General features: G+C 32.7%; 8 protein-coding genes, 4 long non-coding RNA genes, 1 other non-coding gene and 1 pseudogene across 17 annotated transcripts; 7 read left to right on the top strand and 7 right to left on the bottom strand.

The window, feature by feature from the left end:
* Positions 1-7,847: 7,847 nt before the first annotated feature.
* LOC106437442 (probable glycosyltransferase At5g03795) lies at positions 7,848-10,316 on the top strand. The gene is made up of 5 exons (XM_013878335.3): positions 7,848-7,931; positions 8,027-8,608; positions 8,896-9,026; positions 9,101-9,449; positions 9,522-10,316. The coding sequence occupies exons 2-5, from the start codon at positions 8,159-8,161 to the stop codon at positions 10,233-10,235; spliced, it is 1,644 nt and encodes a 547-aa protein (XP_013733789.2). The 5' UTR covers positions 7,848-7,931; positions 8,027-8,158; the 3' UTR covers positions 10,236-10,316.
* Positions 10,317-41,065: 30,749 nt separating this feature from the next.
* On the bottom strand, positions 41,066-41,965 carry LOC106443318 (ethylene-responsive transcription factor ERF039). Its single transcript, XM_013884888.3, has one exon. The coding sequence runs from the start codon at positions 41,855-41,857 to the stop codon at positions 41,312-41,314; it is 546 nt and encodes a 181-aa protein (XP_013740342.1). The 5' UTR covers positions 41,858-41,965; the 3' UTR covers positions 41,066-41,311.
* A 15,289-nt stretch (positions 41,966-57,254) lies between these two features.
* LOC125579851 lies at positions 57,255-59,911 on the bottom strand. The gene is made up of 5 exons (XM_048743729.1): positions 59,782-59,911; positions 58,588-59,459; positions 58,284-58,476; positions 57,546-58,156; positions 57,255-57,338 (listed from the first exon to the last, which is right to left on the bottom strand). Exons 1-5 carry the CDS (start codon positions 59,909-59,911, stop codon positions 57,255-57,257), a joined length of 1,890 nt encoding a protein of 629 aa, XP_048599686.1.
* A 3,025-nt stretch (positions 59,912-62,936) lies between these two features.
* LOC106441609 lies at positions 62,937-63,662 on the top strand. The gene has a single exon (XM_013883408.2). The coding sequence runs from the start codon at positions 62,937-62,939 to the stop codon at positions 63,660-63,662; it is 726 nt and encodes a 241-aa protein (XP_013738862.2).
* Positions 63,663-78,785: 15,123 nt separating this feature from the next.
* On the bottom strand, positions 78,786-80,840 carry LOC106441611. The gene is made up of 3 exons (XM_048743728.1): positions 80,417-80,840; positions 79,714-80,329; positions 78,786-79,665 (listed from the first exon to the last, which is right to left on the bottom strand). The coding sequence occupies exons 1-3, from the start codon at positions 80,838-80,840 to the stop codon at positions 78,786-78,788; spliced, it is 1,920 nt and encodes a 639-aa protein (XP_048599685.1).
* On the top strand, positions 80,524-80,630 carry LOC125581112. The gene has a single exon (XR_007318823.1). It is a non-coding gene; the product is annotated as a small nucleolar RNA R71 (small nucleolar RNA).
* A 3,129-nt stretch (positions 80,841-83,969) lies between the features above and the next one.
* LOC106441612 lies at positions 83,970-95,976 on the top strand (annotated as a pseudogene).
* Positions 95,977-99,802: 3,826 nt separating this feature from the next.
* LOC106437075 (peroxisomal acyl-coenzyme A oxidase 1) lies at positions 99,803-104,153 on the bottom strand. Of its 2 annotated transcripts, none has more exons than XM_022696644.2 (14): positions 103,460-104,153; positions 103,247-103,355; positions 103,101-103,162; positions 102,819-103,028; positions 102,644-102,731; positions 102,365-102,527; positions 102,049-102,247; positions 101,713-101,910; positions 101,376-101,507; positions 100,945-101,065; positions 100,740-100,850; positions 100,564-100,648; positions 100,282-100,465; positions 99,803-100,191 (listed from the first exon to the last, which is right to left on the bottom strand). In XM_022696644.2, exons 1-14 carry the CDS (start codon positions 103,595-103,597, stop codon positions 99,982-99,984), a joined length of 2,010 nt encoding a protein of 669 aa, XP_022552365.1. In that variant the 5' UTR covers positions 103,598-104,153; the 3' UTR covers positions 99,803-99,981. The 2 variants fall into 2 exon arrangements, with proteins under 2 accessions (XP_022552365.1, XP_013733464.1); XM_013878010.3 differs by having other exon boundaries at positions 100,564-100,633.
* A 5,697-nt stretch (positions 104,154-109,850) lies between these two features.
* LOC106437088 lies at positions 109,851-110,500 on the bottom strand. Its single transcript, XR_001287219.3, has 2 exons — positions 110,278-110,500; positions 109,851-110,114 (listed from the first exon to the last, which is right to left on the bottom strand). It is a non-coding gene; the product is annotated as an uncharacterized LOC106437088 (long non-coding RNA).
* Positions 110,501-114,848: 4,348 nt separating this feature from the next.
* On the bottom strand, positions 114,849-116,321 carry LOC125575355 (2-oxoglutarate-Fe(II) type oxidoreductase hxnY-like). 2 transcript variants are annotated; one of them, XR_007317930.1, is made up of 7 exons: positions 116,068-116,321; positions 115,852-115,955; positions 115,708-115,766; positions 115,573-115,628; positions 115,448-115,493; positions 115,280-115,359; positions 114,849-115,173 (listed from the first exon to the last, which is right to left on the bottom strand). XR_007317930.1 is itself a non-coding variant. In XM_048744346.1 (6 exons), exons 2-6 carry the CDS (start codon positions 115,891-115,893, stop codon positions 114,906-114,908), a joined length of 630 nt encoding a protein of 209 aa, XP_048600303.1. In that variant the 5' UTR covers positions 115,894-115,955; positions 116,068-116,320; the 3' UTR covers positions 114,849-114,905. The 2 variants fall into 2 exon arrangements, 1 of the variants encoding a protein (XP_048600303.1); XM_048744346.1 differs by having other exon boundaries at positions 115,448-115,628; positions 116,068-116,320.
* A 1,299-nt stretch (positions 116,322-117,620) lies between these two features.
* On the top strand, positions 117,621-118,711 carry LOC125580187. The gene is made up of 2 exons (XR_007317931.1): positions 117,621-117,997; positions 118,338-118,711. It is a non-coding gene; the product is annotated as an uncharacterized LOC125580187 (long non-coding RNA).
* Positions 118,712-121,892: 3,181 nt separating this feature from the next.
* On the top strand, positions 121,893-128,947 carry LOC111202652. The gene is made up of 4 exons (XR_007318675.1): positions 121,893-123,212; positions 123,310-123,464; positions 128,040-128,233; positions 128,574-128,947. It is a non-coding gene; the product is annotated as an uncharacterized LOC111202652 (long non-coding RNA).
* Positions 125,084-126,567, bottom strand: LOC106441613 (2-oxoglutarate-Fe(II) type oxidoreductase hxnY). 2 transcript variants are annotated; one of them, XR_007318674.1, is made up of 7 exons: positions 126,303-126,567; positions 126,087-126,190; positions 125,943-126,001; positions 125,808-125,863; positions 125,683-125,728; positions 125,515-125,594; positions 125,084-125,408 (listed from the first exon to the last, which is right to left on the bottom strand). XR_007318674.1 is itself a non-coding variant. In XM_022696646.2 (6 exons), exons 2-6 carry the CDS (start codon positions 126,126-126,128, stop codon positions 125,141-125,143), a joined length of 630 nt encoding a protein of 209 aa, XP_022552367.2. In that variant the 5' UTR covers positions 126,129-126,190; positions 126,303-126,541; the 3' UTR covers positions 125,084-125,140. The 2 variants fall into 2 exon arrangements, 1 of the variants encoding a protein (XP_022552367.2); XM_022696646.2 differs by having other exon boundaries at positions 125,683-125,863; positions 126,303-126,541.
* A 4,323-nt stretch (positions 128,948-133,270) lies between the features above and the next one.
* LOC111203167 lies at positions 133,271-139,176 on the top strand. Of its 2 annotated transcripts, XR_002656002.2 has the most exons (7): positions 133,271-133,444; positions 133,542-133,696; positions 135,149-136,134; positions 136,214-136,304; positions 136,382-136,470; positions 136,574-136,709; positions 138,862-139,176. It is a non-coding gene; the product is annotated as an uncharacterized LOC111203167 (long non-coding RNA). The 2 variants fall into 2 exon arrangements; XR_007318605.1 differs by lacking the exon at positions 138,862-139,176 and having other exon boundaries at positions 136,574-136,873.
* Positions 139,177-144,179: the final 5,003 nt, after the last annotated feature.

Genomic DNA, 144,179 nt, shown 5'->3' with positions numbered 1-144,179 from the left:
TGAAAAGCACTAAACTTTCATGATTTACAGGAAGAGATGGCAAGAGGAGATTCACCAAAGTCAGTCCAATGCTACATGTACGAGACAGGAGCCAATGAGGATGCGGCACGCGAACAGATACAAAGTATGATCATCGACTCGTGGGACGTCATAAACTCCGCGGCACACACTTCTTCTCTTCCAAGTGGTTTCGTGGCAGCTGCCGCAAATCTTAACCGCGTGGTACAATGTATATACCAGCACGGTGATGGCCACGGCTGTCCCGAGAAAGCCAAGACCGTTGATCACATCCAGTCCGTACTCTTCAATCCCGTTCCATTTCAGATGTAAAATTCTGTATTTACACATTATATATATATATATATACTTTTCAGTTTTCATCAGGGAAAATAATTGTTCCGAGTTGAGAACATTAGAAATGCTATTGAACTAGCTTTACAAAGCTATCTTTAGGGGGTATATTCAACTGAGAGTTTCAGATGATTTGTATTAAAATGACAAATCCAGTGTTATTCAAATGAGGATTTAAAAAAAAACTTTCACATCCAGTGTTATTGAACTTGTCATTTTAACAAACACTATGAAATCCACTGTTATTGAACAAAATTTAAGTCGGAGATTTTAGAATGCTTTAAATGTTTTTAGGATGTTTGAGAGGGATTTCTTAGTTATAAAAATAATCCAAATCCCATGGTTTTAGATGAGATTCTAAAGTTATTTAACAAAAATCACGCCGAATTCTAATATTCTCTCAGAGGGATGTATTCAACTGAGAATTTCAGGTGATTTGTATTAAAATGACAAATATACTGTTATTGAAACATGAATTTTAAAAACTCATTTAAAATTCACTGTTATTGAATTTGACATTTCTTAAAGTACTCTGAAATCCACTGTTATTGAAAATATTTTAAGTTGTGGAGTTTTAAATTTTTCAGGTGATTTTAGGGTGTTTGGGTAGAATTTCTTAGTTAAAAAAATTAAAACTCAAATCCCATAGTTTTAAGTGATGATATTCCAGAGTAGTTTAACAAAAATCACTTAAATCTCTGCAACTTATTGAAATCATCTAAAACACCATTAAAAATCAAATCACATCAAATGTTAAATTGAATATATCCCCTTTAATGAGAGTCTCTTACAGAGTTTCTCACTAATAAAAATTACAAATGGAATAGAAAGGTAAAAGATGGTTTCTCAACGAAGAAACTCTCCTAAAGTTTTAAATAATATACTCAAGTGAGAATGTTTCTTATGAAATGGTTTAGTTTATTAAAAATAAATAAAATATAGTCTAATAATTAAAATATCAAAACAACTTATGGAGGGAGTCTCTCGCCATTATGGATGTTCTAATAGTTTTGCCAGTAAGAACTTGTTGGTAAGAAAATCTCAGATTATATCCTCAGTCCTCACAAATTTGTGTATAAATATATTATTTTCTTTGTATCAGCTCGTTATTTTTTTATCTTGAATTTTTTTTAGACAAGACCTAAAATTTTAAGTTGTTTAACTTAAATAAACAATAAATAAATAAATTTTGATGAATGAATTGATTTTTTGGATGAATATAACAAGTGATGATTATGAGATGAATGAGATGTTTAAAATAATATTCTTAAATAAAGTTTTTATTATCAAACTAACAATTTAAAGTTATTATCTAAAAACAAGTTTACCTTTTCTTATTTTTATCCACAGTTTTGGTGAAGAGAAAAAAATGCTTTATATTTTAGTTAAAGAAACTAATTTGGAAGAATGTATAGGAAAAAAATATCATTAATACTATTAAATTAGGAACATGAACTATTGATATATGTTTAGTTCAACTATTATTTTTCTTTATTTTCTAATGTCACACCTTTAATTTCAAAATACTAGGAACCCACTACTTTCAATTAAAACTGTCGACTCATACTTCTTTTTTTTTTAACTTTTTACGATGGATGTTGACTCGGGGTAATGAAATGAAACGAATTTACTGTCGACTCGTACTTTCAATTAAAAATGTAGACTCCTTTTGATTCTAAATCGTATAAGTCCACTAAATAAAAATTATGTTGTTTGGCAACCAATGATATTGATACTATACTTTCATAAATATTATCTCTACTACAAAAATTAATGGAAACTTGGCAATGATATATTATAAGAAAATATAAAAACTAAATATATGTTTAAATTAATGTTTCAAACACAATCACAACATTGAACCGGAATGTTTTCGGTTATTGGGTTATTTGATTTACTGTAGATAAACCATAGTTAGTAATTTAATTAATTTTAATATATAACTATAAATACATCAATATTAAAAATATAAAAAAAAATGTTTAAAAATACAGTAAGTTTTTTAAAACACTATTTTTTATTTCACATACAATATAATTTGAACAATTTTTATAACAAGTTGGAGTTAAGACATATATTAAAAATACAATAATACTTAATTTAATAATTATTTAAATATCTAATTCAAACATTGAAATTAAATTTTAAATTTTTTAATAACAATCAGATAAAATTTAATTACATATTAGTTACATATTGGTTCAACCTATAGCCTCTGATTTCAGTGATTTTTATGGGTTTCATCAAGTTTTTAACTAAAAGGTTGAATTACTGGGTTTATCGGTTCAATTTGGGATCTGAATTAGGTTGAAAATCGATAATTTGAATACAAAAGTATTTTAAATAGAAAAATCCTTACAAAATTAATAAAATGTAAAACTGTTAATGGAATGTTATATCATAAAATATTCTGCGCGTTGAAAGCACAGATCATAATCTAGATTAGGTACATGACCTATTGATATAGGTTTAGTCAGTTTGCAGAGTCTATTTGATTCTGTTTAGGTTGATGATCAAAAAAATGATATAAGTTTAGTCCAACTATTTTAATACAATTATTAAAGCTTTTTACTAATCATTTAAGAGAAATATTTAAAAAAATAAAACACAAAAATGAAAATTTATATAAAAAAAGGTAAACAAAAAATATGTCCGCTCTTTGAAGGACGGGTCAGAATCTAGTTTGAATATTAAAATTAAATTATTCCTAAATGGTGCAATTCACGAGAAACATAATATTTCTTTTTATTGTTTCTTCCAAATGTTTTATTAATTGAAGCTTAACACAGTTAAATTCAAATGTTGAATAAATGAAACAAAATGTTTCTGCATATCCAAGATCTCCTAAAATGACTAAGAAGTTAAGATATACAATTATATTATAATATATATACATAATTACTCATTAAACGTAAAAAACAATATTAGCCGCTATAACTTTTAAAGTGAGAGTTTCGTTGAAATATATTCTTTTAATAATAATATTGATTTTTACTTTACCAAATAGTCAAAAATATTGAATATATGACAAGAACACAAACAATTATGTTTATGACATTATTAAAAGTTAAAAAAAATGAACAAACATCCGTGCGGATCAAAAGCTAGTAATATATTTAGAGTAATGACATTTAAAAAAAAATACGTGATGTTCGTATTCTTCATCGTTTCTTATATGGCATATAACATATTCTCTCATTTAGCATAAACGTGTTCTCAAATCTTCATATGTTAGAACAATGTGGATTCTTAATCATCTCAATGCATATATTACTTGAACCATCATAAACAATCTTCTTCTTTATAATTTTAAAGTAATTTGCTTACAGAACTAATTAAACAGAAAGGTTCATTGTTCCGAATAACCTAAACATGATCAACAAACAAGAATCGCTCTAATATATACATATGATTGCTATATTAAAAAATGAACTAAACAGCAAGGTTCATTGTTCATTGATCTAATTGAATGTCTTTTCATTGTTTTGATAAAGCTTTAATATATAGATTTTTTTTTTTGAATAAAGCTTTAATATATAGATGTGGTCTAATATCTGACACTTTGTCTTTTGTTATATGGTTTTAAATGCAAAGAAACAATATAAATTATATAGATTATATAGTGCATGACACCAACATGATCGTATATATGCATGACTCCATATTTTTAATATACGGGATTCATCACTCATAAACCTCATATTTTGTTTTTGTTACATGAACAATTTTTTTAAAAAATAGTATTGTTCGTCTCATATACCTAATCGATTGGAATTGAAGTTCGGTTTATCACAGTTGACCGTAACGGATGTATATATCAGAGATGTAAACTAAAATGTGATTTTCAAGTATGTTGACCATATATATCAGACTCCATAAATCTGTCAATTAGAAAATTTCTAATAAATTATGAATATGTTAGTACTTGGCAAGATGGTAACCGTTATTTATTATGTTGCTAATATATGGAAATTTTGAATAATTTTATTAACATCTTAAAATGATAAAATATCCTTAATTATTGGTCAAACTTCGAAATGAATATTATTTGCCATATTAGGTAATAATAATATTATACTTTCCAAATTAAGAACCGTGGCATAAATTTAGACTGAATTAGCAATGTGTTTCTCTATATTTCCTACTAAAAGTAATATTCTTACAAGATTCTTTTTCTATTTTACAATTAACACTTTTATTTATAATTGTTGAAAATTGATCCATTCATTATAATTTTTGTTTTTTTCAGAAATTTGCAATATTATTTAAACTAACCATTTTACTAGAAAAGACATAATAAAAAAATATAATAAATTAAAATAGACATTATCTAACGATCAATATTACTATATTTCCATATAAATGATTAATTAATGCATTCCTAAATGAGAAATGAGTTTTAATCAAAGTTGTTGGAGCATGCTGTATTAATTAATATTTAGGTTAAATTTAAACATGTTATCAATATGAAAAATCTATATGAAACTTTTAATAATTAAATTTTCATTTTCATTTTAGCTACATATAAAACTAAATATCATTTGTTATATAAAATTTTTCTTTTTAAATAAAATAACAGTATTTTTTATTTATGTTATTTATAATAGTGAAAATTTAAGAATTATTATGTAAACTCCTTGTTCAAAAAATCGGCCGCCTAGCCGATTAATCGGCCGAGTAATCGTAAATCGTTAGCTCACCGTAGCGAGTTGGACCAATTCGATTGGTTTCTACAGTAAACTGATTTTTTTCCCCGCGGAGACCGTATTATAATGTTAGGTGAGCATAGAATTTGAAAAAAAAAAAAATCGGCCAACTTAACTTTATAGTTAATACAATCTGACCCAATATTAGAAGCCCATAGTACTTAAAAAGTGAATATCTTCTCCTCTCTTTCCCGACAACAGAATTGGGAAGTTCTGTTAACCCTAATTTCGATTTCTCTTCCTCAGTTCAAGTGAATCCAAAACAAATCAACGTGAATCAAATTCGTCCATCGATTGCAAATCCTTATTGTACCATATTCAAGGTAATAAACACTAAACCATTCATGTTTTAAGTTATTAAAGCTTATTCTCAAATTGTGGATTTTTCAGCTTTGTGTCTTAAGTTTATTTCTTTTTTAATTCGGTAGAAAAGTTTAGTTTAGTATGTTATAGAACTTGACTTTGTCGATTATTGCTAATAAGGTAAAGGTTCACGTAAACGGAAATTTATCCTTTTGTGTACCGTTGGGGTTAACTTAGGGTTGACCAACTCCTTTGTCTTTCTTAATCAAACTTAAGATAAAGATTCTGAAAGTTCTCGTGATATTTGTATTGAACTATATCATTCCACATGACCACATCTATTTTTTTTTGTCTCCTAGTGATGTTTGTTATCTTTTTTAATCTGTTTTGTCTTTGTCTCTTGTTTTTGTTTTTATATCTATTTTGTCTTGGTCTCTTGTCTTTGTCTCTTTTTATTTACAAAACTATTCTAGAAAATCAACAATTCTTATTAAAGTGACAAATCTTTTACATTAACTAGTTTAAACTTGTGAGTTTTGTTTTGGACTGTAATTTGTCTATTGTTGCTTCTATTCAGGTTAAGAAGAATGGATATTCCTCCAACAGCTTCACCTCCACGCCTTAAGAGAAACTCAAATGATGTAGGATAGGATTATAGAGTTTTGTGTGATGCACGATATCCTGACAAAGTTAAATGTTTATTGTGTGGAAAAGAGTTCTCTGGTGGTATATTCAGAATGAAGGAGCACATTGGTCATCTGAAAGGAAATGTTGCAGTTTGTCCAAAGTCAACTAAAGGAGATCAAGAGAAGTGTAAAAAGGCTTGAGCTGAAACTAAGAACAATAAAAGTATGAAAAGGAAACATGAGGAAGCTTTGAGGGCAGATGTTGATATAAGCAAGGACACTGTCATTAAAGAACTAACAAAAGAGCTTGGAACTCTTAAAAATCCCCACTTCCAAGGTCCTATTGATCAGTTTGCAAGCCCCATTAATCATGAAGTGTCAATGGCTGCAAATACGCGACAACAGAGCTTCCATGATGTAAACCAAAAAAACTGCGTTGTTATATGTAAAAAAAATTGTATTTCTCTATAGACATTAGTTATAATTCTAAAAAGCTAAAGGACTAATATGTAAACAAAAAAGTTTGGCTCTATTATAGAAGAATGATATTTTTACTTTTAAATATATAGAAAAAATAGCAATTTCTAATTTAGGAGAAAAAATAGAGGCATATTGGAATAGATTTTACTCTATTATAGAATGCATATAGAGGCAAAAATAACATAGGGCTAGAGATGCTCTAATAGAGTAAAAAAGTAGGGAAAATGCCAAACATACAACATTTATATTAACACTTTTCATATTTACACTAACTATTTTTATCTTTACTTTTAATGAACGGTAAAAGACATTTATAACTCTAAGGTTAACTAATCTAGACTTAGGGTCTAGAGTTGAGGGTGGATATGGTTTTTGGAAATTGAAATTTATGATTCTAATAAATATATAAATAAATATTTAAAAATATAAAAAAATATAAAAATAGTTTCAAAAATAATTTTTCGATTTTCAAAAAGAAAATTTGAAACAAAAAATTCGAAAAAAAGAATTAAAAAAAGTATGAAAAGTTCGAATTTGAAAAGGTATAATTCGAAAACATATATTTATTTAAATAGTTATTTATATATATATATATATATATATATATATATATAACAAGGATATAAAAGACTTTTGTCAGTTAAAGAAGAAAGTATTTTTGAAAATGTTTTTTTAGTGGTGGTAAACATGAATAATGATACAAAAAAATAGTAACATCTGCCTTTCTTGTTTTGCCTTCGATTGACCAATGATCACAGTGTGTTCTTATAAACCAAAACATAAATAAATGATGGCTAACAACAACAACAACAAAGACTTTGCTTACAAAAAACAACAACATTAAAGTACACAAGCGGATATTACTTTACCCCCTTTAGAACATCCGCAGTGGGGAATTCTCAAAAAAAGTTCTAAAAATACATATATATTTATATATAAATATTAGTATTTAAGTATGAATATCTTAAAATACAGGAAATTCACCCTTAAATGTCTTAAAGAAGATAATTGGGTTGTATTTCCCAAAACTTCAAAATACTCAAAACTAATACTAATATTTGTACATACATATAATTTTTTGTTAAGAATTATCCTTTAAAATTGCTTTTAGAGCATATCTAATGGGGATATCTACCCATGAGTTTCTCTCATTATGCATATATGTTTATGTATATTAAAAACCATGGATAGATACCCTCATTGAGTATGCTCTTAGTGTATAGACTGGCAAACGCACATGTCAGCTCACACTAGAAAGTAGAAAGTTAAAATATGATTTGATCCGAGTTTGATTATTTCTTAGATTAGACTAAAATTAAAGGTTAAATATAGACAACTCAAGCTATTAATAAGGAGGAGAATATATACATTAATAACATTACCGTTATCCTCCACTTCTCTCCCTCTGGATCGAGAAAAATAAATCTCCGATCCATTCTTATCTCCAATCACCGTAAACACCAAGGTACCACGTTCCATACTTTAACTCGAATTAGGTTTGTTTTTTTCATGCAGTTAATGGAATCTCAAATGTATTCTTCCTTTTTTGTGTATCGTCAGGATTATTTGATCTCTTTCTAAACTTAGGGTTTGTGAGTTTGATTCGGAGATTCAAAAGAGAATCTGCCAATGGAGCGTTGTTTGTTGCGTATAGAAAAAGAAACGAGTTAGGGTGAGATTTGATTTGTGTAGATGGTGACGATGAAAAGCCCTTTGAGGATATTCATAGAGGTTTCGATGAAGGAATTGATTAGAGGTTTCAGGAGGCAAAGGATCAGATGGAGAAACGCGTTTCTTCTCGGTTCTATAATGACCACCATTGTTATTCTTCTTCACACACCCACGTTTTCTATCTTCTCCGATGATGAAGAAACCGAGTCTTCTTATTCTTCGCCTATTTACTTGAACGGCTCTCTTCATTTGAACATCCAAATTGTTAGTGAAGCAAAGGTTGAAAGCTTTCCCTCTCTTACAACGTCTCCTGTAGTGAAAACGAATTCTTCCTACGAGTTCAAACGTGTAGATGGAGAAACCAATCTACCGAGGAAAAGACAAAAAAGGAAGAGAAGAAAGAAGACAAAAGACGATCTCATTCTCACTGATCCTCCACCAGCACCACGACATGTTCTTTCTTCCTTAGAGGTTAGTAATATCAGAATCATTAGAGCATCCGCATTATCAACATAAGTATTTTACCAATTAAATTTAATAGAAAAATCTTTCAAAAAAGTTGAAAACCTCATGTGGAAATTTCTAAACTGAGAGACTTTCACATGAGTCTTTCAACTTTTTTGGAGAGACTCCCCAATTAGATAGTAAATATAATTGGAGAAACACTGATGTTGAGATATTCATAATGCGGATAGTCTTAGAGGTTTCAAAGGTTTCTCTTTGTTTTTGTCCTATCTCACTTCAATGGACTTGTGCAGAGACGTGCTCTTTCATTGCCACCAAAGGAAGCCTTAGCTTTTGCAAAGCTGGAGATTCAGCGAGCACCTGAAGTCGTGAATGACACGGAACTGTTTGCTCCAGTGTTTCGTAATCTCTCTATTTTCAAAAGGTATATACTATTTAAGAAAGACACAAATGCTTTAAAACCAAAGTTTAACACAAATGTGTGTCATCTTGTTTTAGGAGCTATGAGCTTATGGAACTTATTTTAAAGGTCCACATATACCCCGACGGAGAGAAACCGATATTCCATCAGCCGCATTTGAATGGTATATATGCTTCAGAAGGTTGGTTCATGAAGCTAATGGAATCAAACACACAGTTTGTAACAAAGAACCCTGAGAAGGCTCACTTATTCTACATGCCATACAGTGTGAAACAGCTCCAACATGCTATCTTTGTTCCTGGATCACATAACATTAAACCTTTATCGATCTTTATAAGAGACTACGTCAACATGCTCTCCATCAAATACCCTTTCTGGAACCGCACTCACGGATCAGATCACTTCCTCGTCGCTTGCCACGATTGGGTATTTAATATGTTTTATATGTCAAAATAATAATCCTTTAATGATGTTTTCTAAAATCATCACTGTATGTAGGGTCCTTACACGGTGAACGAGCACCCGGAGCTAAGACAAAACACTATTAAAGCTCTATGTAACGCAGATTTATCAGATGGAATCTTCGTCCCCGGAAGAGACGTTTCTCTCCCGGAGACTTCAATAAGAAACGCCGGGAGGCCGCTCCGTAACATCGGAAACGGAAACAGAGTTTCCCAACGTCCGATCCTCGCTTTCTTCGCTGGAAACCTCCACGGTCGTGTCCGTCCACAGCTTCTAAAACACTGGAGAAACAAAGACGGCGACATGAAAATATACGGTCCGCTTCCGCACAACGTAGCTCGTAAAATGACGTACGTGCAACACATGAAGTCAAGCAAATACTGTCTATGTCCAATGGGATACGAAGTGAACAGTCCACGAATCGTTGAGGCTATATACTACGAGTGCGTCCCCGTAATTATTGCTGATAACTTCGTCTTGCCGTTCAGCGAAGTGCTTGATTGGTCTGCGTTCTCGGTGGTTGTGCCAGAGAAGGATATTCCACGGCTTAAGGAAATACTGTTGGAGATTCCGATGAGGAGATATCTGAAGATGCAGAGCAACGTGAAGATGGTTCAGAAACATTTTTTGTGGAGTCCTAAACCTAGAAGATACGATGTGTTTCATATGATACTTCACTCTATTTGGTCTAACCTTCTCCATCAGAACCAAACTTCTAATCATGTTCCCAGTTTCAGACAGCATCCTTGATTATGTCTATATATATATATGAAAACGAGAAATTCTTGGGTTCACACCTAGGTGAACCTCTACGTTCACCAACCAATAGTGTTTGAGTATTTGATATTTGATATCTTATAAAAAATGAAATAAAATTAAATATTTAAATTAGATTATATTTTTAAAATAAAATAATAAAAATACATAAAAATAGTTACAAAAAATAAATTAATTAATATTGTTAAATCTTCAGCAAAATACTAAACCCTATACCCTAAATCCTAAGCCCTAAACCCTAAACGTTAAACCTTAAACTTTGGATAAACTCTAAACCGTTGGAAAATCTTAAACCCTAAATCATACACTAAAAACTAAATTTTACTAACACTAAACCATAAATACTAATCACTAAACCCTAAACCCTTGGGTAAACCCTAAACCTTTGGGTAAATCCTAAACCCTTGGGTAAACTCTGAACCTTTGGATAAATCATAAACTCTAGGGTTTGATTTTAAATATTTTTGATTTAGACTTTATGATTTATCCAAGGGTTCAGGGTTTATCCAAGGGTTTAGGGTTTAGTGATTATGGTTTAGTTTTTAATGTATGATTTTAGGTTTAAAATTTTTCAATGGTTTACGGTTTATCCAAGATTTAAGGTTATAATTTAGGGTTTGGAGTTTAGGATTTAGGGTATAGGATTTAGTATTTTGCTAAAAGTTTAACAATATTTATTTATTTATTTTTTGTAACTATTTTTATGTATTTTTATTGTTTTATTTTAAAAATATAATCTTATTTGGAAATTCAATTTTGTTGTCTTTTTTAAAAGATATCAAATATCAAATACTCAAACACTATTGGTTGGTGAATCTAGAGGTTCACCCTAGGCGGTGACGCAAGAATTTCTCTATGAAAACAAAGTTGCACTAGTTGACAGGCTCGTTCTTCAAGGCCCATATTGAATATTAATCGGCTTAAAAGATGCCCCCCCCCCCCCCCCCCAACCCAATGCATAGAATATACTTTTCCGTATATTGATGGTGTTTAGGAGAAACAAAAAAAAAAGCAGCATATTTATGGAAAATTGACAAATTGTTCCGATCCAATCAGATCTCTTTTTCTTTGTAGCACCATATTCATATCTGTATTATTAAATATTTGATATAAGTTTTATAATTGGGTATGAAGTATAAATTCACTTTTATTGTTGAAATAAGTGTTTACATTGTCACCGACAAAAACTGTATCATAAAGCTTTTATTTTAGGTTCAGAAAATATATTAGCTAATTACACAAATGATAAGGTCATATACTTAATCAAACTCTATATTACTAACAGCAAACAAATTATCTATTAACAGAAAATCAACAAAAATATCTAATTGTTTGAAGATATATAAATTTATTTGATTTAGTTAAATATTCTTCATAAATAAATTAAGCCGTTTTTTTTTGAGAAAAAAAAAAGTGATTAAAGCTTTTTTTTTTCTTTTTTTTTTCTAGATAGCGATTCTCTACAGCTAGGATAGTCCGAAGACAATCTTCGCCGTTAATCACACTCAGGTCGCACGGCCAATTTTAAATAAATAAATAAATACCGGCAGTCGTACATGAACGTATGTCCGTATTACATAAACCTAAACCTTTTTGTATCAACCTGTTAAAAACTATTTTGGATCAACCTGTAAACCTAAACCTAGAATTTTCCGATTATCCTAAGAGAAAGAAAAAAAGAAATTTGAAGTACATCGAGCAAAACTGTTTCGGCGACAGTCGTGAAGTAATTAAGGTATTGCTTTAGGAATAAGTAATGGCCCATATGATTTAAACAATTGGACCAATTCCATCGACCATCTATAATTGTGACATGTACATCACTGATGGGCGGGTGGTCCTATACGTATTATTATGTGTCTACGTGTTAGTAATCCCCACATATCATATAGACATATACATTAATAAAACAATACTTGTGTTCAGTAAGTTTTATATTTAATGGAACTTTTTGACACTTGACTTCCACTACTCATTGGCTTAAATTGCGTAGGTATGTCCCAACTACTGCCACCATGTATTGCGTTTTTTCTTTATGAGAAAACCAAGCTCATGATGTCAAGTCCACGTAAACCATAAAGAATGAAGACTTTAAACATTTTATGCAAATTTGTCCACCATCGTATATTTTAATAAACATAATTATTTTTTTTGAAATTTATAATTTATCATTGTATGATAAAAAATATATTAAAAATGAAAAAAATAAATTTCTAAAACCATTTTTCTAAACAGGAAGATGCATTTAAACCTTGTTCTTATATAGAGAGGGTTTTTTCTTCCTCCAACCTTGAAAGACATTGGATAAATTTAATTTAATACATGAACTTATCTACCAAAACATATTTAGTTAGGATATTAGCTGCATTTTATGACATGTGCACTTTATTCAACACGCTTTTCCCGTGTGTATTTTTTTTATGAAACACTATATGTATATGTTTCGTCTTTGCATGATATACATAAATTTTACCCAGGCCGTCCTTGAGAACATACCTGAAAAATATTTGTGGCCTACAATTTTTGTAGTTTTTAGGGCCTATTTTTTATTTGAGTGTTAGCGCAAAAATATATTAGATTCTAAAACGTATTCAAACCGATAAAAAATAAAATCTTGAGTTTTTTTTCTTTATTTTATAAGGAGAAACAAAAAAGTAAGTTTAGAATGGATAGCACTAGTTTTGAGGGCATTTTATTTTGAATTACAAATTTGATTTAATTTATTAATTTTTATTTTTATTTTGTATTCAAATTATGACACAAATCGATAAAATAATAAGATAATATCTTGTTGAAGATCCCATGTTTATATATAGTCTCGCTAAAAACATAATTTAATAATATCTATATATAAAGTTCCTATAAGTATAAATAATATAATGTATTGTTCGATTTTCAATGGATTTTGTTTTTTTTTTTATTTTATAATATCTAAAAATTTGTCTCTAAAACACATTTAAATTATATGATACATATCTCATATACATTAAAAATATAATAAAAAGGATATGCATGTTGAATGTATAAAATTTAATGAATATATAAACAGTGAAATCAAGTATTTTTTCTTATTATACGAAAATATTTTCAACATATATATATTTAAAAATGATTTTTTTTATAAATTAATAATTATGTAAATTAATTAATTTATGTAATGCCAACATTATTAATAGAGTTTTACTGTATTTTTATTTGTCCATTTTCTCAAACAAATAGTTTAGTAGTATGCACATTAGCACTACATTATTAAACACTAAAAATGAACTATAAGTTTCTGTCTAACATGAAACGTTTCTATAACTTCCATAAAAAAATATTTTTACACTTTAAAAAAAATAGCCACATCCACATAAATTGCTACATCAGTTGAATGTCAAATTAATCTACAATACCATCAAAAAATGTTCATATTTAAACAACAACGAAAAAACTTAAAATAAAAAAAAAGTACAATTATTAATATAGCAGTAACCCGCTATCAAACAAAAGTTCTATATTAGATCTTCAACAAAGAGAAAGATTCACAAGAAAACATATTTCTCCACTATATTCAAAAAACAAAAGAAAAAAAAAATATCATATACTTTAGTCAACAATTATAACTCAATTTATTTTATGTTTAAATTTCAACTGAATTTATTTTATTACGATTATCAGATTTTTATTTTATTTTTATTGATTCGATAAGTCATAACCACTTATGCTATTTCATATACTACGTTTGCTAACTACTATCAAATGAATTAGAAAAAATATCATTTTTAATATATATTCATCTTCATATTTCTGAGCATTTTTTTTACTAAAACCATAAAATAAATTGTAAATTTATTTAATAATAAAATATTTGAATTCGGCTGGTAGCGACGGAAGATTAGAAATATGAAATGAGTTGGCACTAATGCATAAATAAAAGAATGACTGATGTCCAAAAAAAGTTTAGAATGCGCCTAGAAACTAGGTGACATAACTAAAAGACCATTTGAAACATCTTATCATTTAAAAGTATTAAAAATCAACTTTCTTTTTGTCAACGAACTTTTTATTTAATATGGGTTTGTTGGTGTTGTCTAGTTTGTATATTGTATATATACACACATATATGGAGTATATGATAGTCGTAGATGTATGTATATGTGTATTAATTTATGTGGAAGACAATGATGAGAGTAAACGTGTCGCAATCGAACATGGATTTGCTCGACGTGAAATTCTACATCACTATCTTGTTTTTCCCAATAGGATTCTTGTAAGTGTATGAACCACAACTTTTGGTACCCGCCTTTATTAAACACAGAGATTTAAATTATTACACACAATAATTCAGTCGAACCAACCACGTACGAACACACACGCAATTAATTTACCCAAGAATGATAAATTTACGGTGACATGATTTATGTTTAACATATTCTCTAGTTACAAAAAACATATTCCCTCTTTTTTGAAAATATATGTTTTAAAATTTTCACACATAGTTAAAAATATATAAAATTTTAATTGTTAATGCATTGTTTTTTTTTAATTCCCTGACCTTTTTGAATGGATACAAAATAAATAAAAATAAATAATCAGATAACTATAAAATATTCGCGTAAATTACATGCTCAACCGTTTCTAACTAGCAAAATCGAACAAACTTGAGTAATACTTTCCCTTCTGTGATTTAACTTTTCTAACTGATCGTCAATATAAAAATTAATTTGTTCATCTTAAAACATTTTTAGATGATCAAACGTATTAAATGAAAAATTCACACACATATATATATATAATATATATATATTTTAAGAGAATCAAACAACTTTTCTTTTCTGTGGGGTCAGATTAAACAACTTTTCTGTTCTTACCATATTATTTTGGCCATAATAACAAGATCCATTACGTATTTTCATTTTTAACAGGTCAAATTTCAAATATATGAGCATATAATTTTTATTTGTTACATATGATGATCATTTACCTGCAATAGATACGATATTGATGAAGTTTCATCATAACTTACCAAACAACGCTTCCACGATGCAGTTTCATCATAACATTCGAATTGACTGATGGTCGATGGACATACTCTCTGTGTAGCACATGACTACAATGAGTGGAATGGTTATGTATGTACGACATTTTCTACAGACATGCTTTTTCTATAGCACATAACTACAAAAATGGTTTTGTCTGCTATTTTTCTAAATTTGCAAGAAATTGCATCATCTGAAAATCTAACCTTAAACCTGATATAGAAGTCTTTAAATCTTCACCAATAGATTACGGTGCTTCCAAATATAGGTACTCTCGTTTGCCAAAATGATCAGGAACTTAAAGCATGGCAAAACATATATGCTTACGAATTAGGAGCCATGTACAAATATTCATCAGTTTTGAACTTTTGCTATCGGTTTAGGAGCCATGTACAAATATATATCAGTTTTTGAACTTAAAGCATGGCAAAACATATTGCGGAGTTAAAATATCTTGATAGGCGCCTATACCTTAATGTCCCCTTTTGAAGTCATCGAAAAAGCTTTAATCTAGTGATTGGCCCTGGGTAAAAAAAAAAGGAACCAAAAAACCGAACCAAATTACCCGAAACCAAAACCTAAAATACCCTAATGGTTCTTATATTTCTATATCCGAATAACCAAATCCGAATCGGAGCCGAACCGAGAACCAAACCGAGAACCGAATGGGTATCTGAATATCCGAAAAATAAGTTTCAGCATTTTTATATAAGATAAAATGTCATCAACCCCACTCGAACTCATGTTAAACATGAAGAATGAGAACATTATTACCACCGGACCACATTATCTTTTATGTACTCCCTAATATTATATATATATAGGGTACTTATATATTAAAATACAACAAATACTTATGAAAATAACACTTTAGTGACTCAAACTTTAGTTGGATTGACGAATATGCAAGTGTGCAACCACTGGACTACTTAGATTAACATGTTAACTAAAATATTTTGTATATATATTTGCTCATATATTAAACGGGTAACCGAAACCGAACCAAAACCGAACCGAAACTGAACTAAAATTTCATAAGTACCTGTTGGGTACAAGAATGATTTATCCGATATATCCGGAACCGAATGGTTCCTACCCGAAACCGAACCGAATACCCGAATACCCAGGACTACTAGTGATTAAATTGTTCTTAACGTGAATCTTGCATGTTGAAAACATATATTTTAATCATTCAGATTATTAACCGATAGATATTCTATTAAAATAGATGTTACAACTTCTATTCTTGTTTGATTTTTTTTAAAATGGAACTTCTTTAGAAATCATATTTCATTTATTTTTAATTAACATTTTGGTATTATTAAGATATCACATCTCATATAATCAACCCATATAACAACTTCACCTATAAAACTGTTTTAATTTTATTTTTATTTTATAAAAAATATTTTAACAAATATCTTACCAAAAATTAAATACTTTTATATAATAACAATTAATTAATTTCCTAATTAGTAGTATAATATTATTCAAATCAATGTTAATTAATATTTTATTATAAAAATGAAAAATTTGTATGCTATTTTCATAAACATTCTAATTATAGTCAATATTATATTACATAGAAGTTACATGAATTTAATAGAAAAATATATATTCTATAAAAAAATCACAGCTTCTATTCATGTGTGATTTTTTTTTAAATGGACTTTTCCTAGAAATCATATTTAATTTATTTCCATTCATCTATAAAACTGTTTTAATTTTATTTTTAATTATAAAAATCAGTGAACAAAAAATCTTACTAAAAATTTAAATATTTTTGTATAATAATTTATTTATTAATTAAATAATTAGCACTATAATATTATTCAAATCAATGTTAATTATTATTTTATTGTACAAAATAAAATTTGTACGCTATTATCATAAACTTTCTAATTATAATCTATATTATATTAAATAAAAGAGCTATATGAATTAAATATAAAAAATATTAAATTAACTTATTTTATATTTTTAAAAAATTCCATTTAAAATATCATTCACCACTAAAATGGGTTTAAATTCGTAAACCATGTATAAAATTTACTAAAATAATAATTCTAAATTATTTAAACATAAAAATATATTCACAACTTTTATTCATGTGTGATTTATTTTTTAAAATAGACTCTCTCTTAAAATCATATTTCATTTATTTTTAATTAACATTTTTGCATCATTAAGATATCACATCTCATATAATCAAACCATATAACAACTTCACCTATATTTTTTTTTAATTTTATTTTTTATTTATAAAAAAAGTTAACAAATACATTAATAAAAATTGAATATTTTATATAATAACGCATTAATTAATTTCGTAATTAGTAGTATAATATTATTCATAACTAATATTTTATTAAAAATAAATAAAAAATATTATGTTATTTTCCTAAACTTTCTAATAATAGTCTATATTATATTAAATAAAAATCATATGAATTTAATATAAAAATATATATTCAATTGAAAAGTCACAACTTTTATTCATGTGTGATTTATTTTTTAAAATTGATCTTCTCTTGAAATCATATTTCATTTATTTCAATTTATGTCTTGGCATCATTAAGATATCACATAACAACTTCATCTATAAAACTGTTTTAATATTATTTTTTAATTATAAAAAAAAATCTGTTACAAAAAAAATATTACTAAAACTTTAAATATTTTATATAATAATGTATTCATTAGTTTTGTAATTAGTAGTATAATATTATTCAAATCAATGTTAATTAATATTTTATTATAAAATAAAAAATACAATTTGTATGCTACTTTCATAAACATTCTAATTATTGTCTATACTATATTAAATAGAAGCACTATAAGAATTAAACATAAAAAAATAGTAAATTAATTTATTTTATTAAAAAAAGCTTCCATTTAAAATATCATTCACCATTAAAAAGAGTTTAAATTCGTAAACCATGTATAAAATTTACTAAAATAATAATTTGAAATTATTTAAGCATAACAATATATTTACTTATAAAATTCTGCTATATACTAAAATTATAGATGCTAAATCATATTATTTTAAAAATATTTTGTATGCAAACTGTAGAAATTAAAAAAAAAAATTTTGAATGGGGATACCTATTTTGATTATCATATATTATGAATTAATTTTATTGTATTTTAAATTATATTATTATGTAGTAACAATTAAAAACAAAGTAAAATATATAAAACAAATCTTTATATATTAATAATGCCAAAAAATCTAAACAATAATATTATAGAATTACATTATAATAAAATTAAAATGTAAATCATATATTTAAAATGTTTACGATTGTATCAAAGTTATACATTTATAAATATCTAAAAAATTTGAAGATGTGCGGACCAAGCTCTAGTCTATTATTTAACTAAAAAAGAAATTGTAACTAAAATTTAACAATAAAATATTTAGTACTTAAAACTAGTGATGATTGCAATACCACCTCTATTATTCTTTTCAAAAAAATATCACCTCTATTATAGCTACTCAAACAAGAAAACTAGAAAAAAACTTTTGCCCACCTTAGTTTCAACTCAGAGTCGCATATGTAAACTAACCTAGTCTTGGTAGGCTCATAACTTCCAAGCTATCTTGGGTACATATTTTGTATCTACACAAAAAGAAAAAGCAATCTAGGATAGACACTCTTGAGGCTTGTTTTGCTCACTCATCAACTTGTTTTTTTTTTCTTCTTTTTCTCAGTCAAGAACCTCTCGTTTGTACTCGTGTATGAGATGCTAGTTCTAGTAACTGTAATAAAAAGATGATATTTCAGTGATACATTAGTTATGTATTGAAATAGATAAACATATCTAAACTAAATAATATGTATATGGAATACACTAGCTAATCTCAAATATATCTATATTATTAAAATAGAAATACCCATTTGAAAATGTTTTTGCTTCATTAATTAAACTCCATATTTTTTTCTTGTCTTTTTCGGTTGCATTTATGAAATATCCTAAAACGAATAAAACTGTCTAATTTATTACTTATCTTTTCAGTTACATTAATGAAATATGCTTAAATAAATTTAAACTTCCTATTTTATTGTTTGTCTTTTTCAGTTAACTTAATTAAATATCCTTAAATAAATTTGGACATAATGTCATTTAATCAACAAAAAAAACTCATGAGTTATCCTTACGTGCATAATTTTAATAATGGAGATTTTAAAAAACGTGCATCATTAAAATGTTACCCAAAATATACAGCACTAATATATAACATGCATCACTAAAACTAGAATTTGACTCACATAATTATACGGATATTATTTTCAGTTGATTAAATTAAAAAATATTTATTTATTCAAAAAATATTTAAAAATGGCTATGTTGTTAAAATTATATGGTATTATTTTCTCATAACTCATTTGTCATTTGCTAAATTGTTAGAAATAAAATTTTAGCATAATATAACTCAGTTGTCATTTGGTAAATTTATGGTTTTTATTTATATTTTTAATATTTAATTATAATATTTTCATTTTATATTTGAAAGAGAAATGAATTTTCTTTCAAACAATATTTTTGTAAATGTATTTTTGTTTAAAAATAATCAATTTAAATTGTTATTATCATTGAATATAATTATTTTTGACATAATTTGAGTTTTCGTTTACATCAAAACTTATCATATTTTAGGATAATTTTAATTTAAAATGTAATTTTCATATTTTTCAAACAAATTCTAAAAATATTTTTTAAATATTTTTTTTATAATTTTTAAAAAATATTGAGTTGCATTTCAAATAAAATGGTAAAGATATTAAAAATATTCTAATTAAAATATGTAAAATTTAATATAGTTTTAAGGAAATGGTAAAAAAAAAAATGTTCTTACTTCATTAATTAAACTTCCTATTTTTTTGCTTGTCTTTTTCAGTTGCATTTATGAAATATCCTTAAACGAATAAAACTGTCTAATTTATTACTTGTCTTTTCAGTTAAAATATGCTTAAATGAATTTAAACTTCCTATTTTATTGTTTGTCTTTTTCAGTTACCTTGATGAAATATCCTTAAATAAATTTGGATATAATGTCATTTAATCAACAAAAAAAACTCATGAGTTGTCCTTACGTGCATAATTTTAATAATGGAGATTTTAAAAAACGTGCATCATTAAAATGTTACCTAAAACATACATCACTAATATATAACATGCATCACTAAAACTAGAATTTGACTCACACAATTGTACGGATATTATTTTGCAGTTGATTAAATTATAAAATATTTATTTATTCAAAAAACATTTAAGAATGGGTATCTTGTTAAAAATTATACGGTATTATTTGTTCATAAATCATTTGTCATTTGCTAAATTGTTAGAAATAAAATTTTAGCATAATATAACTCAGTTGTCATTTGCTAAATTTATGGTTTTTATTTATAATTTTTATTATTTAATTATAATATTTTCATTTTATATTTGAAAATGAAATGAATTTTCTTTCAAACAATATTTTTGAAAATGTATTTGTTTTTAAAATAATCAATTTAAATTGTTATTATCATTGAATATAATTATTTTTGACATAATTTGAGTTTTCGTTTACATCAAAACTTATCATATTTTAGAATAATTTTAATTTAAAATGTAATTTTCATATTTTTCAAACAAATTCTAAAAATATTTTTTAAATATTTTGTTATAATTTTTAAAAAAAATATTGAGTCGCATTTCAAATAAAAAGGTAAAGATATTAAAAATATTCGAATTAAAATATGTAAAATTTAATATAGTTTTAAGGAAATGATCAAAATAAAAAAAATTACACATAAAAAAAATCATGATTTTTGTTAACTGGGCGGATCATTATTTATATGATATCGCAAACGAAAGAAAAATTTATGTTTTTACAATTATCTAATTAACTATGTATACTATTTTTTTATATTTTTTATATGATATCACATATTCGTAAAAAAATAAATAGTTTAAGATGCAAAAAAAAAAATATTTACTTAATGAATATAATATGAATGAATTTTACAAATACATCATTTAATAAAATAAATAATTAAAAACCAAAAATTCATACCCGCGCTGGCCTCAGGATCTAGTTGACTCTTTAAAAGTTGAGTATTTGCACTCTCTACTGATACAATTTACTATATCTAGTGATCTACCTAAACACACTGTTCGACACTGTTTTTTTTTCCTTATATGACCGTGGTATCCCTATCGAACATGGAAGTAGAGATGTCAAACAGGTTTACCCATCCCGTTCCGTCCCGTACCGCGGCGGGTTAGTCGTCGAGCGGGTTACAGCGGGCCTGTCCCACGCGGGCTGCGGTCTTCAAAATGCCGGCCCAAACCCGTACCGCAGAATATATAAGCGTTCGCGGGCCGTCCCGCGGAATGCCTCATTATCAAACCGCCTACAACAGTTTCTTTCATGAATGTTCAAGTAGAAAAGTTGTGTAAGAGAGTTGAAGAGCGCTCATTAAGCTTTACTAAAGCATTATCAAAATCAATGTCACAAAGCTTCGTTTGTGCTTACGTTCTTGAGTTAAAAGTCTTCTTCTGTTATCAGCATAAACTTTTGTTGAGTTTGAATCTGATTGAGTTGTTGTCTTTGTAATAATTTGGCTCAAGTGTTGTATGTCTTCATCAAACCATCTCTCTTTTTAATTATTTGGATTGCAAAAAAAAAAATTGTGAATCACTTTGCCAAATTATACAAGTTACGTGATATACAACTAACTTTTCTCCTAAACAACACCATTATAACCAAATTTAATTTAAGAAAAACACCACTTCAGAGTACTGAAAATAAAACCAATCAACTTAAACAAGAACTATCACATTGTAATAAAACAGTTCATAGTTGTGTAGTAAAAAGAGAAAACCAAATCAAAACACTACCAGAGCTCGAATCGTCATCGCTGGAGCTGGAGTCGTCATCGCCGGAGCTCGAATCATGCATCATCGCCGGAACTCATTATGTTTTCTAGGAAAAAAGCCACAAGAATCACTTTCTTCTCACTCTTTTTCTCGTTTTTTTTTCAGGTAAAATAAGAAATGAAGTAAAAACATGTGGGTCCAAGTAATCCCGCATGACCCGTTTCGGCCCATTCCACAAAATACCCAGTCCCGCAAAGATCTGTCCTGCGAGGCCTGCAAATTTGCGGGTCTAGAAAACCTCGTCCTAATACCGTATCGCGACAGTCCTTTACGGGTTAGGCCCGCGGTCCAGATCCATCACTGCCATCTCTACATGGAAGCTACCGTGGACATGATCAAATCTGTAGAAAAGATCTTTGCAAATGGGGATAAGATCGTTATTTTGCTCACTCCAGCATCACTATTTGTCCGAATGTTTTATTGTGTTAGGCAAATTTTTAATATCTAACCTTTTTTAGTATTTTGAGCCAATTTACTCTTAGAAGTTTGGATATAAAGAACAGTTTAAGAGGTGTGGATGATAAAGACAGGAAGTGATTCCACTAAGTCCACACCTAATCATTATATTTTGGATTAGTCTAATCATTTATCATAAAATTATTATATTCTCTGATTAATGTTGATTTTGGAACATACGATTACAGTATACAAAAAAAAAATCTTAGCAATCAGTAGAAAATGCTTAGGTAAAATAAATTTATGTGACTTAAATTGTTTTATTAGCGTATGAATTAAAAGCTCTCCCATTTTGTAAAGAAAAATACGACGAATAAGGAGGAAATAATATAAGATCTTCTAAGTAAAGGCCTAGGATTCTCAATTTCGATCTACTCTTCGCCATCACCGTCGAGATCACACAGCCGTACCTAGCCGCACCTACGATATATTGAAAATGCATTTACTTCAGGCTCTCAATTAATATAATTTTATTTGGGGTCCTAAAATTTTAAATAATTTCTAATTAAATGGTTTAGATTCATTTTTAATCATTTCAACGAGAATTTGAGTAACTCACCTTCTGAACTCAATTATTTTTGTTCCTATATGAAGCATATTTACTTGATAAATTTATTTTTTATAGTCTTAGATTTGTGTATCTGATGAAGATGATATATTGTATTAGGAAATTGTTTTAGATATAATTGAAAATAAGTTTATTTTGTAATTGTTTTCGTCATCTTTCAATTTGATTAGTATAAGCAATGTTGTAAGAAGTTTTTTAAACAACTGTTTAGACAGTGCTTAGTCGCTAAACCATCTAAATATTACTATGCATAAATTATAATAATTAATATATTATAGTATAAAATATTTTTAAAATAAAATTATATGAATTTTATAATTTGTGAATAATAATATTCAATATTAAATATTATATCTGTACAGTTATAACTTCTAAATGTATAAACTGTTTATTAATAATCTAGGAGTCTGTTAATCCGTTTAGTGTTTAGCACTTTCTTGAATGATAGTAATAAGACTAATAATTTTTTGTTCAATGAAATTGTACTTTTAACTATATAGACTGAACAAAAAGTAAATATATAATAATAAATGTTTTAAGCAAAATTGCCAAAATAGAATGAAAATTCAAGGTGTTTGTCCTCTTAGTATATAATATATATCACCATTAAGTTGTCCATGTAGTATAATACTTTCTATAATACCAAAATTATCCCTACGTTAATCACATTTAATCACATAAAATACAATTACTATTTTTATTTATTAAACTTAATAAGAAAAAAATAAAAGGAAATTAATGTGATCATGTTACTCTCTCGTTTCCATTTTCTGTTTGTTTACTAAAATTTCATCTTGAATGACATCAAGAATACACGTGAGAAGATATAGATGATGACTTCAAATCATATCACTTTTGTAATGTGATAGGAAGCTCTATTATGGCATTATTCCTGAAGTATCATTTACTAGGCTTTGTTTTACTCGTGTTGTGGACTTGTTGTATCTCATTACAAAGAGCAAGTTATATATCATCGTCCTTTTTCGATAAAAGAAAGTTATAATCATCATCATCATCACAGAATCTTGTTCCTAGAATTTTGACGAACATGTAGAATCCTCAACAGGGGAAGATAATAGATTGTGTGGCAATAAATGTTTCTACAATAAATTTTTAGCAGAAAAGCCAACGCAACTTTTGTCTACGTAGAAACGTTTCTATAGAAAAACCATGTATACGTTATGTTTCACAGTTTTTTCACAACTTTTGTGGTTGATTTATGAACTGGGTTTGTTCATGTTCATCTTGAGGAAGTCAGACTATTTTTAAAATATTTTTTTAACATAAACTCTTTAGTTTTTGCAAAAACAGATCTTTTATCCGTAGAAAACACTTTTTACTTTGCGTAGAACTATAAAAAAAAATCTCGAATGCAATTTCTACCTCATATAGACGTTCGAGTAGTATCTAGATTTAGTATTCCAGGAATTTTAGAATATTTCATAAAAGTAGAAATTGCGGAAAGTAGTTATCTTTACAATTAGTAGAATTCACATTCCACATATTTAGAATTTTAATTAATAGTAGATAGTTCGTTCTAGAAAAAGTAGATGAACTTGTTTAATCTAGAATTCGTTTTCTATTAACTCATTTTCTATTAACTCATTTTCGGTAGAAGACGAAATCTACTTTTAGTAAAACATAATTTAAAAAATTTATTAACCAAGTTTTTCAACCAAAAATAAATGTCATGTGTATATGGGTGTTTTATTTTATATTTTTAATAAAAAATTTTATTCATAAAACTATTTATTTAATCAAATTTCAGAAATAGAAAAAGTAAAAAGGAAACAAAATAGACAAAAATTATTTTACTCGTACCTAGCCGACATGAACATGTAATTAATTTCTAGACGCAATGTCTCAATATTAACAATTAGGTCTAATCAAATCACTAAATAAATTAATTGAAAAATCGGTATAATAAAAGTGAGAATCGTTATTGACTTGGCATCCGCAATCAAGTAAATACGGAATGCAGCATCAAAAGCTCAATCATATTCATATTCTTTTTTTTTTGATCAAATTCATATTCATATTCATATTCAATCAAAACTGTTGCTACTCCATTAAAAAAACAAATAATTTTGTATATTTTCAAAACAAAAAAAACAGTTACTTACACACCTAATCATTTTTCAAATAAAAAACTAAAATGGAAAATTTTCTTAATAAATTTTGCATTAAAATTCTAAAACGACACTTGTTTTGAAACAATTTTTTTTTCTACAACGACAATTAAATCGAAACGGAGGGGGTATAATTTAACAATGATGTTAATTTGGTGTAGGGATTGCAATACACGGTTCACACACTCCCACACAAGCACTACCTATAATATAAGGCATATTTATAAAATCGTTTCACGGTATTTCTACTAATATTAAAAATTATATATCAGAACAATTATAGGAAGGATGGTGTTTCGACATTTGCCGCTAAATACACAACAAGATATACATCTAACGTTCGTACAAAACCCATAGTAGCTTTCATTGGCGTGCCCGAACTTGCGACAGAAGGTGTCTTAGTCATGTATATATGTTGTAATTTGTGAATGAAATGTTTGAAAATTGTATACCAATTTACAAATAGATAAATAAAAAAGAGAATTAGTTCAGTATACATAAACGATGTCAAAATTAGCAATCTACACATGATTTAACATATGTATAGATTACTCTACATTTTTTACCTTGAATTTCCAAAAATATCGTTCTTCACACTCTCTTTTTTCTTACACATTCTTACACTTTTTTTTCTTATACATTTTTACACTCTCTTTCCTTTTACGCATTCTTACACATTTTTACACTGTATTTTCTCTTACACATTCTTACACTATCTTTCCTCATATACTTTCACATTCACTTTCTTCTTATATTTTCATATTCACTTTATTAGTCTTAATTTAGAAAAACTACGAGCATATGAAAATAATATATTTGGGAGATCTTCCAAACAGTTTAACAACAATGACAACACGTAAAACTTTCAGCTAATGTAATTTGTAGTCGCTAAGTTATAGTGTTATATATGATCTAACATAACAGGTACCTGATAACAAATTATATATCAGCTACCATAACATGTACCAAGTAACAAACTATCTATCAATTTTCTTATACCAAATTATATATAAGGTAACATAACATATACCAGATAACAAATATTTTATTAGATAACAACAAGTTTATGTAGCATGTAACAAAATAATTTATCAAATAACAAACAATTTATCAAAAAATATATCAACTCGCAAATCATGTATCTATCAATTTATTAAGTAACAAATCATGTATGAAACAATGTATAATTCATTGGAAAGAGGACCTAGTCTCCATAGCTGCCCAACACAACACTTTTAAAATAGAACTTTGGGAGATTTGATTCTAACATGAAAATAGTGTTTTACCACAGCGATTGGTGTTTATGTTGGAGATAGTTAAAATACAAAATGAGTTGAATTTGGAATGGAAGAAACTGGAATAATAATTAGAAAGTAAAGTTAAGAAAAATAAAATACAGATAAGAATCGTGTATGTGAGAGGAAAGAAAAAAAAAATAGAACAAGATAATAAATAGGTAAAAGAGATAATGAGAAAAGGCAAAAAAATCATTTTTCTAACAAAAAGCTTACACACCTTATACATTTTACACACTTTACACACCTACATAAAGCTATTGGATTAAATTGATAGAGGTGTGTAAGCTTTTTGTTAGAAAAATAGGAGTAAAATATGCAGACTAATTCTGCACATTTTATTTTTCATGTATGGTTGCATGATGTCATGGAAGATTGTACTCCTATTTTGGCATACTAATGAGATCCTATCAGTTAGTATTATACATAGAAAATAATTATAAATATTAATATGATTAGATTTGCATTTTGCAGACAAATTTGAGATTAGATTTGCTTTTTGTAGACAAATTTGAGATTTTCGATGCCATGGCCTATGTAAGATAACTCGCATAGAAAAATGACATTAATTGTAGGTTTTATAACTCTTTTTAAGTTTATTAAGTTTAGTGTATTAAAATTTTCAATGATAGAAAGTAACATATAAAATGTAACATTAAAACGTTTCTGGATATGCAGGTTTTTCAGATGTGAGTTTGGATATGCAAATTTTTCAGATCTGTATCTGACTTCTGGAAGCCTTACATGGAAGTCGTCTAATTAAAATTCAATATTTAATTTTGCAAAAGTAACCAGAGACGACTTTTACCGACAATGAGACGACTTTCACCGACAGTGAGAAGACTTTCACCGACAGTTGGAAAAATTACATAGAAGTTTTCCGCTGGAAGACTTCCGTGTAAGTCATCTAGAGAAAGTCAAACTTCTGACACAATCCGGTCAATTGCAAAATTAACTTGTGTAACCTAGACGACTTACCATGAAGTCTTCTCTGGTATTTTCGAGATTTTTTTGTTAACAAATAAAAGTTGGAAGACTTCCAAAAAAGTCGTCTTTATAAACACACATAAAATCAATTGAAAAACTAGCATCTGTATTGACCGGAAGACTTCCGTATAAGTCTTCTACAACCAGTGAGATAACTTGATTAGCCTCTCCTATCACACAGAACTTCACCACGAAACATACCCACTTATTAATGACAAAGAATCATGAGTTTGAATCTTATAAATTTTATGATCAAAATCTTGGTTTTTTTTTATGAATATATAGAGAAAGTGAAAAAGTTGTAGTTTGCGTGCATACGTAATGAGATATGAAAAGTAAAAATTGAAACTTTTGTGCATTAAGAGTTTCAAATTGGTTGTTCATGGTGGCTTGGTTTATTTATGGCAATGACAATATTGTAAATACTTGATGAAGATGATGATGATGGAGTAAAATACTCATTTTCGAAAAAAAAATAATGAAATTTTCGTGAATAATCTAAACTTTTAGGGTGAATAAGACAAATGAAAGTTCCAAAAAAAATCATAAGTTAATTTTGTGTTTGACTTTTTGATTTGAGTCATATTTGAAATGCTTCCAACTTAATATATATCTTTAGTAGGCAAAAAGAGGAGAGGCAAACTAAATTAAAATTATAATATATTATTAAACAAACCAACTTTTACCGTAAATGTGCATACTTGTCTTCTTCTTTCTTTTTGTGCAACCAATGTGCATACTTGTCTAAATATGAAAAAATAAAACATCTTAGAGTTCATTCAACAGTGTAAACATTCACACATACTAATATACCGCAACTTAATTTGGCAAAATAATATTATACACTGAATATAGACCATTTTTATTGGTAAATATTTATAAGATATCTCAACAATTATTACTCTTAAATGAGAGAATAGTTTCTTATGAGAAAAATATGGTATATATTAGAAATTTATATAAATAACATATATATAAATATTTAATTTTCAAAGAAATTAAAATATAATTAAATATTAAATATATCAAAATTTTAGTTTTATTGAATTTAGATACTTAAACTATGAATTTTAGCAATGATGATGCTCATAGAAAATTGATATGATATAAACATAGAATGAAAATCAGTACTAACTAAAATACATTAAATACACCAAACATAAATTGACTGCTGGGCCAGTGGGTCCTTTAAAATTTTCCACCTTTATAAGGGCCAATAGGATGATTTGAGAAAAAGGAGAAAACCAAACTAAAAAAAGACCACAAAGATTGTCTCTTGGATTAATTTATCATCTTCTTCTTTCTAATTTTACTCGGGGATGTTCAAGTAAATTCAAACTAATTAAAATCAAACTAAACCGAATAGAAAAAAAAACTTAAACCAAAATAGAAAATGTACTTTGAATTTGATAATAACGAATAAATGAATGTTATTTTCCAAAAACTGTAGTTTTACGGATATAATTCAGTTTATAAACAGAAAATCCAATTAATTAAAATATAGTAGTATAGTTATATGTAAATTATATAATACAATTTATCATATATAAACCTAATTAATTTTATGGATAGTCTCGATGTTAAGAGCACTGATCATAGAATTTGTTATTTCTAAAAATTTAAAGTTTTCTAATTTTTTTTATTTCGAATGAAATAATTTTTTTTGTTGATAGATATTTATACTAATTTTAGTTATTTAATAATATTATAATATTACTAATTTCTTATTTTCATTTTATGAACATTACCCTAATATTATTTTTTATTTTTACTAGTTATTTTGCTTACTAGTTAAATAAAATAAAAAAATTATACTTAGAATTTATAGTACTGAGAACATTTTCATGTTCTAATAAAATTTATTTCTAATCATATAAACTAAAATTTCACAAAATGTACGAAAGATAAATATTTATAATTTTGGTATAAAACCGAAAATCAAGAATCAAAAGCATATAATCTAAACCAAAGTAGATATATTTTTAATATGATAGCTAAATTTTATAAACTGAAATACAAAAAAAAAGAACCGAAACGAGATCGAAATCCGAATTGAAAACTCCCTAATTATAACTTCTCTAGCTTTGGCTGCAATATTTCTCAATATATACAAAATAAATCCTTGCTACACTATGCTTTTCGATAGGCAAAATGTGGCTGAGCTTTATGTTATACTAAGAGGGTGGATATAAATGGCTTTATTGAAATTTTGTAGATTTTAATATGGTAGTGTATATATATACGTTTAAAATATATATATATATATACTATATTATCGATCGTTCGTTTCAAATGTTAGCTATTCAAAATTGTAGACGTTCTTTTGATATATCTAGCATTAAGATACATGTTTTGTCGGTATTACATGGGTTAGATGAATTCAAAGTCTATTGACCTAAGAGCCACTTGTATATTTCAGGCACATCTTATTCTTATATCAGCTACCTTTATAAATGTTAGGAACAAGAGAGTGAAAGTAATAAAGAGTCGAATACAAAACATGATTAGCTGATTGAAAATTACAAAACAGAAAGCATATAAACAATAATATAAAGATTGAAAACGTTAAAGAAATCGTTAAAGGAAAACGAGTTCACAGACTCGAGATTTGATCTTTTTCTTTATCCCATGTGTAACGGTTCTGTAAAATTTTTGAATCCCAGGATACAACTGTAACAAAACTGTTTCGCAACATCCAAAATGGAATCTACGAACTATAACCACTACGATATACTCTCGAAACTTACTAAGTAAAAGATTAGTGTTTTTATTGGAAATTTCTAATTGCTTTAAGCGTGTATAATAATAAAGACTCTAGGCATACATTTATATGGAAATGAAGTTTAATCGATAAGATAAACTTAAAAAATTAAGAAATATAATATTTTGAAAATATACATGTATATCGTGTAAGAAAGGGTAACAAAAATATTCTGATAATTATCTAGAAGTATTCTGAAATTATCTTGACACAATCTAAAACGTTTAGATTTATGGAGTTATTTGGACACAATTTGTTACAATTTATTTATGAAGTTACGCAAAAATCTTGGAATGAAATTGTTCCTAAAAAAAATCTTTTGGGGACTAAAGCTCACATGCACCAAGATCCGAACCCAAGTCGCCGCTGGCGCACACGCATGTATGTTTGGTTTGCGTAATAGTCCATTCCATTCATTCTCTATAGTGTCACCACAAACTTATAAATATTGTTAAAAGGACATATTTCAACAACATTTTTACTCAGCCTAAAGGCATAAAATTTTGGTTCTAACACATGATACCTTGTAACCAGTAAATAATTTCATATTCGATAATTGTTTTTAAAAGTTCTATGTATCGCTCTCTCTCTCCCTTTACGTTCTCAGAATCCAAAACCCTTTTTTATCATGTTTTGGGGCTCGGAGCATGCGCGTGCGTACCGGTGCCGGAGGCTTACCTTCATCTCTCTTCTTGCTTCTCCTTTGATGTTACTTCGTGTCCTCCCTGTCTCCTTCGATATACACGCGGATCTGGGCTTCTGTTTTGCTCTGGTAGGTTCTCTGCTCGAGAAGAGTGACGGTTCTAGTGGTGACTTGGCTTCTTCTGGCTTTACGGTGAGCGATAAATCGGTGGTTCGAAGTGATGTTTGGCTCTTTGGATTCAGTATTTGACCGGTTTTATTCTTAGGGTCTTTCGGTTTTCACTGCTCATGTGGGGGAGGTTTGGCCTGTCCCTCCTTTTGATGTGTCAGAGGATCTCTTCTGGTTGGTTTGGTTGTCAGGTGAATTTGGTGTGTGTGTTTTAGGGGTATGGTGGTGTCGTCATGAGTCGGTGTTTAGTGAGCTCCAATGGGTTTTTCTACCATGGTGGCGACCTTTGAGTCCTCGTATGCAGGTTGGAGATGGTATTTGGCTCAGTTTTGGTTAGTGTAAGTGCAGTTAGTAGTTGGGAAGGGTGTCATCTATGGCTTCTGATGGCTTCTCTCGGTGCTTCTTCACTTCAAATCTCCTCTGCTCGGCCCCTCTTCTGTTTCCTCCGGCCATTTCTATGTGGAAATGCCTCTGTTTCTCATGTTGTTATATCTCTATTTGACACCGGATATGGATTCTTTCAACTCATAGTTTTTAATCTTCGGTTCTCGAAGACTTCAAGTGTAGTGGCGTTTCTCTGTTACAGACGTTGATTGTCTTTGTGGCACGCTTGGTTATGCTCACATCCCAGCATTGTATAAGATTGCTTGACCTTGTGTGGTGGTGCATCATTTCTTCTCTTTGCAGTTTTTGAGGCTACAGGTATGGGGTTGGTGGTGTTTACAACCCGTTTCTTGCAATGGTTTAAAATACTTCTGAAATCGATATGAATAAGTGTAATCTGATGATTTTGTTGTGTCAGTCCAATAGGCGCTCCCATTGCTAACTGCTGTGAGTGGAGTTTTGTAGCTTCTGATTCCCTATCTCTTGCTTCCGGTGGTGGTTTGAGGCTCGGTTATTTAGTTGATTGGCGATTTGCAAAAATGTGTGGGAACGGTATCAATCATTTAGAGCAGCGTTTTGGGGAGGCCAAAATTATTGAGTGTGGTCTAATATTATATCAAAGATATTCTTTCCATTTGGCAATACTCTCCTCTTGATCCAACACTTGCTTCTTATCTTTTCAGTAAGCTAGTATTTCTTATTTATTCATTGTCCGCTAGGTTTTCGGGTTACTTTCTTCTCCTTCTTATGCGTTGTTTAGCTTATTTCATATATCTACTACTAGTTAATTTGTATATCCTCTGGAAAAGTTACAAAAAAATTGGTATGAAATTTTAACATTTTCACCCCAAAAAAAACTACGACCAGAGACAAACTGATATATATATGTACAAAAAGATTGTTTTATATTTAAATCGCCAGTGTTTCCCTTAAGTCAGGACGAAACCTAAATGGCTAAATGTGTATATTTTTGCCGGCTCTAAGAGCATCTCCAAAAGAAACTTTATAACTTTAAATATAGAATTTTCTTCTCTCTAAAAAAGAATTTCAAAACTTCAAATTTAGAGTTTTAAGAAGTGAAACTTCATATTTGAAGTTTCATTACTCAAAACTCTAAAATTGAAGTTTCATTACTCAAAACTGTAAATTTGAAGTTTCATCTTTTTATTTGCATCTTGATCCTTATAATTAATCATACATCATATTTATGATTCTTAAGTATTTTCTCATTCATAGTTTTAATCTTTGAAACTTTTGTATATTTTAAATACTTCAAATTTAGTTTTATAAATTTAAATTTTACACATAAAAGTTTTTTTTAATCAAAATAAGATTTATAATATTTTAAAAGTAGAATTAGACAACAAAAATATTACAAAAGAAACTTAATAGAAATTGTTTTTAAGAAGATACATGAAAACATAATTATTACACAAATTTAAATATTACAAGAACACTAATAGTCTAGTAAATTTTCTCCGGAACTTCTAAAATATTGTCCAAACAAATTTTGTGTAACCGAAAATAGAGCATTAATAAAATAATTTTATGTAATAATGTGGTATTTTGTTTGTAGTTTAATATTTAATTATGTATCTCTATTTATAATTTTATATTTTAATGTAAGATTTTATTAATTAATATTACTATAATATTTTTATACATGTGCTAGTTATCAATAAAAGTTTTATGGATTTATATAATTATGACAAATATAAAGAGCATAGTGTAAATTACAAATAATTTTGAAGTTAAATTTGAAGTTTTGGTCGTGAAGAAGTATAAATTTATATAGAGTTTTCTTTAGATGCTATGCGGGAATAAAGGTTACTAGACTCTGATCCGCGCGCCAGCGCGGATATGAATTTTTAGTTTTTAATTATTTATTTTATTAAATGATGTACTTGTAATATTCGTTCATATTATATTCATTAAGTAAATATTTTTTTTTGCATCTTAAACTATCTATTTTTTTACGAATGTGTGTTATCATATAAAAAATATAAAAAATGAGTATAGAGTTAATTATATAATTTTAAAAACATAAAATTTTCTTTCGTGTGCGATATCATATAAATAATGATCCGCCCAGTTAACAAAAATTATGATTATTTTATGTGTAATTGTTTTTATTTTGACCGTTTTCTTAAAACTATATTAAATTTTACATATTTTAATTAGAATATTTTTAATATCTGTACCTTTTTATTTGAAATGCAACTCAATATTTTTTAAACATAATATTTTTTTAACAATTATAACAATATTTAAAAAATATTTTTAGAATTTGTTTGAAAAATTAGAAAATTACATTTTAAATTAAAATTATCCTAAAATATTATAAGTTTTGATGTAAACGAAAACTCAAATTATGTCAAAAATAATGATATTCAATGATAATAACTATTTTAATTGATTATTTTTAAAAAAATAAATTTACAAAAATATTGTTTGAAAGAAAATTCATTTATCTTTCAAATATAAAATGAAAATATTATAATTAAATAATAAAAAATATAAATAAAAACCATAAATTTAGCAAATGACAACTGAGTTATATTATGCTAAAATTTTCTTTCTAACAATTTATCAAATGATAAATGTGTTATGAGCAAATTTATTTAAGAATATTTTGTTAAGATAACTGAAAAAGACAAATAATAAAATAGGAAGTTTAAATTCATTTAAATATATTTCATTAATGTAACTGAAAAGACAAGTAATAAATTAGGCAGTTTTATTCGTTTTAGGACATTTCATAAGTGCAACTGAAAAAGACAAGAAAAAAATAAAGTTTAATTAATGAAGTAAGAACATTTTCAAATGGGTACATCTCTTTTTAATAATATAGACGTGAGACAGACCTAAAAGATGTGGAAACAAAGGGTCAAAATTAAGAGACAACACGTAAGCTTAAGATAGTCGTGCTACTTTTTATACAAAAATTAGCTGTGTTAATAAGATAATCCTGTTATGAAAGATTAGCCGCAAACGTTGAAAAATATAAAAGATATGGGGCCCGCTGCACTATTTGCACAGTGAATTTCTCTTCTATATAAACGATCGTTTCGATCGATTGTAAACACACCATTCCTTCTTCTTCTAATAACACATCCTCTCTTGCTATCAGTGTTATCTTCTCATACGGGTATAAAATTTTGCCCTTATTTTAAATTTCTTCGATACAATAAAATTCTAGTTTTTTTATAACACGTTATCAGCACGATCACTCTGCGATTCGGTAAAATTTATTTGTATCATTTATACCCTGTTATAATGGTCGGTATACCGCCTCTACTATTTTTTATATATCATGTTATAATGGCCGGAATACCGCCTATATTATTTACTAGTAATTTAATTTATTTATTGGTCGGCAGAGCCGCCTCATATTCTGTTTATTATTTATTGGTCGGCCGAGCCGCCTCATATTCTGTTTATTATTTATTGGTCGGCTGAGCCGCCTTATATTCTGTTTATTATTTATTGGTCGGCTGAGCCGCCTTATATTCTGTTTATTATTAATTGGTCGGCCGAGCCGCCGTATAATTTATTTATTACTCTGCATTGATCGGCTGAGCCGTCGCATGATTTTATTGTCATATTTTTTTACTTTTATGAAATTTTATAGATTTGATTGACCGTTTAATGCGATATTTTCAGACTGATTTTTAGTGCACTCGATTTAACCCCAACGGTCACAAAGATTTTTTTTCAAAAATTTCCCCTTTCTCCAACGGTTATGAACAGTGTTTTTCATCTATAAATACAACTCATTTTCACTCCATTTCATCATCCAAAACATTTCATCTTCTCTCAAAAAAATTTCAAATCGCTCTCCTCCGATTTTTCATTTCAAGAAAGATGATTCGCGCACTTTTGTTTTTATGTGCCATTTTTATTTGTGTTTCTATTTATGGTTTATTCGTTGGAGAATTTACTCCGAGTGAATTTAAGATGAATATCGGTTTAATTTTCTTTACATCGCTTCTCCTTGTAATTGCTTGTATGATTAATGTAAACGGTTTTTAAATTATGAAGTTCTAATAAAATTATTATTTTGTGTTTTAGAAATTCAAATGGCAAACATCGAGAAACTCCAGTTCCCGGCTCTGAAAGTAACCGGCGAAAATTATGTCAGATGGGTCACAAATGTGAAACCTTATCTTGTAATAAAAAAGATAACTGAAACGATAGAAGTCGGTAACAAATCGCCACCCGAGCATATAGCCGAAGCGATTATCTTCCTGAAGAAGCATTTAGATGAGAATCTAACTCACGACTATGGAGACGTTGAGGACCCAACCGTACTATGGCAAGCCTTGAAAGATAGGTTCGATAATCAAAAGGAAATCAATCTCCCTCACGCTCTTGAAGAGTGGAAAACCCTGAGGTTTCAGGATTTCCAAAGGGTTAGAGATTACAATTCCACTATCTTGAGGATAGTTGCACAATTAAAATATTGTGGTAACCCTGTCACCGAAGCAGAAATGCTTGACAAGACATATAATACTTTCCACAAAGAACACAACGTCTTATCCCGAATTTACAGAAAATGTGGGTACACCAAATTTTCTGAATTGATGGTAACACTCATGTTGGCTGAAAAGAACGATGAGTTACTAATCAAAAACCATAATTCCCGACCTACGGGAGCCAAGGCATTTCCTGAAGTGAATGCTACGGCGGTAGAATATTCGGGAAGGAGAAACCAGACCAACCGAGGTCGTGGTCGGCGTTTCAACAACAAACGTGGAAAGCCTTACTATCCTAAAAGTATTAGATCTAACAAATGGGTTAGATCTGAACAACCTCCTAAAGGCAAAGAAACCGAAGAGGATACCACAAAGAAAAGTGAGACTGTATGTTACAGATGTGGATGTAAGGGACATTGGTCCCGTACCTGTCGTACTCCCCCACATTTGTGCAAGTTATATCAAGAGTCCATAAAAGGAAAGGCTAAAGAGGTGAACCTCACAGAAAATGTTGAAGGGACTTCATACCTTGAATCCTCCGACTTCGCTAATGAGCTGGACTAGATTACTCCTGAAGAGAATCGAAATGCCTATGATAAGAGTATTGAATAGTTTTCAGTATTACCATGTATAATTATTACATTTCTTGTTTTAAACAAATAATGATGTTTTAACATCACCTTAATGTATAATTATTGTGTTTTTCCTTATATGAATGAATTTTATGTTTCCTTTTATATTTATGACAATTTCAGAAATGGATCAGAATGGTAATGAAGCAAAATCCAAGAAACGGATTCGTGAAATATGCATACCAGATAGTGGAACAACGCACACTATTCTGAGACAAAAGAGATATTTCTCTGATATAAAACCAACAAGAATTGTCGTCAATACAATATCAGGTCCTGCAGACGTGATTGAAGGAACTGGTAAAGCAAACTTTACTTTACCGAATGGAACAAAATTTTCCATAAATAATGCTCTATATTCTCCAAGTTCTAAAAGGAATTTGTTGAGTTTTAAAGACATATATCTTCACGGATATGATACTCAGTCTGCAACTGAGGATGGAAAGAAATACATGTATGTAACTTCTGAGAAATGTGGCAGAAAACACATATTGGAAAAGTTTCCAGAGCTTCCTTCGGGGTTACATCATACTTATATCGATGAGATCGAATCAAATCTTGTAGTAGAACGGAACCCAGAAGAGTTCACGTTATGGCATGATCGCCTTGGCCACCCAGGAACTACAATGATGCGTAAAATCATAGAAAGTTCACATGGTCATCCACTGAAAATCCAGGAGATTTCTCAAGGGAATAAAATGACATGTGTTGCATGTTCTCTAGGAAAATTGATCGTAAGGCCATCGCCAACCAAAATCGATAAAGAATCACCAAAGTTCCTTGAAAGAATTCAAGGCGATATATGTGGACCTATACACCCACCTTGTGGACCATTCCACTATTTTATGGTATTAATTGACGCATCCAGTAGATGGTCACACGTTTGTCTATTATCATCTCGAAATGTGGCATTTGCGAGATTTCTAACTCAGATAATCAAACTGCGAACACAGTTTCCTGATTATACTATTAAAAGAGTTAGACTAGACAACGCTGGTGAATTCACATCCCAAGCATTCAATGACTATTGTATGGTAATGGGAATTGAAGTTGAACATTCGGTTGCTCATGTTCATACGCAAAATGGTTTGGCTGAATCTTTAATTAAGCGTCTGCAATTGATTGCAAGACCATTGATCATGAGATCAAAACTTCCAACCTCTGTATGGGGACATGCCATTTTGCATGCAGAAGCACTCATTCGGATCAGACCGAGTGCATACCATAAGTATTCCCCACTACAATTAGCGTTTGGTCGAGAACCAAACATTTCCCACTTTAGAATCTTTGGTTGTGCGGTATATGTGCCTGTAGCACCACCACAACGTACAAAGATGGGACCACAAAGAAGATTGGGAATATATGTTGGTTTTGATTCCCCATCAATTATAAGATACCTAGAACCACAGACTGGTGACGTCTTTACAGCACGTTTTGCTGATTGTCATTTTGACGAAAATGTATTCCCAGTTCTAGGGGGAGAAAACAAAAATGTTGGAAGTGATATAAAATGGAGTGTACCATCATTGTTATATCTTGATCCTCCTACTAAAGAGTCAGAACTAGAAGTTCGACGAATTATGCATTTACAGAGTATAGCTAACCAGCTACCTGATGCATTTGTAGATACCAAGACGGTAACTAAATCTCATATACCAGCTGCAAATGCTCCTGCTCGTATCAAAATGCCAAATGAACAAGAAAAGGAGGATGACACACGAGAGCCAAAAACACGCCTGAAGCGTGGTAGACCTGTTGGTTCTAAGGATAAGAATCCTAGGAAACAAAAGAAAGCTGAAATATATGATGCACCCAAAATAGCAGAAAATATTTTGGAAGAAATAAATGATAAGGATTCTGATGAATCAGAGCATCATGAATCAGAGCATCATGAATCGAAAGATAATCATGAGATTTCTATTAATTACATCCATAATAAAAGGATATGGAATAGAAATGAACAAAATGACCTTGATGATGCTTTCTCATATATTGTGTCAAGTGAAATAAATGAAGAAATCGATGATCCAGAACCAAAATCTGTCTATGAATGTCAAAAGAGACATGATTGGGAACAATGGAAAAATGCAATACAAGCTGAACTTGATTCGCTTAATAAACGAAAAGTATTTGGATCCATTGTACTCACACCTGCAGATGTGAGACCAGTTGGGTACAAATGGGTTTTCGTTCGAAAGCGAAATGAGAAAAATGAGATTACGAGATACAAAGCTCGTCTAGTGGCTCAAGGTTTTTCTCAAAGACCTGGAATCGATTATGAAGAAACGTATTCTCCAGTTATGGATGCCATTACATTTAGATTCCTGATGAGTCTAGCAGCTGATAAAAATCTAGAGATGCGTCTCATGGATGTTGTTACAGCTTATCTATATGGATCATTAGATACTGATATCTACATGAAAGTTCCTGATGGATTTAAAATGCCAGAAGCATTAAGTTCCAAACCTAAAGAGTTATGTGCAATAAAATTGCAAAGATCATTATATGGGTTAAAGCAATCTGGACGTATGTGGTATAATCGTCTCAGTGATCATTTAACAAAAGAAGGATATGTGAATGATCCTATATGCCCATGTGTTTTCATCAAGAAAACAATATCCGGATTTGTAATAATCGCGGTATATGTTGATGATCTTAACATTATCGGAACTCAAAAGAAATACAAAAGGCATCAGACTATCTCAAAGGAGAATTTGAGATGAAAGATCTTGGACAGACACAATATTGTCTTGGCCTACAAATAGAACATTCACAAAATGGTATATTTGTGCATCAATCCACATACACTAAAAGAGTGTTGAAACGATTTAACATGGATAAATCAACTCCTCTTAGCACCCCGATGGTCGTTAGGTCACTTAATATTGAAAGTGATCCATTTAGACCACCTGAGGAGAAAGAAGAGATACTTGGTCCGGAAGTACCATATCTAAGTGCAATTGGAGCGCTGATGTACCTTGCAAATTGTACACGGCCTGATATATCATTTGCTGTGAACCTTTTGGCAAGATTCAGCTCATCTCCAACTCGAAGACATTGGAATGGGATTAAACATGTTTTTCGTTACCTCCAAGGGACAATTGATTTGGGCTTATTTTATCCTAAAAGTTCAAAAGGTCAAATGGTTGGTTTTGCAGATGCAGGATATCTTTCAGATCCACACAAAGCCCGATCGCAAACAGGATACGTTTTTACGATCGGAGGCACTGCTATATCTTGGCGTTCCCAGAAACAAACGCTCGTGGCTACTTCTTCAAATCATGCTGAGATCATTGCACTCCATGAAGCAAGTAGAGAATGTGTATGGCTGAGATCAATGAGCCGACACATCTGTTCAAGCAGCGGAATTGGCGAAAATACGGAGCCAACTATTTTATATGAAGATAATGCAGCATGTGTTGCTCAAACAAAGGACGGATATATCAAAAGCGATAGAACGAAGCATATTCATCCGAAGTTCTTCTCATACACTCAAGAGCTCGTAAAGAAGAAAGAGATTGAAATAAGATATGTCCAATCATGCGACAATGCAGCTGACCTCTTCACAAAATCACTTCCGACTTCAGTATTCAGAAAACATGTTCGTAACATTGGAATGCGTCATCAGAAGGATCTATGACTGCTCATTCGAGGGGGAGCTTACGTAGTTGTACTCTTTTTACCTTACTATGGTTTTTCCCATTGGGTTTTCCTAGAAAGGTTTTTAACGAGGCAACATAGACGTTAAGCGAGAGTGGATGGTGACACCGGTCCCCAAGGGGGAGTGTTATGAAAGATTAGCCGCAAACGTTGAAAAATATAAAAGATATGGGGCCCGCTGCACTATTTGCACAGTGAATTTCTCTTCTATATAAACGATCGTTTCGATCGATTGTAAACACACCATTCCTTCTTCTTCTAATAACACATCCTCTCTTGCTATCAGTGTTATCTTCTCATACGGGTATAAAATTTTGCCCTTATTTTAAATTTCTTCGATACAATAAAATTCTAGTTTTTTTATAACAAATCCTATGTTAATTTTTATTAGGTAACAAAATACTATTAGTTTAAGTATTTTTTCAGGTGAGTGAAGATGAGATTACAGTTCCATCATAGCAATGGTTATACGTGGGTTTTAAAATATAATAACATATTATATATCTAGCTGAGTTAACCATATCATGTAAAATTTACAACATGTTGTTTCGGCAAAATATTCCATAAATAACATGAAATATCTTCGTAAAACGGTAAAAAAATAATTGATTTTCTTCTAATTACGAATGTTCCATTTAGCTAGTTTAACCAAATGTTCCAGGGGTCTGGAAAATTAAAATAAACTGCGCAATAAACAAAACATTTTGTTAATTACATTCGAATTTGTACAAAAAAACAAAAGGAAAATAAAATAACTAAACCTGTACCTTTTTCTTTACTTACACGTCATACATTTGGAAACTTACTCACACGTAAATAAAAAAAATAAAAATAAAGCAAAAATTTTCCCACAAAGACAAAACTTACATATCGACACCATCTCCCATCTTTACCGGGAAAAACATTCACCAGCCGGAAGTTGCCGTCTTTCAGTTTCCTAATAGTTTCCCATGAAGAAAGGTTCTTCGTAGGGAAACGAGTCCCAGAAACCGTCCACTTTGTGATCATTCGCGTCTACCAAAAGATCAGGGAGGTCGGAGAAAGCGTCGTCCGCGACTGAAGATGACGTCATAGATGACGTCCCCGTGCTAGACGGTGACTCCGGGGCTTTCCATTCCACTGCGGCTGCTGCAGCGGCGGCTTGAATGTCTTTAGGATCTGCGCTGGCCGGTCTCGGCAAATGGCAAGCGAGCTCAGGGAAATTGAGGTGAGCAGAGCCGCCTTTGATGGCTAAAGCCGCCACGTCGTGTGCACGCGCCGCCATCTCCGGTGTGGAGAAAGTGCCCAGCCAAATTCTTGATTTCTTTCTTGGCTCTCTGATCTCAGACACCCATTTTCCCCATTGTCTCATTCTGACCCCACGAAAATTGGGATGCTTGGAAACACTCTTTTGCTCATTTTTAGACTTCGAGTTCTTTCCGGTTCTCTCCGGCACTAGTGACCGGAGATTACGTTCCGACCGGGGAAGAGAAGAGTCTTGCATCTAGAGGAAGTAAGAAAAAAGTTTGTGTGTTTTTTTGTAGTTTGGGGTGAGAGAGTAGTAATGGTTGTGGAAGAGAGATTGGTTTGCTTCTTCTAATTATATATACATCCAAAATACGAAGCAATTATTCTTGTGTGTCTGTTTATTTATTTTTATTATATATAAAATTACAATTAAATATTAAAAGCTAAAAATGACTTGACTGCGTTAAGATTTTTTCTGTTCTTTTTCTTTTTGTTTTTCCTTGAAATAATAATACTTTTTGTTGCAATAATAATACTTTACTTTGTGTATGTATAATATTCATTACTCTGCCCTGAATTGGACACTTGTTCGTTTGTATCACGCTAGTGTACTTTTATCACTTGTGTCTCTCCTGAATAATCTAATTAGACTTTCCAGTTTAAATACACGTAACTGAACCTTGTCGGATTCAATTTCTATTACATTATTCTGATTGGGTTTTGAACATTTTCAAATAAGTATTGAGTTTATAATTAATTTATCTTTTGAAGGTCTAATAGAACTAACTAACCAAAGTAGTTTAAAACAAATTTGATATTTGTTTATGGATATAGATGTTAAGAATGTTACGTCAACAATAATTGAGACCATGTTACTTTTTAATTTACTACTGGTTGGTTTTTAAATGAAAGTCGTGGAGTTCTTTTAGGTTAAATTTTGTTATGATTTGGATTCTAGGAGATGTGTGAGACTGATGTTTGACACTTCTAAACTATATAGTTTTTAATTTCCGACATATGCTCTAGCCTTCATTTTAAGAAATACTTCATCCGTTACTTAAAGATACATGTTCTAGAAAAAAAATTTATTTCTAAAAGATTCATTTTTTACATTTTTAATGCATTTTTTATTAACTAATTGTAAACTTCAAAAATCTTAATTGCTTTAATTGATATTTTATTGGCTTAAAATTGTGAAAAGAAAATAAACACAAAAAATTATGCAAATTTAATGTGTTTTATTAAAATGTGCGAAAAAATTAGAATATGGATCTTTTAATTATGCAACTAGGATAAGACCCGCGCCTTGCGCGGAATTAAGTTATTATTTTTATTATATTTTGGAGAATGAAACAATAGTTTGGCTTCATTTGGATTAGAGGTGTTCAATCCAGATATCGGATTGGTTTCGATTCGGTTCGGTTTTTTTCGGTATTTTGGCTAGTAAAATATAACTATTATTCTAAATTCATATTTACTTTGACTTTAGTCTTTCACATACTTTTGAAAGATTTCAACTGGACAACTAAATTGATCAGCCAATCTTGTTGCTTTAAATTATTAGTATATATATATATATATATATAAATATATATATATATATTATTTAGTTTGAATATTTATTAAATAAAAATTCATATGCGTTATATTTTATGATCATTTGTAACTTATTATAACAAAAAATATAATCTATTGATCACAAAATTTTCAGAGTGAGAATCTTCAAATTTCTAATAATATATAGACGTTTTGAAAAATTCAAAATATAACATATAAGAAAAAAATATAAATGTTTTTATTATATATTTAATGTGATTTTTTTAATATCTTTTAATAATATAAAATTAAAAAAAGAACTAAGATACCAAAATTGTTATCAAATATTTATTATTTATAATAATTAATTTTCATATATACGTTAATCATATTAGGTAATTTCGTAGCTTCTAATTAAGGGAAGTGCAAAAACAATACTTGGTAGATTATTTATCAATTCGAATATTCGATAGTTAGTTTAATAAAAAATATAATGTAAGTTAAGATGGACCAACCTATTTTTTTAAGAATAGTATATTTTATATAGTCATTTATTAAATGAGAATTTATAATCATACACTTCTATGATCATTCATATCGTTTTATAACTGAATATTTAAATCATCGATAACAAAATTTTCAATGTGAAATCTTTAATAAGCTTATAATTTATAAATGTTTTTGAAAATTCATTGAAAGTTTTAATATTAAAATATTTATGTAATCTTATGGTATATAGTTTAATCTATATATATATATATATGTTTTATTATTAAATGATATTTTTTACTCATATGGTTTTAAAATCATGTGTATCTTCTTATAATATTAAATAAAAGTTCATATTAATACAATTTTATGATCATTTGTAACTTATTATGACAAAAAAATAATCTATTGATCACAAAATTTTAAGAGTGGTGATCTTCAAATTTCTAATAATTTATAGACGTTTTGAAAAATTCAAAATATAACATATAAAAAAAATATAAATGTTTTTTATTATATATTTAATGTGATTTTTAATATCTTTTAATAATATAAAATTTTTAAAAAGAAATAAGATACAAAAATTGTTATCAAATATTTATTATTCATAATAATTAATTTTCACATATATGTTAATCATATTAAGTAATTTCGTAGTTTTTATTTAAGGAAAGTGCAAAACATTTTTTGGTACGTTATTTATCAATTCGATAGTTAGTTTAATAAAAAGTGTAATATAAGTTAAGATTGACCAACCTATTTTTCTAAGAATAGTATATTTTATATTGTTATTTATTAAATAATAATTTATAATCATACGGTTCTATGATCATTCATATCATTTTATAACAAAATATTTAAATCATCGATAACAAAATTTTCAATCTGAAATCTTTAATAAGTTTATAATTTATAAATGTTCTTGAAAATTCATTGAAACTTTTAATATTAAAATATTTATGTAATCCTATGGTATATAGTGTTTAATCTATATATATATATATATATTTATTTTATTATTAAATGATATTTTTTACTCATATGATTTTAAAATCATGTGTATCTTTTTATAATAAAAATGTTAAACCATTGATCATTAATTTTTAACATAATAATTTTAATAGTTTTAGTTATTTATTGTCGTTTTTAAAATTTTAAAATATAACATATACAAAAAAATCTAAATTTTACTTTTATAGCTAATTTGATTGTTTAATTTATTTTAATAATATAAAATTAAACAAAAAATGATGGAGGAGATATAAATTGTTATCAAATCTTTATTATTAAAATCATTAATTGTCATATATATATTAGTCATTTATGGTAATTCCGTAGGTTTGATTTAAGGAAAGAAAATAACATATCATATCATTATATCATATAGTTTGACCAACTTATGTATCTAACAACATATAAAAATCGAATGTGGACCTACTTATTTTTCAATTGAATGTAATTGACTACCTAATTGAGTGCCACCTATGCATTGGGGCCTATTTTAATTAATACAAAATTGAGGTTACATCTTTTCAAATGTTTCTCAATTAATATATAGGGGATTTTCGACATGTGGATTATTACGGCGGACCCATGTTTGATTTTAAAGGGTGTCAAAGCCCAACATAATTCTTATAGAAAAGAAAACAAACAAAAAAATATGCATGAGGGCTAGATTGAACTAGAGAAAGGTGTGTTAGATATTAAGGAAATTGACCAAATGAGCTACAGAAGTTTTCATTGCTAGTATTACAAACACCAAAGTTATAAGATTTAACCTATGTTAGATGACATCCTAGGTCCGCCTCTGGGATTATATCAAACTAAGTTTTATATAACTCTAGATTGATTATTTCCTGTGCCTAGACATTTTCACACATACAGTAAATTTTAGTGAAAAGTTAGTAAGTGGAAGTTGTGGTCCCTTGTGTATTTTTTGTATTACTTTTTCAAAATTTGTTTTATTTTTCGATCTTTTGTTAGTTCTCCGAAAATGTTATATTTTCGTTTTTCCGACCTGACCTATGTCCGTCTACAAAGGTGACGCACGTTTTTCATTTGGATTTTGACAAAGACAACGATTAGCATTAGTGAATACATCTGTAATCAAGTTTCTAAATCTCATAATTAATTAAATTAGCAGTGCAACCAAGTGTTACTATCTCAGTTGAAAATATCCAAAAATAAAACTTAGAAATCACATAATTGAATTAAAGATATTTAAGACGAAACTAGTATTACTTTTGGATCTGAAAAATTACATGCTTCAGTCTTAATCCTCATGATAATTTAAAAGTTAATTTAGCTGTGGAAGTAAACTTATAATAATCTTTTCCAGAAAAAAAAAGTAAAGTTATAATAATAATAAATAAATATATTAGGGATAACGTATCCCATGTCGAAAATTCTAAGGATAATTATATAAAGGGTTAGAACCAATCCACTTATCGTTCATTGGTTTTAAGTTAAAAGCTCAAAAAACTTATCATAGTATCAGAGCTCAGATCATAAATATCATAAACCCCTAATTAATATAAAATTTCCTACCGGGTATAAATGTCGTATTTGACCTTCTTGACCGGATATAACTGTTGTACTAAGGCTCGCTCAACCAAATATAACTGTCTTAAAATTCCAAGATTTCTGACCGATAAGAACCATCATCTCGAGAAAGGATATTAGAGATACCGTATCCCACATAGGAAATTCAAAGATATTAAATAATATATAAAAAGTTAGAGTGAATCTATTTATTGTCAATTGATTTTAAGCCGGAATCCAGAAAATTATCAAAATAATATTAGTCTCTTTTAAGTTAGCTCATTTTTGCTCACTGTGAACAAACATATATAGTTCGAAGTTAAAATTTATTAACTGAGCATTTAAAAAAAACAGAACGATCACTGTATTTAACTATAAACGTAAAATGTCAAAACAGTAATTAACAACCGTTAGTCAGTCAGTATCTGTACTTAGAAGCAATTGACGAATTGCATTTTTCAATTGGCATTTGCGAATATGCGAATAATAATTGTAAAAGGATTCTAATAAAGAAATTGTGTAGAAGATTGCTGCGGACGACGCACGTACGCAAAACGACACAAACACACGTTATGTATATGTGCAAAGTATATGATGTTGAAAATGTATACATTATAATTTGGGGAATTGCGCTGTATGACGTTCAATAACCGCATAATTCACTAGATGGCTAATTTCTCTAACTCACCGATATATGGCTCACCTTTTATAAAATATTGCCATATTGCCCGCTTTATTAACCGGGAGTAACTGGCAAAAAATAAAGATTAACTAAAAAAAATTAACTGTTCACTAAACTGTCGTGGCGCTTCGTTACCCCACATAATCCTTTTTTACTTTACCATACCTTTCTCTGTAAACTAAACACTATTCTTCTCTTTCATCACCACCCGAAATTCACGTTGTGTGTTGCCAGACTTTAAACTGCTCGTCACCGCGATATTACTTCACGCACCGACGAATCGGAACCCGGAAGGCATTCTACAGTTCTTATTCCGTCAATATCGCATCCGGTACTCCCGTGAGTTCGATTTTACTTTTCTATTTTGTCGAAATTTTCAGTTACTCCGACCGGAATTGAGTCTTGTTCTCCGTTTCTTTGTTCTTTTCAACAATACGAGAGCTTTAATTGTCTATCTCTCCTATGTAGTGTATCAATTTACTGGTCTTTGCACGTGGTAGTAAATTCCAGATAGAAACAAAAATCGATTTCGTGCCTTTGTTTGGAAGATTGTAACTGTGATTACTGCGTGGTCGCTTTCGGTTTTCTGTTTATTTGGTTTTCACCCGTCATTATCTGTACACGAAAATAGGATTTTGAATGTAAAGTGGTTTAATTGTTCACTCTGGGACTTAGGATATTTCATAAAACTGACCATACTAGACCATTTTCGTATTTTCAATTGCAATATAGTATGTGAATAACATAGTAATGTCGTTTGCTATTCCATTTATTGTGAATCTCTTTTTTTTATGTGTGGTATTGTTTTCATTCTACAGAGTTTGTTATTGCCATCTCGGTAAGGAGAGATATTTAGTATCAGATAGCAACGAAAATTGGTTACATCAATACTAGATAGAGGATTATGAAACCCATTTCACTGTCTATCGTTTTCATTTTTTTGGTTTCTTTGTTTTGATCCGTAATTATCTGTACAATATATGACTATATTTAATTGTAATTGTTTTTTGTTAAGTTTGCAAACTCTTCTACTTCATATTTCTGCACATACTAGACCATTTCACTAGCTGAAATCGCATTCTATATGTATATAGAATAGTAGTGTACGTAGCTACTGTATTTACTGTCTCCGTTAGTCTTACGGGTTGTATTGTTTTCATGCTTGGCAGTGACAAAATGGACGAATTAGGTCTTCCTCTGAGAATGTTTGAGGCGGGTTCAGAACCATCAGGGCGGAAATGGGTTAATAACTACTTCAGCCTACGGTGGATTGACATCATAAAGAGTGCACTAGAGGAAGAAGACTTGGAAATGTTGAATGAGTCGCAGTTCCGGAGAGTTTTGCAGATGGGTTCGCATACGTTTTCAGTAATGTTCCTCCATTACTGCCTCTCACGTCAGTTGCTAACTGCAAAGGAGTATGAACTTTGGTGGATCTTCGTTGGGAAGCCGATACGCTATGCCATACAAGACTTTGCTCTGGTCACCAGACTGAACTGTGGCGACGGCGCTGGGTTAACTGGAGAAGCCGCCGAGAAAGGTATTGGGCGAGGGAAGGCGTCCGGTAAAGGCAAATCATCTATGTCAATATGGGATGATTTATTCCGTGAGGAGAAGAAGCCCACACCTGGATGGATCATGGAGCGGCTTGTGAAGGGTAAAAAATACAAGGATCGGTTAACCCGTTTGCGGCTTTCGTTGTTGGTATTGGTGGAAGGGATTCTGTGTCCAACTTGTGGGACAACAAAAATCAGACCCGAAATAGTGAGCATGCTTGGTGATCTTGACGCTTTCATGAAGTATCCATGGGGTAGGGAGTCATTTATACTGACTGTTAGAAGTACAAAAGCAAGATCTGCTGTTAATTATGTGAAGGATACAATGGCCATTCAAGGATTTACCCATGCGATGGTATTGGTTACTGTGACTGCATGTCCTTCTATCATTATTAAGACTGGCGGTGCGGATCCTCTAGCAGATTCCACCCTGTCGAGCGAAGAAATTATCAGCAGGGTTGTTGATAGAAAGGTGGTGGTCAACATTGTCTCGGCCAAGACGGTTGATCAACTGGGACAGGTTAGTCAATATTTTTTGACTATCTCATATATATGTCATTCCATATGTCAATTAAAATCATACTATTTCCTTTCCATGTACCTATACTTGATTTTATTTGACCATACTATGACTACTTACTTTCTCTACCGTATATTTGTGTCGCAGGCATATGTACGGTCTTTGATTAGCACAGATGAAGAGGGTGAGGATCTTTATCGTGGGTTGGGAGATAAGGAAGATACGAGTGTTGATACCATGGTTGCTTTGATTGACGATGATTACCCATTTGAGCATAATACTTGGTCAGGTGGTGTGAAAGCGGATGAGGTTAAACTGAAGAAGGGTCATGCACAAACTTCGGAGTCAAGTGATGAAAATGTTCCCGAGCCGGTTGAAAAGGATAATGCTCATCATGGTGGCGTAGAGAGTGGTGGTTACCCTGGAGATCCGAGAGGGAAATCATCAGCTAACCCCTCGGGTGCACCGCATGGTGGTGAGAGTTTCCATTTTAATGTCCAAACATTACTTAGGCGTGCAGCTGACGCATACGAGGAGAAGGTTATTGCAATGTATGAGGGCTATATTCTGAGTTTGAAGGGCCATTTTAATTCTGAAGTGGGAGGCCTTCGAACCGACTTACAAGCAGCTACATCCGCCATTGCCCATTTGGAAAGTAAGGTCACAGGGGAGTTTGATAAGATCAATCAGTTACTGAAGTCTCGGCTTAGAGGTGCGGATATGGGACCAACGTATGGGTTCAGTCCTGAGAGACATTCGTCACCATTCCCAGGTCAGAATGATGATTTCAACAATTCAGAGGTTAATCCCGATCGACCCACTACACATACTGGTGCTCCTGATGGTATGGGTACCCATACAAAGTTCGTTGTAAGTCTCAATACAATGAAATTATTCTTATATAGTATGCTATTCCATAAGCTCACCAGACTATTCCATTTCTTATTCCTTGTTTGTATTATTCTCCAGTCAACACAGCGAGATGGAGAGGATGTTGCAAGAACAGGGACCGCCTCGGTTGGTTCGGGTCAGAATCTGGATGAAGGAGAAAGGGTTGGAGGACTATCTCCGGGTAAACAGACCGACTCAACTGATGGAGTCGAATTTAGAGCTGAGACAGGGGGCGAGCATAGGGGAGATGCTCACATTGGACATGACCCCATAAACATGGAGGTTTGTCCTTTAAATTATGTTGTGATTTATACCATTCTATGCCGTTTATGCAATTAGATCCTTTTCATATTGATATTGGTCACTGACATTTCCATACTATTTTAATTTAGAATCCCTCGCCTTCGGTAAACGTCGCATCCCCTGACAATGCTGATGCCGCCAATCCTCCATCTCGAGTTGATGTGGTAAGAGTGAGTAGAAACGTGATAAGCAGTCAAAATGTCGGCTTTGTCTTAATATTATAATAATGTATATTGGCTCATTAAATTGACAAATGTGGTTAATCTATCTAGGACCAAGTGAATGTATCATCGGAATGCCGCATTGATGACCCATTGTCTGGCGTCGTTAATAAAATTCTATCAGAAACCGGCGTTGATAAAGTAAGTTGTCTATACTATATTGCATACATAAATCTATATATCTACTCTATTTTGCAATTAATTCCTTTCTATTTGCTTTGCATTGCCAGGATCCACTCCGACCCTCTACTGGCTCTGGAACTGATGTACCTCAGACATCAGCAGATGTACCTCAGACATCAGCAGATGTCATTTCGGAGAAAGTGGGTCTTGATGGTGTGCATGACGATCGCGGTGAGGCTGCTGTTGGGAAGAAGGGTGAGGATGTGGATGAAGATGATGTTACAATTACTAAAGTTCAGGTATAATGCTTTAGCATCTTTCCCGCTCGTATGTTAAGTGTGTTTGCAGATTTGATAACTTTATGTTAATAGGTTAGACGAGGGAACACTGATGCAGCCGGTGGTCAAGAAGATGGTGGCAGACTTTTCAGTAGACGTACGCATACAAGTACCAAACGCTACACTCCTCCTGCACCCACCATCCGTAAGAAAGAGGGAAACAAGAAAGTGCCACGTCAAATGGATGATAATGTTCCACCTCTTAAACGGGTTAAAAAGGTGTCGGTTGAGCCAAGTAACCCAAAGCCTCGTCCTCAAGAAAAGCCCACATTTATAGGTGGCTTCTCCCCATTTACTCCTCCAACCCCAGCTTCAAGAGAGGCATTTTTGAAGATAATGGCAGAGGCAAAGTAAGTGGAAAACATTTCATGATTGCTATTCCATTTGAAAACTATATATTCCATATGATATAGTATGGTATATTTATGAATTAAACACCGAACTGTGTTAGCACTTTCCTTCAGATCAAATGCACCATCCCTCGGGTCAGTCATTTCCATTGCTTCTTTGGATGATGTGTTCAATTGTACCGGTGTTTGTTCGTATGAGGTACGTTATAACCCTTACTGTTTCGCATAAATTTTGTCTATATGTTTTCGTTCTTATTTATGTGTATATTGTAGGCTGTGGATCGTGTTATAGGTTGGATAAGAAAGAGGCGTGACAGCAATCCATCTTCAAAATTTGACTTCATCCCTCCAACTTTTTTTATGGATCTAATCCGCAGTTATCCTGCTTTTGAAGCCATGCAAGATAAGGCCGCCTTCACTTTTCCGATGTCTCTGCGCAGTCAGTTCATGCACCGGCCATAGTGGTTTACGCAAGTAGATTTTCTCTACACTCTGATTCTGGTTAAAGACAGACACTGGGTTGGCATGATAGTAGATTTAGCTATGTGGGCCATCTATGTGGTGGACGCGAACCAGCCATGTCCTCCTATTTCTGTGGTGAAAGATGTCGTCAACCCGATATCGATTATGATGCCTCACATGATATCGAGGTTCTGTCTAACTTCCCGACCTCGTGAGTTGAATTACCTTCCGTTCCCCATATCTCGCATAGATATACCAGTTCTACTTGAACATCCAGGTATTGGCCGCCTCTCTATAAAATTTTTGTTTATCAAGCTCTAGTCTATACCATACACATAAGCTACTATACTTTATGGGGTAGCCAGTATAGAATTCCACACTAAATTTTTAATAATCCTTTTCCTGTTCTTAGGGTATGTCGCGGTGGTGGCACTGATTCTGTTAGAGATCGCTGCGTTGGGGAATCCTTTGATTGATCTGTCTCTAACTGAAGAGGAGGTTCGTGTTGCAGCGGAGAACTATGCGATATCTACGCTGGGTATGTTTAAGGTGGTCCCCACTAATCCTGCAGTTTAGTCGTTTTCAGAACTGTACTACTTTATGTTCATTCGTGTTTGATGTTATCCACATTGTGTTACGGAATTTCCTTTCTCCTACCTCTTTATGTTTTTCTCTGTGATACTTTGTTTCTTCAAAATAACAAACGATGGTTTCTTATGGTTAATTTATGATGTCCTCAGTTACATGTTTCTTTATTCCATGAAAAAAAATAGTATATTTTTAAGCAGTTAGTGTTTACCGTATAGAGTACTGATTGTACAACATGTGTAACGAAGGTTATCATAAGTCAGTCTATCTTGAGTCATACCCAAGTTTATGTTCATCTCGAAAATCTTATATAAGTACTACACATTCCATCTATATTCCATACTATTTAAATTATCTTCAGAAAATAACTATTCTATATATGACGATTGATATTATCACGTTATAACACTACAAGAAAACAGCGGCATACTGAGGGAAAAAATCGTCGGTATGTCGTCGGAATAACGCTATTCCGACGACATACCGACGAAAAAAGTCCTCGAAAATAACTCCTCGGAAATTCATCTTTCCTCGGAAATCCCTCGGAAATTTCCGACGGAATTCCGAGGAAATGAATTTCCTCGGAATATTCCGAGGACTTTTTTCGTCGGAAATTCCTCGGAATATTCCGAGGAATATGTCGTCGGAATATTCCGAGGGATATACTTCCTCGGAATATTTCCAAAATTCAAAAAAAATTATAAATCTATTTTTTAAAATTGAAATTCAAAAATATAAAATTAAAATTGAAATAGAAAACATATTTAAAATACAAAAATAATAAAATAGTTTTTATAAATAAAAAAATGTTTTATAAATACAAAATTAGTTTTAATAAATATAAATATTTTTATAAATATGAAATCATCTTTTTATAAATACAAAATAGTTTTTATAAATACAAAAAATAATAAAATAGTGTTTATAAATAAAAAAAATGTTTTATAAATACAAAATTAGTTTTAATAAATATAAATATTTTTATAGATATGAAATCATCTTTTTATAAATACAAAATAGTATTTATAAATACAAAAAATAATAAAATAGTGTTTATAAATCAAAAAATGTTTTATAAATACAAAATTAATTTTAAAATATGAAATCATCTTTTATAAATCCAAAAAACGAATTTATATACAAAGTACGTTTTGTATATTTAAAAATAGTTTTTATAAATACAAAAATAAAAAAATAGTGTTTATAAATCAAAAAATGTTTTATAAATACAAAATTAGTTTTAATAAATATAAATATTTTTATAAATATGAAATCATCTTTTATAAATCCAAAAATCGAATTTATATACAAAAACGTTTTGTAAAATCGAATTTATATAAACGTTTTGTAAATACAAAAATAATAAACAATTTATAAAAAAAATTCTAAACCAATTCAACACAACCAAATCACAATTCTAAACCTATTACACAACAAATCACAATCCTACCCAATCACCCTAACAAAAATCTATCAAAAAACTTATAAAATCATCAAATCTACTTAAAAACCTAACAAATAGGACCTAAGAGAGTGGGATAAGGTCCTTACATGATTTGTAAAGGAATGGAAAGGATTCGCCGGAGAGATCGTCGCGAGAGAAGGTGGAGAACGCCGGAAAGAGAGAGAGATCGCCGGAGAGGAAGAAGAGAGAAATGGGGAAGAAGAGAGAAATGAGGAAGAAGATGCGGTTCGAGTTTATAAAACCTTGGGTCTGACGGATATTTTCCGTCGGAATTCCCTCAGTATTTTCAATTTCAATTTTCGCGAAATATTTGGCAGCTTGTTTGCCCGGTTAAATGAAAATATTCCGAGGAAATTCCGACGGCCACTTAAATATCCGTCGAAATTTCCTCGGAATATTTTCATTAATTCGAGGAAAAAGAATATCATGTGCATGTATTTCTATTAATTTATATTGTTCCTCGGAATTTCCTCGGAATATTCCGAGGAAATACCGAGGAACTAGTGTTTGGGGTTTCAAAACATCAATTTTTTTTTGCCGTATTTCATTTCTTATACAATTGTAATGCATACCATTGAAGATTCTTTGTATAGATGAGCATAAACCATGAAATAACAAATTTCAAAACGAATTGTAAGTATTCCCTTTACCGTTCATTAAAGTGTATAAGTGTTTCTCTTATGTTGTGGGGATTTCGTTCATACAATCGGAAAAGTGTTTATTATAGGGTAATGAACAAATTTTTGACTTCATAATGAACGTAAGACACTTAATAAGGGTTATATAGGTGTTATTCAAACCGCAAAACGTTGTTTTCGGTTTAAAAACCCTATTTCCTCGGAATTTCCTCGGAATATTCCGAGGGAATTCCGAGGAAACCCTTTTCTTCCTCAGAATTTCCTCGGAATATTCCGAGGAAATTCTGAGGAACTAGTGTTTGGGGTTTCAAAATCTCGAATGTTTTTTTATAAACGGATCGATCGATGTATTTATGTCCAAAAACGCATCGATCGATCACTAAGATGGACCAAAGCGTAACAATGTGATCGATCGATGAGATTATCCCATCGATCGATCAAGGATATCAAGTGTTCCTCGGAATTTCCTCGGAATATTCCGAGGAAATTCTGAGGAACTAGTGTTTGGGGTTTCAAAATCTCAAATATTTTTTTATAAACGGATCGATCGATGTATTTATGTCCAAAAACGCATCGATCGATCACTATGATGGACCAAAGCGTAACAATGTGATCGATCGATGAGATTATCCCATCGATCGATCAAGGATATCAAGTGTTCCTCAGAATTTCCTCGGAATATTCCGAGGAAATTCTGAGGAACTAGTGTTTGGGGTTTCAAAATCTCGAATGTTTTTTTATAAACGGATCGATCGATCTATTTATGTCCAAAAACGCATCGATCGATCACTATGATGGACCAAAGCGTAACAATGTGATCGATCGATGGGTATATGTCCAAAAATGCATCGATCGATCACTAGTTCGTCGGAATTTCCTCGGAATATTCTGACGGATTGATGTTTCCTCGGAATTCCGTCGGTATATTCCGAGGAAATTCCGAGGATTTCATTTTCCGTCGGAATGTCCGTCAGAATACCGATGTTTTCTTGTAGTGTAAGGGGTAATGGTAATGGGTATAGGGTTAAGGGGTGGGGGAGGGTTTGGGTTTAGTTTTCCCTACGGGTTGGTTTGGGGGGGGGGGATTTGGGTTTAGTTTTCAATAAGCGTGGGGGTGTTGATGTTTAGGTTTTGTATTATTAAAAGGGGTTATTGTATTGGATTTAGGGTTTAGGGGGTTGGGGTGGGGGTTTGGGTTTAGTTTTCCCTACGGGTTGGTTTGTTGTGCTTTGGTGGAAATGTTAACGTGTGTAAAGGTATTGGGTTTAGTTTTGATGAAGGGTTGTTTGGGGTGTTGGGGTTGGATGTTGGGTTTATGTGTCTTTTTATGGGGTGTTTTGCAATTTTTTTTAAACGGTATAGAGTTTCTTTTGTAAGGATTATTGGTTTGTATGCGAATTTCAGTTTTAACCATATTAACTTTTAATATAGTATAGTGTTAAACAATAATGGTATAGTGCTTCATCTATTTGGGTTGCTTATAAAATGTGTATTTTGTTTAGGGTTAATGTTGGGGGAGGGGGGTTTGGGTTTAGTTTTTCGTAAGGGTGGAGATGTTGTATGCAAATTTCATCTATAACCATATTAACTTTAATATGGTTATGTGTTGAAAATGGTATAGTACGTCATCTTTTTGAGTTACTTTTGACTATGTATTTTGTTTAAGGTTAATGGGGGGGGGGGGGGGGGGGGGGGGGGGGAGGGGGGGGGTTTTGGGGGGCGGGGGTTTGGGTTTAGTTTTCCGTAAGGGAGGACATGTTCTGTTTAGGGTTTCTATTGTTAACGGTTTAAAGGTATTAGTTATAGTATAATACTAAAAATAAATGGTATAGAAACAACAACCTAAAAGCTTAAGGCTTATAAGGTGTGAGCAAATAGTGGAGAACGGCATTATTAATATTAGACAAAAGAGAAGGTAATGGGTATAGGGTTAAGGGGTGGGGGAGGGTTTGGGTTTAGTTTTCAAAAAGGGTGGAGGTGTTGGTGTTTACGTTTTGTATTATTAAAAGGGGGTATTGTATTGGGTTTAGGGTTTAGGGGGGTGGGGTGGGGTTTTGGGTTTAGTTTTCCCTACGGGTTGGTTTGGGGGGGGGGGGGGGGGGGGTTTGGGTTTATGTGTCTTTTTATGGGGTGTTTATAGAGTTTCTTTTGTAAGGGTTATTGGTTTGTATGCGAATTTCAGTTTTAACCATATTAACTTTTAATATAGTATAATGTTAAACAATAATGGTATAGTGCTTCATCTATTTGGGTTACTTCTAAAATGTGTATTTTGTTTAGGGTTAATGTTGGGAGAGGGGGGTTTGGGTTTAGTTTTCCGTAAGGGTGGAGATGTTGTATGCAAATTTCATTTATAACCATATTAACTTTAATATGGTTATGTGTTGAAAAATGGTATAGTACGTCATCTTTTTAAGTTATTTTTGACTATGTATTTTGTTTAAGGTTAATGGGGGGGGGGGGGGGGGGGGGGGGGAGGGGGTTTGGGGTTTGGGGGAAGGGGGTTTGGGTTTAGTTTTCCAAAAGAGTGGACATGTTCTGTTTAGGATTTCTATTGTTAACGGTTTAAAGGTATTAGTTATAGTATAATACTGAAAATAAATGGTATAGAAACAACAACCTAAAAGCTTAAGGCTTATAAGGTGTGAGCAAATAGTGGAGAACGACATTATTAATATTAGACAAAAGAGAAGGTCTGGGGGTGTTCCGTACAACAACCACAAGAATTGTGATTTAAAGGGGTCTATATAACATAATATGTACATACCAAATAGATAGATATATCACTGTAAAGCATATACCATTCTATTTGGTTAAAAGACTGTTTTCCCCCCTTTCCACTTCCTGTACATGCCCGGTCTTTATACGACACTGGCTACTGCATAATCACCCAGTTCCCAAAAGATTTCACTGAACTGCCTTCTGCTGCCTTCTCCATAGTTATAGCTTATCATATTGGGTTGCGGCAGGATGCCCTGTTGTGTCCTGAACGGCCACAACGTTTGCATTTCCTGTTTAACGAGCTTCCTCCTTTCTACAAACCAAATTTAAACATCTATCATTCTAGCGTAAATGCAGAATATATAATGTTCCATATTAATAGGTATTAAGACAATATTTACATATTGTACTTTATATTTAGTCCATTTGAACAATTACCTATTCGGCCTGACTATTCCATAAGCTGATCTAACTATTCCGTTCAGTAATTAGAATTTTCATAAATGGTAGAGTAGCTTACCTTGTACTCCCCACGTGATAGGATGCGGACTTTCCTAGGACGCCCAGGTGGTCGGCGTACTGCCGGTGGAAGTAATGGAGCTCTAGTTCCAGATCCGAGTTCTAATCCACCAACAGATAGGACCGGATATATTTTTCCGATGAAGCCTTGTCGCCATGTTGGTACACGGTAAGCCAGTGCCACCAGCGCATCAGATGGAAATCCAACCCTGGTTGAACAAGCAAGCGCATGCATACAGGGTATCCCTATTAGTTGATACTCACCACATGTGCAAGTACCGGGACCCAATAAAACTGTGAAGCACTCCCCGGTGGGGTCCTGCACTTGGTATTCAAGATCGGCTATATCACGTACAGCCATAGCGGTGGAGAGATCAAAGTTTTCCTCCACGAGTTTCCTGACATTTGGGGTGATAGTTCCTTGCTCACGGGTTGATTTCGCTCGACGCAATGCAAACCAAGACATAACGGTTGTACGTATGTACTCAAACATGGTAATGAGGGGATATTCACGTGCTTCCTTAAGCACACCATTCCAGGATTCAGCTATGTTTGAATCCATGACGTTGAACCTATTCCCCCTGAAATGAACCCTAGTCCACTGGTCGAACCCTGTTAACAATATTAATAAGTACTGGGCAGTTTTATATTTAGTACTATATTGTAGTAGATAGAATAGAAATGATGCAATATAGTATAGTACCGTTGTGTATTATATAATATCAGATAGAATCGTTACCTATATCAACCAAGTAAGCCGCGCAATTTGGGCTGATTTTCTGAATTTCAATAAACTTCTTATTAAATTCAGTCACGGTGAAAGCTCTTGCAGCAGCGGACATAAGGTTCGCGAGTCTGCTACTCTTGTATTTTGCAATCACATTTCTCCACAGATGGACAACACATATGACATGCTGAGCATGGTTGTAGACCTGTACAAGTACAAATATATTATATAGATGGTGAACGTTACATATAGCATAGTTGGAAAAAAATAGAATGTGTTTAATTTAATGTTCAATAAAGATTGTCCGCATATTTACCTTCCTCAGTCCAGTGGCGATACTTGCATGGCGATCAGAGATGAAAACCAAGCCCGGGGTATCCAGAACAAAAGTTTGTAGCCTCTGGAAAAACCATTGCCAAGCATCGTCGTTTTCGCTATTAACAACAGCAAACGCAAGGGGAAATACTTGGAAATTCCCATCTTGTGCTGAGGCTGAAAGTAGACACCCACCATACTTCCCTTTAAGCGCCGTCTCATCAACAACAACAACTTTCTGCATAGACGAATACCCTGCCACCGATGCTCCATAAGCAACAAAACAGTATTGAAACCGTGTTCCACCTTCTTCTTCATCCGTACTTTCTAGGTAGCATACGGTTCCTACATTAGAAGACTGAAGGAGTGCCAAATATGGAGGTATCAGTGCATAACTTCCAACCATTGTCCCCACTGCATGCTCCATCGCCATCTCTCTAGCTCTCCAAGCTTTCCAGTATGAAACGTTGACATGAAATTCATCTAGCAATATGTTCCTTATTGCTGCGGCAGTGGGACCCTTCTTAATACCAACAAAATGAGATTTCAATATCTGGCCAATCACGACAGTCGTTGCAAGTTTGTGGTAGTTTCTACGGTCATCAACGGTGCAAGAGTGAACTAGGTTAGCTTGTCTGACTTGGAAGTTCCCACTTGCATCTAACAAGACCGCATACACGCGCCATGGGCATGCATCACCAACGCATTGTGCAAGTAGTATGGAAGGGCTAGAACGAGTGGTCTTGAAATGGAACTTCCTGTTTATAGCATGTATTGCAAGTTTGATTTTGCAGTCGGCTTTGGATTTGAATACGCGACCCACATAAAAGTCATCTCCCTCGTATTGGATGTCGGCCAGAGCCGTGTCAACCCCTACAAAGTCAATGAAACATTCAGCTGCATGTCAATTGTTTTATATAGTATGGAATTAACTTTTATTATATCAATATAGTATAGGCAACAAAATAACAAATCCATTCTATTAAATTTCATTCCTTATCATGTCGCTTTACATTTGTATTTACTTAAAAGTGTTTTTTTTTACCTGATCCCTCCCGGTTATTGAATACAGTTGGAGCATCCCTTCTAAAAAATGCTGGCGTATAGGGGTTGTTTAGCATCTCGTGAAGTGCTTCATCGAATTTACCCCAGTGTAGACCATCGTCTACTGGTAATTATTCTGAATCATCTGAACCAAAGTTTGAATCTCCAACTCCACCGTCAGTGTCAGGAATGCCAGAATTTACAAATAATAGACGTCTTCGGACCGGCCTAGACCCTTCTCCGGTTTCACCAACAACTGCGGGAACAACAGGAACGACCATGTCTGTTTCCTCTTCCACAGGACGTTTGTTTTTTCCCCTCTCATTCGTGCCTGTCTAAGGACTGGTAGCGCGGGTGGGATCACGTCTCTCTGTGATTACTATTCCACCTGGTGAAGGTGGAATAGTACTCCGTCGTTCTTTAGATCTCACCGCCTTTGAAACGGAATAGTCTGGAACTTCATGTAGAATCGCCTTTCCTTTTGGTTGAGTGAGTGGAATGGTCAGTGGGGTTTCTGATAGTGCAAAGGTATGCCAGTCTTCTTCATCGCCTCCATCTCCAACATCCTCGGCCATAGGCACCCTCTGTTCTGTCTCGCGCCCCTTAGTAAGTTGCTTCCCTCCATGTGATTGGCGGTAGATAGAGACATATAGAGGAACTTTTTCAATAGATCTCCTCATGTTTAGAAACACACCGACTTCTGTGTCCTCGATTATGTACTGAGGCATTTCGAGCTCTCCATCTCCAAAGCTCACCCATTCTGGATACTGATATGAAAGCTTGAGCGTATCATCTGTCGATGATAGTTGATAGCGTTCTCTCACCGAAGTCAATAACTCTATCATTGTCATCCCAGAGAATATTCGAATGAAATGTTCTACTTTAGACGTTATGTCAGGTTCAAATATCCACCGTTGATCGCTATCACGGACGCACGTCCCATGTACAAGCAAGACTTTATCTTGCTCTGTCATCTGCAGGTTGGAGAAAAAAAAATTACTATCTCAGATCTACATCAAATGGTCCATTCCATATTGAGGCAATCATTTATATCAAATACTATAATGATCATCAACTATAAATACAGATAAATACAAGGATTAGTTGGTTGTTACTGATGATTACCTGTTCGAATCTGCTGAGCATTAACTCGTTCTCTGCTTTCACCTTCGTCAATGTCTTTTTCTTACTTAACAACGAGATGGACAGACTGTCAAAAGTATATGGAATACACGATATATTGTGAGGGTGGTCTATTCTGATCCACATATTTACTGAACTCAGTAAATAGCATGCGGTTATTTTCATGAGGACGTGGCTTCTACTCTGTCCTTAAGATCTGCACAGTGCATGGTGAATATCATTAATTCCTCCTTCCCGCAACGTCATCTCTCTCTCTATCACATCGTCATCTATTTAATTTGCAAAACGTCATCTATTTCTCTCTCTTTCACCGAAGACTTGTAAGCGTGGAGGGTAGAACCGGATGAGGTGAGAGACAATTGATATCCATTTAATTATGTCAAAATCATGTTCATATACTTAATTTCTCTCCCACTTAGCTATTTCGCCAATTAGCCCTTATAATTTAGGGGGAGCAAGTTACGGTTTTTTTTTATCGTGGGGTCCATTTGACGACTTATTTATATGACGAAATAAAATAAAACCAGAATTACAAGTTTAGTGATTACATGTTTATTACTCTTTAAACTGTATGTATGTTTTGTATGTCATTGTCTTGATTCGTAAACAGTTTAACTACTAACCATTAGAAAATGAAAGACGAATGCCCTTTTCAAATTGTTAGTATATTTTTATAAAACACTGGTTTATAAAAGAGGATTACAAGTTACAACCGAAACATTATTTTGCACTACAACTATTCACCTACCAAATTCGGCTATTAAATGCTTAATAAATATAAGGGTCTGAAGCATGATGCCGTGGATAAGATGCTAATTGACAACAAAGCACAATCCTGAAAACTTCACATGCATGTTTTAGTGTAAGCAAATCAATTTTATCATACTATTTGATGGAAATTTTGTTTTTTAGGCTCCAAACGGTAGTTGCGGATTGAGTGATGTGGGACAAGCGGTTCAACTGCGATCTAGTTCTAACAGTTATAAAAACATATGGTGTACGTAGAGTTACTGTTAACAGCGATGCGTTGCGTATCGTTTGTAACATTCGAAGCCTCAGGATTTAGAATTATCTGCATACATATTGTGAGTTAAATTACAAAGTAATAAAACAACAAACAATTACTATTAATAGTTGTACTAAAACATACACGACTTTAAAATTAACATAAATTTATGGTCCAACTTTTCTAACTATATGCAGTAATTTATTATTTAAAATCAGATCTAGTTAATCTGTGATATATGAAAGGGGAATTTTTGATGAAAGGCAAATATAAAAGATTTTTTCTTCCAATTATCTTATTATATATATAAATTTTCCCCAATAAACATAGCACAAGTAAATAATTATAATTCACTAAATTTTAACATGTACTATTGTTAATTAAAAATATAACCTAAATCAGTGTAGTAATGTTAAGTTCTTTTGTTAATTATTTAGATCTTAAAATAATAAAATAAGAAAAATAAAATAAAATAATTAACACTTCTCAAAAAAATTTGGAAACTATAATAACCTAACTAAAAAGTAGCTATATATGAAAAAGTGAAAGAGTACACTAAAAAAAAATGTGAATTGTATCACTTAAATTGTATCACAAAATTAAATGATACAGTTTTCAATCATTTATTTGTAAATGATACAAAATATAGATAATTTAGCATCAGTTATAACAACTGATGTCATTTTTAACAAATTTAACATCACTTTGACTAACTGATATAATTCATCTTGATTAGCGTCACTTTAATAAAACTGATGCTGAATCTACCCACTCAGGGCTTCCAGTGACAGAGATGGCGATTTTCAGATCTAGTTGATCTCGACGGCGATCCAGTCCCAACGCATTCCTGACAGCTTCCTCTCCGGCACAAGGGAGACTATCCACACTCCTTGTGGTCTCTTTGGATTCGTAGCAAAGGAGGAGAAATGTTACTGACGTATTCCCCAAGAAACACACCTTGATCCCTGATCGTATATGTCAATACACTCTTTGGTGCGTTCGATCGATCTCTACCATACGGTCAGTACTCTTTTAGTGGTGCTCCTGTCAAATCTCAGTCTTTGCTGAGATCTCAAGCGGTGATATTTCAACACTCAGTCTTCGCTGAGTCTCCGACCAAGACCGTAGAGACGGTAGGTCATTCCCCAGATCGTAACATGGGGTCACCGTTTCGTATGAAGTCGGCGCATCATGCGGATATCAAAGGCATGGGGATCTTATATGAAGATGATGACGCGCCAATCAAGTTGGTGGATCGAGATGATTCATTTGCCATTAAGGAGCTTGGCTTGACCTTGATCGGGAAGGTTTTAAACCCGAAGAAGCAGAACGTCGAGAAGTTACTTCAGACGATGCCTGCACAATGGGGCCTGGCAGAGAGAATCACGGCTAATGATCTAGGGACTGGGAAGTTTTTGTTCAACTTCTCAAACGTGGGGGATCTTAACTACGTCATGGCAAAGGGGCCATTCCATTATAACTTTTGTATGTTCATGTTGGTTCGTTGGGAGCCAATCGTTCATGATGACTACCCATGGATCATTCCGTTTTGGGTACAGTTGATCGGGTTCCCTCTCCATCTGTGGACAGACACGAACCTAAAGAATATAGGTCGCCGAATTGGTCATGTTGATACTATTGAGCTCACGGAAGGACATATGCTTATTGATGTCGACTCACGATGGCCTCTGAAGTTCTCCCGAAAGGTTGAATATGAAGGAGATGAGGTCACGATAGAGATTAAATATGATAAGCTCTTCAAGCATTGCACCAGTTGTGGCATGCTCTCACATGAGAAAGGGTATTGTCCCTCCATCGAAGTCATACAACCCTCACAGGAGCGATCAGATGTATTCACACGCATGCAGTTACCAGCTCGTTAAAGTGCTCGTGATACTCAAGGTAGTGACCGTAACCATCATCAGTCTTCGCTGATGAAAAGGGAGATGTATTCTCGCAACTCTCACGAGTATGAGATAAGGCCGGACCTGCGTAATAGGCTACGTGAGAGTAACAACAACTACTCCCGATCATGGGGGAAGGATCGAAGTGATAGAAGTCATGCTGATAGGATTATCAGGCGCAAAGATGAGTCCATGAGGAGCGACAGGTATGCTGGTGGACGTGCTCGTACGGGGCCTTATGATCGCAATGAAGGACGATCGTGGCGAGTTAAACCAAAAATCATTAACATAACAGACTCTGAGCCGAATGGTAGTGGTGCGGCTGACAAGAAGAATGACATTGTTCCATATGAACAATTCTTAGGTGCGGGACCTCAGGAGCCTTTGAACTTCGGTAATGACCTCTCGAGTAGTGAGGAAAAGAAAGAGAACACACCTGGTACTAGGAAGCTGGCTAGTGCAATTGTCACTCCGTCACGATTGAAATCTATAGAAAACGTGACGGTTCGGAGCAGGGTTGACGACATTGCAGATGGAAGGCTTCTCACGTTCTCTCCACAAGCAAAAGGCCCCATGGATAAGCAGATTATTGGAGCTTTAAGTGATGTGGACCTTGTGGATCAACAGGACAGCGGATTAATGGATACTGATGTTAATGAGGATGATCTTTTGGGAGATGAGCTCATGGAGATGGAAGGAGATGAGCTATCGAACGCTGATCGTGCTAATGTGGATGAGAAAAAGAAGGAGAAGCACAAGAGACTCAGCGTCAGGAGAAGTGTCTCGTTGGGTAGCTCAAGCCGGATGTTTGAGATCCTCCGTCGGGGTTCTCCAAGTAAAAGAACAGCTCGTTCTAGTTCACTTGCATCAGAGAGAGTTGACAAGTCGGGACGATACCGGTCAGGTTCCCAAAAGGAGTCAAACGGGTCCAAAGGTGATGGTTCGATGAGGTCCAAAAACTCATCCCACCGTTATCAATGAGGACACTCAGTTGGAACTGTCGAGGGATTGGAAACGACCTCACAGTTCGACGCCTTACGGAGATGTGTCGGAAGCATCACCCAGGACTTGTATTTCTTTCTGAGACAAAGAACAGGAGGTTACTGTTGCAAAACATTCAGGCCGACTTAGGATTTGATCATTTGTTTACCGTTGAGCCATTTGGTCTTAGCGGAAGTTTAGCTCTTTTGTTTATGGATGAATTTCAAGTTAATGTTTTATTTTCAAATAACAGAATGATTGACATCGAAGCAGTCATTGATGGAATAAAAGTCTTTATGACATTTGTTTATGGAGACCATGTATTAGAGCGTAGGGAACAAGTATGGGAACGTCTTACGCGTTTCTCAACCACACGAAATGGACCTTGGTTCATGATAGGTGATTTTAATGAAATAACTGATCACAGTGAGAAAGAGGGAGGAAGAAAGCGTTCCGATGGTTTCTTCTTGCCTTTTAAGCAGAAGCTAAGCCACTGTGGAATGCTGGAATTTCCATTTACTGGGAATAAGCTTTCATGGGTTGGGAAAAGATCAGGAGGAACAACTATTAGATGCAGATTGGATAGAGCAGTGGGTAGTGAAGATTGGCATGAAAAGTTTCCTCATACAGCGACAAAGTACCTTAGGCTGTGGGGATCGGATCATCGTCCGATGCTTGCGGATATTCTCACAAAGCCAGTCAGGAAAAAGAAAAAATTTAAATTTGATAAGCGTTAGCTGGATAATGAGGAGCTAAGGAAAGTCATTCTGGAAGGCTGGAAATCAGAGGACCTGCCTCCCGAAGCGAATATAATGGAGCATATAGCTAGCTGTAGGAAAGCTTTGAGTCAATGGAGGAGAGAAAACAATGTGAATTCGGAAAAGCTAGTCGAGGAACTCAAAGAGAAGGTGGAGGGGCTGTATTCGAATGATGATGCTACTTCAGAGGAAATATCGAAGGCTCTGAAGGAGCTATCTACTGCTCTTAAGGCAGAAGAGATGTTTTGGAGATAGAAAAGTAGGGTCCTCTGGTTAAGGGAAGGTGATAGGAACTCAAAATATTTCCATGCATTGCTGAAGCAAAGGAGATCAAAGAATAGGATAACGCAACTCCTTGATGAAAATGGAAATTTGGTGGAGGATGAGGGATTAGTAGCCATTGCTACTAGCTCTTTTAGGCAAATATTTGAATCGTCTAACCCAGAGGATATAGCTGAGGCGCTATCATAGGTTTCGACAACTATTAATGGGACGATAAATGCGGAGCTTACAACCCCAGTAACTGAATGGGAGGTTAAATTGGCGTTGTTCGCTATGCATCCGGAAAAAGCTCCACGACCATATGGAATGACATCACTCTTTTACCATAAGTTTTGGGATATTGTCAAAGATGATTTAACTCGTATGGTTAATCAATTCCTTTTCGAAGGGACAATGGCACATGGCCTTAATGATACGAATATTTGCTTAATTCCTAAGATGACTAAACCGAATGAGATGACTAAATTTAGTCCTATCAGTCTATGTAATGCCAGCTACAAGATAATTTCTAAGGTCTTATGCCAAAGATTAAAGAAGGTTCTTCCACAGAGAGAGACCCAGTCAGCCTTTGTAGCTGGGAGACAGATTACGGATAATATCCTGATAGCTCAGGAGATGTTCCACGCCTTGAGAACTAAACTAGGAGGACGGGTTAAACGGATGGCCATAAAAACAGATATGAGCAAAGCATATGATATGATGGAGTGGTCATTCATTGAGGCAATTATAAGAAAGATGGGTTTTGCAGAAATGTGGATTGACTGGATTATGAGATGCATCACTTCGGTCAAGTATAAAGTCCTCATGAATGGAGAACCAAGGGGAAACATTGTTTCTGAGAGAGGTTTACACCAAGGAGATCCTTTGTCTCCTTTCATATTTATTCTATGCACGGAAGCGCTCGTTAGCATTCTTAATCAAGCAGAGAATCAAGGGAAGATAACGGGGATGCGAGTCGCTCGCGCTTGCCCCTCGGTATCTCACCTTCTCTTTGCTGATGATAGCATTTTCTTCTGTAAGGCGGAGCCCCGTGAATGTGAAGAAGTTATGAAAGTAGTAAGGAAATATGAGAAAGCATCAGGCCAACGCATTAATTTTGACAAATCCTCATTACTCTTTGGTAAAAGGGTTCCAGCGAATGATAGGCAGCAAATCAAGAATACTTTTGGTATACAAAACGAAGGCGGGATGGGCTCATATCCAGGAATCCCAGAGGATATTAGTGGATCAAAGTGCAAATTATTTGCTTTCTTAAAGGAGAAGCTCCTACATAGGGTGAATGGCTGGACTGGTAGATGGTTATCGAAGGGAGGAAAGGAGGTGTTGATTAAATCGATATTGTTAGCTCTTCCGACCTATGTCATGTCCACCTTTATTCTTCCTTTGGAGATTTGTGAGAATCTAGCGAGTGCTATTGCACAATTCTGGTGGAGCTCGAACCCTCCAAAAAGAGGAATCCATTGGGCAAAATGGGAAAAGATGTGTGCGCCTAGAGAGAAGGAGGGAATTGGGTTCCGCATGATCCATGAATTTAATCTAGCTCTTTTAGCTAAACAACTTTGGCGACTTGTGCAATTTCCGGACTCATTAGTAGCGAGAGTTATTCGGGGGAGATATTATCGTCTCAGTTCGCCGTTGCGAATGGGCACAACAAATACCCCATCGTATGTATGGACAAGTATGACTGCAGCGAGGAAGCTATTACTTTTGGGCATCAGAAGTAAGATGCACTCAGGGTATAAAATTAATGTGTGGGAGGACCTTTGGATCCCTTCGACGCCAGCTAGACCGGCTCGGTCCCGGGCTCTAGCAGTGAACCCAAAGATGATCGTAAGCAGTCTTATCAATCCAGCTACAAAGGAATGAGATGTTCGTTTATTGGAACAATATATAGCTCAAGAAGATATTCCGCTGATCCTGAGTTTGGCCATAAGCCCTACCCATCGACGTGATACATTTTGCTGGAGCTACTCAAAGAATGAACAGTATACTGTTAAATCGGGGTATTGGGTTGCTACAAATTTGATGTGGGATGAGGAGGATTTAGAAGTTCTACAACCCAGCATTACAAAACTCCAAGCCTTTGCTTGGAAGGTAAAAGCGCCACAAAAGATCTGCCATCTTATATGGCAATTAATATCAGGACAGGTAGCGGTAACAAGGAATCTGGTACGCCGTAACATGCGATGCGACAATTATTGTCCAAGATGTGGAGCACCAGAAGAGACCGTTACTCATGCTATCTTTGAGTGTCCACCGGCCTTTCAAGCATGGGAGTTATCATCAACGCCATCGAGCCCTGAAATCTTCCCGGTACCAAGTATTTACGCTAATATGGACTATCTTTTTTGGAGAAAGAATGGTATTCCGGAGCCAGAAGACGATAGAGATCCTTATCCTTGGATAATTTGGTACATATGGAAAGCTAGAAATGATAAGTTTTTTAGAGGCATAAATAGAGATCCACTGTAACTAGTCAGGTATGCAGAGAGTGAGTGCCAAGCTTGGTACAACGCAAGAGACACTGAACCGGTTTCGCCACAGGTACAGACTAATGAAGAAACACAAGCCTTAAGCTTGGGGGATATTTGTATGGTGGATGGTTCATGGACCTCTACAGCTCAATTTAGTAGAATGGGATGGGTTTGGAAGGATACAATGGGGAAGATACAACTCATGGGATCAAGGAACTTGCAGAGGAGGGAGACGACACTACACTCGGAACTGGAAGCGCTACAGTGGGCAATGGAGAGCATGATACAACACTCGTACTGTCAGAGGTTTGGGACGGACTGCAAGGACCTGATTGCGATGTTAGAACAACCACAAGATTGACCCAACTTCTCAACAGAGCTGGAGATCATTCAAACTCTTCGGTTGTGTTTTTCAGACTTCAAGATCAGCTACTTCCCAAGGATGCAGAATGAGATTGCGGATTCGCTAGCTAAGAATGCACGTTCTTTTCATAGATCCTTATGTTTTATTGGTTGTTCTATTCCGGTCTGGCTCCCCAGACCACCTCAAGTTTGAGTAATAGAATAGCCGTTTGCCGTAAAAAAAAATAATAAATAAATAAAACTGATGCTAAATTATTTAGTTATATCATTTATATAAATGATGTAAATTTATTCTGGATTAAAATCTTTTATGCAAATGTTACAAATTTTACATCAATTTAAAAGTGATTCTAATTATATATATTTTTTCGAAAAAATAATTACTAGTATTAACTTCAATTATAAGAAAATGATGTAACTATCTCTTTCTCTTACATCAATTAAATATAAATGATACTATTTTATCCTAATTTGTATCAGTTAAAATATTGGATATTAAAAATCTAATTTTCATCACATATTTATGGATATATTACTTTTTATCATAATTATATTTTATGTTGATATACTTTGATAAATATTTTATAGTAGAAAAATAATAAGAGATTTAAGTTGATATTTATCTTTAAGAAAGTATAGAATATACAAAAAAAAATTAAAAATAAATTTTGGCGTTCTCTCCTAATCAAAAATAGTTTGATTCGTTACATTAAAGTCATTCACGATCACAACGTCATCACCTTCCATTAGCTTTTGAAAAAAAGTTTGAATAACAAAAGAAAGTAAGTTTCTTGTAAATTTTAATCAATCCTGTTTTTTTTTCCTCTTAACAATTAAAAGAGTTTTAATATATATCTCTTTCTCTGGCAAATCAGACGTTGCATACAATTAAGGTAATTTATTTATACTATTCTCTCATTACTTACTGATATGAAGTTTGTTGGGTTTTGAAGTTCAATTGTTTGTCGTGAATTTCTAAAAGTCTACTAATTGTGAAAATCTGTTTTTCTTCAGGTTCTAATGAATAAATCATGGATAAACAAACCACATTTATCATAAAATTACAGATTAGAAGTGAATTTTTTTTTGGATTTTGCATTTGGTAAATCTAATGCACCCATGGTAAAATGTCCATGTACTCGTTGTTCTCTAGCCAAATCTAAGATAAGGGAAGATGATACACTAGAAATGAATCCGGTTATAAGCTTTCTAAAGAATTGCTTACCTGATCCCCGAGCAGTAGTGTTGTCTGAGGAGGAGGACTGTTTTTTATGGCAAATTGGAGATAGGACCCCTGTTCCAGATTTCTCTACTTCTCTCATGTGGACTCACCTCTATGATCGGCTGCCGGAAGTGACTTGGCATTAGTCAATATGGTTCAAAGGAAGGATACCAAAGCATGCGTTTCTTTCTTGGTTGATAGCTCTAAACAGATTATCGATAAAAGACAGGATGAGCCAATGGGGAGTGCCAGTCTCCTCCACTTGTTTGTTATGCGGTTCTGCTGATGAAACTCGCCAACATCTGTTCTTGGAATGTGATTACAGCAAGGAGGTCCATACCTTCTTCTTCTCTCCGGTCCATCTCTCCCTTCCTCCACTGATCATGGATGTTCTAGGCTGGATCAAAGCTCCCACTCGGGATAGTAACATCAACCTGATCCTAAAGCTCATCTTTCAAGCTTCTCTTTATATTCTTTGGAAAGAAAGAAACTCAAGAATGCATAATCATTCGTCTCGACCGGCAGTTTCTCTCGTACAAGAGATTCAACGCCTGTTACGAGCAAAGATGGATATTCTCTCTAGAGATCAGAGGAATCTGCCTACCACGGTCACCTTCTTATCTACTTGGCATCGCCTTTATACTAGCTCGTAGGTAGAGTATTTTTTTGAGTTTTGTAAGTGGATTAGACGATCTGCGTTTTTGGAGTTGTACAAAAATAATATGAATAAAGAATGTTAAGTTAAAAAAAAAATCCTTGCTACTGTCAAGTTAACAGTGGTAATTGTAATATTTGATATTCAATCCAGAGGACCAGTTTACTCTTTACTCTTATGAGTTCAATATTAAGCTGATAAACAAGTGAGGTTTTAAAAATATACAAATTCGATTTAAATGAAAGCCGGCTTAGGGTTGTTCATCGGGTGTCAATGTGGAACCAAACAACTATTCAAGTGCAATGAGGTGCAGTCTAGAACTCGGATCACTCGGCTAGAACAATCCACTATCGTGGACTTGTTCCCTTTGCTAATCGGTCTTGAGTCCAAAGCTCTCACTTGGAACAAGACGCGATAGCAAGCCTTAGAGATTAGGTCCGATTAGTTCACTTAATACCCTAATATCTACTCTCGATGATTAGAGATATGAAGCTCATTCAATATATGTTAATTTATCTCCTAAGCGGTTAGCTAGGTGATTAAACCAGAGATCGAACATTAAGTGATCAATTCAATGCAAGCAGTAAGAACAATATGAATGAAAAACAATTAAAATCACGTATTTGCGTTTAGCTCATGCGATTGACACCCTAAAACCCTAAGCAAGCTTAGTCAACTACTCAATCATAAAGCAAGATGACACATACATGATTTCTGAATAATACTGCATATAAAATAAAGTAGAAAGACAAGGGTTCAAGATGATCTTCTCGTGAAAATGAGAGATGAAGCCTTCTCTCTTACAAGTTGCTAAATCCATAATAGTTCTCGGTCTCTTGTAAAACTAGCGTAAGAAATTAGAAATGATAGCATAGGCCTTTTTATATGGAGGCGCCAGTGGTAAAGAGAAAAGAGAGAAAATCTAGGGCAAGCCCTTGAAATCTTGGAGGTTTCCTTAATAGTTGGGAACAGTCAGTCGCTTGCTCTCTTTGGGAACAACCTTCGGATTGATCCGACTGGCTGTTCTGCGTTAGATATTCCAAAATGACTTCTTCCTTCATGGCACTCTCTTCTTTACTCTCTCACCTGCTCCAAACCTGGAATGATATCAAATAAGCACGAATTAGGACTGAGAATTAACTCAAAGAACACATATAATGGTATTAAAAATACCATATATCAATTCCCCCAGACTTAGATCCTTGTTTGTCCTCGAACAAGGCCAAGCCTCAAGAACATGGAGAAAGGTTTGAAAGAGTGGAAACTCGCTTGACCTCAATAACCATACTCTTACCACACATCTCTGAACCATACAAGCTGTAGACTCACACCAAACACCCTTACCAGAACACCCACGATCGCTGTTCGAAAATCACCTCCATACTCTGTATCTCATACCTGAAAAATGGAACACTATCGAGACAGAACTCCTTAAATTCAATTAAGAACAGCGTGAGCTTCTCATCACAGGCACTATTCAGGGTAGACGGGCTAGGTAAGGAACATGCTATTTCATGGTGGAGCTAAGAGTGTTTAGAGGCTACCAAATTTAAGTGGATGCAGGATATCGCGCAAAATAGTAGGAGATGACGGATCCATTGATGTCCACAGCCCTTACTCGTTTCTACTTCACGGGTGCAGTTGTTCTCTCATTCGGATCAACCGTGGGACTGTTCTTCAGTTCTTGACTTCCCTTCCCTACTCCTCAAAAATTGGTACCAACTCCTTGCTCAACCTTTCCAGTGGCGTGTGTTTATATATATTATTATTATTATTATTATTATTTTTTTTTTTTTTACATACAAGGTGATGGGGTTGCGAGGGAGAGGCAACATAATGAATGTTTCGCAGCCACTGGTGGTCTATTCTTTTGTTTCTCACTGGTCACCATTGTTCCTCTGGTTAGAACATGCACTCATAGACTGTTCTCTTGTTAGAGCATGGTCTCATCGACTGTTCTCTTCATGCCTCTGGTTAGAACATGCGCTCATAGACTGTTCTCTTGTTAGAGCATGGTCTCATTGACTGTTCTCTTCATGCTTGATTTCTCTTCTCTGAGTGTATGGCATTAACGAGTAAGAAGCTGTGTCGATCCTTTCCTCTCCGATCCTTTTGCACATATCTGCACATATGACACTGAAAAAAAGAGTGCATGAGGGTAAAAATAAAGGCTTAGGCGCAAGGTGGGAACTAGCTAAAGATGAGCTAGCCACTCAGGATCAGCAAGATTGGTAAAAGGAGTAAGAAGTCCTGAGTGTAAGTCTCGTTTCCCTGATCTAGTGTCCATAACAAGAAGAATTTCAGTCAAGGTTAGGTTCAGGTTAGGTGGAGTTGAGTCTACCCAGTATAACCTGATCGGTTGAGAGCTTCTGGAGAATCAAATGAGATAAGTCAGGGGTGTTCCAGGTCAAAGTGTGGGTCTTTCATCACTGCTAAGGTCACTGGATAAGAAAGTTAGAGCACGAGGTGGTTAAAAGATTATCACAACACAAGGTCCTAATTCCCACAAGAGGTTTAGCTGACTCGATCCTAAACTAACTCAATAAAGCATTCAAATGACATATGGACTGACTCAGAAATAAAGACATAGAGTATCAGCACACAACAAGTGCTTCCCCCAGACTTAATTTACACCATCCCTGGTGTGAAACCAAATCGAGGTCAGCCAAATAACAACCCAAAGCATAAAAATAAAGAGTTCAGATGGATAGAACAATGGATAGAGAATAGTCTTTGCGGACTCAGTATGACTCGCCACTCTCGGCCGAATCAAACGAATGTCTGTTGCGCGAGCGATGAACCTCCTCAGTTGAAGTGTCCGTTCCCATAGGCATCTTTCCTGGACGATGCGATCGTGGAGTCTGCTCTGCTGGTGACTGTCGCAGGTTACTTCCGCCAATGCAGCCGCCGGTAACGAGATGGAGGATCCGCCACATGAGACTGTTGTTCTTCCGCTGCGAGTCAACCATCCAGCGTCGGTAAGCCTGATCATCTGTCACATCCGCCAGCTCTCTGAGGTCGTATGATGGGTCAGCTTCTGGGGTAATGTCCTCGACATCCTCCATATCTGCGTCAGGTGCACCAGCACGAGGATCAGTGCATAGGAGCTCGGGTGGTGGGAGGAAGCGTATGTTGTCGAACACGCTGAGCCTGGTGATCTCGGGGTGAGGCTGGGTACCCTCCTTGTCGAAGAAGCTGTAGGTATCCTCATCTCGCATGATGTGGCACGCCATAACGTACTTGATGTCGAGGTACTGAATCTCCGTGATCACCTTGTATTTGCTGAGATCAATGCCGAAATGCTTGAAGAGCGGCGTGAGCAAGCTACCTCTTCTGTCCTTCTTGTTCGTGTCGTGCATCAGATAGAGCCTTCTCTCGCAAAGCATGGTGATGAAATGAAATCATGGGTTCGTCTTGACCTTCTGAATTGGAATGCCAGACCCTGAAGCGCGGATCTCATCCTCAATACCTGCATACATGGTTTGTAGCTCCCCGTTTGTCACTTTGGAAGTCTGATCCTTGGCGAACATGAGGTTTGAAATGATCTTTGCAATGACTCTAAGTGCCGAGTTCCTGATCTGCGACTGGTAGGCTTTGCCAGGTGCGAAGTTTCCATTCGCGATGAAGTCCCAGAAGGTGTTTGATGGGGCGAACTTTTTCGCCACTGCTACCCCTCTCGGCTCATTCGCGATTTCATAGATTTCGTTGAGTTTGTCGAGGGACAGTGAGCAATACTCTCCATCAGCCATGAATGAGAAGGAGCAGTTGGCGTAGGAAGGAGCAGTTGGCGTAGGAAGGAGCAGAGAAGTCCTCATAGCTGATGGTGGCAGTGGTGAGCACATGGCGGACAAAGTCAGGGTAGAGCTCATGCGTAGCGTAACAAAGGGGAGCGATCCCCATTGCTTGCAGCGTCTCGAACACATCCTCGTCGATACCAAGCTCAACGAGAGTCTCGGCGTGGCAAAAACGGGTAGGTAGTATCTCAGCCTTGAGGAGAGTGTTGTACCGACTAGCTGTCTCCTTGTCCCACCCTTCGCAATTGAAATCTAAAAGCATAGGGTCATCGAGATTGATTGACTCGCCCTCCTGTTCTCGCGGCCATGGGTAAGAGGCGGAGGTTGGTTGTTGTGCTCGTTGTGGGGGAGTGTTGTTCGTCTTCCTTGTTCTAGTGGCCGATTGCTTGGTGCGTGGAGGCATCTGCAAGGCAAACAAAAGTTTTTCATTAGTGCCATCCTGGGTTGCATAGAAGAAAATGAATCAAACTAATCCTCTTTTATGAACTATTCCTTTTTCTTTCTAAGCAACCCGCCTTCAACAAACCTGAACATCAACTCGCCAAATCAGACCATTTCAACTTTTCAAAATCACAATGCATATGAGCAATGTTTATCAAGATGCAACATTTTGTCTAAATCGGAACTTTCTCAAACAAAGGGGAAATGAAACCGCGATTCTCTAGGGCTAAGAGACAAAAGTTCAACTTCTAAAATCAACCCTAACAGCAAAAGGGTATTTCGGATCAAGCTATTTCTAACAAGAATCGAACTATCAAAGCGGTTTAGAAGGGTGAGCTTTTTAAACCGAAAACGCGATTGTATTTTGATTGTCGAGCCTCTTACCGTGATAATCTGAGCAAATGGACTGCAAAAACAGAGAGAACTAGAAAATCCAATTGGATTATAAGCAAGAATCACTTAAAAAGAGTGAGAATTTAAGTTTTGGTGATGGCTTCGAAATCCCAAGAGAGGGAGGAGTGTACGGTTGAGTGAAAGGGGAAAGTGGAAGGGTGGAGCCTTAAATAGGCGAAACCCTAACCGCTCTCCATTATCTCTCTCTCTCTCTCTCTTTTTATTATTTTATTTTTATTTTTATTGTTTTTGGGTCCGGAACACTTACCTGGAACAAGCGATGGGTTGTTCCACCAGAAAAACAGTCATTCGGTTGTTCTGACTGAAGTGTTCGGTTTTTCTTATTTTTGACCTGCAAACTAAATCTGAAAAGAGATAAAATAGACTATAGAAAACAATATATACACTCACCAGTGGGTTTCCTCCCACCAAGCGCTTAGTTAAAGTCATTAGTTTGACTTGGCTCAGCCGATCAGGCTGATGGGGGATCGCTTAGGGGAATTTCTTCACCCTCTGCGATAGTGGAGTCAACAAGGTAATGCTTGATGCGCTGACCATTGACGACGAACTCGTCTCCCTTTCTGTCCAGCAACACAATAGCTCCGTAAGGGCGGACTTCCTTAACGGTGAAGGGTCCGGACCATCTAGATTTCAGCTTGCCTGGGAACAGCCAAAGTCTGGAGTTGAAGAGCAAGACCTTATCGTTTGGTTCGAAACATCTGGCAATTATTCGCTTGTCATGGTAGGCTTTGGTCTTCTCCTTATAAATTTTGGAACTCTCATAGGCGAGGTGCCTTATTTCTTCCAGCTCATGGACTTGGATCATGTGCCTCTCAGTTGCTGGCTTGATGTCGAAATTCAGTAACTTGACCGTCCATGCAGCCTTGTATTCGAGCTCGACAGGAAGATGACAAGCCTTACCATAGACCAGGTGATAGGGGTGGTCTCTAGCGGCGTTTTGTAGGCTGTTCTGTAGGCCCATAGAGCATCGTCCAACTTAAGTGACCAGTCCTTGCGCGAGGTATTGACAGTTTTCTGTAGAATGTTCTTGACTTCCCTGTTGGAAACTTCAACTTGTCCACTCGTCTGGGGGTGATAAGCGGTAGACACCTTAGGTTTCACCCCATTCTTCTTCAACATGCCTTAAAATGCCTTGTTGATGAAGTGTGTTCCGCCATCGCTAATGACCACTCTAGGCACCCCAAATCTCGGAAAGATGATGGAGCTGAACATCTTAGTCACCACTTTTGCATCATTAGTGGGACTCGCCACTGCTTCTACCCACTTGGAGACATAGTCAACGGCGACCAGGATGTACTCGTTCTTGAAGGACGGAGGGAATGGTCCCATGAAGTCGACTCCCCAACAGTCGAACACCTCAACTTCTAAAATGTAATTCTGAGGCATTTCATTCATTTTGCTGATGTTCTCAAGTCGTTGGCATGCATCGCATCGAGCTATGTAGGCGTGAGCATCTCTGAACATAGTTGGCCACCAAAAACCTGCTTGGAGGATTTTGGAAACCGTTTTGAACGTGGCGAAGTGTCCTGCATAAGAGAAACCATGGCAATGATGTAGAATCCCTGGAATATCTGCCTCTGGACCACACCTTTTGAATATGCCATCGTTGCAATGTTTTTACAAGTACGGTTCATCCCAAACATACTGCCTCGCCTCTCTTAAGAATTTCCTTTTCTCATTTCCAGTGAACTTAAGTGGTTCCTTTTCAGCAGCTAGGAAGTTCGCAATCTCAGCAAACCAAGAGAGGTGAGAGTACTGGTTTTGGATCACGGCTACTGGTTGTTCCGGTACGCGAGAACAATCGGATGTTATGCTCAGGGGTTGTTCCGCGAAGCGCAGACCAATCGCGTTGACGTGTTCCACTGTGTGTTCTTCATCAAGAGCTGTGTCATCCTCAATCTTCATTATGGACAAGTGGTCTGCAACCCCATTCTCGACTCCATTTTTGTCTTTTATCTCGAGATCAAATTCTTGGAGAAGAAGAATCCACCTCAACAACCTCGGTTTTGCATCCTTCTTTGTGAGCAAGTACTTAAGAGCAGCATGGTCTGTGTGCACAATCACCTTTGATCCCACCAGGTAGGATCTGAACTTCTCGAATGCAAAAACAATAGCCAAGAGTTCCTTCTCAGTCGTAGTGTATCTGCATTGATCTTCATCCATGGTTTTGCTTGCGTAATAGATCACATGAATTTTCTTATCCTTGCGCTGCCCAAGGACTGCTCCAACTGCAAAATTGCTAGCATCAGTCATGATCTCAAAAGGGAGATCCCAGTCTGGCGGTTGTACAACAGGTGCGCTGACTAGAGCTCCTTTGATCGTATGGAACGCAGCTAAGCTCTTGCTGTCGAAATTAAACTTGATCTCCTTGCATAGCAGTCTGGTGAGAGGTCTCGCTATTTTTGAGAAATCCTGGATGAACCTCCTATAAAACCCTGCGTGACCCAAGAAGCTTCTGATAACTTTCACAGTTGTTGGTGGCTGCAAGCTCATCATCACCTCGACCTTTGCCTTATCTACCTCAATGCCTTTCTCAGAGATCTTATGCCCTAGAACAATCTCATCTCTGACTATGAAGTGACACTTCTCCCAATTGAGCATCAGATGTTTTTCCTCACACCTTTTGAGTACCATGCACAAGTTTGACAAACAGACACTAAAGGAGCTTCCATAGACGCTGAAATCATCCATGAAAACCTCCATAATGTCTTCAATCAGGTCAGTAAAGATCGACATCATGCATCGCTGATATGTTGCTGGCAAATTGCACATGCCGAATGGCATTCTCCTGTATGCGTATGTTCCGTATGGGCATGTGAACGTCGTCTTCTCCTGATCGTCCGGATGGATAGGGATCTGAAAGAAACCTGAATAACCATCTAAAAAGCAGTAATATGGGTGGTTAGCCAATCTCTCAAGCATTTGATCAATGAAGGGAAGTGGAAAGTGATCCTTTCTAGTGTCTGCATTTAATTTTCTAAAATCAATGCACATGCGATGTCCTGTCACTGTTCTAGTAGGGATCAATTCATTCTTTTCATTTGTGATAACAGTGATCCCACCTTTCTTAGGTACTACATGAACATGGCTAACCCACTTACTATCAGATATGGCATAGATCACACCCGCTTCAAGAAGTTTCATTATCTCTTTCTTAACAACATCTTTTAGATTCGGGTTTAACCTCCTCTGATATTCAACAGAAGTCATTGATTCATCTTCTAGGTGTATTCTATGCATGCATAAATCAGGTGAGATGCCAGGTATGTCAGCTAGTGAATATCCTAATGTCTTACGATACTTCCTAAGCTCACACAAAAGCAATGCAGTTTCCACATTTTTGAGTTCAGCGTTCACAATGACAGGGTAAGTGGAATTCGGACCTAAGAAAGCGTACCTGAGCCCCTTGGGAAGGGGTTTTAGCTCAACCTTGGGAGCCTTCAACTAGCTCCAGGGATCATCAGGTAGGTTCGGCGAGTTCGGTAAAGGGGTCGCTCCAGTTGGAGTGTTCTCGTCCTTGTTGCTTTCTTCCCCCAGACTTATACTCGCCACCATTCTTCCCATACTCATTGCGGAGTCAAGCATCTTAGCATACCCGTCTGCGTCAATGTTCTCGACACTCTGTTCGGCCTCAGATCTTACTAGTGCAAGCTCAAGTGGATCTTCTGTAAGAATCTCCTCGCTCATCCCGTCGCGAGGTTGCAGCGGATCAATCCCTTCATCCACCTCGAAGGTCTATCCATCCAGCATCGGCCAGCAGCTCATCCATCTCGAACTGCATGACTATGTCTCCCATATTGAGATCAATCTTCCCTTGCCGCACATCAATGATGGCTCCAACAGTACATAGGAACGGTCTTCCTAAAATGAGAGGATATTTGGATTCCTCTTCCAGCTCTAGAACTACGAAGTCTGCTGGAACAGAGGTGTTCCTGACTTTTACTTGGAGATCCTCTAGAATACCAACCGGGGACATAACTGATCTATCTGCGAACACCAATGACATCCTAGTTGGTTTGAAATGCGTGTATCCCAGACGTCGTGCTACAGAGTAGGGCATGAGGTTTACGCTGGATCCCAGATCAACCAAGGAGCATGAGAAAACTGTCTTCCCAATCTGGATAGAGAGGACGAACTTGCCAGGGTCTCCTCGCTTCTTTATCTGCCTGTTCTGAAGCACTGCGCTGCACTCCTTAGAGACAGTCATGAATTCGCTCTCCTCTGATATTTTTCCTGAGATCAATCCCTTCATAAAGCTGCGCATGGAGGGCATCATCTGGATCGCATCCATCAAGGGGAGTCGGACGGTTAGGTCCTCCAGCATCTTTCTGCACTTCATCTCCTCTTGGTCCTTACGAGTAGCCTTTGCTGGAACAGGGTAAGGGACTTTAGGAGTGTATTCGCGAGCAGGAACAGGCTCTGGGATCGGGCGGACAGCCTCAGCTGGTTGTTCTGGTCCTGGCGAATTGGTTCCAACTGTTGGTTCCCTCTCCTTCTCAGCTGCCGGGGTATCGGCTGGTGGTTGTTCTGACTCTTTCTGCTTCCCCTTCTCAGCCGTAGTGAACCTCTTCTTTACCGGTTCCGACAGTTGCTTTCCACTTCTCAACTCAACCGCATTGCACTCCTTAGGGTTTTTGTCGGTTTACCCAGGTAGAGTACCTTGTTGCCTCTTGACGCTCTCAGCAGTCTGAGCAATCTGAATGTCCATCTGTCTCATATGGCTCGCGATATTATCATACTTGGTGCTCAATTCGTTGAACATATGGTTCATTATGGTATTGATCTCGGTAGTAACTTGGTTTAGAGCCTTCCCTTGGAGTTGTTGTCCTTGGAGCAGCTGCTGCAACATAGCTTTTATCTCATCTTGCGGAACAGCGACAGGAGCGGAGTTAGCTGGCTGAGTGTTCTGGTGTTTCTGCATCTGAGGTGGATTGTTTTGCGGTTGGCTTATAACATATATCCGGGGTTGGTAGTTGTTTTGATACCCGGCATACTGACCTTGGTTACTCTGTGCAGGATCAGCTGGTTTGTTTTGCTTAGGCCAGAAAAGCTGTGGGTTGTTCCTCACGTTAGGGTTTGGGTGGTAGTTTTTGAGCTGCCATCCTTGCCCATTCACGTAGCTCACCTCTTGTTGATCGTCTCCTGATATTTCAGCATCAAACGCCAGGTCACCGGCACTCTTCTCAAGAGCTGCTTCTTCCATTATGAACACTTGGATTTGGTTTCCCTTAAGCAGTTGGTCCACCTTTGCAGCAAGATCATCTATGTTGTTCACACTCTTCGAGCGGTCATGCTCTTTGTTCTTGTTTAGTGAACTTGAAGCCATGTTCTCAATCAGCTCGAACGCACCAGGTGTGGTTTGAGTCATGAAATCTCTATTACTCGAAGAATCAAGGGTGTTTCGAAACTCATAGCTCACTCCATCATAGAACACCTCCAATATATAGTCATCGTCAAACCCATGGTGTGGGCACTCTCTCTGGTACTCCTTGTACCTCTCCCAAGCTTCATGAAAAGGTTCATCAGACTTCTGCTTGAAATTGGAGATCATGTACCGCAGAGTCGCGGTTTTAGACTTCGTGTAGAAGTGGCTCAGGAACGCTGATCGGACCTGGTACCATGAGGTAAGAGAGCCGGTTGGCAGAGATTGGAGCCAGCGAGAAGCTTTCCCTTCAAGAGAGAATGGGAACAGCGTGCATTTGACATAGTCTGGTGGCACTCCGTTAGAGCGAGAGAAATTGCAGATTCTCTCAAAGGCTTCGATGTTGTCCATCGGGATGTCAGTAGTGAGACCGCTGAACGTGCTCTTCTGTACTTGACTTATCAGTGCAGGTTTGATCTTATAGTCTTGTCGAGTGCAAGGAGGAGGGTTGATGGGGAGCGGTTAGTAGCGAAGTTCCGCGGAAGGTTCTGCTCCCCAATAGGAGCACCACGCTCTTCTCGCGCGGCGTTCTCAGCTGCTTCTTGAGCAGCTTGTTGCTGATTCTGGATGGTCTGCTGCATCTGCAACATCTGTTGTTGCTGAGTCTGCATTTGTTGTTGAATGATTGCCAGTGCAGCAGTGAGGTCATCCTGATTGTCGTGATCACCCATGTTGGTGTCGGTTGTTCTCGGCTGTTGACGGTTTTGTCTTTCTAATCTTGCGAGTTCGTCGTCGGTCAGTTGATGTAGTGGTCCTTGTGCGTTGCTCCGAGTATGTCTACTGGTCATGCTCTTGGATCATCTGTTCCAACAAATAATTAAAAGCAAGTTAGATATCTCAGACTAAATATTAAACCGAAAAATAAAGGTAAAAGCCTGGTCCCCATGGCAACGGCACCAAAACTTGATATACTAGAAATGAATCCTTGCTACTGTCAAGTTAACTATGGTAATTGTAATATTTGAGATTCAATCCAGATGACCAGTTTACTCTTTACTCTTATGAGTTCAATATTAAGCTGGGAAACAAGTGGGGTTTTAAAATCAATGGTGACACAAGTAACTAAAATACCTAGAGATTTAAATTCGATTTAAATGAAAGCCTGCTTAGGGTTGTTCATCGGGTGTCAATGCGGAACCTAACAACTATTCAAGTGCAATGAGATGCAGTCTAGAACTCGGATCACTCGGCTAGAACAATCCACTATCGTGGACTTGTTCCCTTTGCTGATCGGTCTTGAGTCCTAAGCTCTCACTTGGAACAAGACGCGATAGCAAGCCTTAGAGATCAGGTCCGATTAATTCACTTAATACCCTAATATCTACTCTCGCTGATTAGGGATATGAAGCTCATTCAATATATGTCAATTTATCTCCTAAGCGGTTAGCTAGGTGATTAAACTGGAGATCGAACATTAAGTGATCAATTAAATGCAAGCAGTAAGAACAATATGAATGAAGAACAGTTAAAATCACTTATTTGCGTTTAGCTCATGCGATTGACACCCTAAAACCCTAAGCAAGCTTAGACGACTACTCAATCATAAAGCAAGATGACACATACATGATTTCTGAATAATACTGCATATAAAATAAAGTAGAAAGACAAGGGTTCAGGATGATCTTCTCGTGAAAATGAGAGATGAAGCCTTCTCCCTTACAAGTTGCTAAATCCAAAATAGTTCTCGGTCTCTTGTAAAACTAGCGTAAGAAATTAGAAATGATAGCATAGGCCTTTTTATATGGAGGCGTCAGTGGTAAAGAGAAAAGAGAGAAAATCTAGGGCAAACCCCTGAAATCTTGGAGGTTTCCTTAATAGTCGGAAACAGTCAGTCGCTTGCTCTCTGTGGGAACAACCTTTGGATTGATCCAACTGACTGTTCTGCGTTAGATATTCCAAAATGACTTCTTTCTTTATGGCACTCTCTTTTTTACTCTTTCACCTGCTCCAAACCTGGAATGATATCAAATAAGTACGAATTAGAACTGAGAATTAACTCAAAGAACACATATAATGGTATTAAAAACACCATATATCAGAAGATATCGAAGGTGATTTGATTTGTCATGGATTTTTAAGTTCTTACATAAGTTAGATAGTACACGGAGAAGATATGCGTGTCACAGGAAATGCAAGAGTACCTTCTGATAGTGTTTATGTTGAACTAGATTCAATTTTCAACCTCTTGGACGATATTTTTCCAGATATTAGTGCAAATATGAATGAGGAACACGAAGAAGGGTCGTCTGGGCAACCTATGGACACTGATAGAGAACATATTATTAAACGTAGAAGATCCCTCTGAAGTAGAATGAAATATTGATGTTCATGTTCAACCTCGAGATGTGTATGACATGGGTGATTCAGATGATGCAGAGCCGTTGGAAGATGGATCCGAAACTAGCATCTCTGTTTCTTCGTGAGGAGATATTTAATTATTTATTTGGTTATCGGTTTTTAGAACGTTAGACTATTTTGATGATGAATTATTTTTAACAAGTTCTTTTTATGCTTTTGTCTCTCTTCTTTTTCTCCTGGTTTTCGTATTGTCTTTTTAACATGTTATTCTCTTCCGTTGGTTTTGTTTTCCTTGTTTGTTTGTGACTTATCAACTAGGTGCAGAATATGATGGAAGTAACAGTGCCTGAATATTTATGTTGCATAGCATTCGATGGTCACTTCAATAGACACATGGTGGGCTTCTTTGTCAAATAATTCCATGAGCTCTATCTCTGGTCTTCTTGAACATTCTACATCTCAAGTCACTGAAAAGGTATAGCATAAAATATGAAGTCAAATAATTCCATGAGCTCTATCTCTGATCTTCTTGAACATTCTGCATCGCAAGTCACTGAAAAGGTATAACATAAAATATGAAATTTCTTTGTCAAACAAAAAATATATAGCTGTTGTCGGTGACAAAGGCTCTTGGGTTTCCAGGTGTCCTACTCTAGCTTGAGCTGTATCTCCATGTTAAATGCATACTCAAGTGTGTGTGTTTTCTGTGTGTGCGCATGATATATAACATGAACGCGTCCAGGTGTCAAGCACGTCAAGTGAGCAGTACTCATATACGGTTGAGAGAATTTGAAAAAAAAACCCTAAGGTGAAGATTGTTTGGATGGTTTTTAGATTTTAGTTTTTGGTTTTTGGCTTTTACTTTTTAGTTTTTAGATTTTGGTTTTTAGTTTTTGGTTTTTGATTTTGCAGTAGTTTTTAGATTTTGAAAAAAATGACGATTTTGGTTTTTAGCTTTAGATTTTTAATTTTACTGTAATTTTAGTTTTTAGAAAAACACAAATGATATTTTTTCAGGTTTTAATTAATTTTAGTATATTTTAGTTAATTATTTTCGTTTGAAGTTGAAATATAAATTAATAACAAAAATAAAACAATAAAATATTTTTTTGAATTTTATTTCTTTGCATTTTTGTTTTTCTAAAATTTGATTAATCATATATTTCAGTTTTTCTGTTATTTTTTAAAACATTAACTTATAATTTAATTTATTTTTTAAACAAACTTAAAATTACTATAAGAATATATCACAGTTTTCAATAAAATAACACCAATAGATTATTAACAAAACATGCAAACTTTACATAAAAATAAATTTAAATAATTAAATTAATTTTAGTGGCATATGTTAAACAAATTCTTATTACTAAAACTAATTTGCTCATACTTATAGTAGTTAGTATTTTTTTTATTTATTCCTATATTAATGCACAAATGTAACAAAACTTTTAAATTAAAAAGAAAAAAGAAAAACAAGAAAAAACATCGTGAGATGTAGAAACCAAAAAAATTGGGATTTTGGTTTTTCTTTAGAAAATGACTGTTATTTGAAAAACTAGTTTCCCTAAAATATAGGGAATCTATTTTCTTAAAAACTTGATTGTCTAAAAATTGGGTTTTCCAAAAACAAAAGCCAAAAATTATTTCAAAATCTGTAAACAATCAACCTCTAAATCACTGAAAATCTATATGCTGCCCCAGTATATTGTGATCCTAACTAACTTAATTTTTATGCTTATACGGATCAGCACACAAATGATAAGAAAACTCTAAAAATATATTTATTTGGTGAAAACTAAAATCCCGCTATCTTTTCATCTCGAGCGGAAATTGAAATAATTGTATCTTATATAAACTGACCACCTCTAATAAAATGGTTATAATTAGGGTTCCTAAATACCAAATCCATGTTCTCTAGGGAAAACCTCCCGCAACCTATCTCTGCGAGTTAACATCGGTGAATTTCTTTTTTTGTTAAGTAACCATTTAAGCTACATACAATTTTACATCGGTGAATTTCATTGGATCATGATGTATCTCTCTCTAAGTCTATTGTTTTGGTATTGTATTGTGTTCTTCACTTTAAATAATGAGAAGGAGATCGTTGATTCATAGATTTGTTGATTTCAATTATTTTAGATCATGGATTACATAGACTCAGAAACACAAGAACCAGATGATTTACCATATCTGGAAACAGAGTACGGCATGCCTCCTCCACTTGCCGCCGAATGCAAAAGTTTCAAATGGAAAACAGAAGTTATAGGTAATATAACTAAAACCTATACCATTATTATGAAACAGATTGTGGATGGCTCATAACCAAGAGATTATAATTTGTAATCTTTCAATTTTTCTACGACGGTGTAATCTCATATATAAGGAAAATCTATGTTATGAATAAAGATAGACTTTTCCATTACTTTTATAACACATTATCAGCACGAAACTCTAAATCCCTAAGCTAATACCCAAATCGAAAAACCCTAAAACCCTAACCCTAGCCGGCGATCCGACCATAAACCCCGATCGCGTCTCTTGTTCCCGCATCTGTTCCAGCTCGCGTCCCCGATCAGCTTCAGCCCAAGGCGTTTCTGATCCTAGCTCAGAAGTTCGCGGCCCGAGAGCAGCTCCAGCACGCGATCTCTTCCTCGTTCGCGACAGCATCAGACAGCTCGCGTCCGACGATCAAGGCGTTACCGATCAAGCAACAAAGGACGTCCGTGACCCGATAGAAGCGACTCGATCCATTCCAGCTCGCATCCAGTTCGTGTCCAGCTCGCGGCTCAACCTTTGGTGGTCCGATTCAACAATCATCTAAGGTTAAAAGGTAATTCAAAACCTAAGAACCCATAATCGAACATGGATTGATTGATAAAGAATGAAACCCTAAAACCCTAATCTTTATGAATCAAAACCATAGGGTAATAGATCAAAAATCCTAATTGGGTAAATCAAAGCTCTAAAAAGTTCGATACCCCAAACCCTAAATCATGTTCCTACATGATTAAAACTCCAAATCGGTTTTTACAAGTTAAAATCCGATAAACTCGAACCCTATATCTATAAACCCTAAATAATATAAGTATCAGAATTAATTATACTATAATTATCAAATCACATATTAAAACCCTAATCGAATATATTGAAATCAAAACTGTTTTCGGTTTTGATCATTGAGGTTTTAAATCTGATTGAATCTGATGTTATGTTGCTAGAATTGTTTGACTGTTAAATTGATAGATTTATTTTCTCATCCTGCTTGATTAATTGTTCATCTGATTTAAAATTGTTTAAACCGACCAGCATGTTAAAACATTGATTGAATCCGATAGGTTGCTAGCTTGCTTTGCTTATATAATCCGATAGGTTGATAGATTAATTGAGGTTTACTTGTTTAAAATCCAAATGATCTGATTGCATGATTCTTGAGGTTTAATATCATCTGCTAGGATTGATAGTTTTGTAATCTGATCTGTTTTAAATAGAAACCCTAAATAATATGTATGATAGGTTATATTGATCTGATTTGGATGTCTTTGAGAATTGAGAATCCGTATGCTAGGTTGATAGATTCATGATAAAATCTAATGTCTTGAGGTTTAAGATTGTATGCTAAGTTCGATTAAATTGATCTGATTATATCTTTTTAAGGTTTGATAAATTCGGATACTAGATAAATTATTTACATATGGTTTATGCTAAATATCAATCAGCCTTGAAACTGATTCATTGAAATTCATACTTGAAATCTATATTCTAGTATTGCTAAAATCAGCCTTGAAACTGATTGAGTGATTAATAAATCTTTTTACTAGTCTTGCTAAAATCCATTGATTGTTAAACCCTAATTGCATGATTAATTGAATCCGTTTTTGCTAGTTTTGATAAACCATAATATTATGAGCACATAGAAATAGTATTGCTGAGACTTGCTAGAAATTGACTGATTGATTAAATGTCTTTAAGATTGATAGTCTCATTGTTCTCACAAGATTGAAATCCGAATTGATTGTTTTTAAGAGTAAAGCCGCATGAAAATTATACCTAAATATCGAGTGATATATGATTTGAGATGTCGAAAATCAACCTGGATTTTGCTGCCCTAAATCTCTATGGAGATAATTATTTACTGTGGACATTGGATACAAAGATTATCCCAAAGTAAAAAAGACTTGGTGAATGTATCATAGAAGGCAATAGTGCCAATGAAAAAGATTGATACAGGGCAATATTAATTATTAGCCATCATCTTATTAAGAGTCTCAAAGATCAGTATCTGACTATAGAAAATCCTCTAGACCTTTGGACAGAGTTAAAAATCGAGATATGATCACCAAAGAACGGTGTTATTACCAAAGGCCCTATTTAATTGGAGGAATCCCATAATCCAGGACTATAAGTCTGTGGATGAGTCTATTGCTAGCTGGGCAAAATAATGGATCCCATAAACAGTGAATTGAGACTTCCTGTATTAACCCCATTACCTGATACCAATAAGGCCGCAGAAAAAAAAAGGTAACCACGTCCAGAATGATAGACCACACGGTCATGGCCGTGGAGGGTGGAAAGGACGTGGCCATGGCCACTATAACACATTTGGCCGTGGGAATCACTATGGCAGAGGCCGTGGGTATCAACCCAATTTGAGCCATGGTCAAGGCAGTGGCCTTGGTTTATACTTTAAACCACAAAGCTCGAACAAATCAGTGTGCCATAGATGTGGATGGGGAACCATTGGGCTAAGATATGAAGGACTCCCAAACATTTTCGTGACCTCTATCAAATAGAGTCTGAAAGGGAAGAATCCTGAAACCCACTTGGTCTATAAAGATGGTGAAAATAATTTCGAACATGATCAAGATGATCTTATGGAATATGAGACTTATTATTGCCTAAAAGAATCAAGTTGATAATCTTATTTCGACATCAAACTTGTGTGATTGCTTTGCTTGTATGTTTTCTCTGATTTTTATCTCCTTGAATTTATTTCTATTACATTGTCTGCTTAGATTAAATGAATGAATGATTTTTCTATATGAGTACACTGAAAAATGTCAATATAAGTACTAAAGCAGGTATCGCCAGTCTGATAGAAGACTATGGCTAGGCTAATATATTATTGCCTAAGGGTATGCATCTAGAAATCAGTGATGCCTTATATTCACCCAACTCTAAGAGCAAGAGCAGCCTATTGAGTTTTAAAGATATAAGAAGGAATGGTTTCCATATTGAAACAATGGGCGAAGAAAACAAAGAGTTCCTTTAGATATATGTATAAAATCGCCCAAGGCCATAATAAATCCTAAAGACTATACATGCATTCTCTACTGACCTAGACTATGCATAGATCAGTATGATAAAGGTTAAAAGCCTGCGAAAATATATACTTTATGGCACAACCGGATTGGCCATCCTGGTCCAAACATGATGCAAAAATTGATATTCAAAAGGCACACATTAAAAGATAAGAAGAGTTATCCCAAAGAATCTCACGTGTGTAGCATGTACACAAGGGAAACTCGTTAGGCCATCACCAGTAAAACGGCTACGAGCCCCTTTTTCATAATAAATAATAAAGACTATATGTCTAGATAATACTGGTGAATACATGTCCCAAGTGTTTAAATGATTATGGTATGTCCATGGGGTAAGTGTGGACAATTCTGTGATACATGTCCATATCAAGAACGGCTTGGCCGAAATCTTTTAAAACGCAAATAGCTGATTGATAGATCATAACTTATGAGGTCAAAACTCCCATTCACAGCTTGGGCCACACGAAATTTACATGCACCTAAGTTAATACGCATCATGCCATTTAGTGAGCATAGATATCCCATATCACAATTATTAGCGGGTCAAGAGCCAGACATACCCCATCATAAGTCATTTGGATGTGTTGTCTATGTACTAATTGCTCCACCACAGAGAACTAAGATGGGACTTCAAAAGGAGGATGGTGATATATGTTGGATATGATTCTCCCACAATAATAAAGTACTTTGAGCCAACTATGAGTGATTATATTTGAGGCCAGGTACACGGATTATTTTAAGACCAGGAGGAGAAAAAAAAAAGCTGGTAAAAGAACGGTAAACGAATAAAATGGAATCAACCATCAATGTCTTGGCAAGATCCTCAGACTAAAGAATGTGAAATAGACGTCCAAAGATTATACATTTACAAAGCTAGCTAATCAAATGTCAGACACATTTGCTGACCCGAAAAAGAATGACTAAGTCATATATAAACCAGCTTGTAAAGCACCAACGAATTTGATGTCCAAGAAGAGACACAGTCAAGTTGCTACAGAGTCTAGACAACGTATGAAACGTGGTAGACCAAATAGGTTCCAAAAGATAAGAATCCTCAGAAACAAAAGAAAGGTGCAGAGAATGATAATCAAAATCCAAATCCGAGGTTACTAAGGAAACCATCCTAGACATGGAGATAAGGTCGGCCGGCTCTAAGGTACAGGTACCAAACAATGTAGCTTGGGACGCCAAGCTGCAAAGTATTAAAGGTCCTGATAATAATGAATCTCAATCGATTATATCTTGTCTGGAACATAATGAAACCAATAAGGAATGTCGACATAAGATGATTTATTTGCATACAAGATAGCACTTGAATTTATGAATATAAGCGAGGATCATGAACCCACATCAATATAAGAGTGCGCACTCGTAGAACAGATTGGATTTAATGGAAACGTGGGGTTAAATAGTTTAAAGAAGAAAGGTGTATTTGGCTATATGATTAAGACGCCATATGATGTTAAAACCAGTTGATATAAATGAGTCTTGTGAGGAATAGAAATCGTGAGATATAAAGCTGATGTTGCACAAGGATTTTCACAAAGATCAGTAATAGATTATGAGGAGACATACACCCATGTGGTGGATGCAACTACTTTTAGATTTCTCATAAGTCTGGCTATATAAGAGAGAAAATTAGACTCGCAGCAAGTTGATGTAGTGACTGCATATTTATATGGTCCACTGGATAATGAAAGTACTAGAGGGTATTGAGCTGAAAGTACAGCAAGTTCTCGATAACAATATTGATAATCATCAAAGTATATGATCTGAATATCCTAGAAACCTCTGATACATTTTTCCAAACAGTTGAATATCTCAAGAAAGAGTTTGAGATGAAAGATCTTGGAAAACAAAGTTTTGTTTGGGATTACAGCTTGAGTACATTAACAATGAAATCCTTGTGCATCAAATAGTATATACAGAAAAGGGTACTCAAGAGATTTAATATGGACCAGTCTCGCCCATTATCTAGTACATGGGCGTGAGATCACTTGTTTTGGACACTGATCCATTTAGTCCAAAGGTGGACGATAAAGAAGTCCATTTAGTCTTGAGATGGACGATGCAGAAGTCTTGTTTTAGACACTGATTTGTTTGGTCCATAAGAAGGACGATGAAGAAGCCTTTGATTTTGGTTTATTTTATTACTAACCAGCCCAAAGAGGGGTTATTTGGTTTTGTTGATTTGTTTTCAGACAGGTTATGTTTTACACATGGTGGTACACGCATATCACAGCAACATCATCCAAGATTTCGTGTGTGTGTATTTGAGGTCGATGACTCAATATGTTCGATCAGATTGTGGCATGGCCGATGGTAAAGAAGAACCAACTATCATGTTCGAGGACGAAGCATATTCTGCCCAAGATCTTCATCACCCACGGATTGCAGAAAATTGGAGAGGTCCAAGGGACCTTCAGTAATGTCCAAATCAGGGGGAGTAATGTGTGTTGTACTCTTTTTCTTTCACCATTGTTTTGTCCCAATTGGATTTTCTTGATAAGGTTTTAATGAGACAACATTAAAGCACATTACAAGCTCTAAATGGTTATGGCATCCAAGGGTGAGTGTTATGAACCAGATCGTGGATGGCTCATAACCAAGAGATTATGATTTGTAATCTTTCCATTTATCTATAACGGTGTAATCTCCTATATAAAAAAACTCTATGTTATGAGTAAAGATAGACTTTTTCATTACTTTTATAACAATCTTTCATTTACTTGAAATTTATTTTCTTAAAACTGTTTATTTTCTTAAAACTGTTATGTTATTTAGTCATCGGATATTTTTAAGAAAAAATTGCCAAAACACCACAGAAAAACAACTATATTGTCTCTTTACCATAAATCCTTTTTTGGTCGGATTTGGACTTAGATACCCCTGACCAATTTCAAAAATTCATATCAATTATTTTAAGAAACAGAAAAATATGAAAAATTATTCAAAATGTACATAAACATGAAACAATCATATGAAAAATAATTTGGTTGACTAAATATTAGTGAAACAAAATTTCATATTTTGATCTACGGATAGTAGAAAACAAAATCTACTAACTACGGATATGTAGATCGTAGTTTCGGTTAACTACATAGATATCTGGCGCTTTCAGATTTTAAAATCTACGATTCGGTAATCTGTCTACTATCGCAGAAAGAAAAGGTTACGGTTTTACTTACGATTTGAACGACGAAAGATTTCACGAACTAATGTTTCCTATATATCTACTGGCTGAAAATCACAGAATCTGCCAGTTACTAATAATCTAGCATGGTAACATTTTGTTATCTACTAAGATACTATATCCTATCTCTACCGGATTATACAGTCTATCGTCATATCTACCATCATATATAAAATCTACTGGCAGCAGAATGCATGTTCTCCCAAATTCGTAATCTTTTGGAAAATATTCCTAAAATTTCTCCAAAATCTGTTAAAAAATATTCTGTAAATCTTTATTTTCCCAAATTTTACGTGTTTCCTAAAGTTATTTTTTTTTAAATAACCGTGATCTCTCTTCCTCTTCACAAGTTCTTGATTAATTTTGAAACCACTCCAAAAATTTGAATCCCTTTTTGAAGAACATGCATATATATGCCTCTTGTGGGGTGTGGAAATTTGATCCCAGTAAAGAATGGGGATTTGCTTTTGATAAGGAAAAAGGAGGTAGAGTACTGGCTGTGGAATTGACAAGTTCCTTTGAATATCTAAGGACTACGGCGTTTGAGGATTTTGGAATTGACCAAAACGATGTCCAGCTTGAGTTAAGCTACTTACCTATGGAGTTAATCAGTACGATAGGCTGTCCCCCAGTTATCATTGGGAATGATTGGCAAGTCAAAAAAATTTTTCCATATGTACGTGGAAAAGCTTATACAAGGTTGTGTGTGTCTATTTCACCTTTCAATGCAAACAACGACAACATTGAGCTTGATAAGGAGTAATCTTACTCGCCTTTCAGAGAGCGAGGTGAGCCTTCCTCATTTTCACCTCGAGATGACATTGGTAGTTCATCTGAATCGAGCAAGGATGCTGAAGATGAATGTAACTCGAACGCCTCAGAAGAACTTGAACTTCAACATTATAATAGCATTTATTTAGGAATCTCAACTTGATTTTTTTAAAAAAAATATTCAATAAATAATTAAATTACAAAATACAAATAAAATCTTTTTATAAATCAAAATTCATTTACAAAATAAAACCATTTTATCAGACTAAACAAAAAAAAATTTGGTTTACACTAAACAAATTTTTTTAAAAAAATCTAATCTAATCTATACCCAAAACTAATCTAAGCCACCTCTCCTCACCGAGCTTCTCTGCCGCCTAGATCAGTTTCTTTAGTTCCCAGGAGCATAATACCTCTTGCAGGCTTGGTATCCCAACACTGAAAATGAAATCAAAACACAAACATAAGTTAAAACTATAAACAGATCCTAACCATACAAACAAATGAAATCAAAACATACACATAAGCAAAGACAGGTCGTTGAACCCGTACAGTTGCTGAAGAGACCACATTGAAGTACATCCACAACAAGCTTGCATCCTTTCTCTACTTGTACACACAAAAATATCTCAACAGCATCAGATACACAACATAAAAAGCTAAATTTGACAGAAAAAACTAAACCATATTGACGACTTCTGATCAATACTCGACTTGAGTAAAGTTGAAGAAAGACTCAAACTTCATCAGCAAACAGAACCAAATCATACACACCACATATCAAATTATCGTTGTGCGTTATGAAGCTATCTATTCTGCAACAAAACCCAATCCACAACTTGGTAAAATTCAGACAAAAAGATCAAAATTTCTTTGGAGTTTTAAAAACGGCACTTGGAAAATAGATCTTTGTCGAAGTTTCCATGGAAGGTTGTGACCACAACGGTGAAGCTGAAGGTTCTGGTCGCGTTGCTGCAGATTTCACAGACTGGTTAGGAGTAGGATTAATGTATTTTATAATTCTTTTTCTTTATAATTATTAATTTGCATTGTTAATTATACTTTAAAAATAAATATAAACATAAAATGATTTTTGAGGGGCTTTGTTGGGTTTACGCTAAAAATTAGATTAAAAGGACAAGTTATAGTTGGATTTATGGCATAAGGACAATGTATTTGTTTTTTTGTTCTATATTTACAAATTTCCCAATTTATAATGTGTAGAGAAAGTTAAATTGAAATTCAGAGAACATATTATTAAACGTAGTCGCTACGTCACCGTCATTTGTGTGGGCAAGGAAGATTCAGTTATAGTCAATTTATTTGCTATACCGTATTAACTTAGTTCATCAAGAGAGCTAATGTTTATTCTTGCACAATGTCTTGTCTAGATAATCAGCTTTTTTTGTTGCAATGCTAGAATTATTTCTATATGCTCCGTTCAAAAAAAAAAGATACTTCATGCTAATTTAGCCTATTATATAACACTCATATTTTGTTTTTATTAACAAGATACTGCTGGAAAAATCGAAGGCAAAATGATATCTAAAGAAGTTTGGAAAATTCAAAATAGCAAAGTGATTGTTCATTTTGACGAAGTTAGTGGCCAGCCAATCGGAGAGTCGGGAAGTCTACTAGGGTCATGGTTAGGTCAACTAAGCAATGATGTGAATTTGCTACCCATTAACTACAGTGACTGGAGAATGGTTAATCCTCACATAAAAAATAAAGCCTGGGAAGTATTACAGGTAATACATAACATTTAATCTCTTTATAAATTTTTAACTTTGAGATGTAAGATAATATATTCGTCTGATGAACATGGTTTGGTTTGTTTTCATTATTTCAGTCCAAATTCTGGTTTGATGATCCACCGATGAGAAAAGTGTTTGTGATGAGTGCATTAGGTAGCAGATGCAAAGATGTGAAACTACGTCTTTGGAAAGAATACAAGCGAGACAGTCTAAGTGAGGCATTGCTCAATCGACCTGAAAATGTTCCTGAAAATCAATGAGGTCATTTCGTTCACATGAGATTCACTGAAAAGTGGAAGGTACAGCTTTATTTGTTAGATATTTATACATAGTTCTATATCAAATACAAGCAATATTTTTGTATGTGAGATTTCAGAAAATGAAAAAGAGGAATACAGAAAGCCAAAAGAAAAATATCATGCCTCACGTATGTGGAAAAAAAAGTTTTTCAAGGAAAAGAAATGATATTGTAAGTAATGTGAAGTTAGTTTATTATATTGATATAAACTACTTTACTATACTAATTTAATATATATTTATGCATGTTACAAAGACAATCAAGACTGGAAAATGACCATGTTGAGCAGAGTTTTTTTATCGAAACTCACACAAAACCTAATGGAAGCTTTGCATGTGAAGAGCAAAAACACGGGCGGTTAGTTTCAGTCAATATTATCATAGATTTGTAAGTTAATTCTACTTGATATTTATTCTTCATTTGTGGCTTAGGAAGAACTTACGACGTTGTTAGGCCAAAAGTCACATGTGACAAACAATGCTATTGCTAGTTTGGATGATGAATATGCACAAGTTTTTGGTCCGGAGCGTCCAGGACGAGTACGGTGTGTTGGTCGTGGACCTACACCTTCAAAATTAGTGAACCATTCACTTGTTACGAGACAATAGATAGAGAATTCAGAAATGGTTATTGACCTGAAGTCACAAGTGAAAGAATTATCAGATCAAGTCAAGGGAATGACTACATTCATCCAACAAGTAATTGGTACTTCAACTGGTGAACATGTAATAATATAGTTTATAAGTTAATTTTATTTTTATACTTTTGATATGTAAACTAATATATGCTGCACTAATTATTTAGGCAAGAGTATGAGCTTCAAGTTTTGTTGTAGCTTTTGCTATCATACCAAACCCAGCTTTTGCCAATATACCAGTTCCACCAAATCCAAATCAGGTAAATTATAATTAATTTTAGTTTTATAATCAATAATTATTCAAAATATTAACTAATTTGTTGTATAATTCAATTTCAGGAACGGAGTGATGATGCTGTTAGAGACTAAGACTCAGACGTTGGAAGCAATGGCAGTGATCTTCATCAACATTAGTTTAATAATATTTTCAGCAACTTTCAATTTATTTTATTTTATGAATTTGCATGATGGATTAGTTGATTTGATTTCTAATACTTTATTTATTATCTAAATCATGTTTTATTCATTTAATTAATTTTCCTGTATTTTTATATATATTTTAATTTTAATAACAAAACAAAAATTCGTTTATATTAATATTAATATAAATCATAAATATGTAAATAAAAATAATATTTGTATCATTTATATATAAGTGAAATATATTATAATCATTTATGAAAACTGACGTAGATTTAGCATCAATTATATACAAATGATGATAGAAATTTAAATCACTAAATTGTAAATGATACAATTATAAAATTCACTTCTTAAAACTGATATAAATTTAACATCAATACGTAAAATGATAATAATACTTTAAATCACTTGCTTTAAATGATATAATTATTAAAATCACTTTTACAAAACTGATTTAAGGTTAACATCAATTGTTTAAAATGATATATTATTTAAAATCGCTTGTTATAAATGATACAATTACTAATATCATTTCTAAGAATTGATGTTACTGTTACATCAGTTTATAATAAATGATTTAACAATTCGACTCAGTTTTTCTAATTGACACTAATACTAAAATCATTTCGCATAACTGATCTTAAAGTTAACATCATTTGCTTACAAATGATACATTTTAAAATCATTTAAAATAATTGATGTAAATATATAATTTTATTGCATCAGTTTTGAATAAAATGATTTAAATTATTTGCATCACGACTTTCAGAGTCATTTATTTAATTGATGTAAAAGTTTTTTACATCATTTATAACTAATGCAAATATATAAAATAAATGATGTAAACTAGTCTTTTTTTTGTAGTGGTACGTGAGCAAATTTTATTATATAAAGTTTGGTTCTTCAAAGTTGCTAATTAAAATGATCGCGACACATGACAATTATATATTTTATGATTGTGACATGTGTTAATCTATCTCATAATTAAAAATATATATATTAAGATATTAACAAAAATGAATTTTATTAAAAATTAATTAAAATATTACTTAATAGTAATTTTCCTTTTTTTAAATCCTAATCAAAAGATAAATGCAAAAGACTATTTGATATTAATGTTTCTTATAATATTGTGACATGTGTTTAAATATATAATAATTAAAAAATATATAATAAGATAATAAAACGAATTTTGATAAAAACTACTTTTAAAAATTATTTAATAGTAAAAATATTTTTTTTTTAAAATGTAGTACTCCTTCTGTTCCTTAAAATTATATATTCTAGATTTTTCACACATCATAATAAAACACATTAAATTTTCATAGTTTTTTGTGCTTATCTTTTTTTCATAATTTTAAGCCAATAAAAATTTAACTAGTGCAATTAAGTTTTTTGAAGTTTGTAATTAGTTAATAAAATATGCATTGAAAATATAAAAGATGGATCTTTTTGAAATAAAATTTTTCTCTAGAATATGTAATTTTAAGGAACGGAGGGAGTAGTAATTATTTTAGAAATTTGTTTTCCAAAAATCCAAAAACAATATTTGAAAACAATTTATTTAATTTAATTTTCCTTTTCTAAAATTTTAATGAAAATATAATTATAAAATATTATATTGAGCTTGGCTCTTCAAAATTGTTAATTAACATGAGTGTGACACATGTCAGTTATATATTTATAAATGTGACATTTGTTAAACTATCTTATAATCAAAATATATATACTAAAATAATGAAAATGATTTTTCTTAAAAAATAATTATAAATATTATTTAATAGTCTTATTATTATTATTATTATTATTATTATTATTATTATTATTATTATTATTATTATTATTATTATTAGTATTTTTTATAAAAAACTTGGTTATTCAAGGTTATTAATTTACATGATTGTGACAATGTTAGTTACATATTTGAAAATGTGATATGTGTTAAACTTTCTCAGAACCAAAAATATATATACTAAAATACAAAACGATTTTTTTCTTAAAAATTAATTATAAATATTATTTAATAGTCTTATATTGTTATTATTTATTATAATATTTGTTTTAAGAGATACTAAAGATAGAGAATTATAAAAGATAAATATTAACTTTTAAGAAAAAATGTTAAACAAAAACGAATTGTAAAATCCTACAAGTACAATAAATTATTTGGTAAAAGAAATGAATAAAAACTAACTTTTAAATAAATATTATTACTTTTTTAAAAGCCTAATTAAAAGAAAATTTTATAAGTATTCTTATTATTGTCTTATAAGGAACTAACTTTCCTTTTTAATAGATAATTTTGTATGTTAAAGAAGTATGACCAAAAATAGCTACAAATATTTCACATTTATATTTAGGTTTAAGCTTCCACATATTATTTTTACAAAACACAATAGTATTTACATGAAAAGTATTACCTCAGTATTTTATTTTAATTTCTTGATACAACTAACCTTTTTATTATCTTTATTACATCTTATGATGCTAACATAATTTTATATTTTGATGTTGTTATCGTACATGAGTATGTGTGAATATGATGAATATGTGTTTGTATGTATAAGACAAAATATATAAATAATAAATAGGGTGAACAAAAAAAAAATATAAATAATAAACAGAATTTTTTCTATTCAAAATAAAATAGTTGTATAAAAAAATCTAAAAGAAAAATTAATTTTAAAATAATTAATTTCCTTTAAAACTCTAAATAAAATAAATATATAAAAATAATCTTATTTTTATTATAATTAACTAACTTTACATTTTAATAATTTTGTGTTAAAAAAATATAAACCAAAATTAACTTCAAATATTTCACCTGGTATGATTGTGACATGTGTCGATTAAAAAAATAGATTGTGAATGTGTCAATAAAAACTGTCATTATGTGAAAATAAATTCTTCTTTTCCTAAAATCCTAAATAAAAGAGATTTATAAAAAAAAAAAATTATTTTCTAATCTTAACCAAATAAGAATTTTTTTTCTTTTTAAAAAAAATTCTAACGAGAGAGAATTGTAAAATATTCTTTAATTGTAATTTGTACTTATAAAAATTAATGATAAACACTTAAACATGATAGTAAAAAAATGTTTAATTAACAAGAAAATTTGTAAAAAATATTAGTGATATTGGAAAAAAATGAATTTTGGAAATGGCAACTTTTAAAAATAGTTAATATTTACTGGAAATAATTATTTGATAGAAATTTTATTTTTATAAATCCTAGAAAAATATAATTGTAAAAGATTATGTAATATTAATTTCCTTTTCTGAAATCCTAAAAAACTGTACAAGAATATTTGATAGTTGTTTTTCTTATTTATATAAAAAATCCTAAAAAAAAAATTGTATCATATTCTTAAGTCCCAACCAAAAGAGAATTATAAAAAATTATTTTATAATATTTTTAAGAGAGTATTTGATGATGGACATGATACTAAAAATTATTTAATTAACAAAAGAAGTGTAAAATTAGTATTGATACGAAATGTAAATTTTCTTTATTAGTAACTAGAAATAATTATTTGATAGTAATTTATTTTTTTCTGAAATTTTACAGAGAAGATAATTGTAATAGGTTTTATGATAGTAATTTTCTTTTTCTAAAATCTTAAACAAAATTGTAAAAGAGTATTTAATATTATTATTTTTATTGTAAATAAAAACGAGATTTATAAAATAGAATGTTTTCCTTTAAAAAAAATCCTAACAAAATAAAATTTTAAAGAATTATTTAATAAAACATTAAATTATTACATAAGAACATGTATAATATTGTCATTGACTCGATTGGTGTATTTGACTTTCAATTTTTTTTACTTTTCATTCAGTTTTTTATTTCAGATTTTGTTCAGTTTAAACGTTTAGATATACTATTTTATCTAATCCTAAGTACAAAGTTTATAACAATTCATCTATGTATCATGACTATAAAATACAAATATTAACTTAAACTTATGTGTAAAAATAGTTTTTAATTATAAAATAAATCTCAAACAACATATGCAAAAAAACAATCATAAAACTATAATAAATTATTTATTATTTTTTATTTTTTATTAAATTAGAACATCACACAAAACCCGTTGCAACGCAACAAGCTCATATCTTGTATTATATATATGTTAAAGATTATCACATGTAGTAACAAACTTGTTGGAGACCATCATAACGAGACGCCAGCTTCCGATCTAAAGTTTCATAACAAGTGAAATAGAACCGTCCACGCTAGACTTCACTTTTACCTATACATATACCTTTGTTGACCTATTTGTTGTTTCGTCCACTTGTTCCAACCATGATCCAACACTATATATTGACATTACAATGCCTCTTGCAGAGGCTCGGAAGATGATTGAATCCAAGTTTAGAAAAGGATTTGATGAGTAAAGTGGGATACTCCATATAGTCCATTCGATTTCAATTTAAACAACTATTCACCCCGTACAGGTAAGGTACAAGGAGTGTCTTTCGGTATAGTGAGAATATGACGTTCTGCATCAAAGTAAAAACTAACTATTCTCTCTATCACTGATCTGAACCCTCCTCTAGATTCTAAATCTTCGGAAAAGTAACATTGACCCCCGTTGGATTAATGTATTGAGGATTAAGACTTTTAGCAACCAGACATAACTTATGTTATAATTTAAAAATAGTACTAAAACTCCGCCGTATGTGTCAGCCATTACATTTGCTACAAATAAATAAGGGTATAGCCAGTTTTTAAACCGGCGAATTTATTCAAGACAATAATACTGAAAAGAGAAGAAGAATGTGTTATAAAGCAAACTCTTCAGAGCCTGGCGGTACGAAGCTGCTGCTTGATCAAGGGTCGAATGTATTCCTGGTACCCATCAGGAACCACCGAGTCGTTCAATGGATCCTTCCATGCTTCCTCAAAGAGCTTCGGGTATACATTACCGTCATAACGTCCTAGCACCGAGTTCAAGTAATGGTCGGTGTAGTTGAAGGCGTCCACAAGCGCAACCGCATTAGGGCGGACCTATAACAAGGACCACAAAACATGTTGATTTTATAAACTACTCGGCTTTTGAAGGAACAAAATGCAAAGAAACTGAGAGAGATGACGAACCTGTGAGTATAAGGAACGGAGCTGGTCATTGGCGAGAGAGGCTTGTTTGGGAGTGATGGAGTTGGTTGAGAGGAAATCTCCGAGGTGTTTATGAAGGATATGGAGAGCGTAAATGTAACACAGATTGTTCAGCTGTTTCTTTACTCCTTTGCCTCCTATGTCTTGCTCTAGCTTAGCTATGAACCTAACCAACAAGACAAAGTTGGTGAAATTGAGGAGCTGACTCGAGAGAATCACCAAGCTTATTTGATCAAAATGTGAAATGGTGAAGAAGAAGCTTACTTGGAAACAACAATCAATTGGCAATGAGCAATTGCGGCCTCAACCAGCTCGGCCAATAGCTCTGAGAATCCTGTAGATATGAGAACTTTTTTTTGTGAGAAACCTTTGTAGAGTTTGGTCCTTTGGCTTAAGATCTGACATTGCTTCTCTGGATTCATGGAGTTAGGAAAGTATACCTTGTTCTTGATTCTCAAACTTGCTGAGATTTTTGGCACAAGCAACGGCCATTCGCAGAGCCCTTGCTTCAAAAGCTTCCACTACCACAGCAGGGTTTAACCAATCCTCAGCTACATGCCCAAATAATAAAATCATCATCATTAACCAGGAAGCCGTATGTAGTGGGGAGAAAGAAAAAAAAAACATATGAACTTGAAAACTCACCTTTTTGAACACCAGAACGGCATTGCAAAAGATGTTGTGCCCGAGCCATATAAGCAGTTGTGCCAACAGGAGCCTTTCCAGATCCCAGCTGGGACACTGTCTTCATGAGAAATCTAGCAACCTACAAAACACCGTTTTTTGAACAATTACGTGAATAACCGCAAATGCCAGCAGACCCGTTCTTATTCTTTGGAAAAAAAAAAAAGATTTGGGAAGCACAATGAACCAAAAAAACATAAAAATATAGCTAAATGTGTGTAAGCAGTGGAAATGAGAAAACCTGCATATCATAATATCTAAGGACAAAGCTCACAACCAAAAGTTCAGAGCCATAAGCTGAATACCCACATGCTAATAAATCTATCCGTGCTGACACTGTTGTTCTAGTATGTGAGAATAGTTCGAACTTAATAAAGTTAGATAACAAATACCTGCAACTGTAGCACAATGTTGTCTCCTTCATATGTACAGGCAGGAACATATACAGCAAACAGCTCAGGGAGCCCACTGCACCACAAGTAACCATGTCCACCACATAACTTACGACATTCTTCAATGCCATCCTGCAACCAACAGTAAGCTTAAGCTGACTTTTCAAGTCTTAATACAACAAGAGCTGTTTATTTATATTACAATATGAGATAAATCTTAGGAATCTACTTATGTAATAGAGTGGAAATTGAATGTGAGCGGTGGACCCCCTAGAGGAACAAAACCGATTAGTCTAGTCTAGTCCAGTGAGCTTAAAGGATCAGTTCTGGAGTGTACCGCAGTGGCTGTGGTGGTGAGAGATTTCAGTCCTGCAGTGCATGCATGAGCCTCAGGCAATGTTGAGAAATCACTGGCCTGCAGTCTTGCAGTTACATCCGTGTACAGCCATTTAAGCCACTCCCCCACAAATCGGAATGCATATGCCGATGCCAACAAAGGAAATAGCCTGTTTTGCTGAGTTTTATAATCAATCACCTGCGGAGATAGTATGCAGTAATACATTATATTCCCTTTTCTAGACAACATAATGGCCACCCACGTTAGTGAGAGTTAGAAAAAATAATACTAACAACCATGAGGATCCTTTCTTGTAAAATGAGCGTGAATAAGTACCTGAGTCTCAATGCCACCATTCTGGGCGCCAAACTGCCTCCGTACTGCGCTGTACCTTGTAGCTATGCAAACAGCTCTAGATAGTGCATTCGAAGCATCTGCCACAATTGTTTGTCTCACATACACCATAGTACCATACATTAGCTGCTTTGGAACATCCGATGGAACATATTTTCCTTCCCTTGTAACTTTTGCCAGCCTGAAACGTTTTGGAAGAAGAGAAAAATGCACAGAACCATAAGCCCATATTTCAGTACAAGCCATTTCCTCCAGCGCTATCAGTATAACCAAAGAAAATGACTAAGAGAAAGAGGACCTCATGAGCATTTGATTTCTGGGAATGCGAACTTGATCAAACATAAGAAAACCGTTGTCCATAGAATTGTATGCTCCATTACCCATCTTCGTCCCGATATCACCAACAATTATATTCGGAAGAGGAGAATGATCTTCTAAGCTACGCAGTTGCACAATGAATCCTGGGAGAGGAAATTAGGCAATAAAATTAAATACCGAGCAAGTTAAAATGGAACAAAAGATTAAAAAAAAAAAAAAAAAAAAAAAAAAAAAAAAAAAAAAAAATCCCAGTGCATACCATGGACACCATAGTCTTTGCCGTCAGTGATGAGACGAGCGTAAACAACAGCATGGGTAGAAACTTTTCCCAAGCCACCAGGCCACCACTATTCAACAATCAAAGACAGATGAAAATCTCAAGACAGATAAGAGAGAGTGCAATCTCAAAATCAAGGACGGGTTGTTCTACTCACTTTGGATGAAGTCTGAGTTGGGCTGTGGATCACAAACTCATCCGTCTTGGGATCAAAAGTGGCGGTTGTCTCAAGTCCTTGAACATTAGAGCCATGACCAAGCTCAGTTTGTGCATAACACCCAATAATCTGCATCTTATTGGCCAGAGACAACCATTTCTCTTGCTGCTCCTCTGTACCCTGCCCCTTGATAGCAGGCACAAACATTCCCTAGAGAAAAAAAAAAACATGAATTAACGAACCAAAGAAGAAACTATTAACTATGGAGGCGCAGGGAGGTACCCAGTGAAGATCAACAAAGGCAGGCTGATCAACAAAGAACCTCAACCTTCCTGCTTCTTCCTCTGTAACCACACAACAGTCAAAACGACGTCATTTCGAAGCCCTTATTAGCAATAAGGTGCGTGAGAGAAGAAAAAAATCGATACCGGTGAGACGAAGCTCGATGATCCTCTTCCAAGCGTGAGCACATTTCTTCAACGTGCTCTTGAACAGCTCCTTCCTGCTCAACCTAGCTCTATCGCTTTTCTCGAATACCTTACAGAATATATAACACGAAATTCACGAATCGATCGATTACACAGGAAACAAAATCCCTAACCGTAATCATACATATAATCGATGAAATCGAGAAGACTCACCGGATCGGTGGCGACGAGGCGGGCGATTCGATCGGAAACCTCGAAAGCGTGGCGAGAACCGGCCCAGACGATCTTCATCTCGTCGACATCGAACTCCGCCTTGTTCCTCTCATCGGCTAGGTGATCAATTCCCTCCATGATTATCAATATTACCTACAACTTTTCCCCAGAAAAATAACAAAAGAGAAGAGAGCCAAATGCTTTTGGTGCCGTGCCTCTACCGATTTAATTGCTGAGTAGTTGGGAGAGAGAGATAATAGTAGAAAGAGAAATTGATGAATATTATTTGAGTTTTTTTTTTTTTATGAAATAAATAGATGAATAATATCGGGTTTATCTCATTCTCAGATCCAGTCTTGTCTCAGTATCGACAATAAATAGAAACCCACGTAAAAAATCAGCAATATTTGATTCTTTTCCGTATAAGAACAATTTTTATTCAATGGATAGTGAGACCAAATCTTGTTTAAAAAACGATTATCAACAAGACGGTAGTATCATACAAACGTGTGATAATATATATATTCGGCGAAATGGGAACAATCTGTATGTACGCATGCATTTGAAGATAAACGTTTTGAAATTGAAGATAAACAAAAATGGTAAACTGCTCGCCGGTAAAGAAATGTTAAATCACCAGTGGCGGCCCCACGCTAGAGAAATCGAAGATAAGATAACGTTTTGCCTTCTTATCGGAAGAGATATGGTCGCATTATGCTTGTATTGCATTATGTATGGGCAATTCGAGAATTTTTTTATAAAGAACATAAATCTTAACATGTTTATCAAACAAACTTTATTATAAATATAATGAATTTCCAAATTATTGTTAATGTTTTTGCTCATTTTCTCCGTCCAATGGATTTACTTGTCAACTATGTATGCAGCGTAGTAAAATTCAATTTTAAGTTTTGTTTCCCATCAATCTGTTAGGTGTTAGGTCTTGGCAACGACAAAAGAAAAGTAGGCAACTATTGTCGTTTTGTTATAAGACACTACTTTGTTTTTTTTTTTTTTTAATTGTCGGTCATGCTAGAACCACAGAAAATCAGTCACGTGTAGCAGTATGGTCCAAATACGTAAACTCCGTCCAAGTCCCACGGTTTTTTAGTTTATATATCGTTGACTGATTACTATTTTTCAGGGAAGACATGTTTTCATTACAAATCAAACTTAATTTTTTTTGGTACCTAGGCTTTCATATTAAAAACAGAAAAAATGAAAAATATTAACCTAAAAAAATTATAGTTTAAAGACGGGCCAAATCCAGTGTCAATTTAAGGAAATATATAATTTAGAATTTAGTTGGACTGTTGCAGTAAGCTAGGAAGACAAATTGGTCTTTTCAGTGATAAAAGAAACCGATGGAGTTCCTTCGATGATATCAACGCTCTACAATCGGAGAAACCACAGTTGAATCATAGCTGAGGATGCACGGCTATTTGTCTCCCTAAAGCTGCTAATGTTGTTCCAAATATGTCTATCAATTGAAGCGATGAGTGTATCAACTGATCTGAAAGTTTGTTGATGGAGTTTAGTGTTTCACTCATTCCATAGCCAGTAGATCGACGCCTGATGAGAAAGGATAGTGAGCCGTCGCAGGTCCTTGTTCCCACATAGTGATTGAAGCATATGAATGTTGTCGTCCCGGTTTGATGGAGCTTGAAGTTGACAGTGATGTGCAATCGAGGACCACACCAAACTATTGTAAGAGCAATCAAAAAAGAGATGATTTATGTTCTCTACCTCCGAATTACACAATAAGCAAGCCGGATCAACGCCTTCCATTCCCCAACGGAGAAGTCTATCCTTTGTTGGAAAACGGCCTAACATCACCAGCCAAGTTAAGAAGCTATGTCTCGGAATCCCATAAGAGCACCAAACCACTAAAGCCCATGGAATCGTCGGTTTAGGTCCTTGGATATAAGTGTAAATTTCTCCAGTGCTAAATCTTTCACAAATTTTACCGTAGACTTCCTATTCATAAGTGTCATCTTCCTGAGGAAGAGTCAAATTTTACCGTAGACTTCCTATGCACGATTCCAGCAATAAAGGTCTTTTACTCCTAAACCTCCTTGATCCGTTGTGAGTGTTACCTTCACCCATGCTACTCTAGCGGACTGATGTGCTTCAGCAGTCCCATTCCATAGGAATATACCGCAGAGAGAGTTGATCCTTTTGTACAAATGCGTAGATACATTAAATATTGTTATAAATAAATTTATCATTACAAAATAAATAAATAAAAATCTATAAAAACACATCAACTAAATTTCATTAATTTTTTTTAATATTCAAAAAACTTATTATTAAATTTAATAGTTGAATAATTATTTTGTTCATTTTAATATATTGTGTTTATTTTAGTAATGAAATTATGTTTTATAAAATCATCGATAAGTTTCAAACAAAATTTAAAAAACAAAATTTAAAAAATATTAATTTTTCTAATTTAATTTTAAACCTTTTGGAATAAAAATAACTAAAGTTTGGATGAATTGAATGAAAAATAAATATAGTAGTATTATGTTTCACAAATGAAATTAAATATGATGTTAAAAACTAAACTAAAAGTAAAAACCATTAGGTTATCAACAATTTAGTTCTTTTTTTCATAAATGATTTGTTTTTAATTTGAAAAATTATTTAAACTTTGTTTGAAAGCGTATTAATATATCAATACTATTAAAAGAGAAGGAGTTTTAATAAATCTACCTATGAAAGTCATTTTGGACCCTTTCTTTTTTTCATTTTTTTTGGTCCTATCTTCTATATTATAACAATATGTGACAAGATGTGCCCTTTTTTTACTCAAACTACCAGACTGGTTACATTATTATAATTTTAAACCGTTTAATGGATTAGTAAACCATCGTACCAAAACAAAATAAATTATAAGAGCCACACACTATTTTTAAACCGTGACATATTATAGTTATGAAACTAACAGTAGACCTTTGTACCAAAACTAACTTCGATTATATGACCCACCAGCTATTTCTAAATTTGTAACATATTATACTTATTAAATTAATACGAAAATTACACTTCAAACATGATTTGTATTAAAGACCTAAGACACTATAGGTTATACGATGATACCACATTATTCATCACATCTTTATCCTGCCATCGTGCAACTTTTGTTTGTTAAAATGAAAAACCTTCTTGGATGTTTCACACTGTCTTTACATATCTTCTCTTCCCGAGTGAAAAATCGTATATATGTCAACACATTATTTAATATTACTTATTAAAATATCAATCATGTCTGTATAAAAAAACTTAAAAACACAATAGCTTATACATACCACAATATTCATCAGATAGTATTTACATAATATATACAATTAACTTCAAATACATCACCATCGTACAATATTTTGTTACCAACGTTGCTAATCACATTTTTAAAGATTAACTTCAATTTACAGTTTTAAACGATAAGCTTTGTTGCTAATCACATATCTATATTATTAAAAGAGAAGTAACCATTTGAAAATGTTCTTACTTCGTTAATTAAATTTTCTATTTTTTTTGCTTGTCTTTTTCAGTTGCATTTATAAAATATCCTAAAACGAATAAAACTGCCTAATTTATTACTTGTTTTTTCAGTTACATTAATGAAATATGCTTAAATGAATTTAAACTTCCTATTTTATTGTTTGTCTTTTTCAGTTACCTTAATGAAATATTCTTAAATAAATTTGAACATAATATCATTTAATCAACAAAAAAAACTCATGAGTTATCCTTACGTGCATAATTTTAATAATGAAGATTTTTAAAAACGTGCATCATTAAAATGTTACCTAAAACATGCAGCACTAATATATAACATGCGTCAATAAAACTAGAATTTGACTCAAACAATTGTACGGATATTATTTTCAGTTGATTAAATTTAAAAATAATTATTTATTCAAAAAATATTTAAGAATGACTATGTTTTTAAAAATTATATGGTATTATTTGCTCATAACTCATTTGTCATTTGATAAATTGTTAGAAAGAAAATTTTAGCATAATATAACTCAGTTGTCATTTGCTAAATTTATGGTTTTTATTTATATTTTTTTGTTATTTAATTATAATATTTTCATTTTATATTTGAAAGATAAATGAATTTTCTTTCAAACAATATTTTTGTGAATGTATTTTTTAAAAAATAATCAATTAAAATTGTTATTATCATTGAATATCATTATTTTTGACAAAATTTGAGTTTTCGTTGACATCAAAACTTATCATATTTTAGGATAATTTTAATTTAAAATGTAATTTCCATATTTTTCAAACAAATTCTAAAAATATTTTTTAAATATTTTGTTATAATTGTTAAAAAAATATTGTGTTGCATTTCAAATAAAAAGGTAAAGATATTAAAAATATTCTAATTAAAATATGTAAAATTTAATATAGTTTTAAGGAAATGGTCAAAATAAACAAAATTACACATAAAATAATCATGATTTTTGTTAACTGGGCGGATCATTATTTATATGATATCGCACACGAAAGAAAAATTTCTGTTTTTAAAATTATCTAATTAACTCTATACTCATTTTTTCTAATATTTTTTATATGATATCACACATTCGTAAAAAAAATAGATAGTTTAAGATGCAAAAAAAAATATTTACTTAATGAATATAATATTAACGAATATTACAAATACATCATTTAATAAAATAAATAATTAAAAACTGAAAATTCATATCCGCGCTGGCGCGCGGGTTAGGGTCTAGTATATTATTAAAATAGAAGTCATGACTTAATCCATGTGTGATTTTTTTTTAATTTGGACCACCTCCTAGAAATTTGTTTAAATTATTTTTTGTATAAATATTTGAAGTATTTGAATTATTCTAAAACAAACAAATTAAATAGATATTCCTATATTTTCTCTGAAATTATCTGAATAAAATCGTTTCATATCTTTTTTTACAATATAAATAGATATATTTCATTTTCATTAAAATAAACATTTTGAATATTTAATTAATTTAGTATTTATTTTAAATAAATTTATATTTCATTTTTCACTTAATGTTTTTTAAATATTTAGTTAACGTGTTTACTTAAAAATTAAATGTATATTTCATGGTAACTAAAACAAACTTTTTAAGTATCTAATTAATTTTGTAATTATAACTAAACTCATGTACAATTTTTTTATTAAATTTATGATATTAATTTAATATAATACTTTTCAATTAATTTTTTGATCCTTAGCCAATAAGATTTTTAATTTAAAATTTTGTATCACGTGATTTAAACTATGCTATCACTGAAAAATTAAAAAAAAAATAGTTAAATTATTGAATGTGAAGTATAAAATTGTTGTGTTTTAAAATCTTATATTAAATAATTAGTAATATTGTAAATATTATAATTAATCATGTAAAACAAATAATTATGTTTGTAAAAATAAAAATAATCACTCGCACGGTTGTGTGGGTAGAGGTCTAATTTTTGCTTAAAATAAATATAACTTCAGTATTAAAATGATCATAATTTTTAAATTAGTGTAATAAAATAAAGAAAATCACTATTTGAAGTATTAAATTGGATAGCAAAAAAAATTAAAGCATTAAAAAAAGCTTAACTAAATTTAGTAAGAACATTTTTCTGGAAATTTTCCCAAATAAACATTATTTTATAATTTTAATGCAGTTTTATATTAATTTATCTAGTTATCTTTTTAATCTGTGTAAAAAACTTGAAATCATATCTAGTTTAAGATAGAGGAAATAGTTTTTCTTTTTACATCAACATAAACAGACTCATCTAAGATTCTGCAAACCAGAACGATAACTCTGCATCTTTGTGAACAACATGAAATTGTATGTGGGCTATGCTCCAGCTCATGGGTTCGATCAAGGCAGAGCATAGAAAGAGAGATAGCACAATTTCATGCAAAACGTAAAAGTGGAATACGAACATTTCATTATTTCAATCAAAAACATTTCTTTACATTTAGTAACAGAAAGCCATAGACTAGGACTAAATGGCGTAGGCTAGCTCTAATCAACAAACCTCCAAAATCGAGAAGCTACAAGGTAAACTAACACTCACATTCCAGGTACATTTTCCCAAATAAGTGTCTGTCTCGATCCGTCTGCATCGGTGAGTCTCTCACCAGAATTTTTCACTAATTATACTAATATTTGATTCAGAAAAGCTTTTACTATAAATTTCTCAGGTTTTCTGAGAAATTCACCAATTAAATCAACACAATAATAACACAAGGCTCTCTTCAGAGAATGACACATCAGACTTTTAGAAGCTTGTGAAACTGCCATATCAATAAATGAAAAAAAGTAAAAAACCAATCAAAACATTTCAGTTCTACACATCATTTTTAGTAAAATGTACATAAGCATACACATTTGTTTAATAAGCGACTTTGTTATAAACACAATAATAGCACAAGTTTCTCTCCAGGGAATGACACATCAGACTTTTAGAAGCCTGTGAAACTGCCATGTCAATAAATGAAAAAAATAGAAAACCAATCAAAACATTTCATTTCTACACATCATTTTTAGTAAAATGCACATAAGCATACACATTTGTTTAATAAGCTACTTTGTTAATATCAAACCAATTTGGGGCATAACCAATAGCTCCATCGTAGCCAAGTAGATTCTTCCTGCAATATTTTGGGTTTAGTCGTAGATCTCGATTTCTCATCAATGTCACACAGACCGGAAAGAAAAAAAATACATGAAATATATATACAATGAAGAGATAGTTATATTTAGGGTTTATAACTATTAATTGCAGCACAATTAACTGGATAAAGAGCACTTTACCTCACGGCAAGGCTCACGGTTGATGATGGTGGCTCCGTCGGAAAGGGTGTGGCTGATGACATGGCTGTGAGCTTCGGTTGTGCTTAACTCACAGTGGTGAAGAGCAATGACAGATCGCATCTCTTTGGACAGCACCTTCCTCTTGGCACACGACTGAACAACACGACGACAAGAGTGGCGATAGAATCATGGACTCCGCAGTGACAGCGCAGCTTTCCGGTGGACTGTGATAACTCTGACGTCGAGCGATTGTAGTGAGAAGAGCGGTTGAAGATTGAGACAAGAGATGGTGATGATCGCAACATTCCTCTCCATATCGGTACAGTTACAACGTCAAATTAAAAGAAGAACATAAGTAAAAAGAAGTTGAGAAGAGAAGGAATAAGAGAGAGGTATACAATTGGAGAGATCGAAGAAGGAGAGGGGATGGGAAAGGCGGCGCAGGTTTTAGAGAAAGAGGTACTTACGTCAATATTATTATTTTTTCCATCTGAAAGTATATTATTACCAAAGACAAAAAACTACAAGAGGGCCACAGAGACAAGTCCAAACTATTATCAAACAAAAGAAAGACCACAAACGGCCCACCATAAACACCCAAGAACGAGGCTGAAGATTAAGGCCCGAAACAGAACCCCCTCCCAAAAAGACACGTACACAACACGTGTTCAACGACGAAGGATAACGTGTCCGATGCAGAGGAAACCGTCTCCTGCCTCCACCGACAAGATCTTACGCCGGCGCCCAAACCCATCGGCGCCGTATCAAACACCGTCTTCACCGGTTAACACATCACCGGACCTAATCAGTAACCACCAGAATTCAACCTAAACGAGGAGCCACGCCAATTCTTTCACCACTTTCACCGTTTCCAGAAACACATCCCACCGTGTCCCACCGCAGCCAAATCGGGAATACAATTCTCCACCATCTTTTCCGGCCTCAAACTTCTCCATCGATCCAAACAAAGCGATCGATCACCGGATTCCACCGGGAACCAAAGCCGAATGATTTCGCTTGGAAGATCGCGAAAACATCGGAGTCAAAGCCAGCTACACCGCGTCATAGAGACCACCGTGCACCAGAGTCATTGTCGTGAACCAGAAAGGAGAAAGAAAACGGGACCACCGCGACTTTCTCTATCTCTCAAGAAATCTTATGAGAGAAGGGAGAGAGAGTCTACCATCCCATGTGCTCAGCTACTTCTTCCTTAAGGTTTTTTAGGTACTTACGTCAATATAAATACCTACACGGCTTGAGAAGGATTAAATAATTGGCTTGGGTTCTAAAATTAATTAATTGAACCAAACAAACCGAATTTAGAAAGGAAACACCGGGTCAGGTCGTTACAATTTTGACTTGTCCCAATCAAAAGTTTGATCGCCAATGTCCACATGAGACAGATTAAAGACTACCTAAAGATGTTAATAACTTTAAATTTAAACAACTTGGTACTAAAAAAATCTTCAAATATTAATAACTTTAAATTTAAACAAATAACAATTATCAAATTGAAAATATTTTAATAAAAAATACGGAAACAATTCCCACGGCATAGCGTGGATGTTTACCTAGTATTAATATAATTAGTGAAAGACTCATCAAAGTAGATGTTCTAAGGACATTGCTAAAAGAGAAAGAGTATGAAGACATTTACAATCTAAACTAAGAAATTTTCAGATGTCAAAAAAAGACTAAGAAACATTCACCTGAAGTCCTGGAACTCCATTAGTCAAGAAGAGTGACCATTCCAAAATCTGAGTGAGCTGAGGCCCCATATGTTTCTACATCCGACTAAACCACTTCACCCCTTTTTGTGTGCGCAAACCACTTCATCTATATTATAACAGATGCAGATATGATCCACTGATTACATATATTTTGATAAATGTACCCTTGCTTGGTAAAGATCCAACTCTTATCAACGTTCATTATCAATAATATCAATCTAACCAGAAATTGATGTACGTCGATGTATAGCGTAAAAGGCGAACAACTGCTGTAGGATCATTAAGTCCCCGACTTGTTGAAGTCCTCATCTAAATCCAATACCAAGGCAATCAAGCCGAGCATTTCCTACCCACACACCTTAAAGCAGCAAAGCAAAATATCAAACACCAACAAGCAAGTCAAATCAGGAAACTAAAATGGAAGTTCAAAGGAGGAGATATATATGAAATTACATATCTCTTTTACATTTATAAGTTGAATATTTCAAGAACAGACATGAACATAAGATTGTAGATTTGTACTACCGATCTCATCGCCTAGAATAGCATATATGTATCCCTACCATCAAAGTTCAAATCTAATTGTTGATACGAACTTGAAACCTATTTTCAACTAAAAATGTATAGAGAAGACGTGCATCTATGATGATTTAATTTTTTTGTTCAATAATTACTTTGCAGAAAAATGAAAAAGGAACAGGCAAGCTTACAGGACATTCTTGTAGTAATATTCCATGGTTTGTAGTAATATCCACTTTGCAGGATTGTATGCTATCTTTTCCTCTTGTGGGAGGTTAATGAAGCCTTTGCTATCCCTGAAAACACTCCCTTCTATCAATTCTTCCGGGACGCCATGACTCTTTACATAGAAGAGTCCTTGTTCAAGACATGCCTTATTAAAGACGCAACAACATCGAACAGTTTTAAAAGTAGCATAGAGAACTGTTTTTCGAAATTCAGCATGCTCTTAGTCTTATCGTTTTGACTGATATATGGTCCAAAAGTTAGAGCACGATTATTGGGGAGTTCTTAGGGTGAGATTCTTAGCGGAATATAAGAACCCGTCTCTTAACTTTTAACTAAAAAAGCTAAGAACCGATATTATGCTCTTAGTACAAATATCAGTGAATGCACAAGAGGGATCTAATGGGTTTCACTATAGATTTGGCCCATCTAGTTACGAGGCCCATTTAACAATATTAAGGTTTATCAACAACGTAGAGGCAGCAGAAACTTTCTAGTATTTGATGACACAACACACGGGAAAACCACTATTTCGTGCCCAACAAATCGCGATATGTTCAATTCATATCCGGCTTATATGATCGTACAGAAATATACATGTACTTCCGAAAATTTCAAATAACATATATGTTGTTTACTTTTTTGAAGAAAACATACATTAGTCGTCCTATCATCTATGCTGACGTAGATGTTATGTCATCAATTTTTGCTGACAAAGAAGATGCCACGTGTACAATTTTTTTTTTTTAAAAAAAATCAATCCTTTTAGAAAACATAAACATTTATAAATTTTTATTATTTAGTAAAATGAACAAAATTAACTAAATTAACTAAATAATGAAATTTTAATCATATATAAGAGATATATTCATTATAATGTTTTGATGCTATCAATTACTCTTATGTTAATCTTGGTTATGTGTTTGTATAGAAAAATTTAGATCGGTTATGTAATAATGCGAATAATTTTGTTTTAATAGATTAAGAATTTATAATATGTTAATCTAAATTCTTTAAATGTAAACAACATAACAATGATTAATCGAAAGTAACACGACTACAACACTAGCATTGAAATTGAATCATTACAACACATATATAACTCTTATTAAGACGGGATTGTGATAGGATCCAAACATTTAAAAATATATCTCTTATATAAGATTAAAATTTTATTATTTAATTAATTTTTGTTTATTTTACTAAATAATAAAAGTTTATAAAAATTTACATTTTCTAAAAAAATATTTTTATAAAAAGAGTATTTTGTTTTTTTAATATTGTAGATGTGGCATATTCGTCAGCAAATTAGATGATGTGACTGATGATGTGACGACTAGCGTAGATTTTCGCCAAAAAAATAAATATGAATGTTATTTGAAATTTTTGAAAGTATATATATATTTTTGCATATATATTTTTGCATGGTCATATAAACCGGGTATGGATTGAACATATCGCGATATGTTAGACATCAAATAGCTTTTTTTCGCAACACACAAGTCTTTTATTAACAAGGTGAAGTTTCGAGCTTCTCATACATAAATGACTTTTAGGCGGAACGAGAGTACGAAATGAGGTAGGGCTGGGAAAATAAACCGAACCCGAAAACCCAAACCGAACCCGATCCAATAAAAATGAATCCGAACCGATTCGAATGTGGCATAAATACCGAATGGATCTTGTTTTATGGTATTTTGGTTTATGGGTATTATCCGAACCGAATCCGAACCTAAATGGATACCCGATAGAACCCGAAACATTCAAAATTTTCAAAAAGAACTTGTACCAAACATGATATCAATTCCTAATATGTATTCAAAATATATTGAACATCTAAAATAATTATCTATTATATGAAGATTGATGGTTGAAGGTGGCGGTTGAAGGTTGAAGTTTTTAGATTTTGGTTTTGTTTTCATTGAATAATGTTTTTCATTTCATGAGAAATTGATTTTCGTTTTATGCTTTCATTTATTTGGTTTTCTTTCTATCAATAACTATGTTTACCTTTCACTTGATTTGATCACATTTGATGTTCCTTTTTTTTAAACCGATTTTATTTATGTTTTGGTTACAAAATATGTACAAATTAAGTATTTTAAAACAAAAGAACCGATTTTACTTACTTTTTGGTTACAAAGTAGATATAAATCAGCTACATTTAAACCGAAGAACCGATTGGGACCCAGACCAGAAAGTACATCGGGTTGTACCGGTTCTTTGAAGATTTACTAACCCCGACCCGAACCCGATAGAATCCGAACCGGTCCCGAACCGAATTTTCATATAACCCGAATGAGACTGATTTTTATAAACCCGAAAAACAGAAACCCGATTGGGACCCCGAATGTACATGCCTAAGATGAGGGATTGGCTGAATCGCTCGTGGAAATAATCACTGGTTCGGACCGGTGGAAACCTGAGGGGTAACAAATTCACAAATCAACCTTTTTGGTTTTTTGATTAAGGACCAAAACTTTTTATTAGTTCAAAATCACCCCCAACAATCAAAATTCAGATAATACCTAGGAGGGTATGTTTGACTACAACAACTCTCCAAGCACTCCACAACACAGTTTGGGTCTGGATCTAGAAATACAGCCACCTTTCAAGTAATTAAACCAACAAATATTAGATAGAATGATGATTAGTAAAACAGAGTCACAACAGAAGAAATGTGTGTATGTTCATACCGAGTAACGTTCTTCTCCCACTGACAACACTCTATGCATTGTTGATCTATAAAACGCACATAAGACTGAGGTTTTGAAATCAATATAATGCCCTGAAATGAAAAGGTTGAACTTTTGGTGGGTACCGGAAAAGCCCATTAGTCCATCTCTCCATAAGGTCTCCGATGTTGACAACAAAACACTGGTTGTTTACACAAAAGTCTTCATAAGTTTTCAAGGCTTACAGTACAGTGTCAGTCAAAACTGTTAGTATAACTTACCCTTTAATCCCAGGGACATCTTCCCAAACATTTGGTTCTTTATCTTTATCCCTGCAAACCTTTTTTAGTATGTAACCATTTGTTAGAACAATGAAGAAACTCATATTTCTTGATAAGCAAGTTATGAGAGATGAATGCTAATACTTGAAGCCCTGGAACTCCATCTGTTGCAAGAAGAGTTAGCATTCCAAAATCTGAATGAGCAGAGGCCCCACATGGTTCTTCTTCTTTAGATGAATTCAACTCTCCTGTGATGCAACAAAAAATTAAGATTCTCAAAACAATCTCACAATCTGCGACTCGTTTGAAACTGAAATATTATCCCTAACATGCTACAAAAGATTTTTGGTGATTAAAGACCTGAATAACGTAAGAGGCGAACAACTGCTGCTTGATCATTGAAGGCTCCCAATCTTTCAAAGAAGTTCTCTTCCAAATCCAACGCTAAAGCCACTAGGCCAAGCAATTTCTTGCCAACATCCCTAATGAGCAATTAAAAGAATAGAAATAAAAATAATCCAATATTATACAAGAACCAAACAACAAAATTGAATAGCTAGTTGTAGAAAGTTAAAAAAATATTGTCACTAAGCATTTCCTCCTACTTACACAACACTTTTATAATAACTTTCCATGGTTGGCCTCCATAGCGGAAAAAGATCTAATAAAATCCATAAGATAGATCAAATATAAACAAAATAATAAATTATGATTATACAAAAAACTTTTTTTTACCTTCAGAAAGCCATTTATTAGGGTAATGTTTACCTAAACCACCCTCTGAAGATCCAAAAGTGAATTACAACGTATTCTCTCCGTTTTTAATATAAATCGTTTTAGAATTGTGCACGTAGATTAAGAAAATCATTAATTTTTTATATTTTTTAAACAAAAACATCATTAATTATTTACTTAACCACAAATCAACCAATAATAAAATAGAAGGTATATTATCATTGTTCATATAACATTAAGTGTTAATAAATTTTACATAGAAAACCAAAAACGTCATATATTTTGAAACATAAAAATTTCTCTAATACGATTTATATTAAAAAACGGAGAGAGTATAATATAGTATAAGTTTGTGGGGGAACAACTTTCACCATTTTGATGGGCAGATAGAATATAAGTTTGCGGGGGAACAACTTTCACCATTTTAAGCAACAGACACATTGGCAACATAAATTTATAGTGATTTAATTAGCTTCCTTAATAGTGTGATATGTAGAGATCATTATGTCCGATATTTGATTGCAAAATCTCGACTCATTAAGCGGTTTGAAGAAAAAGAAAAAAAAATATCTCGACTCGTTATTGATTTGGTCCCACAGCCTGATTATCTCTCTATTTTCACAACTAGTGTGATTTTAGTATTCAACACACTAATTAAGAAAAACGTTATTTATTTCCTTGATAATTATAACTACTTTTTAAAATCAGTCAATGCACTTTATTTTAATGGTTAAAGTTTAAAGGTTTTTACACGTAGATTTAATGTCTTGCAAACTGCACATTATAAGAAGTCAAGGTTTTAATTTTCGACGAAAACGATTTATTAAACAATTATCCAGACTATGGAAAAAGGTTTACAAGAAATCTTCAATATAGTGCAACTAAATCCGGTCAGGCGTGGATTTTCATAGGACGGCTCAAATGATACAGTTAAGCGTAAATCATCATAAGGCATGTAGTATTGTCGGTTGTCGAATCGTCTATGTAATATTTCTCATAATTCTAGTATCGTAATAAATCAGCGTTAAAAAAATCTAAATAGTCATTATGATATTAAATGTATTTCCATTTTATTTTAATTTTAAATTAATCTAAATTATACTAGTAATGATAAAAGACACGTTAGTTTTAAAAATTAATATATATATATATATATATATCCCAAAAAAACAATAATGATTTATGATTCCAATCCAAGGGTATATATGTAAATCAAGCATATAAAGGCGTGAATAAAATAAAGCATAGAGATCATCTGAGTATCCATGACGAGGTTGCACGTGTGGCACAGCTTTTAAGCAGATTAATAACTAGTGATCATCGATCTAATGAAACAAATGATTATTGCCCTTTTGATTTAGCGGTTAATCGCATGTGCCAGCTCAGACGGTCACATGATAAAGACACGTGGGACCACACCCCGAACCGAACCCATTTCCGAGCCACTTTGATTATTTTTGGAAATGCACGTAGCCGCATGTGCGAGGGATTCTGTCAGCAGTGCACGATGTTGGTTCCTCCAACTTTCATCAGACGGCTGTGACTGGTTGTCTCAGTGAGTATTTTTTTTTTTATTACATGCTATCTATAAAGTGAACGTAAAAATAAAAGTGACCATATAATTGACAATCTTATATAAGATCTTCGTTACAAATCGCAACGACCTACAACTGCAATCAATAAAACATATTTGGCATATTTATATTTTGGAACTATAGGCATTGTCATTTTGTCTATCGGTGATGAATCAATTATCATTGTGTTTCTGCATGACGTTAGTGCTTGCTGTTATAACACCAAATTTAGCATTTCTTTTGGAAATACGTATGGTACATCGTTCATAATATCGCACAATTAATATGTGTCTTAACAAAGTGTGTGTTTACGACTTGTAGCTGGCAGTACTATATGGGAAGTCATCGAATTTAGGGCGATTTATTATTTGACAGTTGAGGAGATGAAGCGTTATGGGGCAAAACGAGGGGGACACACGTGTGCTTCGCTGTCTTATGATTCGGAATCGAGTGTAGAACTTCGAGCTCCACGTCCCTTCCACGTGAAGGTGGTGACGCTCGAACCAACTTGCTTTTAGTTTTCGACCCCTTCCTGTCCTTTTTACATTAATGTTCTTTCTTTATCGATCCCTTCGTGGTTTGCCCATGTTTATTTTTATATACTATTAGTACATGAGAACCCATCTTAAACTCTTTGAAATACTTGTGCAAAAGTGTTATCAAATGTAATAACGTATATTTGATGCGTTGCTATATACTCTCTCTGTTCCTGAAAGTAAGATTTTCTAGAGTATGCACGCTTATTAAGAATTTAATAAATGTTTATAATTTAATTTATTTTTTACTTTATTATACAATTTCCAATAACTTTCCACCAATGAAATTTAACTAATTCAAATATTCTCAATTAATGTTCCTCAAAAGTATAAAAAAATACCTTAACAATATATAAAATCTATCTATGTGGAACAAGAAAAAAAACCTAAAACATCTTATTTTCGGGAACGGAAGTAGTATATCTTTCTTGTAAAGAACTGTGGTGATTTAGTGCCCTTTAATTAAGAGGTTTTGTCTTTATTCTATTTTCTAAAATGTCAAAGCAGAAATTTTTATCTCGTATTTTGAACAGATAAAGGTTACTACTCTATGCTGTAATTCGAATCTACAAATTTACTATCTTAAAGACGGAGCATGAGCATCACATTTAAAATTTTACACACAAAAATCAATTGAACATCTTGTAGTGTACCCTTGGGTGTATGCGTTAAGAAACAATGTGTCGAGAAATCACGTTATCATGTAGTATTGTACTACCTCCTAAATGTAGATGTTTCAAAGAATTTTGATGTTCTAATATATAGATGTTTTCATTTTTCTATGAAATTTTTTATTTTTTTAAAAACTGTGCAACCAATTATATTTGATAATATATTTTGTAATTAATTGAATAACGTTAATTTATAGTTTTAATGATACTTTCTAGACAAAACAATGATTTTTTTAATATGTGTATTTTTACCTAAACATCTTATATTTAGGAACATATGGAATATTTTATAAATAAACAAGAGAGTAAATAACGAAAAAAAAAACTACAACGTTTTTATATGTCAGCTCATTTTGCTGTCTAATTGTCGTAGCTGTCGTTTCTCTTCGCATAACTCATCTTCACTATTATAGATACATATTTTGTTTGTTCAAAAATAAGACAAATATTTTGCTTAGAATTATTATTTTTTGGCCGATACTTAAAATTTTATTTTTGCTGCTTAGGAGTTTATGCTGATTTAATTTATGGTATGTGTTCACAACCATAAAAACTTAGATTTCATGTATGCAGGACGGTCTCAAATTATATCAAGATCATTTCAAAACAATATTAACTATATATTCCATCCGTTTCAGAAAAATGTATATTTTAAATTTTTCACACTTATTAAAAAACATATCAGATTTTAGTTACTAATACATTATTTTATGTTATCAACTACTCCCCACAACTTTTAACCAATAAAATTTTAGTAAACACAATTATTTTTTTCGAAGTTTACAATTTGCAATTATTTTATGCATTGAAAATGTAAAACATGTATCTTTTTGAATTTTTTTTTAAATATGGATCTTTTTGGAACGGAGGGAGTATTTAACAATGTAATGACATAGTTTTAAAAATTTAATAGCTTTTTATTTTTTATCAAAGTTATGTATTTTATTTTAGAAACTTTGAGGTTTCTCCTCGAATTATAAACTATAAAATTAATAATACATTTTTACAAGTTTTAAACCAAAGTTATGTATTTTATTTTAGAAACTTTTTTATTTTTTTTATTTTTAGATTCGGGATTTGTTCGACCGCTCCACTAATACATGCTATTTGACGGCACTGTATGTATGTTATCCAATGGCATGTGTTTTGACATGAACATGTGACATTTTTGATAAAATAATACCATAAAATATGGGTTACCTAGAAAATTACGGATTCAGGTCCAAAACTATGATATTCTAAAAATAATAGTCTAGCAGTACATGCAAACTTATAATTATAAAACTTTGACAAAAAAACATGTTCTACACAATATCATGTTTTCTGTTAAAAGAACAAAACTTATCTATGGTTTTGGCACATTTTTTTTGGTCAAAATGGTTTTGGCACATTTTTTGTTGCAAATTTTTGCTATACATTTGGTTATCTAACAAATTAGCAGGTGTTTATAAATTATAACATATATGTAAATTTACGAGCGCGTGTGCATTTCAAGCTCTAGAGTACGTCTGGGCATTTTACTTGTACCTAATGTTTGAACCGAACCTGACCAAAAAATTTTCAACCGAAACTAAATCAAAATAAAAAATATCTGAATGAATATTGAGTTAGAAAAGTTTGGATATCCAAAATTGATCGGTTATATTCGATATCCGAACCCAAAATACCCGAACATATATATAGGTAAACCTAAACCTACATCTCCCATTCTCCATTCTTCTCTCCGTCTTCTTTTTCTGCAACATTGAAAAAAAAAATTGTACATAGTTGAATTCTCGTTTTTTCATCTTTTTTATATGTTCAATACATACAAAAACTCATATTTATGGCTGACTACAAAAAGGAATCCCATGATTTATGCTTTTTTGCTCCACAACTGGATTTTCAAAACAATCAAGATATTTAGGTGCATGCTACTTAACACCATCTTTGTTAAGCCTAAGGCATTAATAAACTTTGAGTTTGTGCTTCATGGGATTAGACATTCACACTTGTGGATTCACTGTTCCGTGGAATTACAGAAAACGATGAAGATGAATCATAGAATATTTTTTAAAATTTTGTTAAGTATTTAGGTTATTTCAATATATTCGAAATATCTGAACCCGAACTAAAAATATTCGAACCCGATCTGATATGTAAAAATACCGAATGGATTCTAGATCCTTAACTGAAATACCTAAAAACTCGAAATACCCGATCCAAATTCGAACTGAAACCGCTCACCCAAACTGACTCTAGAGTTCACACTTTTCTCTCTGAAAGTTCGCTCAAAAATATTCTTATACTCCTTCTGTATCATTTTAAGTGGTGTTTAAGGTTTTTACACAAAAATTAAGAAAATACAAATTTTTATGCAATTTATCTTGGTTACATAAAATTGCATTAAATAAAATCAGTCTAACCAATAAGAAAAACATGTACTCCCTCCGTTTTTAATTGTAAGTAGTTTTGCTTAAAAGCACGAATATTTAGAAAATTGTTATTTAAAAGAATATATCATTTAACCAATTAATTCAACCAATTATTAAAAACCTAACATTATTTCATTGGTCACACAATATTCAATTAATGAAAAAAATGCATTGAAATATGTAAACTACTTATATTGTGAAACAAATTGTTTTTGCTAAAACTACTTACATTTAAAAACGGAGGGAATAGTATTTTGTAATTGGTTGCAAATTTCAATTGACATTAAATTTTATATAGAAATTTGAGAACATCACTTATTATGAAACAAAATAAAAATGTTTAAACATCATTTAAAATGGTACGAAGGAAGTAATAAAAAATATTGGGAAGCGTAGAAATTAAGTGTATGGTTTACCTTTTCTGGTTCCTAAAGAGACCGGTGAAAACTGGCGGTTGCGATTTACGAACTTACGAGGACATCGACATGTTATTAAGATCAAATACCAATGTAATAAATGCAAATAAATGACACTGTTTTGTGTTGCGATCAATTAGAGTGTGACTGAATAGTCATTTTGGAGTAAATATTCTAGAGTAAAATTGTTTTACTCTATTTCGTGCTTAATATTTACCAATCAGGTTGAAAAGTAGTGGTAGAAATTATTTCACTAGCTTTGAGTGGAGTAAACATTTACTCTCATTTCTTCTTTGTCTGTTCATTTTCTTTCTTCCATGTTTTGTTCCTCTTAATTACGCCGACAATTTACAATCACACGTTATAAATTAGAGATCTCATACTTTCACGGGATTAAATTTCCGATCGCATATACATGACATCACGACTTGCCCTGGAAATATCTTGACTAGTTTTTTTTTCTTTTTTCTTGACTAGTTGTTTATTGGGTTAATTTGCAAAGTGACAATATTGGAAAAAATATTAGTTTTGTAGTAAGAGGATAGAGAGAAGTAAAAAAAAAAAAAAAGAGAAAAAAGATACTAATATGGTTAGTCGGTGAAATATAGATTTTTTTTTGGTTATATGCTCAAAGTTCCCCTCTTTTTATTTCTCTGTCGTCGTTATTTACTTATCAATGGAGTTCAAATAATTGGGGGAGGTGTGATGATGATTAGAGAATGAAGAAACCCAAACTGGAAGTCAAATCGGACAAAAGTACTGATGGGGCCAACGCCATAACTGAGAGACACTACGTTGATTCGTTGAAGGATAAACTTGTCAATTACATCTACTTTCCTAAGCCTGAATTAATAGTCCCACGTGGGGTCTAGTTCACGTGAACTTCACATGCCTTTCATGCCTCTTTGGTCATTCTATGGATCCCATTTTTACTCTCTTGTTGTTTTCCTTTTAATTGACAAGCTTCGTGGAAAATGTTTTTTGATTGTTTCGTACCGTTCTATCCTTCTTTGAGCATGCGCAGTGGTCTGTATATAAGAGAGTTTCTAAACAAAAATAATAAGAAAAAGAAAAGTATGGGAGAGGGAGTAGAAACAGAGAGAAACGTCTTTTCTTGAAGAAACGTCTTTTCTTGAAGAAACGTTCACCGAACTTTGAGGTACTATAAAGACAACTGTCATTGTTTCATTAGTTTAATTTTATTTTTAACATTAAAATTAAATCAAATAATAAATTATTTTGAAATATTAATATAGTAGTGGGAAGGTACCCTTCACGACGTACTCTTCACTAATGATGTCCTTAGCTTCCTAATGGTAATTGAGGATTGAACGGTAGGGGACAAGCGGTTCAACTGCGGTGCGATTCTAACAGTTATATAGTACTGTTAACTGCGGTGCGAGGCAGAAAGGTTCGTAACATTCGAAGTCTTAAAATTAAAACCTACCTATTTATTACGGCGATTGCAAATAAATAATACTTCTACTAAATTTGATTCCATTAAGTGGATAGACACAATTTACTAAACCTAGAATATGTATAACAAGTTTTTAAGTTATAATACTATAAATAAATTCATTTGTAACTAATATTCACTAACCACCTATTATAATTTTATATTTATAAAAGGTTTAAGCTAAATTTTCAAATATTTTTCTCCAATATCACACATATAAATAAATAAAATATAGAAAATAGCTATTGTTTATAGTTTCTGATTCTATATTTTCTGTATGAATAAGAGCGAAACCAAGGCACTGAATATGATAGCACATGCCTCCCTAATATTATTAAGATTAACAATTTTGCATGTAAAATTTCATATAAATCAGCTAGAAGAAGTGGTTTAATGTTGTTGTGCACCCCCTTGTTAATTATTAAATTTTTGCACCCAATAGAAAATCATTATAGATTCTCCCCTGATCCTATTTACCTAATGACTCTATATAATTGAATTCACTAAATTCTCAAAATAGTAATAATAATTAAGTTCACTTTCGTGGGACCGCGATCCGTTGTCCCATAGCAAAGATGAATTGAATACCCCTATTCAATATCTGCACAAATATAATTTAGTATTCTACAGGAACAAAAATATATATAGGTTAAACTGATCTTTATGTTTTTTTTTTTTTTGAAAAAAAAAACTGATCTTTATGTTACTTACATATACAACAACATCTGTACATTTGGATTTTCTTTTTTATATATTACAGTATTTGGACATGCATGTGGTTTTAGGTTAGAAATCCCAAGACAGCAATCCGGGACAACAAACTCGCACGTATTTAAAAAATATTATAGTGAAATATATAAAGTATGAGGAATTCTAACTTTACTTCAAATTTGATATTACTCTTCAAATTTAATTTTAAAATGATATATCATTTCTATAAATACCTAATCTTTTTATATAAAAAATTAACCTTTATAAATCATTTATAAATTTAAAAAAAATATTTATAGAAGTTTAGAAACCCAACTTCACCCTTAAATACTAAATCCTAAATAATAATCATTAAATCCTAGACTCAAATATTAAAGTATTTTTTTATCAAGTATATTTTTGTAAAAATGTTGTAATGTTGTCTAACTTAATGTACTTTTAACTATTTTCTTTATTTTTTAATAATTATAATTATTTAATCAATAATTTTTGAGATAAATAAATGGATACCCGATAGAACCCGAAACATTCAAAATTTTCAAAAAGAACTTGTACCAAACATGATATCAATTCCTAATATGTATTCAAAATATATTGAACATCTAAAATAATTATCTATTATATGAAGATTGATGGTTGAAGGTGGCGGTTGAAGGTTGAAGTTTTTAGATTTTGGTTTTGTTTTCATTGAATAATGTTTTTCATTTCATGAGAAATTGATTTTCGTTTTATGCTTTCATTTATTTGGTTTTCTTTCTATCAATAACTATGTTTACCTTTCACTTGATTTGATCACATTTGATGTTCCTTTTTTTTAAACCGATTTTATTTATGTTTTGGTTACAAAATATGTACAAATTAAGTATTTTAAAACAAAAGAACCGATTTTACTTACTTTTTGGTTACAAAGTAGATATAAATCAGCTACATTTAAACCGAAGAACCGATTGGGACCCAGACCAGAAAGTACATCGGGTTGTACCGGTTCTTTGAAGATTTACTAACCCCGACCCGAACCCGATAGAATCCGAACCGGTCCCGAACCGAATTTTCATATAACCCGAATGAGACTGATTTTTATAAACCCGAAAAACAGAAACCCGATTGGGACCCCGAATGTACATGCCTAAGATGAGGGATTGGCTGAATCGCTCGTGGAAATAATCACTGGTTCGGACCGGTGGAAACCTGAGGGGTAACAAATTCACAAATCAACCTTTTTGGTTTTTTGATTAAGGACCAAAACTTTTTATTAGTTCAAAATCACCCCCAACAATCAAAATTCAGATAATACCTAGGAGGGTATGTTTGACTACAACAACTCTCCAAGCACTCCACAACACAGTTTGGGTCTGGATCTAGAAATACAGCCACCTTTCAAGTAATTAAACCAACAAATATTAGATAGAATGATGATTAGTAAAACAGAGTCACAACAGAAGAAATGTGTGTATGTTCATACCGAGTAACGTTCTTCTCCCACTGACAACACTCTATGCATTGTTGATCTATAAAACGCACATAAGACTGAGGTTTTGAAATCAATATAATGCCCTGAAATGAAAAGGTTGAACTTTTGGTGGGTACCGGAAAAGCCCATTAGTCCATCTCTCCATAAGGTCTCCGATGTTGACAACAAAACACTGGTTGTTTACACAAAAGTCTTCATAAGTTTTCAAGGCTTACAGTACAGTGTCAGTCAAAACTGTTAGTATAACTTACCCTTTAATCCCAGGGACATCTTCCCAAACATTTGGTTCTTTATCTTTATCCCTGCAAACCTTTTTTAGTATGTAACCATTTGTTAGAACAATGAAGAAACTCATATTTCTTGATAAGCAAGTTATGAGAGATGAATGCTAATACTTGAAGCCCTGGAACTCCATCTGTTGCAAGAAGAGTTAGCATTCCAAAATCTGAATGAGCAGAGGCCCCACATGGTTCTTCTTCTTTAGATGAATTCAACTCTCCTGTGATGCAACAAAAAATTAAGATTCTCAAAACAATCTCACAATCTGCGACTCGTTTGAAACTGAAATATTATCCCTAACATGCTACAAAAGATTTTTGGTGATTAAAGACCTGAATAACGTAAGAGGCGAACAACTGCTGCTTGATCATTGAAGGCTCCCAATCTTTCAAAGAAGTTCTCTTCCAAATCCAACGCTAAAGCCACTAGGCCAAGCAATTTCTTGCCAACATCCCTAATGAGCAATTAAAAAAATAGAAATAAAAATAATCCAATATTATACAAGAACCAAACAACAAAATTGAATAGCTAGTTGTAGAAAGTTAAAAAAATATTGTCACTAAGCATTTCCTCCTACTTACACAACACTTTTATAATAACTTTCCATGGTTGGCCTCCATAGCGGAAAAAGATCTAATAAAATCCATAAGATAGATCAAATATAAACAAAATAATAAATTATGATTATACAAAAAACTTTTTTTTACCTTCAGAAAGCCATTTATTAGGGTAATGTTTACCTAAACCACCCTCTGAAGATCCAAAAGTGAATTACAACGTATTCTCTCCGTTTTTAATATAAATCGTTTTAGAATTGTGCACGTAGATTAAGAAAATCATTAATTTTTTATATTTTTTAAACAAAAACATCATTAATTATTTACTTAACCACAAATCAACCAATAATAAAATAGAAGGTATATTATCATTGTTCATATAACATTAAGTGTTAATAAATTTTACATAGAAAACCAAAAACGTCATATATTTTGAAACATAAAAATTTCTCTAATACGATTTATATTAAAAAACGGAGAGAGTATAATATAGTATAAGTTTGTGGGGGAACAACTTTCACCATTTTGATGGGCAGATAGAATATAAGTTTGCGGGGGAACAACTTTCACCATTTTAAGCAACAGACACATTGGCAACATAAATTTATAGTGATTTAATTAGCTTCCTTAATAGTGTGATATGTAGAGATCATTATGTCCGATATTTGATTGCAAAATCTCGACTCATTAAGCGGTTTGAAGAAAAAGAAAAAAAAATATCTCGACTCGTTATTGATTTGGTCCCACAGCCTGATTATCTCTCTATTTTCACAACTAGTGTGATTTTAGTATTCAACACACTAATTAAGAAAAACGTTATTTATTTCCTTGATAATTATAACTACTTTTTAAAATCAGTCAATGCACTTTATTTTAATGGTTAAAGTTTAAAGGTTTTTACACGTAGATTTAATGTCTTGCAAACTGCACATTATAAGAAGTCAAGGTTTTAATTTTCGACGAAAACGATTTATTAAACAATTATCCAGACTATGGAAAAAGGTTTACAAGAAATCTTCAATATAGTGCAACTAAATCCGGTCAGGCGTGGATTTTCATAGGACGGCTCAAATGATACAGTTAAGCGTAAATCATCATAAGGCATGTAGTATTGTCGGTTGTCGAATCGTCTATGTAATATTTCTCATAATTCTAGTATCGTAATAAATCAGCGTTAAAAAAATCTAAATAGTCATTATGATATTAAATGTATTTCCATTTTATTTTAATTTTAAATTAATCTAAATTATACTAGTAATGATAAAAGACACGTTAGTTTTAAAAATTAAATATATATATATATATATATATCCCAAAAAAACAATAATGATTTATGATTCCAATCCAAGGGTATATATGTAAATCAAGCATATAAAGGCGTGAATAAAATAAAGCATAGAGATCATCTGAGTATCCATGACGAGGTTGCACGTGTGGCACAGCTTTTAAGCAGATTAATAACTAGTGATCATCGATCTAATGAAACAAATGATTATTGCCCTTTTGATTTAGCGGTTAATCGCATGTGCCAGCTCAGACGGTCACATGATAAAGACACGTGGGACCACACCCCGAACCGAACCCATTTCCGAGCCACTTTGATTATTTTTGGAAATGCACGTAGCCGCATGTGCGAGGGATTCTGTCAGCAGTGCACGATGTTGGTTCCTCCAACTTTCATCAGACGGCTGTGACTGGTTGTCTCAGTGAGTATTTTTTTTTTTATTACATGCTATCTATAAAGTGAACGTAAAAATAAAAGTGACCATATAATTGACAATCTTATATAAGATCTTCGTTACAAATCGCAACGACCTACAACTGCAATCAATAAAACATATTTGGCATATTTATATTTTGGAACTATAGGCATTGTCATTTTGTCTATCGGTGATGAATCAATTATCATTGTGTTTCTGCATGACGTTAGTGCTTGCTGTTATAACACCAAATTTAGCATTTCTTTTGGAAATACGTATGGTACATCGTTCATAATATCGCACAATTAATATGTGTCTTAACAAAGTGTGTGTTTACGACTTGTAGCTGGCAGTACTATATGGGAAGTCATCGAATTTAGGGCGATTTATTATTTGACAGTTGAGGAGATGAAGCGTTATGGGGCAAAACGAGGGGGACACACGTGTGCTTCGCTGTCTTATGATTCGGAATCGAGTGTAGAACTTCGAGCTCCACGTCCCTTCCACGTGAAGGTGGTGACGCTCGAACCAACTTGCTTTTAGTTTTCGACCCCTTCCTGTCCTTTTTACATTAATGTTCTTTCTTTATCGATCCCTTCGTGGTTTGCCCATGTTTATTTTTATATACTATTAGTACATGAGAACCCATCTTAAACTCTTTGAAATACTTGTGCAAAAGTGTTATCAAATGTAATAACGTATATTTGATGCGTTGCTATATACTCTCTCTGTTCCTGAAAGTAAGATTTTCTAGAGTATGCACGCTTATTAAGAATTTAATAAATGTTTATAATTTAATTTATTTTTTACTTTATTATACAATTTCCAATAACTTTCCACCAATGAAATTTAACCAATTCAAATATTCTCAATTAATGTTCCTCAAAAGTATAAAAAAATACCTTAACAATATATAAAATCTATCTATGTGGAACAAGAAAAAAACCTAAAACATCTTATTTTCGGGAACGGAAGTAGTATATCTTTCTTGTAAAGAACTGTGGTGATTTAGTGCCCTTTAATTAAGAGGTTTTGTCTTTATTCTATTTTCTAAAATGTCAAAGCAGAAATTTTTATCTCGTATTTTGAACAGATAAAGGTTACTACTCTATGCTGTAATTCGAATCTACAAATTTACTATCTTAAAGACGGAGCATGAGCATCACATTTAAAATTTTACACACAAAAATCAATTGAACATCTTGTAGTGTACCCTTGCGTGTATGCGTTAAGAAACAATGTGTCGAGAAATCACGTTATCATGTAGTATTGTACTACCTCCTATGTAGATGTTTCAAAGAATTTTGATGTTCTAATATATAGATGTTTTCATTTTTCTATGAAATTTTTTATTTTTTTAAAAACTGTGCAACCAATTATATTTGATAATATATTTTGTAATTAATTGAATAACGTTAATTTATAGTTTTAATGATACTTTCTAGACAAAACAATGATTTTTTTAATATGTGTATTTTTACCTAAACATCTTATATTTAGGAACATATGGAATATTTTATAAATAAACAAGAGAGTAAATAACGAAAAAAAAAACTACAACGTTTTTATATGTCAGCTCATTTTGCTGTCTAATTGTCGTAGCTGTCGTTTCTCTTCGCATAACTCATCTTCACTATTATAGATACATATTTTGTTTGTTCAAAAATAAGACAAATATTTTGCTTAGAATTATTATTTTTTGGCCGATACTTAAAATTTTATTTTTGCTGCTTAGGAGTTTATGCTGATTTAATTTATGGTATGTGTTCACAACCATAAAAACTTAGATTTCATGTATGCAGGACGGTCTCAAATTATATCAAGATCATTTCAAAACAATATTAACTATATATTCCATCCGTTTCAGAAAAATGTATATTTTAAATTTTTCACACTTATTAAAAAACATATCAGATTTTAGTTACTAATACATTATTTTATGTTATCAACTACTCCCCACAACTTTTAACCAATAAAATTTTAGTAAACACAATTATTTTTTTCGAAGTTTACAATTTGCAATTATTTTATGCATTGAAAATGTAAAACATGTATCTTTTTGAATTTTTTTTTAAAATATGGATCTTTTTGGAACGGAGGGAGTATTTAACAATGTAATGACATAGTTTTAAAAATTTAATAGCTTTTTATTTTTTATCAAAGTTATGTATTTTATTTTAGAAACTTTGAGGTTTCTCCTCGAATTATAAACTATAAAATTAATAATACATTTTTACAAGTTTTAAACCAAAGTTATGTATTTTATTTTAGAAACTTTTTTATTTTTTTTATTTTTAGATTCGGGATTTGTTCGACCGCTCCACTAATACATGCTATTTGACGGCACTGTATGTATGTTATCCAATGGCATGTGTTTTGACATGAACATGTGACATTTTTGATAAAATAATACCATAAAATATGGGTTACCTAGAAAATTACGGATTCAGGTCCAAAACTATGATATTCTAAAAATAATAGTCTAGCAGTACATGCAAACTTATAATTATAAAACTTTGACAAAAAAACATGTTCTACACAATATCATGTTTTCTGTTAAAAGAACAAAACTTATCTATGGTTTTGGCACATTTTTTTTGGTCAAAATGGTTTTGGCACATTTTTTGTTGCAAATTTTTGCTATACATTTGGTTATCTAACAAATTAGCAGGTGTTTATAAATTATAACATATATGTAAATTTACGAGCGCGTGTGCATTTCAAGCTCTAGAGTACGTCTGGGCATTTTACTTGTACCTAATGTTTGAACCGAACCTGACCAAAAAATTTTCAACCGAAACTAAATCAAAATAAAAAATATCTGAATGAATATTGAGTTAGAAAAGTTTGGATATCCAAAATTGATCGGTTATATTCGATATCCGAACCCAAAATACCCGAACATATATATAGGTAAACCTAAACCTACATCTCCCATTCTCCATTCTTCTCTCCGTCTTCTTTTTCTGCAACATTGAAAAAAAAAATTGTACATAGTTGAATTCTCGTTTTTTCATCTTTTTTATATGTTCAATACATACAAAAACTCATATTTATGGCTGACTACAAAAAGGAATCCCATGATTTATGCTTTTTTGCTCCACAACTGGATTTTCAAAACAATCAAGATATTTAGGTGCATGCTACTTAACACCATCTTTGTTAAGCCTAAGGCATTAATAAACTTTGAGTTTGTGCTTCATGGGATTAGACATTCACACTTGTGGATTCACTGTTCCGTGGAATTACAGAAAACGATGAAGATGAATCATAGAATATTTTTTAAAATTTTGTTAAGTATTTAGGTTATTTCAATATATTCGAAATATCTGAACCCGAACTAAAAATATTCGAACCCGATCTGATATGTAAAAATACCGAATGGATTCTAGATCCTTAACTGAAATACCTAAAAACTCGAAATACCCGATCCAAATTCGAACTGAAACCGCTCACCCAAACTGACTCTAGAGTTCACACTTTTCTCTCTGAAAGTTCGCTCAAAAATATTCTTATACTCCTTTTGTATCATTTTAAGTGGTGTTTAAGGTTTTTACACAAAAATTAAGAAAATACAAATTTTTATGCAATTTATCTTGGTTACATAAAATTGCATTAAATAAAATCAGCCTAACCAATAAGAAAAACATGTACTCCCTCCGTTTTTAATTGTAAGTAGTTTTGCTTAAAAGCACGAATATTTAGAAAATTGTTATTTAAAAGAATATATCATTTAACCAATTAATTCAACCAATTATTAAAAACCTAACATTATTTCATTGGTCACACAATATTCAATTAATGAAAAAGATGCATTGAAATATGTAAACTACTTATATTGTGAAACAAATTGTTTTTGCTAAAACTACTTACATTTAAAAACGGAGGGAATAGTATTTTGTAATTGGTTGCAAATTTCAATTGACATTAAATTTTATATAGAAATTTGAGAACATCACTTATTATGAAACAAAATAAAAATGTTTAAACATCATTTAAAATGGTACGAAGGAAGTAATAAAAAATATTGGGAAGCGTAGAAATTAAGTGTATGGTTTACCTTTTCTGGTTCCTAAAGAGACCGGTGAAAACTGGCGGTTGCGATTTACGAACTTACGAGGACATCGACATGTTATTAAGATCAAATACCAATGTAATAAATGCAAATAAATGACACTGTTTTGTGTTGCGATCAATTAGAGTGTGACTGAATAGTCATTTTGGAGTAAATATTCTAGAGTAAAATTGTTTTACTCTATTTCGTGCTTAATATTTACCAATCAGGTTGAAAAGTAGTGGTAGAAATTATTTCACTAGCTTTGAGTGGAGTAAACATTTACTCTCATTTCTTCTTTGTCTGTTCATTTTCTTTCTTCCATGTTTTGTTCCTCTTAATTACGCCGACAATTTACAATCACACGTTATAAATTAGAGATCTCATACTTTCACGGGATTAAATTTCCGATCGCATATACATGACATCACGACTTGCCCTGGAAATATCTTGACTAGTTTTTTTTCTTTTTTCTTGACTAGTTGTTTATTGGGTTAATTTGCAAAGTGACAATATTGGAAAAAATATTAGTTTTGTAGTAAGAGGATAGAGAGAAGTAAAAAAAAAAAAAAGAGAAAAAAGATACTAATATGGTTAGTCGGTGAAATATAGATTTTTTTTTGGTTATATGCTCAAAGTTCCCCTCTTTTTATTTCTCTGTCGTCGTTATTTACTTATCAATGGAGTTCAAATAATTGGGGGAGGTGTGATGATGATTAGAGAATGAAGAAACCCAAACTGGAAGTCAAATCGGACAAAAGTACTGATGGGGCCAACGCCATAACTGAGAGACACTACGTTGATTCGTTGAAGGATAAACTTGTCAATTACATCTACTTTCCTAAGCCTGAATTAATAGTCCCACGTGGGGTCTAGTTCACGTGAACTTCACATGCCTTTCATGCCTCTTTGGTCATTCTATGGATCCCATTTTTACTCTCTTGTTGTTTTCCTTTTAATTGACAAGCTTCGTGGAAAATGTTTTTTGATTGTTTCGTACCGTTCTATCCTTCTTTGAGCATGCGCAGTGGTCTGTATATAAGAGAGTTTCTAAACAAAAATAATAAGAAAAAGAAAAGTATGGGAGAGGGAGTAGAAACAGAGAGAAACGTCTTTTCTTGAAGAAACGTCTTTTCTTGAAGAAACGTTCACCGAACTTTGAGGTACTATAAAGACAACTGTCATTGTTTCATTAGTTTAATTTTATTTTTAACATTAAAATTAAATCAAATAATAAATTATTTTGAAATATTAATATAGTAGTGGGAAGGTACCCTTCACGACGTACTCTTCACTAATGATGTCCTTAGCTTCCTAATGGTAATTGAGGATTGAACGGTAGGGGACAAGCGGTTCAACTGCGGTGCGATTCTAACAGTTATATAGTACTGTTAACTGCGGTGCGAGGCAGAAAGGTTCGTAACATTCGAAGTCTTAAAATTAAAACCTACCTATTTATTACGGCGATTGCAAATAAATAATACTTCTACTAAATTTGATTCCATTAAGTGGATAGACACAATTTACTAAACCTAGAATATGTATAACAAGTTTTTAAGTTATAATACTATAAATAAATTCATTTGTAACTAATATTCACTAACCACCTATTATAATTTTATATTTATAAAAGGTTTAAGCTAAATTTTCAAATATTTTTCTCCAATATCACACATATAAATAAATAAAATATAGAAAATAGCTATTGTTTATAGTTTCTGATTCTATATTTTCTGTATGAATAAGAGCGAAACCAAGGCACTGAATATGATAGCACATGCCTCCCTAATATTATTAAGATTAACAATTTTGCATGTAAAATTTCATATAAATCAGCTAGAAGAAGTGGTTTAATGTTGTTGTGCACCCCCTTGTTAATTATTAAATTTTTGCACCCAATAGAAAATCATTATAGATTCTCCCCTGATCCTATTTACCTAATGACTCTATATAATTGAATTCACTAAATTCTCAAAATAGTAATAATAATTAAGTTCACTTTCGTGGGACCGCGATCCGTTGTCCCATAGCAAAGATGAATTGAATACCCCTATTCAATATCTGCACAAATATAATTTAGTATTCTACAGGAACAAAAATATATATAGGTTAAACTGATCTTTATGTTTTTTTTTTTTTTGAAAAAAAAAACTGATCTTTATGTTACTTACATATACAACAACATCTGTACATTTGGATTTTCTTTTTTATATATTACAGTATTTGGACATGCATGTGGTTTTAGGTTAGAAATCCCAAGACAGCAATCCGGGACAACAAACTCGCACGTATTTAAAAAATATTATAGTGAAATATATAAAGTATGAGGAATTCTAACTTTACTTCAAATTTGATATTACTCTTCAAATTTAATTTTAAAATGATATATCATTTCTATAAATACCTAATCTTTTTATATAAAAAATTAACCTTTATAAATCATTTATAAATTTAAAAAAAATATTTATAGAAGTTTAGAAACCCAACTTCACCCTTAAATACTAAATCCTAAATAATAATCATTAAATCCTAGACTCAAATATTAAAGTATTTTTTTATCAAGTATATTTTTGTAAAAATGTTGTAATGTTGTCTAACTTAATGTACTTTTAACTATTTTCTTTATTTTTTAATAATTATAATTATTTAATCAATAATTTTTGAGATAAATAAAATTATTTATGAAATTAATATAATTTAGATTTTTTATTGAAATTTAAATATATATATATATATATATTAACTTTATTAAAAAATTAAGTAACATTTTTTATTAACAAAAATGTTAAAATAATACAATTTTTTAACACAAATTTTTTTTTTAACGTTGTATAATTATGCTATTACAACTATGAGAAATATTACAGATGACTACAGCCGACAATTCTACATGCCGTATGAGGATTCACGTCTGACTGCATCATCTGAGCCGCCCTATAGGATCCATGCTTGACGGTACTCCTTGCGTCATGCTGCAGATCTCTTGTAAGTTTTTTCTTCTTTAATTTGCATAACTCCACATTTTCTGGAAATTGAAATCCAGACCCCTTGTGTAGAATCATTAGTGAACCCTTAGTCAAACCGTTGGACCAAGTTGGCTTCCACTTTTTTAACACATTATGATAGAGAAACAAATATAACACCAAAAAAACAGGAGGGGTAGAGTTCACGTGCTTGTCACGCGGGATATAGTTGTGGACACACGAGCCTCGTACGGTGTAAAGATGGAGAGTAGCAAGGGCCGCACGATTCGCACTTGGGATGTTGACTTGTCAATTAGTTGAAGGATCATGTACATAATTAATGATTAAATACTTGCCATTGATAATATGCCACGTTGTATATTGACAATGGGACCACCTATAATATCCAAATAACATGATTAATAGAGAGCCCTTTAGACCAGCTCCATCGACGAGTTCAGGAAAGGTTCTAAGGGGAAAAAGACAAAAAAAATAAATGAAAAATGCAAAAATATGAAAGAACCGGTGTTTAATTAGGAGAAAGTAGAAGTGGTAAAAACCCCTAATGTGGCGGATCCGTATTGGCTTAAAAAAAGAGTGTGAAATCAGTTTCTCTCCTTCGCCGTGCTTTGTGCGAAATCAGTTTCTCTTCTTCCTCCATTCTCGATCACTCCGTCTCCTCTCTCAAATCTCATCTCATCCTTCTGGGTTAGGCAAAATCTCCTTCTGAAGCTATGATGAAGATCAGAAGGGAAGAAGGCTTCAAGAGAATGATTGTTTCTGGAAATCGATGGTGGGAATGAGCGTTCAACGGGAAGCCGACGAAGACGGCAAGATCTCACGGGAAGAAGTTTCAGGTCACGGTGGAGAAGGAGACATCAAGGATTTTGGTACGGTTAAATCTCAGTGATGTTTAGTTTTGATTATTAGAAGTTTTATTGAAACTGATTGGGAACTTGTGTTTTCAAGTTGTAGAGCCTGATTGGGAAGTTTTATTGAAACTGATTGGGAAGTTTTGTGAATGTAATGTCTTATGTGTTGGACTTGTACAAAAGAAAAGGTACGACCTTTATTCAGTTTCTGTGGGAATCTCACATTGCAATTTGTGTCCATGATCATTGTTTCGTTTCTTGACAGCTACTTGTCCTTGGTGGAAATGGGTTTGTGGGATCACATGTCTGTAAAGAAGCTTTAGATTGCGGCTTATCTGTCTCTAGCCTTACCAGGTACTCTGTTTTTTTTTTTTGATCAAGTTCAATTTTTTGTGGTTCACCATTGAAGCTTAGCTAGTTTATGTCATATGTTGAACCATTTGTATGGGTGTTATAGATCAGGTAGGTCGTCTGTACAAGAGTCATGGGCTTCCAGAGTTACATGGCATCAAGGTACTTGTTAGATCACTTCAACATGTTTTAGGAACTAGAATGTTTCCTCTATGCTACTTCCAGAGTTACATGGCATCAAGGTACTTGTTGGATCACCTCAATATATCTTCTAAAACACTTCCATCTTACTATTTGGTTCTCGTGTATTAGTTTTCGTTTGTCTTCTCAAATACTTGTAAAAATCTAAAACACTTCCATCTTACCAATTGCTTCAATGTCAAAAGAAAAAAAATTAAGAACTTCATAGGGGTTCTCCCATTGGACCTTTTCAAAACAAATTACAATATTAAGGGTTCTAAACTATTTAAAATACACAATTAATAATTAAATTAATTTTAAGAACCCATTAAAGGTTCTAACCAATGGAGGTGCTCTTAATACTATTGGCTTCTCATCCCCATTTATGTTCCCAAGTATTTAAATCTCGGAAATTTATGCCCCAAAGTTTAGTTTTCAATACTTGGTTGCAACTCGATCATTTATTTTTTGAATGAAAAACTCATTCTATTAATTTCAAAAAGAAATTGAATGAAAAGCTCATTTTTTGAATGAAAAGCTCATTCTCGGAAATTCCATTAATCTTTTAAAACATTATACTACCATTTAACGTGAATGGAAAGCTCATTCTATTAATTCCAAAAACATTTAAGCAAAATACAAATCAAAACATTACATAACAATTTTGTTAAAGAACAAATAGAATGAATCTATTTTATTTTTCTACAAGACTCCATTCATCTTATTTCATTCTTCTCTATTTCATTATTCCTTTTTTGATTTACCACTTACAACCTTTATTTATTTTGAAATGCAATCAAATGTATATTTACAAGAATAAAATTATAAAATATGAGTATTCATAGGTCTTCAAATATTTCTACTAGTTACAATAAAAATATATCAATTAAGAATATTTAAACCATGATATTTTATTAATTTATAGAATTATTAATTTACAATTATTTTTCAGAATTATATACTGTGAAGTATGTTTTATGTAAAAATAAGAGAAGAACTGATTTTTAAATTATAATTCTTGATTAAGTTTTACAAAAAAAAATTCATGTTGTATTATTCGATTATTGGTGTATATATATATATATATATATTAAAATTTATATGTATTTTAGGTATGAAATGACAAAACAACATCAAATTTTTTTGAAGTGTTTAGAAAGATTAAGCTAAATTTCACTGTGAATAACAATATTTTATTTTTATACATATAAAATGTATATACATTTTTATGTATTGGGATTTGGGAATATTTATTTGTATAAGATTATTCAAAATTTTATTATCTTAATATCTTTTTGAATAGTGTATTATTTTACATTAGTCCATTTCAGGACTAGAAAATTAATTATTAATTGTGTTTGTTAACTTATAGAGTTTCTATTGTATATTGAATTTACATTAAAAATTTCTACTGATTCCTTTATATAAATAGGAGCTATGCTCATTTTCTTATAAGATTAATCATCTAATATTTCAGATAACAAATGAAACACAATTACTCATCTATTATCTTTATTTCATTGTTTTTTTATCTCACTTGTGTTAATTCTATCAAGTTTTTGCATGTTTACAGTTTCTACTTTTTATTTGTTTTATGTTTTGTTTCGTTTTCTATTAAGAATGGAAGTATCTCATTTCAGAAATAATGGAAGTATTTCTTCTCCCATAAAATTTCAATCAATTTTATCAAATCTTTTGTATTCATTTCCATGTTTTTATTGAACAACCAGATACACACACATATAACATAAACTTTAATATATATATTTGTGCAATACAATACTAGAAACATACTCTCTTTTAGTTTCATGGAAAGTTGTTTTCATTTTATTTCAGCAATTACTAGCTTTCACATCTACAGTTTAAAAAAATACTAGTATATGTTTATTTAAGGGAGAATCTGTAGGATGACCATATTAAGAAAAATATTAAAAAAAAGAAAAGAAACTATGCTACCAAATAAAACAGAGGGGGGGAGGGAGGGAGGGATGGAGAGATAGGGAGAGAGAATTATACTATTGCGATAAATAGAATAGTATATTATAGGTATTAACAAAACATTGTTTTGAATATACGTTAAATCAGATGTATTGTTATATTTTAATATGATTCAGATATAGTATAGTACAATCTTTTGTCCGACAGTTTTTTGAAAATCTGTTTTTTAAAAAAATTTAAGTTATAACATGTATAGAAAAATCTATATGTTTTCAGAAACATAAGGAAAGGGAGAAGAAGAAGAAAATAAAAGAAAGAAAAAAGAAGAAATAAATGTATGATCAAACGGTTGTGACTGAACAAAGGTAGATAATGTAATATTATATAAAATACACATAATACTCTAGTCTATAGATCGTTATGTGTACAAACTTAATTTATGTATTTGTTACGTATATGTGTTCTAATTTCCTTTTATTCAAAGCTAGCTAATTTGGAGTTTATTTATTATAATTTTATGACAAGGTCATTAAACAGGGATGTATTGATTGATATATGCATGATAAATTTTCAATCGGTTTGTAAGATTAACATAGTGACATACTGACATGATAGTGATAAGCGTTTCCCATAGGCCATAACTAAGAGACACTCATATGTTTCATATGTCGTGGTTTTTGTAATATCATACAAGTTTCTTAATTAGGCTTGACAATGATTTAAATCAACATGACACTTGGCAAGCAAAAAAATGTGTCACACAAATATGAAAAATATTGAAGAAATAAAAAATATCGACCGACAACAAGATTGGTCAAGATTAACGCAATAATTGAACCATTAAAGTACAGTGAAATACCAGCAGAAATACCACACCACCTACTCTTTTTTTTTTGTTACTGTCACACCACCTACTCATAGGTGTAATAATGTAACTTAAAACACTATCGAGAAAAGGGAGGTTACATAAAATTGTGGAGATGATGATCCATAAGTTCACCCTATGATTCCCAGCCGCCTAGCTTTAGAGCCCACGACCATAGCCGACATCTCAAACTCGAACTTCGAGTCACATGTCGTGTTGTGATATAGGCTCTGAATGTTGTACGCGGGACTGGAAGAAGCACACAGCGGTCTAAAAAAGTGTCGTCATTCAACTAACTTCTTTTGTTATTAAGTTTAATTGGAAAATAATAATAAAATAAAAACAGAAAGTGGTGCGGGAGAAATTTATGACAGACCGCACCTGTGTTTGAAAAGAAGGTAAAAGTATGTGGTTTGGTGCGGTTCTCTATTTTTTGACTGGTAAAGTTTTACAAAACTGTGTTAACTAATATAATTAATTACAACATACTTATTCTAATAAAAAAGTTTGGATATAATCTGAAATTTTTTAAACTATTAAAAATATTATATGCATTTTATTTTTGTTATGCACAATAATTAACTTTGTTACCATATAAACTTTTTGCATCTTTTAGTTTATCCAAACATTTTCTACAAATATTAAAAATATTTGAACTATTTAATTTTAATCAAAAATATTATATATAATTAAAAACTGAAATTTTCTTCTTTTTTTATAACTTGAGTTAACAGTAAAAACACAACAAAATCAGAACTAAATGAAATGCTAGATTATCTTGGATATTAGGTAGTTTCTAATCCGGACCGAATTAAAAACCAAAAAAAAATTGAGCTGAAACTAAACCGAATCTTCTAAATATTTTCTAAATATTAATTTTGATATAAACAACCAAATTATAATATTTTAAATAAAATATGATATTAGCTATAAAATCTCATTAATAACATATTAAGTTTCATGTTTCACATATATAAGATATCTTTTAAAAATTAATATTGCAAATCTGTTATGGAAAAATTAATAAATTAAATTTATCTTCTGATTGTAATTTATTTGTACTTTATAAAAATATGTAAAATATATTTACAATATATATGAAAATATTAATTTATATTTTCCCGCACTTTTAAGTTTATAATCACCATTCAAACATCTGTCCCGCACTATCTATTATTTTGGTCACCATTCACATATTGTTTTGAACCACTTCTTTTAGACGAACCACACTTATCCAGCAGTATGCGTTTTGTTGACATAAACCGCATTTAAACCGCACCGCACTAAACAATCCGCTTGTCCCGCACCACCCAACCCGCTGTTACCATAAGGACGAGAGTAAATTACGCACTGGACAAAATTTAGCAGGTGGATCCGATTGGCTATAAAATCAATAGAACAAAATAATTACTGGAGTATATACAAAAAATTTACCATATTTTTTTCTGAAAATAATTTTTTTACGAGAAAATATTTGAAGAATAACAAATATCTTTATATGTAAAGTTGGCTTTGCTTCCCTCTTAGGCTATCCACGTACGCGGACACGTCACTAATTCAAGTCTTGAGAAACCGACACGTGTCCACGTCCAAAACGCGGCGTTTCATTAACTCGGAGTTGGAGATCGTGTGGGCTTTTGGTGTAACTCATAAATATTGTTGTGTGGGCTTTAAGATCAAATTAAAAATAATATTTTAACAGTATACTTTTATACTTTTAGTAAACAAATAATGTTGTGTTCTTCGTCTTATGAATACGTCATAAAAACAATTTTTATGATATTGTTGATATTCAAACCGATCATACCGGTATGAAAAATTAATGTAAATCAAAAGAACCAAGTACGGTAATTTTACTTAGATTTACATGTGTCGAAAATACAATAATTTTTATTTATTTATTTTAATGTGTAAAATAGCCCGTAAAAACAAAAAAAACTAGATGAATCAATAGGTTTATAGTATATTAGTGAACATTCATATAAAATGTATAATATTATGTAGAGAATGCAAAATTGAATTTACTAAATTAGTATATGTATACTGAGCATTTAACATATGAATAATGTTATAGAAAAAAAGCATAGGAATAATTATTTGCTTTACCATTTACATCAATTTATTTCACGATAAATAGTGCTCCTATAATTATTTGTTTTACCTATTTACATCAATTTATTTTTTAAGGTCCATGATTTCACAATAAATAGTGCTCCTAACTTCTTTTTTTTCATACAATAGCACAAACATATTATTATATATTACTCCTACTTAGCTATTTGAATAAACGAACACTCTGATATTTGAAAATTTTGAACAATTCCGTTTGTACGGTAAACAATTTTATTTCAAAGTAATAATACACCAATGCAAAAATAAATTTTGCAAGATAATTACACGCATCTGCATCATAAGCTCTTTATTACATACGAGCATAGATTCTATAAAAACGTTCATGCAATATTATCATTTAATTTAAATATATTGTTAATTCACAACGCAAGTTTCTACAGTATTAATAACTTCTAAATAATTAATAGTAAACCTATCTAATAAATTCTAAATTCTTTAATAACGATAGATTGTATTCAATTTAAAGAGTGACAGCACTACAAGAAAACACAAGTTTAACGAGGAAAATTAACGAGGAAAAACAATCCTCGTAAAAATACGTCGATTTTGCGAGGAAATTACGTGGAAAAATAAAAGCATCGTTATTTCCTCGTAACGTTACGACAAAAAAGTTTCGTCGTAAAGATGATGTAAATTGACGTGGTTTTTACGAGGAAACACTATTTCCTCGTAAATACGACGTAAACTTTGTGAGTTCTTTAGAATTAGTTTATGTGTACTTAACGAGGTAATTTTGAATCCACCACCAAGTTAGCTTCCTTCCATACCCTCGGATGAGAGATTCGGGTATAAATTGGTTAGCCGTGATCAAAGTTACACCTCGAGGACGAATCATCAGTGGAGAAAAACCACCATTGAAAAAAGAACAGATAAATGAAGTCGAGGAACCTGAGCAAGAAATTGATGACATCCTTCTCATTGATCCGCATAATCACGAGTACGAAGATCTTACCGACGATGCCACAGACAAAGCTGTTGAAGACGAGTTTAATGAAAATGATGATGTTTCTAGTGATGACGAGAATGTTGATGTATCCGATTGATGTATTTGATTTTGTGTAGTTTGTTTTATGAATAAGATAATGTGGGAGTTTGTTTTATGAATAAGGTAATGTGAGAGTTTGTTTTAATTATGAATAAGGACTTGTGGTTTGGAATGGAAAGAATTGATTGAGGTGAAAGAATAGATTGAGGTTCAAGGGTAGATGGGTTTGGGGTTTGGAATATATGAAGTAGAAGATAAAGAAGATGTGGTTTGAGGTTTGGGGTTTCAGATTTTAGGGATTTAAACGTAATACTCGTTAATTCCTTGTAAAATAGCGTGGAACTTACGACGAAATGTAAAATAAAGAACGCGGGCCATGCTAATTCCACGTAAGCCAAAATCGTCGTAAAGGAGTCGTAAAGACACGAGGAAATTACGACGAAATTAAAAAAATAAAGAAAGCGGGGCACGCTAATTCCACGTAAGACAAAATCGTCGTAAACGAGTCATAAGCCAACGAGGAAATTATGACGAAATTATAAAAACTAGAAAAAAAAGAAGAGAAGAAAGATACTGGAATCACATGTGGCTAGACTTACGTTAGTCTCACCCACATGAGTTCCAATATCTTTTTCTCCTCCTTTTTTTTTCAAATATTTCTAATTTGAAAAACATTTTGGTGAAAAGCGGGACTCGCTAATTCCTCATAGTATAAAAACTAGAAAAAAAAAGAAAAGAAGAAAGATTATGGAATCACATGTGGCGAGACTTACGTACGTAAGTCTCGCCCACATGAGTTCCAATATCTTCTTCTCCTCAATTTTTTTCAAATATTTCTAATTTGGGAATGTGGGAATTGTGATTTAGAATGGAAATAAAGATGAGGTTTATAATATATGAAGTAGAAAATAAGGAATATGGGGTTTGGGGTTTCGGATTTTAGGGATTTAAACATAACACTCGTTAATTCCTCGTAAAGCGACGTCGAACTTACGACGCGGGCCTCGTAAAAGACTCGTAAGAAAGCAATGAAATATAACGATGAAATAAAAATAAAAAGCGACCCCCGTTAAATCCATGTAGGCTGAAATCGTCGTAAATACCACGTAGGACGAAATCGTCGTAAATACCACGTAGGACGAAATCGTCGTAAATACCACGTAGGATGAAATCGTCGTAAATACCACGTATGACGAAATCGTCGTAAATACCTCACAGTGTAAAAACTAGAAAAAAAAACAGAAAAAGGAGAAAGATACCAGATTCACATGTAGCAAGACTTCCAACAATTATAATGGTAAGTCTCGCCCACATGAATTCTAATATCTTCTTCTTTTCCTTTTTTTTTCAAATATTTATAATTTGAATAGAATTTTCCTGAGGAGTGTGATTTGAGATTGGGTGTGATTTGGGAGTTTGTGTGTGGGTTGAGAAGGAGAGTTACGGGTATATTTATAGGGAAGCTTTCCTCGGTAATTCCACGTAAGCGAAATCGTCGTAATGTCCTCGTACCTAAAAAACACGGGCCTTTGTAATTCCTCGTAACTTCCTCGTACGATAAAACGCGGGCCTTTGTAATCTCTCGCTGTTTCGTCGTAAAAAAAACACGGG

The sequence above is a fragment of the Brassica napus genome, chromosome C1 (genome assembly GCF_020379485.1).
Source record: "Brassica napus cultivar Da-Ae chromosome C1, Da-Ae, whole genome shotgun sequence".
Classification (NCBI taxonomy): domain Eukaryota; kingdom Viridiplantae; phylum Streptophyta; class Magnoliopsida; order Brassicales; family Brassicaceae; genus Brassica; species Brassica napus.
The sequence above is the reverse complement of the archived record's forward strand: the minus strand, read 5'-3'. Positions and strand labels throughout refer to the sequence as shown.

Coding starts and splice junctions, on each gene's coding strand:
- LOC106437075 (XM_022696644.2), bottom strand. CDS start 103,597: ATGGAGGGAATTGATCACCTAGCCGATGAGAGGAACAAGGCGGAGTTC. Junction 102,732..102,818: donor CAACTCAGACTTCATCCAAA/GTGAGTAGAACA, acceptor ATTGTTGAATAG/TGGTGGCCTGGTGGCTTGGG. Junction 100,466..100,563: donor CAATTGATTGTTGTTTCCAA/GTAAGCTTCTTC, acceptor CTTGTTGGTTAG/GTTCATAGCTAAGCTAGAGC.
- LOC125579851 (XM_048743729.1), bottom strand. CDS start 59,911: ATGGTCGTTCCTGTTGTTCCCGCAGTTGTTGGTGAAACCGGAGAAGGG. Junction 59,460..59,781: donor AGTTGGAGATTCAAACTTTG/GTTCAGATGATT, acceptor TTGACTTTGTAG/GGGTTGACACGGCTCTGGCC. Junction 58,157..58,283: donor GGCTTACTTGGTTGATATAG/GTAACGATTCTA, acceptor TATTGTTAACAG/GGTTCGACCAGTGGACTAGG.
- LOC106441611 (XM_048743728.1), bottom strand. CDS start 80,840: ATGGACAACATCGAAGCCTTTGAGAGAATCTGCAATTTCTCTCGCTCT. Junction 80,330..80,416: donor CATGACTCAAACCACACCTG/GTGCGTTCGAGC, acceptor TGAACAACATAG/ATGATCTTGCTGCAAAGGTG. Junction 79,666..79,713: donor CAACAAGGTACTCTACCTGG/GTAAACCGACAA, acceptor TGAGTTGAGAAG/TGGAAAGCAACTGTCGGAAC.
- LOC106443318 (XM_013884888.3), bottom strand. CDS start 41,857: ATGCAAGACTCTTCTCTTCCCCGGTCGGAACGTAATCTCCGGTCACTA.
- LOC125575355 (XM_048744346.1), bottom strand. CDS start 115,893: ATGCTAACTCTTCTTGCAACAGATGGAGTTCCAGGGCTTCAA. Junction 115,767..115,851: donor ATGGAGTTCCAGGGCTTCAA/GTATTAGCATTC, acceptor ATACTAAAAAAG/GTTTGCAGGGATAAAGATAA. Junction 115,360..115,447: donor TGGGAGAAGAACGTTACTCG/GTATGAACATAC, acceptor ATTACTTGAAAG/GTGGCTGTATTTCTAGATCC.
- LOC106437442 (XM_013878335.3), top strand. CDS start 8,159: ATGGTGACGATGAAAAGCCCTTTGAGGATATTCATAGAGGTTTCGATG. Junction 8,609..8,895: donor ATGTTCTTTCTTCCTTAGAG/GTTAGTAATATC, acceptor GGACTTGTGCAG/AGACGTGCTCTTTCATTGCC. Junction 9,450..9,521: donor TCGTCGCTTGCCACGATTGG/GTATTTAATATG, acceptor CACTGTATGTAG/GGTCCTTACACGGTGAACGA.
- LOC106441613 (XM_022696646.2), bottom strand. CDS start 126,128: ATGCTAACTCTTCTTGCAACAGATGGAGTTCCAGGGCTTCAA. Junction 126,002..126,086: donor ATGGAGTTCCAGGGCTTCAA/GTATTAGCATTC, acceptor ATACTAAAAAAG/GTTTGCAGGGATAAAGATAA. Junction 125,409..125,514: donor AGTCAAACATACCCTCCTAG/GTATTATCTGAA, acceptor GTTACCCCTCAG/GTTTCCACCGGTCCGAACCA.
- LOC106441609 (XM_013883408.2), top strand. CDS start 62,937: ATGGGGTCACCGTTTCGTATGAAGTCGGCGCATCATGCGGATATCAAA.